A 144,179-nucleotide genomic window follows, 5' to 3' on the forward strand; every position below is an offset into this window, starting at 1 on the left:
ATTATGTTAATTGAATGTTGTGTTTGTATATAATGTGATTTATATTGATGTGCTTTACTTGTATACCACAATGAAAAAATTGATACAATGCTTGAAATGGTGATAAAGTGTTAAGTCCCGATTGAATATAAATTTTGATGATTATGTACGCTTTCCCAAAACTAATAAGGTCCTGCATTTATTGCGGATGGGATTTAGCTTGGAAAAGTGATCCCATTGACCTTGTTATAGAAAGGATTTAGCCTGGACGGGTAATCTCAATATAATACCTCTCAAGCATACGTTATGATTATGGTTTAGCCTGGACTGGTAATCCTAATTGAGCTCCCCTGAGCTTACATTAAATAAAGGATTTAGCCTAGACTGCTAACCCTGTTACACAATATGTGGCTCTAGAGAGTGTTTCTTGGTTAAGTGCCCTAATGGGTACCCTTAAATAAGAAATTGACGGGTTATGGAATCGTACACTTCGACTGTACTACTTAAGCATCCATCGGAATTTAATGATTCAATGGACATAAAACTCTTGACATGGCATGAAAATCTTGAGATGAAATGATAATTACTTGAAAGAATATTGCATGAAGAGCTCATCTATTCTTACTTGATATACATGTAAACTTTGAGACTAACATGTTTGATTGGATGCATGTGTTTAGGAAATTTAACCTAATGGGTGGAAAACTTGTTATTGTATGCTTAGATTTAATAAACAGGATTGGTAAGTTCAGTTTCCATTATACGACCTTACTAAGCATGTAATGCTTACTCCGTTTATTTTTCCCCTATTTTATAGTACTCGGAAGCTCGCGAGGGTTGGAGATCACTTGAGCATAGTCACACTATCAACTAGAACTTTTGGGTATAATTAGTAAAAATCATTTTGGTATAATGGTAAGTATAGGTCAACTTGGCCAATAGTGGCTTGAAATATTATTTTGTAACCTAGCCATTGGAATGGCTAGTAATGGTTCATTTTGGTATGACTAAGTAGATTATTAAGATATATATTTACACGTGTTATGCTAAGAATATGTGATCAACATTGTGAATGCCTAAGTTAAACTAAGGTAAGGTTGTGATCATGTATGCCTGTAGTGTAACAACTCGGTTTTGACCCTAGTCGGAATAGTGATTTCGGGACCACAAATCCGAGTTAGAAAAATATTTTAATATTAATTTCTGTGTATTTGGTAAGTGAATTGACATGTGTGAAAGTCTCGTGTGAAAATTTAACTGTTTGTGTGCTTAATTTGTAAAAAAGACCTAATTGCATAAAATATAAAAGCTGTGTGCTAGATGTTTAAGTGCTTATTTGAGTTGGCTTTCTAGATTAAAGGTCCTTATGTGGTTATTTGACCATTGGAAGTTTGAATGGACTTACAAGGGCATGTGTTAGGTGAATTTATAATTGTTTATAAAAGGGCAAAATAGAAAAAAGTTTATTAAAGTAATTTATATGAAAATAAATTAAAAAATCATGTCATATATGTGTTTATACACCAAAATTGAAGAACAAAAAGAAAGAATAAACGCTTTTAGGTTTCAACACATGGAAGCTTAAGTTGGGTACGTTTTTACTTCGGTCTTTGATAATTTCTACGTCTTTGAGATCGTTGCTAAGTGTACTATAAATCCCATGCCTCAATTTCTGAGTTTGTTGATGATTTGAAAATGTGTCATGGATGAATTCATGAGTTTTGTGTTGTTAAATGGTGAAATATGAAAGCCTGATGTTGAGTTTGAATGTTTTGTCTTTGGATTTTAGTTGGATTTGAGTAAATTGGGCTAATTTTTGAAAATGTTATTTTGAGGGACTAAAATGTGAAATAAATGAAATGTGTGGACTAGTATGAGTACTAAAAGAATTCGACCAAGCATAAGTATATGCAAATTATGTGTATTTTGTGATTTTGAGAAGGGACTAAAGTGTCAAAATGTGAAAATATGAGGGCTAAATTGTAAAATGCCCTAAATATGTGTTTATAGATGGAATTGTATTAATTGGTGAATAAAAGGGTTAATTTTGAAAACCTATAGATCAAGAAAGGAGGAATTCAGACTTAGATCGAGGAAAGTCGAAGGTTATCGAGTAGATAGTCCGAGTTGACAAATTCCAAGTACTTGGTAAGTTCGTACTTAAAATATAATGCTAAGTATGTTCTGATGTCTTTATTATACATAGCTTGTATATAATTGAATTGGATAATATGGTGATGAAACGGAAGTTTTGGCACTAAGTGTGCGATTTAAACTAGCTTGGGCACTAAGTGTGCGATTTAACTAGCTTCGGCTATTTGAGGCACTAAGTGTGCGATACTGACTTAGTCTCGATTATTTGAGATGGCACTAAGTGCTGATGTATAAATATGAATAACTTATGGAAAGTCTTATAACGTTCGACATGAGGTAAGTACAAAAGTGAATAAGTACGGGAAGCTTAAGGTATGTATAAAGCCTAAGTGGTAGATGATGTTATGTATATGAATCTCATTGAGTTGATATAGTTATATGGATTGAAATTGTGCAAATACTCATAGGTTATCATTTTATGTTCATATACTATGAATGTTTTGAGTACAAGCTTACTAAGCTTTTGAAAGCTTACTCTGTGTGATTACTGTATGTTTTACAGTTATCATAGCTACTGAAGGCTCGAGGATAGTTGAGGATCGTCACCACACTATCAATCTCATTTTGGTACTTTTGAAAATGTAAATATTTGAAGTGTGGCATGTAAAGGCTAGTAGTTGCGAAGTATGTTTTGTGATGTTTATATATTTTGTCATTTGATTTGGCTAATTTGTGTTTGAACTTATGGTTGAGAAAGGCTTATGATATGTAATGTTAATTTGCAACTATGGCATGAATGATATATGTTTTAGCATAAAGAATGGTTGATTTTGTTGTACATGTATGTTTGTTTCCTTGTTGTAGGTTGACCCATAATGGGGTGGCAAGCTGGCTTAAACCAAGCCTGTATTGTGCCACACGGTCAAAGGCCACAGGCGTGCTTTGTGGCCGTGTTTGTTTGGCAGTAACCTCTTAAAAATTACCCGTCTTTGACATACGGGCGTGTTATATGGCCGTGGGCATAAGTCAGTAGCTAGCTAAGTATCACACGGCCATAGTACATGGGCGTGCCTATTGGCCGTGTGAAAAAGTCTGTATAGGACCTATTTTTGGCACGGCTAGTTCACATGGGCGTGTCTAGTGCACGTGTGTGACACACGACCTAGTCGCACGACCATGTGACTTTAGCAGTTTGAAAGAATTGGTTAAGTTTTGAAAATTTTGAATAGGTTCGGTTTAGTTCTGACCTCTTCCTAATGTATGTTTAAGGTCTCATTGACCTAAGAAAGGGACTTTATGCTTATGTTTGACTTTTGACTATAAGGTGATTACGAAATTTTCCAATATGTCCGGTAATGCTCCGTAACCTTAGTCTGATGATGGATACGGGTTAGGGGTGTTACATTTGATTGGTATCAGAGCTATGGTTTAGTCGGTTCTAGGACTACCATAGCGTATGTGAGTCTAGCTATACATGCCATATATCTGAAACTACGATAGTGTGATGAATCTTGACATTGAAATGTGCTTTTATATAGCAAATGGATCTCGATTGAGCTGTAGTTGACGATGTTGAAAGCAATGCACCTGCTCCCACGCAAGGGACGGTGCAAGATGATTCCTGACCGGCTATGAGTATCCGTGATAGCGAGGCTAAGCAAGACTTCTATTAGATGATGAACGATTGGTTGACCAAAATATTAGAACCAATTCAGCGGTACAACAACCTCCAACCCCAGTTAATCCCCCTCAAACTTCTGATATGCCATGAGTGAATCCAGTACAGTTGGGTAGACCACGAGTTGACAAGATTAAAAAATATAGAGCTGAAGAATTCTGAGCTGCAACAAGTGATGATGCTGAAAAATTTGAATTCTGGTTAGAAAACACGTTAAGAGTGTTTGATGGGTTGTCTTTGAGTTCCGAAGAATGTATAAAATGTGATGTTTCTCTCTTGAGAGATACGACGTATCATTGGTGAAAAACTTTGACATCTGTAGTCCGAGTGAACGAGTTACATGGGATTTCTTCCAAGCTGAATTCTAGAAAAAATATATCAAACAAAGATTCATTGATCAGAAACGCAAAGAGTTTCTTTAACTTAAACAAGGTCGTATGTCTGTTACAGAATACGAGCAGGAATTTGTAAGGTTGAGTCAATATGCCCGTGAATGTGTATCTTCGGAAGCAATAATGTGAAAGAGATTTGAAGACGGTTTGAATAAGGATACTTGTCTGCTAATTGGTATTCTAGAAATCAAAGAATTCGTGGTGCTTGTTGAATGAGTATGTAAAGCGGAAGATCTTGGAAAAGAGAAAAGCAAGGCTAATTTTGAAACTAGAGATGTACAAAAGAGATCATCGGGAAAATCATTTCAATATGGATCCAAGAAGTTTAGAGATGATAGCAGTCATTCAAAAACTAGCATGGGATATTCAAGCAGAGATTGCGTTAGATCACAATTGAATTACAAATCTTCAGCCACGTCTGTTGCTAGTATTGATAATGCAAAGAATGAAAGGCCTAAATGTGAGCAATGTGGAAGATGACACTTTGGTGAATGCTGGGGAAAAAGTAATAATTGAGCTTGTTATAGTTGTGGTTCGAGAAACCATTTTATTAAAGATTTCCCAGATTTAGCTAGAAAAGATAATGTTCAGAATTCGAGATAGAGTGGTAATGTTTCTCATGGTAGACCTCCTAGAAATATGGGAAATGTAAATGGTAGTCAAAGAGGAACGAAAGACACAGCTGTTAGATCTGAGGCTCGTGCACTTGCTAGAGCGTATGCTATTCGAGCTCGTGAGGAAGCTTCATCAGCAGATGTAATTACAAGTACATTTACTCTCATAATACTTATGTGATTGCTTTGATAGATCCTGGATCAACACATTTGTATATATGTATGAACTTAGTGAATAGTAAGACTTTGTTTATAAAGTCTACTAAATTTATAATTAGAGTTTCAAATCCCCTAGGCAGATGTGTCTTGGTTGATAAAATCTGCAGGAATTGTCTGTTAATGTTTCAAAACAATTAATTTCTGACTGGTTTGATGCTGTTACCTTTTGATGAGTTTGATATTATTCTAGGAATGGATTGGTTAACTTTGCGTGATACTGTGGTAAATTGCAAACGAAAAACTATTTATTTGAGATGCAAAAATGATGAAATAGTTAAAGTTGAATCTAATGATTTGAATGGGTTACCTATTGTGATATCTTCTATGAAAGCGTTGAGTATTGTTAGAAAAGGTTGTGAAGCTTATTTTGCATATGTGATTGATTCAAATGTGTTGGAAAAGAAAATTGAATCTGTGCCTGTTGTTTGTGAGTTCCCTGATGTGTTTCCTGAAGAACTTCTGGGATTACCTCCAGTTAGAGAAGTAGAGTGTAACATCCTGAATTTGGGCCTAGAATTTTTGGGCGTTGAGCATGGGAGCGGTTGAAGGTAGCTTTTAATGTTTTGTTGTGCATGTAAATTTCGTTAATGAAGGCTTGTTTTAATGGTTAAGTGTGCTGAGAAGTGTTGGAGAAGTCCTGGGTTCAAACCTGGACTCTAGCAAAAATTTTGGTTTAAGGTGAATCAAACCCTGGGTGTAGTAGGTAGGCCTTAAGAATATTGTTGGAGAAATTGTGCCACAAAAAGCCTTGTGGTCTAGTGGCAAAGTAATGCCACATAAGAGGCAGGAATGTGGCGTCATAGAGTTGGCAAGGAGGTCCAGGGTTCGAAACTCATGGCAATCAAAAAGCATTTATATTGCTAATAGGGGGCGGCAAGAGTTGGTGTTGAATTTAAACTCTAATGATGGAGGGATCCCACATTGGGAAGCTAACATAAGAGTGGATGCGAAGCTGACTTTAAATAGAGAGAACCATGAGGAGAGTAAATGTACCTTTCTTGGCTGATCCCTTTCGCTTTATGGCGTGGTCGTTTGGGTTGGGCGTCGGCTAAGAGTGCTAGGAGCGGGAATTAACTCCAGTCTCCTATCAGGTGTGTATTTCTCACAACTCTAGCTGTAGGATGGCTACTTTGGGCCACGATGGGCCGAAAGGGGCCATGTGGGCCCAATAGGCCTACGGGCCCAATTGGATAAGTTGTTTGATTGTGTAGTAAATATTGGACTAGGTTAGGTGAATCTCATATCTGTGGCTAGATTTGGGCTAAAAGGGCCACACGAGCTTGTGGGCCCATTTGGGCCGAGAATGGGTTTTAGGCCCATTCGTATTGTTATCCCTGTTTAGAATACTTTAGTTTACCAAATTACCAAAATACCCTCGATTAGCAAAATTACCAAAATACCCCTAATTTGTGAAATTACTGAAATACCCTCGTCTTGTAAAATTATTGAAATACCCTCGGCTTGTAAAATTACCAAAGTACCCCCAATTTATAGAATTACCATTTTACCCTCGATTATAAAATTATTGAAATACCCCTGTAGGGTAGAATTACTGAAATACCATTGTAGGGTATAAATACCGAAATACCCCTGCAGGGTAGAATTATCGAGATACCCTTGTGGGGTAAAATTACCATTTTTCCCCTAAGGTGTTAAATGACTGTTTTGCCCTTGTAGGCAAGTGACTGACTTGGACTGTGTGGTTGACGGATTTGATTGTGAATATATGTTGGTGATATGAATGACTTGACTGTGATTGTTTGATTCAAATATGGGCATGACATTCTACATACATGACATGTTGCATGGGATGGGATTTTGTACGGAGGAAGATTTGATCTGTTAGGATTGCATGGTTGCTTGACGACTGTGGATCCACTGAAGGCTTAAGAGCCGTGTATTCATACTGATTTGATAAGGTCGCACAGGTCACCCGAGACTACTGTGGACCGATTGATGGCTGAGTGCCGATCATGTTACCAAAGGCTGTGTGCCAAACGTATTTGCCTAAGGCTATGTGCCAATATATGATTATTGACGACTCTGTGTCGATCATATTTACTCAAGGCCGTGTGCCAACTATATTACCGTCGTTGATGGCTATGTGCCTAACATGATACAGCTATCGATGGGTTAAAGCCAATTATTCTGATTATGGCTTTGAGCCAACCTACTACATATGGCTTTGTGCCAACCTGATTATGGCTGTGTGCAGTTATTGTGGGCTTCGTATCGATATTGTGGGCTTCGTGCCAATTATAGACCCGTTATCGATGGCTTTGTGCCACGTATTCTGTTAAGTGGCTTTGCCACATTATCTGATTCTGGTGGCTCTGCCACAATATCTGTATCTGATGACTCTGTCACAATATCTGTTCTGGTAGCCATGCTGCAAATTCTATGGTGTGTAGCGGATGGGTGGGTCGAGTTGTCTCCCCACATGGTGTAAGGTTGGTAGGGGTTGTATACGGCTGGATTGGGTTGGGATTGCATTCACATTCTGACTCTGCTACCTGATACTGATTCTGATTTTGTCACCTAATACTGATTCTGATTCTGATACATGATACTGATTCTGATTCTCATTATGATTCTAGTTCTGATAATGTTTCTTATTCTGTAATGGGCTAAGGCTGTGACAGCCCTAAATTGACCGTAGTCGGAAAGCGGTTTCGGGACCGCTAAACCGAATCACCGAAGTATTTGAATATGATATTTATTGTCTAAAATGTGTGAATATGAATGTGTGAGAGTTTTAAGCTTCGATTTAGTCGATTACATGTGAATTCAGCTAATAGGACTTATGTGTGACACTTTTAAAATGTGACAGGTTAATCTATAAGGATCAATTAATGCATGTTATAAGAATGATGGGTTTGCATGTCAAATTTCCAATTATAATGAGTAGTGGCCGGCCATGGATGGGTCATTGATAATAATATGAATTTTCTATTAGCATTATTAGTTTAGAAAATAAAATAGTGAATTAAGAATGATAAAACATGAGGTGAGTGGGAGGAGAAACCAAAGTTGTCTCACCCTTACTCCCCATTGCCGTGACTAGAGAAAGAGGAGGAAGAAAAATCTTTAGGGAAGAAATTCGGCCAAGGTGGATAGCAAGAGGAAGGTAAGTTCAATGCCATTCTTGAAAAAAAAACTTATGCATCATTTGGATGATTAGTTAAATTCTACCTATTTTATGGTTTGAAGATAGGTTTTGTATGAGTTAAGTTTCGGCTAAGGTGGATTTGTGTTGATGTCATTAGCATGCTAAGTGTGAAGCTTTGTAATGATACATGTGATGGTGGATTGATGATAATTGGATTTTCTTTTTAGCATTTGTGAGTTAGTCATTAATTTCTTTGCTTAACCCATGGCAAAATTTGAAACGGTGTGGTAGCTAGAGCATTCGGCCATGGTAGAAAATGGAAGAGATATATGGTTGTTGTTTCGTGTTGAATTTAGATGAACGATGGTAGATGAGTGTTTGAACTATACAAATAATCATATGTGAGCATTGGGTGCTAAGGGTAAAGAATCGGCTACCTTATTATGTGCCAAGACCGAATGTGAATTTGGTTATGTTTGAGTAATTTATGTGCTTAAAATTGATATAGTATAAATTATCATGTCCTTGCCGAATATATATTTGATCAAAGAGGAGTTTGTTATTGAATATTGGTTCGGCTACTAAGCTAGGAAATAATTGTTGGAAACATGGTATCTAAGCACTTATGTAGATATATATATATGGCACTTTAAGTAAAATTGTTCATTTGATAAAGTTGGCTAATAGTTCAAGTAAGGATTACTCTATTTGAGAATGTACATGAATTGAGGGTTGATGTTTAAGTGAGGTAAGTATAGGTATATTCGGCTTGTAGTTTTATAAATGTGATATGAGTGTTTTGTTTTGTAAATGAGTAGTATGTTAAGAATGGTTCTAAAATATATATGGATGCCATGTGATTGTGTTTGATTGGGAAGCAAATTGTTTGATTTAGCTCAAGAGCTTAGAGGATCAAAGTTGGATAAGGGAAAGGAAAAAGTGATCGAATAGCAGTTGAAGTCGCTCGACAACATCCGAGGTAAGTTTTCGAGTAATGGAACTTAGATTATGATTCGATTAGATCATGTTATATAGCGAATCAAAACCATGCTCTTTGTATGTGGCTATTGAGCCGAAAATCGTAATGGTAGATAAGTGCCTTGTGTCTGAGTCCTAGTAATGGAAACGAAATAAAAATGTGTTATGATTTGTGGACATATGCGCATGATTATTCGGATGATAATCGGACTAAGATCCAAAGGCATTCGTGCGAGTTGCTATATCCGGGCTATGTCCCGAAGGCATTTATGCTAGTGATTATATCCGGGCTAAGACCCGAAGGCATTTATGCTAGTTGCTATATCCGGGCTAAGACCCAAAGGCATTTGTGCGAGTTGTTATATCCGGCTAAATCCCGAAGATACTTGGGTTTGGAAGTGAGCGATCTTGCTGTAATAATTTCAATTAATACGCTCATAAAATTCCAAACGATAAGGTATGTTTCGTATATGCATCAGAAAGTTCAATTCGTTTTAAATAGTTTTCGTTCAATTGATTAACGAATTTTCGGTCTTTAGTTAGGTTTGATACCTTGTGTATGAATATATTGATTGAAGCGTGAAGTAAGTATAATTATGAGAATGTGCATTTATGAAGTTATTCATTTAGCCATATGAATGTTATACCTTAGCCGAATTAATTTCATTATTCAAAACTTACTAAGCATTAAATGCTTATTCCGTTTCTTTGATTCTCTGTTTTATAGATTTTGGTTCGTCAGCTATCGGACTCGGGATTGTCGAAGTCGAAGTCGTCCACACTATCAAAGCCCTTTTGGTACTCTTTTAGTTGAACTCTGAAAATGGCATGTATAGGACTGCCCTTTGTTGTTAGTCATGTACTTTTTGATAATGTATATATTTGGATAGCCATGCGAAAATGGCTTATATATACTTTGAGCATAGCATTATAATCGTTTGTATGTTGTTCATTGAGAGGTATGGAAATGTTTGGTAACGATTAGCCATTGGAATGGTTAATCATGATCATTTTGGTGCTATGTATGACAAATTCTAGTTGATTCATGGAAAACCATGAAATAGGTAAAGTTTACCTTAAAAATAGATGCTGACAGTAGCAATGGTGTGGATTTGAAAAATCACTAAAAAATAGTAGGAATGGAATTAAATAGTGAATAAATTATGTAATCGAACCTTGATGAATCTATTTTCATAGGAAAGTAATGAAACAATCATATGAGCCGTATTTTATGAGATGTTTAAGTTTTCGTTAAACAGGGCCAGAGCAATTTTTGGATCCCCTGTTCCAAATTTGGAAATTCACTATAAATCAACCAGAGATAATTAGAAGTCATGCCCTATATGTACAGATTCCTTTTCGAGCCTGATTTTTTTAGAAACAAACGGCATAAGTATTGAAGCCCTGTACAGAGAGATATCTAAGTCGTAATGCATGAAGGTCAGAGTAGTCGAACCCTAAAACATGGGAGACTTTAACTAATAAACTGTACTAATTGGCTTGACCAAAAATTCCAGAAAAATATTTGTAGATGGAAATATGAGTCTAGTTTCAGGAAAAATTTACGGAACCGGTTTTTGAGTTTTGGAACTCGATATATGATTTTTGAGGTGATAGTGACGCAGTTAGCCAGCTTGTCTAGAAATTTTAAAATGGACTGTGCAACGGTCTCGGGTACGGGGTGTTAGCACCTCGTGTTCGACTCCGGCAACAGTCTCGGGTACGGGGTGTTACAATTTTATTGGTATCATAGCTACGGTTTAGTCAATTCTAGGACTACCGTAATACGTTTGGGTCTAGCTATACATGCCATTTTGTGTTTATTTGATAGTGTGGTGATTTCTGACAGTTAAAAATATGTTTACTTATAGAAATGGATCTCGATCCCAACCGAACGATAGCTGATGATCATGAGAGTGTAGCGCCTGCTCCCGCACAAGGGACAGCGCCGGCGGACTCTCAACCTATTGCTAGTAATCAGAATGATGAAGCTAGACAAGCTTTTTATAGCGTGATGAATGATTGGTTCAACCAATGCATTCGAGCTAATACGGTTGTTCCACAACCTCCATTCCCGACTAATACAACCCCAGCACCTACAATACCTTCGGTAACTGACCAAATAAGGTCAAATAAGCCCCCAGTTGACAGAATCCGAAACACGGGGCTACTGAATTTAAAGCTACGGACAGTGATGATGCCGAGCAAGCTGAATTTTGGTTGGACAACACTATTCGGGTACTCGATGAACTATCTTGCACACCCGATGAATGCCTAAAGTGTACTATCTCCTTGCTACGTGATTCTGCCTACTATTGGTGGAATGCGTTGATTTCTGTTGTGCCCAGAGAGCAAGTAACTTGGGAGTTTTTCCAAACTGAGTTTCGGAAAAAGTATATCAGTCAGAGATTCATTGATCAAAAACGGAAGGAATTTCTTGAACTTAAACAAGGTTCCATGTTGGTTACTGATTATGAACGAAAGTTTGTAAGGCTTAGCCGGTACGCTCGAGAATGCATTTCTTCAGAACCTGTGATGTGTAAATGTTTCGAGGATGGACTGAATGATGATATAAAGTTGTATGTTGCATTTTAGAAATCCGAGAATTTGTGGTACTTGTCGAGCGAGCTTGCAAAGCCGAGGAGCTCAGTAAGGAGAAAAGAAAAGCTGATATGGGAGCAAAGGAGTTTCGTAAGAGATCTTCGGGAAAGCCCTTTCAACAGTCATCGAAAAAATTTAGAGATGATTTAGGCCGATCTAGAGACACTTCGGGCCTTTCTAGACGAGATCGTGATCGACCCCCTGTGAGTGCACGAGTCACTTCGGTCGCCAGTGTTAGAAATGATTGTCGAGACAGAACGGAGTGCCAGTATTGTGGTAAATGGCATTCGGGGAGTTGTAGATTCCATGACCGCTCCTGTTACAAGTGCGGATCAGCTGACCACTTTATTAAAGATTGCCCGAGATTGTCTGAACAGAATGTAAATCAGAGTGGGAAACCGGGTGCTACTACTGCTCGGGGTAGACCATCTAGAAATACGGGTAATGCTAGTGGTGGTCAGAGAGGATCTAGAGATTCTACAACCAGATCTGAGGCTCGTGCTCCTGCTAGAGCTTATGCTATACGCGCACGCGAGGATGCTTCCTCGCTAGATGTTATTACCGGTACTTTCACTCTCTTTAATACTAATGTGATTGCATTGATTGACCCTGGTTCTACTCATTCTTATGTATGTGAGACTTTAGCATCCAGTAAGACTTTACCTGTTGAGTCTACTGAGTTCGTTATTAGAGTGTCGAATCCCTTGGGTCATTGTGTGCTTGTTGATAAGGTGTGTAAGAAATGTCCCCTAGTAATTCGAGGTTCCTGTTTTCCGGCGGACTTGATACCTTTACCGTTTGATGAATTTGATGTTATTCTCGGTTTGGATTGGTTGACTATGCATGATACGGTTGTGAATTGCAAAAGCAAGACTATTGATTTGAGGTGTGCAAATAATGAGATAATCCGAGTTGAGTCTACTGTCTTGAATGGATTGCCAACAATAATATCCTCGATGTTAGCTCAAAAATATGTGAGAAAGGGGTGTGAAGCATATCTTGCATACGTACTTGATATTAAAGAGCCAGAAAAGAAACTTGAATCAGTACCGGTGGTTTGTGAATATCCTGATGTTTTTCCCGAAGAATTACCAGGTTTACCACCTATTCGGGAGGTAGAGTTTGGTATTGAGCTTGTACCTGGGACTACACCGATTTCGATAGCTCCGTATCGTATGGCACCAACGGAATTGAAGGAATTGAAAGCTTAGTTGCAAGAGTTGATGGATAGAGGTTTCGCTCGACCAGGTTTCTCACCTTGGGGTGCACCAGTATTGTTTGTGAAAAAGAAGGACGGAACCATGAGGTTGTGCATCGACTATCGTCAGCTGAATAAGGTGACAATAAAGAATAAATATCCGATACCGCGTATTGACGATTTGTTTGATCAACTAAAGGGAGCCTCAGTGTTTTCAAAGATAGATTTGAGATCGGGTTATTATCAGTTGCGAATTCGAGATTCGGATATACCCAAAATTTCTTTCAGAACGAGATACGGTCACTACGAATTCTTAGTGATGCCGTTTGGGCTCACTAATGCCCCTGCAGTATTTATGGATTTGATGAATCAGATCTTCAGACCGTATTTGGATCGGTTTGTAGTTGTGTTTATCGATGATATTTTGGTCTATTCGAGAAATGAAACCGATCATGCTGAACACCTAGGATTAGTGTTGCAAATTTTACGGGATAAGCAGTTATATGCTAAGTTCAATAAGTGCGAGTTCTGGTTAAGAGAGGTTAGCTTCTTGGGTCATGTGCTATCTGCATCGGGTATTCGAGTTGATCCGAGCAAAATTTTAGCCATACTTAACTGGAAGCCTCCGAGAAATATTACTGAGGTTCGAAGCTTTTTGGGACTAGCCGGTTACTACAGACGGTTTGTAAAGGGTTTTTCGATGATAGCCACACCAATGACGAAGCTACTTCAGAAAGATGTTAAGTTCGAATGGTCAGAAAAATGTCAGAAAAGTTTCGATCAACTAAAAACTTACTTGACTGAAGCTCCAGTGCTAGTGCAGCCTGAATCAGGCAAAGAGTTTGTCATCTACAGTGATGCATCCTTACTTGGGTTGGGTTGTGTATTGATGCAAGAAGGTCGAGTTGTGGCCTATGCGTCGAGACAATTGAAGCCACATGAGAAAAATTATCCGACCCATGATCTCGAACTAGCTGCCATCGTATTCGCTTTGAAAATATGACGACATTACTTATTTGGTGTGAAGTGTGACACCCCTAATTTGACCCTAGTCGGAAAGTGGTTTCGGGACCACAAAACTGAGTCACAAAAATAATTAATTGTTATATTTTATGCTTATTATTTATGAATAAGTATGTGTGAAAATTTCATGCTTTAAATTTTATCATTTAGATGTGAAATAAATAAAAAGGGGCTTATGCGAAAAATCTTGAAAATGTCATAGGTTAATTGGAAGTGGCTAAAAATTGCATGGTTTGAAGCATGAGGGACTTGCATGTCAAACATTCCTTTTTCTTGGTAGTGGACGGCAAGGATGGGCATGAATGACACGTTTTGGCATTTTGTGCTTTGTATGTTAGTAAATAATGTTAATAATATATTTGTTTATATTAAAGAAAATGGTTTCATAAAATAGAAATAATAAAAGTTAATGAAATAAATGAATAAAACATGTTTGAGGTGAAAATAACAAGGCCATTTCTTCTTCTCCTTGCCGTGAGTTGAGAAAGAAAGTAGAAACCTTTGAGCTTAGGGCATTCGGCAAAAGAAGGCTTCAAATAAGGTAAGGTTCATGTTATTTTCTTTGAAAAGTTGTGAATTTTGGTTGGTTTTGAAGCTTGCAACAAGACCTATGTGAAAATTTTTGTGTTCATGAAGCATGTAGCAATCGGTCATGAGCTTAATAGGGTATATTTTGTATGTTTGACGATTTTGGGAGGATAATTGATTCTAGTTGAGTATGAACAAACTAAATGTGCTTGATGGCTCAAATGAGCTTGGAAAGTTGGCCAATGTTGTTTAAGTTCATGAATTAGGGCATAATTTCATTCGGCCATGGAAATTGAGCATGGAAAAAAAAATCTGGTGTGGGATATATGAAGCTGAAAATTTAGTTTGAAGTGTGGTAATTGTGTTAAAGATGAACATTAAACCTTTATGTTTTATGGTCTTGTAAGTTAGGTGTAAAACCCATGGCCTTTTTATGCTTGGCATGGAATTAGTGGTTAAATGAGTTATGAACCTATTATAATTTGAAAATTTGATGGTTTTATGGAGAAGGGGGCATTCGGAAATAGAGGTTAAATTATAATAACCCCACCCTAGTGAATTGAAGTAAAATTTGACTCTTTATAGGATTAAATTACTAATGACCGAATGTGATGAAATTGTCAAGATATAAATTTGATTAAATGAGATTCGGTTAATGGTGGGTGTATAGAATAATTGAATGCTAATTTGATTAACTCTCTAATGGTTAAATGTGTTAAACCTTAAAGCATGATTTAGTTTAACCAAGGGAGAACTTGTATATTTGTAGGAGGGCATGTTTGAACGTGTATTGATAATTGATTTTGAAGGTTCGGCTTTATGCCTTGATAGTTGGTTTTGAAGTATATGATGTCTTGGTATAAATATATGTGCATTCGGTTACTTTCATAACATGCATTTAAAGTGTCCTTTGGATGCAATTGCTTATGCACTTGAGGGTATATGAGTTAATTTTCTTTATGGCAAATTTGGATAAGAAGCTAACTAATAATATGCTAAGGTAGTCATGTGGATAATCGGCTTTGTGAATATTATTAAAGGTGTAATTAGTTATATGCATAGGTCATCGGTAAGATTGACCACATAACTAGTATATGTATATAAGGCGACATGGTGATACCTAGGTAAATGTATTTGGGATGGTTTTTATGAAATACCGAATGTGTGAAGATGTATCGAGGTGTTGCCTTATGTATGAGTTTCATTGAGAAGATTTACCTTGTTGTTTTTAATGATATAACAAGGTGATTAAAATAGTTTAAATTTTGTTAATTAGACTCAAGAGCATAGAGGGGCAATTTTGGATAAAGAGAAAGTAAACGAATAGCCGTGGATATCTAGTCGTCGACCACTTCCGAGGTAAGTTTTAAGTGATTAAACGTTGAGTAAATTCAATCATAATAGGACATGATGAGTTGATTTAATAAGATATGATGTGGCCATGTTATGTTTTAAGCTCAAATGGTAAGTTCTTAAGTGTTTGAGCTTGGGAATTTAAGTGTAATTTGAAATAGTCTGCTTAGGACAGCAGCAGTAACGTGACTTTAGAAAATCACCATAAATTTATGGACTTGAATTAGAGGCTGATGAAACATGAAATTAAATCTTAATGAGTCTAGTTTCTTATAAAAGAAACCGTGTAAGCAAAGGAATTTCCGATAATGAGATATTTAAAGTTGTGTGAGACAGTGCAGAATGACACTGTAATCCTCTGTTCTGTATTTAGAAAATCATTATAAATTGTACAAAAATTTTTAAAGGACAAAATTTTTATTCTAGATGCCTTAGTGAGTCTAGTTTCAAATGAAATAAACTAGAACATATTTTGAATTTTGTACAATGAAAAATTTGATTCGTAGTGAAGAGTGGTCAGCATAGTCAAACAGTGAAATAGTGGAAACTTGAAGAAAAATCTGGCATTGATTGGCCAAACCAAAAGTTCTGAAAATTTGTTGGATAAAATATGTATGAGTCTATTTTCAGGGAAAATTAACGGTACTTCATTTGGAGTTTCATAGCTCCATTTACGAATAATTTAATGACTGTTGCTCAGGAAAAACAGCTTGTGCTGAATTTGTGATTATGTTGTAAACCTTATAAAACTATTTGAGTTGCTTATAAGCTATCGATTAAATATTGGTAATCAAAGTACCAAATCCGTATTAAAGTGAAGCTATAAGCCGTAAATGACTAGTATACCTAGTCAATTTTGTTATGATGAAATTGATGTACAAGGTGTGTATATGTGATAAGGCTTAATTGCCGATGTGATGAATGTGAAAGTGTATATATGTGATAAGGCCGAATGGCCAATGTGATGAATGCGAAAGTGTGTATATGTGATAAGGCCTAATGGCCGATGCGATGAATGTGAAAGTGTATATATGTGATAAGGCCGAATGGCCAATGTGATGAATGTGAAAGTGTATATATGTGATAAGGCCGAGTGGCCAACGTGATGAATGTGAATGTGTATATATGAGATAAGACCTAATGGCCGATGTGATGGATGTAAAGGTGTATATATGTGATAAGGCCGAATGGCCAATGTGATGGATGTGAAAGTGTATAAATGTGATAAGTCCCGAAGGGCATTTGTGTCAATACTATATCCGGGTTAAAACCCCGCAGGCTTTATGCGAGAATATTATCCTGATTAATGTCCGTAGGCTTCATGCTCGTACTATATCCGAGCTTTAAAGACCCAACGGCTAAATGCTAGGATTCAAGTACGACTTTGGTATTGAGTATCTGCAATAAGTTACCATCAAATAAGTATTATGTATTTAAGATGTTCAGGTACGTATTACTTACTCATCGGTGGAGCGATTTCGAGGTGAATTATCAGTATCAAAGAGGTAGGTAAATGTGATTAATATTATAACTCCAAATATGAGAATGATCTAATTGGTAATGGTATGCTTGTATAATGAAGAATGTGATGAAATATTCTTATGTATTAGTGCATATTCTGCCCGAAAGCCTTATGATTTGAGTATGGGTTGGGTTCAGCTAGATGTGCCAGTACAAGGTAAGGATTATGTTTTGTATGCTTACGTATATGTGATAAGGAATATGTTTGGTTCTTTATGTGCCTACGGTAATTTAGTACTTGTCATGTTGACATACTTAAAAATATGGATGTGATTATGAACAAGTGGAAAGGATTATTGAAAGTTGAAAATTGATGAATAATGTACTTTTGAAATATTTGACCATCTAGGTCATTATCATTCGAAAGTATATATGTGACAGCCAAGTGATGCGTTTATTGGTATTATAGTTCTAGATGAAGCTCTAGATTAACTTCATCGAACAGTTGAAATGAATGACCAATGATAGTGAATGAGAACACTTTGTTTTGCTTAAAACTTACTAAGCTTACAAAAGCTTACTCTGTTCGATCATGTTTTGGTTTATAGGTTGTGGATTTTGACTACCAGTTCGGGGATCATCAGCACTTCGTCACACTATCTACCATTACGGCAACTATGTAATTAGACTTAGCTTATGGCATGTATAGGATAGACAATATAGTAGAATGATATTTTGACTATTGTATATAAGCCATATGAAAATGGCATCTTTTGGATGTTTACTTATAGAAGTTTACATTTTATCCCTGGCTGTGTTTAGGGTTTATCCAAATGAATGAAAAAAAAAGTTTTACCGTTCTGTCATGAGTTACAAGTCCGGTAATGCCCCTTACTTATTCCGGCGATGGTTACGGGATAGGGGTGTTACATTTTATTGGTATCAGAGCTACGGTTTAGTCAATTCTAGGACTAACGTAGCACGTGTGAGTCTAGCTATACATTCCATAAAGTGATAAAATGATAGTGTGATGATTTTTGGCAGTTAAAAAGTGTTTTTCATATAATAATAAATTTTGATCCTAAACGAGCTGTGGCAGATGGTATTGAGGGCATTGGAACATGCTTATGATGTGTCAAAATTGAGAAAAGAGTGAATTACGAATATGTGTGAAATGTACTTGTTGATTTTTCTATGTGCCTTTTTCGAATGATACAATGAATTATATGATATGCATATATCCTGTGCGAACTAGAAGTATAAGCCCTAGGGTATGTGATAAATTTAGTAAGTTTTGAGTAATTAAGTTTAGTATAAAAGTTAGAATGGCATATTATAAAGGTATGATATATGAATCATGGCCCATTGATCTTACTTTACTCAAATTTGTTTACGAGATAGTTGTATATAAAGCATGTATCCGAATGATCATTAGAAAATAAACTGTGAGAATTAGGTGGATATGTGATCCTTGTATATATAGATCAAATATCAAATGAAAGTTATACATTATGTGCTTGTATACGAATAAAGCAAATGAAATGCCAATGTGATAAATTAGTGAAATGTATACTTGATGGATAAATATGCATAAAAGTTCAGTATGTTATATCCGGGCTAAGTCCCGAAGAGCATTTGAGCTGGTGATGTATCCGGGCTAAGTCCCGAAGAGCATCCGTGCTGGTGATGTATCCGGGCAAAGTTCCGAAGAGCGTTCGTGCTGGTGATATATTCGGGCTAAGTTCCGAAGAGCATTCGTGCTGGTGATGTATCCGGGCTAAGTCCCGAAGAGCATTCGTGCTGGTGATATATCCAGGCTAAGTCCCGAAGAGCATTCGTGCTGGTGATGTATTCGGGCTAAGTCCCGAAGAGCATTCGTGCTGGTGATATATCCAGGCTAAGTCCCGAAGAGCATTCGTGCTGGTGATGTATCCGGGCTAAGCCCCGAAGGCATTCGTGCTTGGACAAAATCTAGATTTGAGGTCCGAAGGCCTTTGTGCTAAAATTATTTATGGGTTAAAGTTCTGCAGGTCTTGTACTGGTGATGTGTATTCGGGTCTTCGGGCCTAGCAGGCTTAATGCTAGTGATTCGAGCCAAGTTTAATGTTCTTCATTATATGAAATCAAAGTTAAATGAAAAGATATGCTTAAAAGTGTACATACTTGATGTTTATAGACTTGGTTAAGTCATTTCAATGTGTGACAACAAATGAATAAGGGGCACTATGTGTGCAAATGATTAGAGGCACTGAGAGTGCGAGTTCTTCAATCGAGCACTATGTGTGTGAGATCGGTCAGTAGACATTAAGTGAGTAAAACAAGATTAATGTAAGACCTCGTAGGGAACGAAGGCATTGAGTTAAGATGGTGGATATGTTGTTAAGAAATGAATTCATGTTATAAATGTGTTACGGATTTAGTCTATGGGATGCTTGGTATATAAATTGCTAAATGACCCCAATTTTTGTTAATCATGTTCAAGAAATTATTTCGATTAAGTTCAACATTTGGAAGTCTATAAGAATTTTTTATGAATGCAGATAATTTTGGATATATGGGTTATGTACTAAAATAAATCCCATGCCGGTATACTATATGAGGATTTATGCCTAATTGACTGTATACGGATAGCGTTAACGGTGATTGGATGTGCTGAACGAATTAAATGTTCAGGTATGTAGAAGTTGATTTTCTGTTGGAAACAGGTTAAGTTGAATATTGAGATATGATGGAGTTATAAAGGATATTTATTGAGATGTTTGAGTATATGTGTATTTTCGGTCAGGTTACAGCTTATACATGAATAAAAATGTGAGTTACGAATATGTGGGTTGATGATATGAATTATACATGTTAATATGTGATTTATATGTGTTTGAAATGCATTTGTGAATTAAATTAAGTGATTATTGCTTATGAAATCAAGGAAATGAGATATATGTGCGTACTTGTAGAAATGTTTATGTATTTGTTTTAAGATAAGAAAATGATTTTATAGACCGATGCGAAATCAATAATGAATTACAATTGCTATCAATGAGCTAATGTCTTTGTGGATATAATTCAATAAGAGAACGTTATCCTAACCTAAGCATCGGTGGAAATTTTCGGGGACGAAAATCCCTAAAGGGGGGAGAGTTGTGACACCCCTAATTTGACCCTAGTCGGAAAGTGGTTTCGGGACCACAAAACCGAGTCACAAAAATAATTAAATTGTTATATTTTATGCTTATTATTTATGAATAAGTATGTGTGAAAATTTCATGCTTTAAATTTTGTCATTTGGATGTGAAATAAATAAAAAGGGGCTTATGCGAAAAATCTTGAAAATGTCATAGGTTAATTGGAAGTGGCTAAAAATTGCATGGTTTGAAGCATGAGGGACTTGCATGTCAAACATTCCTTTTTCTTGGTAGTGGACGGCAAGGATGGGCATGAATGACACATTTTGGCATTTTGTGCTTTGTATGTTAGTAAATAATGTTAATAATATATTTGTTTATATTAAAGAAAATGGTTTCATAAAATAGAAATAATAAAAGTGTATGAAATAAATGAATAAAACATGTTTGAGGTGAAAATAACAAGGCCATTTCTTCTTCTTCTTGCCGTGAGTTGAGAAAGAAAATAGAAACCTTTGAGCTTAGGGCATTCGGCAAAAGAAGGCTTCAAATAAGGTAAGGTTCATGTTATTTTCTTTGAAAAGTTGTGAATTTTGGTTGGTTTTGAAGCTTGCAACAAGACCCATGTGAAAATTTTTGTGTTCATGAAGCATGTAGCAATCGGTCATGAGCTTAATAGGGTATATTTTGTATGTTTGATGATTTTGGGAGGATAATTGATTCTAGTTGAGTATGAACAAACTAAATGTGCTTGATGGCTCAAATGAGCTTGGAAAGTTGGCCAATGTTGTTTAAGTTCATGAATTAGGGTATAATTTCATTCGGCCATGGAAATTGAGCATGGAAAAAAAAATCAGGTGTGGGATATATGAAGCTGAAAATTTAGTTTGAAGTGTGGTAATTGTGTTAAAGATGAACATTTAACCTTTATGTTTTATGGTCTTGTAAGTTAGGTGTAAAACCCATGGCCTTTTTATGCTTGGCATGGAATTAGTGGTTAAATGAGTTATGAACCTATTATAATTTGAAAATTTGATGGTTTTATGGAGAAGGGGGCATTCGGAAATAGAGGTTAAATTATAATAACCCCAACTTAGTGAATTGAAGTAAAATTTGACTCTTTATAGGATTAAATTACTAATGACCGAATGTGATGAAATTGTCAAGATATAAATTTGATTAAATGAGATTCGGTTAATGGTGGGTGTATAGAATAATTGAATGCTAATTTGATTAACTCTCTAATGGTTAAATGTGTTAAACCTTAAAGCATGATTTAGTTTAACCAAGGGAGAACTTGTATATTTGTAGGAGGGCATGTTTGAACGTGTATTGATAATTGATTTTGAAGGTTCGGCTTTATGCCTTGATAGTTGGTTTTGAAGTATATGATGTCTTGGTATAAATATATGTGCATTCGGTTACTTTCATAACATGCATTTAAAGTGTCCTTTGGATGCAATTGCTTATGCACTTGAGGGTATATGAGTTAATTTTCTTTATGGCAAATTTGGATAAGAAGCTAACTAATAATATGCTAAGGTAGTCATGTGGATAATCGGCTTTGTGAATATTATTAAAGGTGTAATTAGTTATATGCATAGGTCATCGGTAAAATTGACCACATAACTAGTATATGTATATAAGGTGACATGGTGATACCTAGGTAAATGTATTTGGGATGGTTTTTATGAAATACCGAATGTGTGAAGATGTATCGAGGTGTTGCCTTATGTATGAGTTTCATTGAGAAGATTTACCTTGTTGTTTTTAATGATATAACAAGGTGATTAAAATAGTTTAAATTTTGTTAATTAGACTCAAGAGCATAGAGGGGCAATTTTGGATAAAGAGAAAGTAAACGAATAGCCGTGGATATCTAGTCGTCGACCACTTCCGAGGTAAGTTTTAAGTGATTAAACGTTGAGTAAATTCAATCATAATAGGACATGATGAGTTGATTTAATAAGATATGATGTGGCCATGTTATGTTTTAAGCTCAAATGGTAAGTTCTTAAGTGTTTGAGCTTGGGAATTTAAGTGTAATTTGAAATAGTCTGCTTAGGACAGCAGCAGTAACGTGACTTTAGAAAATCACCATAAATTTATGGACTTGAATTATAGGCTGAATGAAACATGAAATTAAATCTTAATGAGTCTAGTTTCTTATAAAAGAAACCGTGTAAGCAAAGGAATTTCTGATAATGAGATATTTAAAGTTGTGTGAGACAGTGCAGAATGACACTGTAATCCTCTGTTCTGTTTTTAGAAAATCATTATAAATTGTACAAAAATTTTTAAAAGACAAAATTTATATTCTAGATGCCTTAGTGAGTCTAGTTTCAAATGAAATAAACTAGAACATATTTTGAATTTTGTACAATGAGAAATTTGATTCGTAGTGAAGAGTGGTCAGCATAGTCAAAAAGTGAAATAGTGGAAACTTGAAGAAAAATCTGGCATTGATTGGCCAAACCAAAAATTCTGAAAATTTGTTGGATAAAATATGTATGAGTGTATTTTCAGGGAAAATTAACGACACTTCATTTGGAGTTTCGTAGCTCCATTTACGAATACTTTAATGACTGTTGCTCAGGAAAAACAGCTTGTGCTGAATTTGTGATTATGTTGTAAACCTTATAAAACTATTTGAGTTGCTTATAAGCTATCGATTAAATATTGGTAATCAAAGTACCAAATCCGTATTAAAGTGAAGCTATAAGCCGTAAATGACTAGTATACCTAGTCAATTTTGTTATGATGAAATTGATGTACAAGGTGTGTATATGTGATAAGGCTTAATGGCCAATGTGATGAATGTGAAAGTGTATATATGTGATAAGGCCGAATGGCCAATGTGATGAATGCGAAAGTGTGTATATGTGATAAGGCCTAATGGCCGATGCGATGAATGTGAAAGTGTATATATGTGATAAGGCCAAATGGCCAATGTGGTGAATGTGAAAGTGTATATATGTGATAAGGCCGAGTGGCCAACGTGATGAATGTGAATGTGTATATATGAGATAAGACCTAATGGCCGATGTGATGGATGTGAAGGTGTATATATGTGATAAGGCCAAATGGCCAATGTGATGGATGTGAAAGTGTATAAATGTGATAAGTCCCGAAGGGCATTTGTGTCAGTACTATATCCGGGTTAAAACCCCGCAGGCTTTATGCGAGAATATTATCCTGATTAATGTCCGTAGGCTTCGTGCTCGTACTATATCCGAGCTTTAAAGACCCGACGGCTAAATGCTAGGATTCAAGTACGACTTTGGTATTGAGTATCTGCAATAAGTTACCATCAAATAAGTATTATGTATTTAAGATGTTCAGGTACGTATTACTTACTCATCGGTGGAGTGATTTCGAGGTGAATTATCAGTATCAAAGAGGTAGGTAAATGTGATTAATATTATAACTCCAAATATGAGAATGATCTAATTGGTAATGGTATGCTTGTATAATGACGTATGTGATGAAATATTCTTATGTATTAGTGCATATTCTGCCCAAAAGCCTTATGATTTGAGTATGGGTTGGGTTCAGCTAGATGTGCCAGTACAAGGTAAGGATTATGTTTTGTAAGCTTACGTATATGTGATAAGGAATATGTTTGGTTCTTTATGTGCCTACGGTAATTTAGTACTTGTCATGTTGAAATACTTAAAAATATGGATGTGATTATGAACAAGTGGAAAGGATTATTGAAAGTTGAAAATTGATGAAGAATGTGCTTTTGAAATATTTGACCATCTAGGTCATTATCATTCAAAAGTATATATCTGATAGCCAAGTGATGCGTTTATTGATATTATAGTTCGAGATGAAGCTCTAGATTAACTTCATCGAACAGTTGAAATGAATGACCAATGATAGTGAATGAGAACACTTTGTTTTGCTTAAAACTTACTAAGCTTACAAAAGCTTACTCTGTTCGACCATGTTTTGGTTTATAGGTTGTGGATTTTGACTACCAGTTCAGGGATCATCAGCACTTCGTCACACTATCTACCATTACGACAACTATGTAATTAGACTTAGCTTATGGCATGTATAGGATAGACAATATAGTAGAATGATATTTTGACTATTGTATATAAGCCATATGAAAATGGCATCTTTTGGATGTTTACTTATAGAAGTTTACATTTTGACTTTGTTTTACGAAGCCTGCGGGACTTTAGCCCGGATACATTTCCAGCACGAAGCCTGCGGAACTTTAGCCCGGATACATTTCCAGTGTCTTGCATATTTATTCACATGTTAACGCATTTCACATAATATTTCACATTAACAATTTAATTGCTTCATTCGAATCTAAGCACAAAATGTACACCTACCTTTTAACTTTTGGTTCAATAATCATACACAAGGAACACATAATCTTTTCATTATCCTGGTTTCACTTTTAATAACCATTCGACTATATGCCATATTCACAAATTATTTCACACACAACCTCGATCAAGTAGGAACAATAGTCACAATTCATCTATTATACAAATATCCCATTCTTTGACTTTGTTTCATAATAGCTATTTTGTCACCACATATATACCATTCAATTCACCTTCGACTTTATACAAACAAGTACAATAAAATTGTATACACATATTACACACTTTCACTTCATCACTTAATAGTCATTCGGCCACATTATATACATAAATCATCCATTTCATATTCGGCTTTATAGCCGAAATTCAATATACTTATTGGAAATCGAACTTGTAAACGTCAAATAATTACTTATCATATTATATAATCTTAAGCACGCAGCAAATCAAATATAATTACTTAAGGACTTACCTCGGAAGACGATAATCGGAACGAGACGACTAATCGACCATTTTGATTTTCCCCCCGATCCAAATCCGAATTCTACTTTTGCCAATCTAATTAATATCAAAATTAACTCACTTATTCAACATTTCATTAAATTTTATCTAAAGACACATAATTTGGGCATTTTGCATTTTATCCCCTAACATTTCACATTTTTACAATTTAATCCATATTTCAAAATAACACAAATTACTCAAAATTTCATCAAACCCATGTTAGGCCGAATTTACCTTAGGTCTCTAGCAACCCATTTCTTTTATTTATTTCACGTTTTGACCCCTCAATTTACAAATTTCTAAATTTAGTCCTTAATACACATTTTTATCAAAAATCACTTAATCAATCATGAAAATCAAACATCAAAGATTTATTACTCATCATCAAACAACAAGATACTCAAACATTCAATAATGGCATCATCCAAATACTTTAACAATTTTAAAATTAGAGGTACGGGCCAGCTAGATTACGAAGCAACGATCTCAAAAACGTAAAAATTATTAAAAACCGAGACGACATGGACTTACATGCATGAACAACCATGGCCGAACCTTCAAAGCTTTGAGAACCTTATTTTCTTTCTCACATTCGGCTATTGATGAAGATGATAGCATGTAATTTGGCTTTTGTTTTATTTTATTTTATTATAATTACCAAATACCATATTTAACCTTAATATACATTAATAATTTCCATTATACCAAGCCATGGAATTCCACTATCAACAATTATGGAATAATTACCACTTAAGGACTCCCACTATTTAATTCCATAGCTATTTAATATCTTTAACTTATAGAACATAACTTTTACGCTTTGCGCGATTTAGTCCTTTTTGCTTAATTAACTATAAAAACAATAAAATTTTTCAACGAAACTTTAATATCATCTTATTGCCACTCCGTAAATATTTATAAAAATATTTACGACTCGGTTTATAGAAATGAGGTCTCGATACCTCATTTTCTAAACCCACTTGACCTTAGGGTCATACCACTTGAGCTTAATAAATCACTTATAAAACAAAAATCACAATATCAAAAACCTTTTTTTAAACTCAAAATTAACTCATAAATATTAAATATAATATTTACAAACCTACTCATCAGATTTAGTGGCCCTGAAACCACTATTCTGATTAACCCTAAAAACGGGTTGTTACAATGTGTTTTCTAATCATAAGAGTTTGAAGTATTTGATGACTCAAAAATATTTGAATTTACGACAAAGAAGATGGTTAGAATTGACGAAAGACTACGAACTTGTGATTGATTATCACCCGCGAAAAGAAAATGTTGTTGCAGATGCTTTGAGTCGAAAATCGTTATTTACTTTTTGTGTGAAGAATGCTCATTCAGTTCTGTCTGATGATGGTTCAGTTTTAGCTGAATTGAAAGCAAGACCTTTGTTTTTATAGTAAATTATCGAAGCTTAGAAAAATGATAATGAGATTTTAGCTAAACGATCTCAATGTAATATAGAGATTGATTCAGAATTCAGAGTTGATAAAGATAATTGTTTAAGATTTTGAGATAGGATTTACATTCCGATAAATACCGAGTTAATTCAAATGATTCTGAGTGAAGCTCACAATAGTCGGTTATCTGTGCATCCAGGTAGTACTAAAATGTACAATGACTTGAAACAACATTATTGGTGGTCTGAAATGAAAAGAGATATCTCTAAATTTGTGTCTAAATGTTTGATTTTTCTGCAAGTTAAAGCTGAACATCAAGTTTCGTCTGGGTTAATACAACCGATTATGATTTCGAAGTGGAAATGGGATTGAGTGACCATCGACTTTGTGTCAGGTTTACCTCTATCTTCGAGGAAGAAAGATGCCATTTGGGTTGTAGTTGATCGTTTGACAAAATCAGCTTATTTTATTCCGGTTTGATCTGATTATTCGCTTGATAGAATAGCTGAATTATACATTTTTGATATAGTAAGATTGCATGGTGTGCCATTGTCTATAGTGTTAGACAGAGATCCAAGATTCACGTCACGATTTTGGAAGAAGTTGCAAGATGCTCTGGGTACTAAATTACATTTTAGCACAGCTTATCATCCGCAAAGAGATGGTCAATCTGAATGGATTATTCAGATACTTGAGGATATGTTGAGATGTTGCATTCTCGAGTTTGAAGGTTTGTGGGAACAATATTTACCTTTGATTGAATTTGTTTATAATAACAGTTTTCAGTCGAACATAAAATCGGACCATACGAAGCTTTATACGGTCGTAATTGCCGTACACCTTTATATTGGACAGAGTTTAGCAAAAATAATATTCACGGGGTTGATTTGATAAAAGAAACTGAACAGAAAGTGAAAGTGATCCGAGATTGTTTGAAAGCAGCTTTTGATTGTCAGAAATCATATGCAGCTTTGAAAAGAAAAGTTATTGAGTTTGATATCAGTGAGAAAGTGTTTTTGAATGTATCCCCGTGGAAGAAAGTGCTTTGATTTGGTAGAAAAGGCAAATTGAGTTTGAGATTTATCGGGTCGTATGAAATTATCGAGCGAGTTGGGCCGGTTGCTTATAGATTAAGGCTACCATCTGAGTTAGAAAAGATACATAATGTGTTTCATGTATTGATGCTTAGATGGTACAGATCTGAGCCTTCGCATGTAATTCCTTCATCTGAGATTGAAATTCGGTCTGATATGACCTACGAAGAAAAGCCGATCCGAATCTTAGCTCGAGAGGTTAAATAGTTACATAATAAGAAAAATCCATTAGTTAAAGTGATGTGGCATTGGCACGATATTGAAAAGGCCACGTGAGAGCCTGAAGATGCTATGAAACAACAATATCCAAATCTGTTTAACGGTAAGATTTTTGGGGACGAAAATCCTAAAGGGAGAGAATTGTAACAGCTCGGTTTGGACCTTAGTCAAAATAGTGGTTTCAGGACACAAATCCAAGTTAGAAAAATATTTTAATATTAATTTTTGTGTATTTGGTAAGTGAATTGACATGTGTGAAAGTCTCGTGTGAAAATTTAACTGTTTGTGTGCTTAATTTGTCAAAAGGACCTAATCGCATAAAATATAAAAGCTATGTGGTAGATGTTTAAGTGCTTATTTGAGTTGGCTTTCTAGAGTAAAGGTCCTTATGTGGTTATTTGACCATTGGAAGTTTAAATCGACTTATAAGGGCATGTGTTAGGTGAATTTATAATTGTTTATAAAATGGCAAAATGGGAAAATGTTTATTAAAGTAATTTATATGAAAATAAATTAGAAAATCATGTCATACATATGTTCATCCACTGAAATTGAAGAATAAAAAGAAAGAATAAAGGCTTTTAGGTTTCGGCATAATGGAAGCTTAATTTGGGTACGTTTTTACTTCGATTTTTGATAGTTTCTACGTTTTTGAGATCGTTGCTAAGTATACTATAAAGCCCATGCCTCAATTTCTGATTTTGTTGATGATTTGAAAATGTGTCATGGATGAATTCATGAGTTTTGTGTTGTTAAATGGTGAAATATGAAAGCTTGATGTTGAGTTTACATGTTTTGTCGTTGGATTTTAGTTGGATTTGAGTAAATTGGGCTAATTTTTGAAAATGTTATTTTGAGGGACTAAAATGTGAAATAAATGAAATGTGTGGACTAGTATGAGTACTAGAAGAATTTGGCCAAGCATAAGTATATGCAAATTATGTGTATTTTATGATTTTGTGAATTCAGGACTAAAGTGTCAAAATATGAAAATATGAGGGCTAAATTGTAAAATGCCCTAAATATGTGTTTATAGATGGAATTGTATTAATTGGTGAATAAAAGGGTTAATTTTGAAAACCTATAGATTAGGAAAGGAAGAATTCGGACTTAGATCGAGGAAAGTCCAAGGTTATCGAGTAGATAGTCTGAGTCGACAAATTCTAAGTACGAGGTAAGTTTGTACTTAAAATATGATGTTCAGTATGTTTTGATGTCTTTATTATACATAGGTTGTATATAATTGAATTGGATAATGTGGTGATGAAACGAAAGTTTTGGCACTAAGTGTGTGATTTAAACTAGCTTGGGCACTAAGTGTGCTATTTAACTAGCTTCGGCTATTTGAGGCACTAAGTGTGCGATACCGACTTAGTCTCGGTTATTTGAGATGGCACTAAGTGTGTGGAAATATTTAGCTTTGGCTAACCTTATAGCACTGAGTGTGCTGATGTATAAAATACAAACAACTTATGGAATGTCTTATAACGTTCGACATGAAGTAAGTAAAAGTGAATAAGTATGGGAAGCTTCAAGTATGTATAAAGCCTAAGTGGTAGATGATGTTATGTATATGAATCTCATTAAGTTGATATAGTTATATGGATTGAAATTGTGCAAATACTCATAGGTTATCATTTTATGTTCATATACTATGAATGTTTTGAGTACAAACTTACTAAGCTTTTGAAAGCTTACTCTGTGTGATTACTGTCTGTTTTACAGTTTTCGTAGCTACTGAAGGCTCAGTGATGTTGAGGATCGTCACCACACTATCAATCTCATTTTGGTACTTTTGAAAGTGTAAATATTTGAAGTATGGCATGGATAGGCTAGTAGTTGTGAAGTATGTTTTGTGATGTATATATATTTAGTCATGTGATTTGGCTAATTTGTGTTTGAACTTATGGTTGAGAAAAGATTATGATATGTGATGTTAATTTGCAACTATGGCATGAATGATGTATGTTTTAGCATAAAGAATGGTTGATTGGGTTGTACATGTATGTTTGTTTCCTTGTTGTAGGTTGACCCATAATGGGGGGGCAAACTGGCTTAAACCAAGTCTGTATTGTGCCACACGGTCAAAGGCCATGGGCATGCTTTGTGGCCGTGTTTGTTTGGTAGTAACCTCTTAAAAATCACACGGCTTTGACACACGGGTGTGTTATATGGCCGTGGGCATAAGTTAGTAGCTAGCTAAGTATCACAGGGCCATAGTACACGGGCGTACCTATTGGCCGTGTGACAAAGTCAGTATAGGACCTATTTTTGGCACGACCAGTTCACATGGGCGTATCTAGTGCCCGTGTGTGACACACGACTTAGTCACACGGGCATGTGACTTTAGCAGTTTAAAAGAATTGGTTAAGTTCTGAAAATTCTGTATAGGTTCGGTTTAGTTCTGACCTCTTCCTAATGTATGTTTAAGGTCTCATTGACCTAAGAAAGGGACTTTATGCTTATGTTTGACTTTTGATTGTAAGGTGATTATGAAATGTTCCAAGATGTCTGGTAATGCCCCGTAACCTTAGTCCGGTGATGGATACGGGTTAGGGGTGTTACATGTAGTGATATGCCTTGTGAATGATGGAAATTGCCCAATTTGAATGCCTGAATTGTTTGGTATTGGATGTGTGTTTCAAGTGCAGGTCTTGGATGAAATTTTGGGTGAGAAATGAAGCTAGAAATGGCTTCATTTTGTCCAAATTGGCAGACACGTGCGCGTGTGTCTAGACCGTGTCTAACACATAGTCTGGTAAAATGGGCATGTGGTTAGGCCGTGTGTCCCATGTACCTTAATTTTGAGTACCAGAATGCTCAGAATTGAGCACACGAGAAGAGACACAGGTTTGTGTCTCAGCCATGTGGGTCACACGGCCTAGGACACGGGAGTGAGTCTTGGCCGTGTGAAACCTGCACCTAATTTCGAATTGAATTAATTAACCACACGACCTAGCACACAGGTGTGTGGCATGGCTGCGTGTGCAAGTTCGAGAGTTACGTGGGGTCAAACACGGCCTCTAGCACGGGCATGTCTTAGGGTCACACGGGCATGTCCCTTGGACCACACAGGCGTGTGAGCCCTACACCTTGGAAAAATTTTGAAAAGTCGTAAAAAATTCTTAAAGTTCCCGATTAAGTCCCGACTCGATTCTAGTGCTCGTATTAGGCCTCAAGGGCCCAATCAAGGGACGTTATGAATGATCTCGGTAAATGAATAGTAATTTTCATAATTTGTTTGAAAAATGTTCTGAATGTTTTGGTAATACTCCTAAATCGTGTTTCGACGATGAGTACAGGTTAGGGGTGTTACATTTAGTAGTATCAGAGCTACGATTTAGCTGATTCTCAGATTTGACGTAGTGAACACGAGTTTAGCTATACATGCCATTATATAAATTGTGATAGTGTGATGACTCCTGATCATTTTAAATGTGCTTTTCGTATAGTAATGTCATCCAACCGAGCTAGAGCTGAATCTGAGGAAGTTGAGAGTAATGGTTCAGTTTCAGTACATAGAGTTGCGTCTGCGTTTGGTAGTGAAAGGCCCGTGTCTGAGGATTGAATGAAGAGGCAAAACAAGCATCCTTTCAAATGTTGAATGAATGATTAACAGGGTGCTGAACCTATTAGAATTGATAAGCATCCGATAGATAAAATTCGCAAACATGGGGCAGAAGAATTTAGAGCTACCGCAGATGATGATCCGGAAAGGGCTAAGTTTTGGCTAGTGAATACTATTCGGGTTTTCGATGAATTGTCTTGTATGCCTACTGAATGTTTAAAATCTACAGTATCTGTACTGAAGGATACAACTTACCATTGGTGGAATACCATAACTTTAGTGGTACCGAGAGAAAATGTTACATCGGTATTCTTCCAAGCTGAATTTAGGAAGAACTATGTGAGTTAGAGATTTATGGATCAGAAAAAGAAAGAATTTCTAGAGCTTAAACAAGGAAATATGACTGTGTCTAAATATGAACAAGAATTTGTTCGACTAAGTAACTATGCTAGAGATGGGTTTTGACCGAGGCTAAGATGTTTAAATGCTTTGAAGAGGGCTTAAATGAGGATATCAAATTATTGATTGGAATTCTCGAAATAAGGGAATTTGTAGTGTTAGTTGATCGAGCCCACAAAGCTGAGGAATTGATTAAAGAAAAGAGACAAGCCGAAAAAGTGGTTCGGGTTTCTGGGAAAAGAACTATGAGTAAGTCACAATTATTTGCTTCTAAGAAATTAAATAAGTATTATGATTGTGTTACCACCTCTACGGGATATTCTAGAAGAAATAGGGGCTCTCAACATTCTAACCTGAGGTCTTTATCTCTATTTGTGACCAGTGTGGGTAGTGTTGGTAATCCCAAACCAAAATGTAAACATTGTAACCAATTTCATTATGGGGAATGTCGGTCTAGAAGTGGAGCTTGTTTTGGATGTGGTTCACTTGAGCATTTTCTTAAAGATTGTCCAAAAAGAGTTGAAAAGAAGATAGAACCAACTCTAAAGCCGAGTAATCCTGTCTCGAGGGGTAGACCACCCTGCCATCCTAATAATGTTAGTGGTAGTTGAGGTACTACCAAGGATACAATAGTTAGATCTGAGGCACAAGAACCTGCAAAGACATATGCTATTCGTGCTAGAGAAGATGCCTCTGCGTTAGACATCATTACTGGTACATTTTCTCTACTTGATACTGATATTACTGCATTGATTGATCCTGGTTCCACACATTCATACTTATGCACGAACCTAGTGTCTGTTAAAAATTTACTTGTTGAATTCACTGGATCTGTGGTTAAAGTTTGAAACCCCCTGGGCCAGTGTGTTATGGTGGATAAAGTCTGTAAGAACTTTTCGTTGATGGTGAAAGGTTATTGCTTTTCGACTGACTTGATGCTATTGCCATTTGATGATCTTGATGTGATTTTAGGAATGGATTGGTTAACTCGATATGAAGTAGTGGTGAATTCTAAGTAGAAATATATTATATTGAAATGTGAGAATGGTGAATTGCTTCATGTTGAATCTGATAAACTGGATAGATTACCTAATAGCAGCACAGAAATATGTCTGAAAGGGTTATAATGCTTACCTTGCATATGTGCTGGATACTAAAGTATCTGAGTCAAAGATTCAGTCAATGCCGATAGTATGTAAATTTCCTGATGTATTCCTAGAAGAATTACTTGGTTTACCACCATATAGAAAAGTTGAATTCTTTATAGATCTTGTTCCATGTACAACACCTATATCTACAGCACCTTAAGGATGGCTCCTACTGAACTGAAAGAGCTGAAAGTACAGTTGAAAGAATTGATTGACAGAGGTTTTACTCGACCTAGTTTCTCACCTTGGGTGCACAGGTTCTATTTGTAAAGAAGAAAGATGGATCGTTGAGGCTATGCATTGATTACAGAAAGCTCAACAAAGTTACAATAAAGAACAAGTGTCCATTGCCTTGAATCGATGACTTGTTTGACCAGTTAAAATGTGCCACTGTATTTTCAAAGATTGATCTTTGTTCTGGTTATTATCAACTGCGGGTAAAAGAATCGGATGTACCAAAGACAGCTTTTAGAACCAGGCATGGACACTATGAGTTTCTTGTGATGCCATTTGGCTTGACAAATGCACCTATAGTGTTTATGAATTTGATGAACAGAATTTTTAGCCCGTATTTTGATAGGTTTGTGGTGGTATTTATAGATGATATTTTGGTTTATTCCCGAGAAGAAAATGAACATGCTGAGCACTTGAGAATAGTGTTGCAAACTTTGCGAGAGAAACAATTGTATGCCAAATTCAGTAAATGTGAATTTTGGCTACGGGAAGTTAGTTTTCTTGGGCATATAGTATTAGCTGAAGGTGTCAGAGTAGACCCGAATAAAATTTCAACCATTATTAATTAGAAGCCACCGAAGAATGTGTCTGAAGTTTAAAGTTTTCTGGGACTAGCTGGTTATTATCGAAGATTTGTAAAAAGTTTTTCAATGATAGCTTCTCCAATGACTCATTTTCTATAGAAAGATGTAAATTTTGAGTGGACTGATAAATGCCAGAAGAGCTTTGATAGATTAAAAGCTTTATTGACAGAAGCATCAATGTTAGTTCAGCCAGAATCGGGTAACGAATTTACAGTTTATAGTGATGCGTCATTGAATGGTTTAGGCTGTGTTTTGATGCAAGATGGTAAGGTAGTAGCCTATGCTTCAAGACAGCTGAAGCCTCATGAAAAGAACTACCCGACACGCAATCTTGAATTGGCAGCCATAATGTTTGCATTGAAAATTGGGCGACATTAGTTGTTTGGTGAAAACTGTCACATATTCACTGATCATAAAATTCTGAAATATTTGATGTCACAAAAAGATTTGAATTTGAGACAGCGTAGATGGCTTGAATTATTGAAAGATTATGATCTTGTTATTGACTATCATCCAGGAAAAGCCAATGTGGTTGCTGATGCTCTGAGCAAAAAATCCCTACTTTCCTTGCGAGCTATGAATACCCGATTATCGTTGTCTGATGATGATTCAATCCTACCTGAGTTAAAAGCTAGACCAATGTTTTTGCAACAGATTGCTGAAGCTAACAAAAATGATAGAAAGTTGCAAGTAAATGGGTACAAAATGAATTGACACCTGACTCAAAATTTTAGATCGGGACTGATGATTGTTTGTTATTTAGAGGCAGAGTATGTGTATCGAAATGTTCAGAATTGATAAAGAAGATTTTGAAGGAAGCTGAAAATGGTAACATGTCTATACATCCTGGTAGTAATAAAATGTATAATGATCTGAAAAAGATGTACTGGTGGCCAGGAATGAAACGAGATATTTCTGAGTTCGTATTTAAGTGTTTGATATGTCAGCAAGTAAAAGCTCAACATCAGTTGCCTTCTGGACTATTACAGATGGTTACGATACCAGAATAAAAATGGGAAAGAATTACCATAAACTTTGTAACGGGATTACCACTGTCTCTAAGGAAGAAAGATGCCATTTGGGTAATTGTTGATCGGTTGACAAAGTCTGCACACTTTATTCTGGTACGTATGGATTATTCCTTGGATAGATTGGTTAAATTATATGTTTTTGAGATTGTCAGATTACATGGAGTGCCTGTCTCCAATATTTTATATAGAGACCCTCGGTTTACATTTCAATTTTAGAGCAAATTGCAAGAAGCTCTGGGTACTCAGTTACATTTTAGCACTACATTTCATCCCTAAACTGGTTGTAACATCCTGATTTTGGGCTTTGTCAGAACAGTGGTTTCGGGACCACAAATCTGATGAGAAAATTTTCATTTTTATTATATTTTTATAGTCTACGATTTAAAAGAATGATTTCATGAAAATTTCGTTCGAAAATTTTGACGTTTGGGCACTCAATTTAGTAAAAAGGACTAAATTGTAAAAAGTGCAAAAGTTGAGTTTTATATGTTAGAGGTGTCTAATTGTCATGAAATTTTAAATGGGAGGTCCTTAAATGATAATTAAACCATTTTATAACTTGTTGGACAAAAATGGCCTTGGTTGGGTAAATTTTGAAAGAATAGTAAAAAGGGCATTTTGGTCATTTAGGGGTAAAATGAATTAAAAGACAAATTTTAAACCCCAAATGTGTTCCTTTCTTCTTGCTACAGTAGAATGTACCAAGAGCAACCATGGTTAGGGTTTATCCAAGCTTCCAAGCTTAATAGTAAGTGATTCCGAGCTCCGTTTTTAATGTTCTATGTATTTTTGAAATTCCGGTAACATGATCTGCTCATTTCTACCATTATTTTGAGCTAGGATTTATGTTTAAAAATTTACCCATGAATGATATGTAGTTATTTTGATGTTTAATTGTAGAATATGAAGCTTGAAATTGTGTTAAACAACTTTTGCTAAGCGATTTTACGTGAAAATGAGTAAAACGGTATAATCGGTAAAAATACCTAATGTTCATAAGTACATGTTAGAGTGAGAATTTGATGTTTCCATAAAAGGGAAAAATGATCAGCATGTCATAAAACATAAGAAAATAAGAAGAAGTTTAATTTCTGAACCTTGGTGCAAAAGTGCAAATATGCAAAAGTTTAGGGGTCAAAATGAAAATTTGTAACAAATATGATTTTTAGACCCATATGAATAATGTGACTAATTAGTAGGCTAAATGTGATATTATAGATCAAGGAAATCGAGATTTGGTCTTAAATCGAGAAAATACAAGGTTATGGACTAGAACGGTAAATAGCCATTTCTGGATCCGAGGTAAGTTTGTACATAAATAATTTATCGATTCTTTTTATTTTATTATATTTTGTTATCATATGAAACGTGGCTGCCTATAGAATAATTTTTTGTTGTAAATTGCAAATTGAAAAAGGACTATGAATAAATTATAACATGTTGGAAAGTGAGGAATTTCCCGGTTAAGCCTTCAGAATAGAAACGATACGAATGATCTATTGTGAGGTCACGTGTGTAGTACTAAGTGCAGGCTACTACGTGTACCGGATAATTGGTCGCATGTGTAGTACTAAGTGCAGGCTACTATGCGTACCCGATAACTTCGATCACGTGTGTAGTACTAAGTGCAGGCTACTACGTGTATCAGATGGTTAGGTCACGTGTGTAGTACTAAGTGCAGGCTACTACGCGTACTGGATAATTGGTCGCATGTGTAGTACTAAGTGTAGGCTACTATGCGTACCAGATAGCTTTGGCTACAAGTGTGAAAATATGTGCAGGCAACTGAGTATCAGTTATTATTCCGAAGAGTTCAACAGGAAAATTGATTAAGTAAAAATACATGTGAACATGATTATATGGTGAATAAGTGCAGGTATATGTTTAAGAAAATTTTGAGCAATATGTTCGATATTTGAGTGAACTTCGATAAGACAAAATGGATTAAGTGAAATTATGTAAAAGTGAATTTTAGTAGTAAAAAAATGTTGGACTGTGTGTGACTTTGAAAATTCACCAAAACTTTTTTAAGTTTAATTAAATTTTAAATAAATAATGTAATTAAAGCCTAATGAGTCTATTTTCATATAAAAGAAACAGTGGGAGCAAAAGAGTTGATTATTATGCGATATTCTAATTTTTGTGAGAAAGTGTCAGAATGAATTCGAGATCCCCAGTTCTGACTTGGAAAAATTGTTAAAAATTGTAGAAATATAATTATTGGTTATAATTTATATTAATAGAATATTTGATGAGTCTACTTTTAATAAAAACAAACGTGAATATTATCTGAGTCTCGTACTATGAGATAAATAAATTTTAGTGAAGAAAGCTCGAAGCTGTCAAATAGTGAAATAGGGGAGAATTTGAATAATAAACTATACTTATTGAATGTACAAAAAATTCTGAAAATTTTATGGTGGAAAGATATATGAGTCTAGTTTCTGGAAAAAGTTACAGATCTTAATTTAGAGTTTCATAACTCCAGATATAAATGATTTAGTGACTATGACTCAAGAAAGCAGCTTAACCAAAACATGTGTAAATGTACAATTGGGTTAGTTTTACTATGGAAAGCATGTTAGTAAATTGCTTATTATTATTTCATGTGAGCTTACTAAGCATAAAGCTTAACCCCTCCTTTCCATTTCTTTTAGTGTTGTCAGGTTAGCTCAGGGTTGGAGATCGTTGGAGGCAGCATCACACTATCAAGCCAACACCTTGACAGTATAAACACATATGCTAGAATTATCAAGTGAGTGGCATGTATAGGGACCTAGTTTTATAACATGTGTTATTATAATTTGGCTAAATATATTGGTCTTTAGTGAGCTAATGATTCTGACTTATAAATCTAGCTATTTATGTTATGTTTGATATTGATGATGTGCATATGCTTGTTTGCCACGCATGGTTGGTAATATGTTATGTGTTGTTGTGAATGTTTAAGTCCGGTAATGCCTCGAACCCTGTCCCGACGTTGGATACGGGTGAGGGGTGTTACGCAGCTGGTCAATCTGGATGGGTAATACAGATCTTGGAAGATATGCTTCAGTGTTGTATACTTGAGTTTGAAGATAACTGGGAAAAGTATTTGCCTTTGGTTGAATTTTCTTATAATAACAGTTATTAGTCTAGTATTAAAATGGCACTGTATAAAGCCTTGTATGGTTGTAAATGTAGAACTCCATTGTATTGGGGGGAACTTAGTGAGAAAAAGTTACACAGAGTTGACTTGGTCCGAGAGACCGAGGAAAAAGTGAAAGTAATTCAAGACAGTTTGAAAGCAGCCTCTAATTGTCAAAAGTCTTATGCTGACCTAAAACGAAAGGAAATAGAATTTTAAGTCAATGACAAGGTATTCTAGAAAGTATCGCCTTGGAAGAAACTTCTCCAGTTTGGTCACAAAGGAAAACTGAGTCCACGGTTCATTGGACCATATGAGATTACTAAAAGAATTGGGCCGGTTGCATATCAGTTATCTTTACCACCAGGCTTGATCGGATTCATAATGTTTTTCATGTGTCTATGCTACGGCGACATCGATCTGACCCTTCACATGTTATCTCTCCGACAGAGGTAGAGATTCAGCCTGATATGACATATGGTGAAGAACCAGTCAAAATCTTAGTTCGGGAAACAAAAAGTAAAGAAATAAAAAGGTAGCATTAGTAAAAGTTTTTTGGAAACGACATGGTATTGAAAAGGCTACCTGGGAGCTGAAGGATACTATGAGGGAGCAATACCCGAATCTTTTTATTGGTAAGATTTTAAGGGAACGAAAATCCCTAAAGGGGGGAGAGTTATAACAACTCATTTTTCAGTGAAATCGGAACAATGGTTTCAGGACCACAAATTCGACCCAAAAATATGATTTATTTTTATTTTATTACGTGGTCCATAACATGTTAGAAAGGACATGTTAAAATGTTGATATGAAAATTTTATCGATTAAGTGCTTAATTACAAGAAGGACTAAATCGCATAAAATGCAAAAGTTGAATTCTAGTAGCTATAAGGATCAAATAGCTATGAAATTCAAAGCAAGAGGTCCTTATATGGTAATTAGACCATTAAGAAAAGTATGTAGATTTTTCTTGGTGACTCATCCATGGAAATATAGAAAAAGGGAAAGAACTAAATTGGAAATAGCAAAATACTTAATTAATTAAAAGATGAAAAAAATATATTATCTTATTTTCCTCATCTTCAACCTAAAAACGCATGAAAACCCTAGGTCAAAGAAAATAAACTTTCAAGGCCTAACTGGATCCAAACAACATTAATTCGAGCTTAGATCGAGGAAAAGAAAAGGTTTGAGATTAGTAGACTTTTTACGGGAACAAGTGTTGAGGTAAGTTCGTGTAACTTAATCGAGCATGTAATTATGTTAATTGAATATTGTGCTTGTATGTAATGTGATTTATATTGATGTGCTTTACTTGTATACCATGATGGAAAATTTGATACAATACTTGAAATGGTGATGAAGGGGTTAAGTCTCAATTGAATACTGAACTCCGATGATTATATGCACTTTCCCGAAACTAATAAGGTCCTACATTTATTGCGGACATGATTTAGCTTGGATGAGCAATCCCATTGACCTTGTTATAGAAAGGATTTAGCCCAGACGAGTAATCCCGATATAATACCTCTCGAGAATACTTTATGATTAGGGATTAGCCTAGACTAGTAATCCTAATTGAGCTCCCCTGATCTTACGTTAAATAAAGGATTTAGCCTGGATTGGTAATCCTATTATCGATATGTGGCTCGAGGGAGTGTTTCTTGGTTAAGTGTCCTAATGGGTACCCTTGAATTAGAAATTGACGGATTATGGAATCGTACACTTCAAGTGTACTACTTAAGCATTCATCGGAATTCAATGATTCAACGGACATAAAACACTTGACATGGCATGAAAATCTTGAGATGAAATGATAATGATTTGAAAGAATATTGCATGAGGAGCTCATCTATTCTTACTTGATGTACATGTAAACATTGTGACTAACATGTTTGATTGCGTGCATTGTTTAGGTAATTTAGCCAAACGGATGGAAAAATTGTTATTGTATGCTTAGATTTAATAAACGGGATTGGTATGTTTAGTTTCTGTTATACGAACTTACTAAGCATGTAATGCTTACTCCATTTATTTTTCCCCTATTTTATAGTGCTCGAAAGCTCGCGAGGGTTGGAGATCACTGGAGCATCGTCACACTATCAACTAGTCCTTTTGGGTATAATTAGTAAAACTCATTTTGGTATAATGGCATGTATAAGTCAACTTGGCCAATAGTGGCTTGAAATGTTCTTTTGTAACCTAGCCATTGGAATGGCTAGTAATGGTTCATTTTGGTATGTCTAAGTAGATTATTATGATATATATTTACACATATGTTATGTTAAGAATATGTGATCAATGTTGTGATTGCCTAAGTTAAACTGAGGTAAGGTTGTGATGATCTATGCTTGTAGTGATATGCTTTGTGAATGATGAAAATTTCCCAATTTGAAAGCTTGAATTGGTTGGTATTGGATTTGTGTCTCAAGTACAAGTCTTGGGTGAAATTTTCAGTGAGAAATGAAGCTAAAAATGGCTTCATTTTGTCCACACGGGCAGAGATACGTGCGTGTGTCTAAACCATGTGTGACACACAGCCTAGTAACATGGGCATGTAGTTAGGTCGTGTGTTGCTTGCACCTTAATTTTGAGAACCAGAATGCTCAGAATTGAGCACACGGGCAGAGACACGATCGTGTCTCTTAGCCGTGTGTACCACATGACCTAGAATACGGGCTTGTGTTTTGGTTGTGTGAAACCTGAACTTATTTTCAAATTGAGTTAATTAACCACATGGCCTAGCACACGGGTGTGTGGCATGGCGTTGTGTACAAGTCAGAGAGTTACACGTGGAACACGACCTCTAGCACGGGCATGTCTCAAGGTCACACAAGCGTGTCCCTTGGACCACACGGGCGTGTGAGCCCTGCACCTTGAAAAAATTTTGAAAATTTGTGAAAAATTCTTAAAGTTCCCAATCATGTCCCGACTTGATTCTAATGCTCATTTAGGGCCTCGAGGGCCAATCAAGGGACATTAGTAATGATCTCAGTTAATGAATAGTAATTTACATAATTTGTTTGAAAAATATTCTGAATGTTTCGGTAATACTCCTATACCCTACTTCGACGACGGGTATGGGTTAGGGGTGTTACAGCCAAGGAGCAGGCTACTGGGTGTGCACGATGGGCGTTGCTGGTCGAATGGGTGAGGGTGATGAGTAGCTAGGCTGTGTTGGGAGCTTGCAGCAATAGGTATAAGTGGGGTTTAGATGCTAGGTTTGATTGAGGGATGAACGAAAAAATAAAAAAGGTGGGTGAAATTTATAGTGAGGGGAGTAGGAGTTAAAGTAGAATTCTTATAACAATTTACTAATTAAAATATTCTAAGCTCTAATCTTATACAAAGTTAATAACAATTAATAATTAATGTAACACCCCTTAACCTGTATCCGTCATCGAAATAGGGTTATGGATTATTACCAAAACTTTCAGAACATTTTTCAGATAATTCTCGTAAATTACTATTCATTAACTGAGACTATTGATATTGTCCCTTAAATGGGCCCTCAAGGCCCAATGCGAGCCTTAAAAATCAAGCTGGGACTTAATCGAAAACTCTAAGAATTTTTTGCAAAATTTCAAAATTTTTCCAAGGTGCAGGGCTCACATGCCCCTGTAATCCAAGGGACACGCCCATGCTGCAGGTCGTGTTTGTAACACCCCTTACCCGTACCCGAGATCGAGATCAAGTACGAGGCGATACCAGACATGTACTCGAACAATTTTGAGAAAAACGGGTTATAAAATTTTCTTCCAATTTGGACCCAATCAAACAACATCTTAGTGTCCCTATTATGGACCTACGGGGCCCAAAACATACATTGAGAAAGGTCCGAGACTAAACCGAGGACCTGAGAAAGTTCTTGAAAAATTTTCAAAGTTAAGCCTCACACGCCCATGTAGAGGCAATGCACACGCCTGTGTGCTTTGGGACACGCCCGCGTGCTTTGGGACATGCCCGTGTGCTTTGGGACATGTTTGTGTCCCCTACCTGTGTGGAATTAATTGAATTTATTTTCTATTTCAAACCTACCGGGGTTCTCACACGGCCAAGCACGCGCCCGTGTCCCTAGTCTGTGTCCTTCACACGGCCTAGACACACCCGTATGGTCTCCCGTGTCCAAAACTCGAGCATTCTGTTTATGATGTTTGCATGAATTTAAAGGCACATGGCCGAGACACACGCCCGTGTGCTAGGGCATGCCCTCCACACGGTTGAGACACACGACCGTGTCTCTACCTGTGTGTTTACTACCATGCATTCTCACTTAAAATTTTTAGGAGTATGGGACACACGACCATTTCACACGCCCATGGGACGGTTCGCGTGTCACACACAGCCTAGACACACGCCCGTGTGTCCACCCGTGTGGACCTTGTTAGGCTATTTTCCAAGACTTAAGTCACCTCTAATAACCATATCCACTTATAGTTTTCAATAAGATTTAACATGGTCTAATTATACTCTTAAATGACCTTAATATACCTCATTGCATGTAAACCTCATCTCATCGGTTTTTATACATGCTAGGTTGTCCCCTTTATCTTAGGGATTTCTATGACTTGTGACTCAATTATGATTGACTCGTTATCTTAACTCATTGCCAAAATTGTGGCCTAACCACCCCATGTGATTTGGTCATGCTACATATAACTAATTGTAATACACCATATTAATCATCACAAGAACATTGTAACATAACATGCACAATTTGGTAGGTTATAACCAACACCAACCTGAGCCAATTTCCATGGCCATATACAAGTGAATATGTATAATTTTATAAGCCTTCATATTGGCTAATCAAATGACACATATAACAAAATAACAAAAGGCCTATACATGCCATTGAACAAAATAAGAGTATCTATATAGAAAAGCTAGATAAGATGATAGTGTATTAACTCTCCAATCGTCTCCCAATCTTCGTGAGTCCACAAGCTCTATAAGATAGGGAAAAGAGAGGGATAAGTATTTACATGCTTAGTAAGCCCGAATAATTGGAAAGTAAACTTACTGATTAATTAGCATGCATCCATATTAGGCAATAAAACCAACAAACTATGAAATAGTTTCCCTATCACATGCACCCAATCAATAAGTTAGTATTATAACAATGCACCATGTAATTTGTCTTAGATGAGCTCATCATTCAACATTTTCATTTTTATATCTCATGTTAATCCCATAAGTTTCACGAAAGTCTCGATGGGTTATCCATTTACCGTCAAGTCATAAGAGCGATCATCTCAAGTATGCACTCCCGTGAACCTCACATCATATAGCGGGATTACCAGTCTAGGGTAAATCCCCGCAATGTAAACTCAGTCAGATATACCGGTCCAAGCTAAATCCCTTGCAGTGAGAAACACCCGTAATAAGCTCGGATCTGAATTACCAGTCCACGCTAAATTCAGACCCTATTCGGATTACCTGTCTGGGCTAAATCCACAATCATGCAGGATCTCAAGTTATGTAAGCCATGGTTTATCCATCGAATTTCCCTTTTTGACTTAAACCGAGACATTCATTATCATTTTATTATTATTAACATACTTCATGGATTTTCATGCCATCATTATAACCAATTATCATACATTCATAACACATGTAACTAGGCATATTAATAGTTTACTTAAAGTTATTCGAACTTAGCTGGTATCCGTTTCGGTTTTGCATCTCGGTTATTCCGAAACCTTTTGTTTTCCTCGATCGACCTCCGAAATTTGCTCCTCGGGGTCTATAACAATAAAAATGAATCATTAATACCTCACATTATTCTTTTCGAGTCTAAATTTCACCCTTGAACAAAATGACCGTTTTGCCCCTAACCTTTCACATTATTTATGATTTAGTCCCTAGGCTCGTATGATGAAATGCATGAATTTTCTACATTACCCAAGCCTATCTGAATGTTCTTTCCTCTTATGGCAGCCCGCATTTTTCCATTATTTCACATTTCTACCACATATTTTACACTTTTTGCAAAAAGGTCATTTTAAGGGCTTTTCTTGAAAATCACCTTGAAAAAGTTGTTTAACACACATCCAACTTTCATATTCATCCCTAAATAATCAAATAATAAACATGTCACACATGGTTCACTTTACATACATAAACCCTAACTCAAAATATGGGTAGAAATGGAGAGAGTAAGTTACCAGGATTTCAAAAATACAAAGAACATTAAAAACGAGGCTTGGGAGAACTTACTATTGAGCTTGAAAAGTGAAGAAACCCTAGATATGGTGGCTCTCAAATTTTTGCAGCAAGGTGGAGAAGATGACTTGAGTTTTGGCTTATTTTCCCATTTTATTTCATTAATTAACCAAATGACCAAAATGCCCTTAAGCCCTTTCTTTCAAATTTTATACATACATGCTCGTTTTTGTCCAAAAACTTAGAAATTGGGAAAATTTCTCTCTAAGGAGTTCTAATTAATATAATAATGCAATTTCATATTACTTCTAGAATCCAAGTTTTTCACTTTATTCAATTTAGTCATTAATTTCCAATTGGACACCTTACTCATAGAATTTCTTCATGAAACTTTAACACATGCATATATTCATATTATAGACCTCATAATAATCATAAAATAAATATTTCAAATTCAGGTTTGTGGTCCCGAAACCACTATTCCGACTAGCCCTATTTTGGGATGTTACAGTGTTCGACCCCGTGTAACTCTCTAACTTGTGCACACGGCCATGCCACACACCTGTTTGCTAGGTCATGTGTTTAACTAAATTATTTCAAAATTATGTGTAGGTTTCACACGGCTAAGACACACGCTTGTGTTCTAGGCCGTGTAGCACACACGGCTGAGACATAAGTCCGTGTCTCTTGTAACAGCCTGGTTTAGACCCTAGTTAGAGTAGTGGTTTTGGGACCAAAAATTTGAGTCAAAAAATATTTTAATATTATTTTCCGTGTTTACAGTATGTGGTTAAGCATGTGTAAAAGTTTCGTATGAAAATTTGATCGTTTGTGTGTTTAATTTGATAAAAGGACTTAATCGCAGAAAATACAAAAGTGGCCTTCTATTTTGATTAAGTGTCGAATTGATGTGTCTCTTTAAATATGAGGTCCTTAAGATGTAAATGGACCATTAGATTTATGTATGGACAAAATTAGACATGAGTTGGTGGATTTTAAATGAAATGAAAAAGGTTAATTTAGTAATTAGAATATTATGTTAATTAAATTATAACAAAACATGAAATTTTGTTCATTTTTTTCCTTGTTATCCGAATATTGAAGTAGAAAAGAAGATATTTTCTTCCTTTAGGGTTCGACACATAGATCACTTGATTAAGGTATGAATTTTGGTCCGTTTTTTATAATTTCTACGTTTTTGTGATCGTTGCTTTATGTTCCATCAAGCCCATGTCTCAATTTCTGATTTTGATGATGATTTTGAATTATGCTATTGTTTATTTTGTGAGCTTTAAAATGTTAGTTGATGGATAATGAAAGATATGTATTGGGTTGACATATTTTGTCTTTGAATTTTTGATGAAATTGAGTAATTTGGGCTAAATTGTAAAAATGAGATTTTGAGGGACTAAAATAAGAAATAAATGAAATATGTGGGCTTATATGAACCCTATGAAAATTCATCTAAGCATGTGCATAAGGAAATTTTTTATATTTTGTGATTTTATGAATTAGGGACTAAAGTGTTAAAATGTGAAAATATAAGGGCTAATTTGTAAAATACCCTAAATATGTGTATATGGATTGAATTGAATGATTTGCTGAATAAAAGGTTTAATTTTGAATAAATATAGATCAAGAAAAGAGGAATTCATATCTAGATCGAGGGAAAACGAAGGTTATCGAGTAAACGATCCGAATTGTCAATTCCAAATATGAGGTAAGTTCATATGTGATAAATGATGTTACAGTTATGTTTTAATGCTTTGATAATGCATAAATTGTATATATATTTGACTATGTTTGAAAACGATGATAAATCGACTATGTTCGACACTAAGGGTGCGATTTGAAATAGCTTCGGCTATAAGTAGCACTAAGTGTGTGAATTGGAATAGCTTCAACTATATGAGGCACTAAGTGTGGGATAACAAGATAACTTCAATTTATTGAAATGGCACTAAGTGTACGAGATTGTTACAGCTTTGGCTATTCATTGATGCACTAAGTGTGAGAATTCTTAAAGCATTGAAAGTTTTCCGAATTAATTAATGTATGAATCAAAAAGGTGAGAATGAAATGAATACATATGGGAAAGATCAGATATGTACGATACCTATGTGGTAGATGGTACTATGAGTATGAAGCTTGATAAACTTGTATGAACATGTTATGTGTAATGAAATAAAATTGAAAGATGATTTGTGCTACTAAGTGGTTATTTGATTATGTTACATATTATATAAACTGTTGATTATATTTGGTACGAACTTACTAAGCTTTAAAGCTTACTGTATGAAATGTTCTCTATTTTACAATGTTATAAAACTAGTTCGAATCTGGGGATAGTCGGTTTAATAGCCCGGTTTAGACCCTAATCAAAACAATGGTTTTGGGACCACAAATCCGAGTCAGAAAAATATTTTAATATCATTTTTTATGTTTATAATATGTTAATTGATATGTGTGAATATTTCGTGTGAAATTTTTTATTGTTTGTGTGCTCGATTTAATTAAAAAGACTTAATCGCGTAAAATGTAAAAGTGGCTAGCTAATTGTTAAAGTGCTACATAGTTATTGTATTTATAATGTGGAGTCCTTAAGATGAAATTACACCCTTGAAATCATGCATGGACAGTATTAGACATGAAATATATAGTTTAGTTATTAATTTTAAAATGTTAATATGGCAAAAATGTTAATTAATAATGTTATAATAAAACAAAAATTAAAATAGCCATGCAAATGTTCAACTTTTGGATGAATATAACAAAGAAAAAGAGAAAGAAAAGAGTTTTAAAGGTTCAACCCTTGTGTTCTTCAAATTAAATCAAGAGAAGAGAAGATCGAATTTGGACCGGGGAAAATCTAAAGTTATTGAATTGTTGACCCGGTCTATTTGTCTTCGTACGAGGTAAGTTCACAAGTAAATAAATGTCGTTAAATTCGATTGTATATAATTTAATAGTGCCGAATTGAATTATTACTTGTATATATGTATATACCGAATTGAATTAAACATGGGAGCAATATTTACGAGCTTGAATTGATCGAGTTACGATGTTCGAAAGCCCTGTATGAACCTTAGGAATAGATAGGTTACATATGTCATGACATAGGATTTTGATATGTGATTTCCTGTAAGACCATGTCTAGGACGTTGGCATCGATTTTTTATTTACATGTAAGACCATGTCTGGGACTTTGGTATCGTATATGAGTTTGAGTAAGACCCTGTCTGGGACAGTGGCATTGATATGTGATTACATGTAAGACCACGTCTTAGACGTTAATGTTGTACGAGCTTTTCGACTATCCGAGTATCCTTATTAATTTCGAATGGTTCAACTGGAAATATAGAGTTAAGATTGAATGTGAAAAAGAGCTAAATGGTCCAGGTATGTATAATGTTAAATGATTATCAAAGTAAGGTACGTAAAGTACTTGTAATGAAGATATGAACTATATTTAAACAAGAGTGGATGATATATGTTTTTGAGATTGTTCATATTCAGCCTAGTAGATTTCAACGCTAATGTTCATTTGATGAATTATTTGCTTATGACTTACAAAGCTATTCAAGCTTACAGTGTGTGTTTGTTTAATGTTTTATAGATTTTGGAAGCTGGATACGAGCTCGGGGATCGTCAAGGAAATCCAGCACACTATCGATTGCTTTTCAATATTCTATAAGTTTGAACTTTGAACTTATGGCATGTATAGATTAGATAGTATGTTTTAACTTGAAGTATGTATATATATTTAGCCATGTGAACATGGCTTGAGCATAATGCCAATGTTTGTGTTTATTGGTTGTGTTTTCAACTCATTTTGGAGATATGTTTTATGGTGAATATGCTTGTGGTGTTTGGTTTTGTGATTTGGCAATGAGAAATGCTAGGTATAACACACAATTGGTATTATGGTTAGTTCATTTTAGAGAAAAAAATATTAGATAATAGGATAGATTAAGTGTGAATGATTGTATTATTTGGCTTGACTAAATAGGTGAGGTAATGAGTTTGACATATTGATATGTTTTGTATTTGTGATAGTTATTAGTTGATTTGGTAAAGGAGTAATGTTCATTAAATGTATATTTGGCTATGATGGTAAGTTGTTTTAAAAGTATTTTATGGCATGATTTATGTGATAGAAATGATGGATGATATGTATGTGAGTATTTTCTATGGTTTTAGGTTCAAGTTGACGGGTATGAAAAATTAGTTTTTGGCATGTATTGTTTGAGTATAGGAGTTCGAAAATAGCCCAAACAGATATGGTCTTATATGCATAAAGTTGTAATAATAAAGATGTATATTTAGTTTAGTTTTAAAGTCCCTTTTATGTGTATCATATATGTATAAATGTATATGTCTTGTATGTCGTGAATGTTAAAATAGTATGCTAGTAAGCTAAGTATATTATGAACTTATTAATTATGATTGAAAATGGTGATTTATGATAGTAAAATGGATGTGAATTAATGGATAAGCTAATTTTTTTTTGTACATAGTTAATGGCTAATGTTGGACGAGAATTATGGTTAAAATTTAGTTGGTGTTTTGGTTATACATTTGTAACTTAGGTACAGTAAATTGGCATGTGAATTGAGAGTACTCTTAGTTGTTATTTGTTCTCAAAATGGTTTAAATTAATATAGTTATATACGCATGGTTTTGTTACTAGAAAAGAGATAAGATTAGTCTTAAATCATATTTGTTTAAATGAATTATATGTAAATGTATTACAATGATCAATGCCGCATATGATATTGGACATAAAGTTTTGTGATATGATTTGTTTGGTCTTTTAAATGTATGTGTATAATTATGAAGTTAAAATGTTTGATTATTTATTAAGTATTCAAATATTATTTTAATAATGAGTATATAATTTGTGTATATATTTATATAGCCAAACATGTTATGTATGACTTTGAGGTATGCTTATTAATGTGCGAATATAATTATATGATTGATAGGGATTCAAATAGTTTTGAGTTATGCTTCATATTTCTAGCATGACTAATAATGTACATTTAGTGTTTAATATTTAATATTCAATTAGTCTTATGCTTTTTATATGCGAATAAGATCTCTGTGAATATGTTTTGTTCGGTAATGCCTCTAATCCCTAGTCTGAAAATGGGTACGGGTTAGGGTGTTACATTTGATTGGTATCAGAGCTATGATTTAGTCGATTCTAAGACTAATGTAGCGCGTATGAGTCTATCTATACATGTCATATTTATAAACTACAAAAGCGTGATGATTCCTGACAATTAAAATGTGTTTTCATATATTAAATGTATCCCGATCGAGCCGTTGCTGATGACGTGGAAAGTAATGTGCCTGCTCCTACTCAAAGGGTAGCCCCGTCTGATTCTAGGTCGATTTCGAGTAGCCACAAGGGAGAGGCTAAATAAGCCTTCTTCGACAAGATGAACGAATGGTTCACACAATATATCCAGACAAATTCAGCTGTTCAAAAAGCCTCACCCCCGCTTAATCCTCCTCAGAAACCAGTGGCACTAAAGTTATTGATCTGATGATTTTAAATAAGCCCCCGGTTGATAAAATCAGAAAACACAAGGCTGGAGAATTTATAGCCATTGTTGATGATGAAGCGGAGTGAGATGAATTCTAGCTTGATAATACTATTCGTCTGTTTTATGAGCTATCCTGTACACCTGACGAGTGTATAAAGTGTGTTGTATCCTTACTTTGAGAATCTGCGTATCACTAGTGGAATACATTAATATAAGTAGTTCCAAAGAACGGGTGACCTGGGAGTTCTTTCAAACTGAATTCCGTAAGAAAAACATCAGTCAGAGATTCTTTGATAAAAAACGCAAAGAATTCCTCAATGACTATAACAGAGTATGAATGGAAATTTGTGAGACACAGCAGATATGCTCGGGAATGTGTTTCAACTGAAGCTATAATGTGTAAATGATTTGAAAATGGGTTGAATGAAGACATTAAGCTGTTAGTTGGGATACTTGAAATAAAAGAGTTCATTGTACTGGTCGAACGAGCATGCAAAGCCGAAGAGCTCGGGAAAGAGAAAAGAAAAGCTGACTTTGAAGCTACAGATTCATGAAAAAGATCATCGGGTAAAACATTTCAATTGGCATCAGAGAAATTCTGAGATGATTTTAGCCATTCAGAGGCTACTGCAGGCTATTCTAGATGTGATCGAGACAGACCGCCTGTGAGTTCGAAAGCTACCTCAGTAGCTAGTGTTAGTAACATCTGACTAAACCAACCTGAGTGCAAAAATTATGGTAAACGACATCCCAGTAGCTGTAGATTGAATGATCGGGCTTGTTTTAAATGTGAATCGATGGATCACTTCATTCGTGAATGCCATGAGTTGGTTGAGCAAGACATTAAGCAGAATACAAGGCCGAGTAACACGACAGCTCGAGGTAGTCCACCCAAAAATACGGGTAATGTGAGTGGCAGTTAGATGGGAGCTAAAGACACTGTTATTAGATCTGAGGCTTGCGCATTTGCTAGAGCTTATGCTATCCGTACTCGTGAAGAAGCTTCGTCTCCAGATGTGATTACCAGAACTTTCGCTCTCTATGATACTAGTGTTATTGCATTGATTGATCCTGGATCGACTCATTCTTATGTATGTGAAACTTTAGTATCCAGTAAGACTCTCTTGTTGAGTCTATTGAGTTTATGATTAGAGTGTCGAACCCCGTGGGTTAGTGTGTTTTGGTTGATAAAGTATGCAAGAATTGTCCGTTGATGATTCGATATTCATGTTTTCTGGTTGATTTGATGTTGTTGCCATTCGACGAGTTTCATATATTTCTGGGTATGGATTGGCTAACGTTGTATGATGCTATTGTGCACTAAAAATGGAAGACTATCGATTTGCGATACCAGAATGATGAGATTATTCGGATTGAGTCTAATGATTTTAATGGTTTACAGACAGTGATATCTTCGATGTTAGCTCAGAAGTATGTGAGAAAAGGTTGTGAAGCTTACTTTGCCTATGTGCTTGACTCTAAAGTGACTGAAAAGAAGATTGAATCAGTACCAGTTGTGTGTGAGTATCCGGATGTGTTTCTTGAAGAATTACCAGGTTTGCCATCGATTCTAGAAGTAGAGTTTGGCATTAAGTTATTGCCAGGGACAACTCTGATTTTGGTAGCTCCTTACAGAATGGCACCGACTGAATTAAAAGAGTTGAAAGCTCAGTTTCAAGAATTGACTGATAGAGGCTTTGCACTACCGAGTTTTTCTCCTTGCGGTGCACCAGTTTTGTTTGTGAAAAAGAAAGACGGAACTATGAGAATGTGCATCGATTACCGATAGCTCAATAAGGTGACTATAAAGAATAAATATCCTTTACCAAGAATTGACGACTTGTTCGATCAGTTGGAAGGGGCTACAGTGTTGTCAAAGATAGACTTGAGATCGGGTTACTATCAGCTGCAAGTTAAAGACTCTGATGTGCCAAAAACTACTTTCTGAACGAGGTACGGACACTATGAGTTTCTGGTTATGCCTTTCGAACTTACTAATGCACTTGCTGCCTTTATGGGTTTAATGAATAGAATCTTCAGACAATCTTTGGATCGATTTGTGGTTATGTTTATAGATGACATTTTGATCTATTCCTGTAATGAATCCAAGCATGCAGAACATTTGAGAATTGTGCTACAGACTTTGCGTGCTAAATAGTTGTATGCAAAGTTCAGTAAATGTGAGTTTTGGTTGCGTGAAGTTAGTTTCTTGGGACATGATATTTCAGCATCGGGTATTCGGGTTGATCCGAGTAAGATTTTCACGATATTAGATTGGAAGCCTCCTAGAAATGTATCTAAAGTTCGAAGCTTTTTGGGAGTTGCTGGCTATTGTAGACGATTTGTAAAAGGTTTCTCTATGATTGCAACCCCGATGATGAGACTACTTCAAAAAGATATTAAGTTCAGTGGTTAGAAAAGTGCCAGAAATGTTTTGATCAGTTGAAAGCTTTTTTAACTGAAGCTTCGGTGCTAGTTCAGCCAGAATCGAGTAAAGAATTCGTAATCTTCAGTGATGCATATTTGAATGGTTTGGGCTGTGTTTTGATGTAGGAAGGCAAAGTTATAGCTTATGCCTCGAGATAGTTAAAGCCGCACAAAAAGAACTATTCGATGCACGATTTGGAATGGGCAGCTATTGTGTTTGCGTTGAAGATTTGGCGCCACTATATGTTCAGTGAGAAATGTCATTTTTATTCCAGTCACAAAAGCTTTAAATACTTGATGACTCAAAAAGATTTGAATTTATGACAGCGAAGATGGTTAGAGTTGTTAAAAGATTAGGAGCTTGTAATTGACTACCATTCTAGAAAGGCCAATGTAGTTGTTGATGCTTTAAGTCAAAAATATTTGTTTGTTCTGGGTACAATGAATGCACATATAGATCTATCTAATGATGGTTCAATTGTAGCTGAGTTGAAAGCGAGACCATTATTTATGCAGCAGATTTACGAAGCTCAGAAAGTAGATAATGAATTGTTAGCAAAACGGGCATAATTTGATTCCAACCTTGATTTAGAATTTCAGATTGATCCTGATGTCTGTTTAAGATTTAGAGGTAGAATATGTGTTCCAAGAAACTCAGAGTTGCTTCAGATGATTTTGAATGAAGCACATAACAGTCGATTATCAGTTCATTCGGGAAGCATAGAAATGTATAACGATTTGAAATAATTTTACTAGTGGCATGGTATGAAACGAGACATCTCTGACTTTGTTTCGAAATGTTTAATCTGTAAACAAGTCAAAGCTGAGCATTAGGTACCATTTGGGTTACTTCAACCGATTATGATACCCAAGTGGAAATGGGACAGAGTCATGATGGATTTTGTATCGGGTTTACCTTTGTCACCAGGCAAAAAAGATGCAATCCAGGTTGTTGTGGATAGATTGACTAGATCGGTTCATTTTATTCCGATTCGCACAGATTATTCACTTGAAAAGCTTGCTGAATTGTATATTTCTCAGATTGTGGGATTGCACGAAGTACATATTTCTATTGTTTCGGATAGAGATTCGAGGTTCACATCGTGATTTTGGAAGAAACTGCAAGATGCATTAGGTACGAAACTATATTTTAGCACTGCTTTTCACCTACGGATGGATGGTCAATCCGATCGGATTATTCAGATACTCGAGGATATGTTGAGATTTTGTATTCTTGAGTTTTAAGGTGCGTGGGAACGATATTTACCACTGATTGAGTTTGCATATAATAACAACTTTCACTTGAGTATCAAAATGGCTCCATATGAGGCCTTGTACGGTCACAAATGTCGAACACTTTTATATTCGATTGAACTCAGTAAGAATAAGATACACGGGGTCGATTTGATCAAAGAGACTGAACAAAAAGTGAAGGTGATTCATGATAGTCTAAAAGCAGCGTAAGATCGTTAGAAATCATATACAGACTTGAAACGAAAAGATATTGAGTTTTAGATCAGAGACAAAGTGTTTTTGAAAGTCTCACCATGGAAGAAAATACTCTGATTCAGTCATAAAGGCAAATTGAGTCTGAGATTTCTTGGGTCGTATGAATTTTTTGAGTGTATCGGGTTGGTTGCTTACAGACTGTTGTTGCCACCTGAGTTACAAAAGATCCATAACGTATTTCATGTTTTGATGGTTCGACGATATTGATTCGATCCATCGCATGTGATTTCCCCGTCGAAGATTGAGATTCGATCTGATATGACATACGAAGAAGAACCGATCCGAATTTTAAATATCGAGGTTAAAAAATTAAGAAATAAGAAAATCTCTTAAGTGAAAGTCTTATGGCATCATCACGGTGTAGAAGAACTACGTGGGAGCCCGAGGATGCTATGAGAGAATGTTACCCAAACCTATTCGCTGGTAAGATTTTCGGGGACGAAAATCCCTAAGGGGGAGTTGTAACAGCCCGGTTTAGACCCTCATCGAAACAGTGGTTTCAGGACTACAAAACAGAGTCAGAAAAATATTTTAATATTATTTTTGATGTTTATAATATGTAAATTGATATGTGTGAAAATTTCGTGTGAAAATTTTATTGTTTGTTTGCTCGATTTAATTAAAAGGACTTAATTGCTTAAAATGTAAAAGTGGCTAGCTAATTGTTAAAGTGCTACATAGCTATTGTTTTTATAATGTGGAGTCCTTAAGATGAAATTACTCCCTTGAAATCATGCATGGACAGTATTAGACATGAAATATATAGTTTAGTTATTAATTTTAAAATGTTAATATGGCAAAAATGCCAATTAATAATGTTATAATAAAACAAAAATTAAAATAGCCATGCAAATGTTCAACTTTTGGCCGAATATAACAAAGAAAAAGAGAAAGAAAAGAGTTTTAAAGGTTCAACCGTTGTGTTCTTCAAATTAAATCAAGAAAAGAGAAAATCAGATTTGGATCGGGGAAAATCTAAAGTTGTTGAATAGTTGACCCGGTCTATTCTTCTTCATACGAGGTAAGTTCATAAGTAAATAAATGCCGTTAAATTCGATTGTATATATTTTAATAGTGCTGAATTGAATTATTACTTGTATATATGTATATGCCGAATTGAATTAAACATGGGAGCAATATTTACGAGCTTGAATCGATCGAGTTACGACATTCGAAAGCCCTATATGAACCTTAGGAATAGATAGGTTACATATGTCATGACATAGGATTTTGGTATGTGATTTCGTGTAAGACCACGTCTGGGACGTTGGCATCGATTTGTGATTTACATGTAAGATCGTGTCTGGGACATTGGCATCATATATGAGTTTGTGTAAGACCCTGTCTGGGATAGTGGCATCGATATGTGGTTATATGTAAGACCACGTCTGGGACGTTGGCATTGAACAAGCTTTTCGACTATCTGAGTATCCTTATTAATTCCGAATGGTTCAACGGGCAATATCGAGTTAAGATCGAATGTGAAAACGAGCTAAATGGATCAGGTACGTATGAAGTTAATTGATTATTAAATAAAGTTAAGTAAAGTACTTGTAATGAAGATATGAAATATGTTTAATACAAGAGTGAATTATATATGTTTTTGAGATTGTTCATGTTCAGCGTAGTAGATTTCAATGCTAATGTTTATTTGATGAATTATTTGCTTAAGACTTACTAAGCTATTCAAGCTTACAGTGTGTGTTTGTTTAATGTTTTATAGATTTTGGAAGCTAGTTACAAGCTCGGGGATCGTCAAGGAAATCTATCACACTATCGATCCCTTTTCGGTATTATATAAGTTTGAACTTTGAACTTTTGGCATGTATAGACTAGATAGTTTGTTCTAACTTGAAGTATGTGTATATATATTTAGCCATGTGAAAATGGCTTGAGCATAATGCCAATGTTTGTGTTTATTGTTTGTGTTTTAAACTCATTTTGGAGATATGTTTTATGGTAAATATGCTTGTGGTGTTTGGTTTTGTGATTTGGTAATGAGAAATGCTAGGTATAATATACAGTCGGTATTATGGTTAGTTCATTTTGGAGAAAAAAAATTAGATAATGGGATAGATTAAGTGTGAGTGATTCTATTATTCGGCTTGACTAAATAGGTGAGGTAATGAGTTTGACATATTGATATGTTTTGTATTTGTGATAGTTATTAGTCGCTTTGGTAAAGGAGTAATGTTCATTAAATGTATATTTGGCTATGATGGTGAGTTTTTTTAAAAGTGTTTTATGGCATGATTTATGTGATGGAAATAATAGATAATATGTACGTGAGTATTCGGCTATTGTTTTAGGTTCAAGTTGACGAGTATGAAAAATTAGTCTTATATGCATAAAGTTGTAATAATAAAGATGTATATTCAGTTAGTTTTAAAGTCCTTTTTATGTGTATCATATATGTATAAATGTATATGTCTTGTATGTCGTGTATGTTAAAATAGTATGCTAGTAAGCTAAGTATATTATGAACTAATTAATTGTGATCGAAAATGGTGATTGGTATAATAGTAAAATGGATATGAATTAATGGATAAGCCGATGGTTACTTTGGTACATAGTTAACGGCTAATGTTAGACGAGGATTATGGTTAAAATTTGGTTGGTGTTTTGGTTATACATTTGTAATTTAGGTATGCTAAATTGGCATATGAATTGAGTGTACTCTTAGTTGTTATTTGCTCTCAAAATGGTTTAAATTAATATAGTCATATACGCGCATGGTTTTGTGACTAGAAAAGAGATAAGATTAGTCTTAGATCATATTTTTTTAAATGAATTATATGTAAATGTATTACCATGACCAATGCCGCATATGAAATTGGACATAAAGTTTTGTGATATGATTTGTTTGATCTTTTAAATGTATGTGTATAATTATGAAGTTAAAATGTTTGATTATTTATTAAGTATTCAAATATTATTTTAATAATGAGCAGATGATTTGTGTATATATTTATATAGCCAAACATGTTATGTATGACTTTGAGGTATGCTTATTAATGTGCAAATATAATTACATGATTCATAGGGATTCAGATAGTTTTGAGTTATGATTCGTATTTGCAATATGACTAATAATGTACATTTAATGTTTAATATTTAATATTCAATTAGTCTTATGCTTTTTATATGCGAATAAGATCTGTGTGAATATGTTATGTTCGGTAATGCCTCTAATCCCTAGTCCGGCGATGGATATGGGTTAAGGGTGTTACAGTCAACGACTAATTCACACTATCGAGGATCTATTTGGTACCATTTTAAGAGTTGTATATATAGTATATGGCATGTATAGGTTAGTGTCATTTTGGTATGTTTTGTGTTGTGAAAATTAACCATGAGTTTTGGCTTGTAGATGTTGATATGTATGGCTTCTTAAGTTGGCCTAAATGGTGTGTTTGCTAAGTAAATTATATGATGGATATATTGCTTGTGTGATGGTTTAATTCTGAAATGTTGTAATGGTAAATTTTGGAGTATGAAATAGGTGATAAGATGATGAGATTATACTTTTGAAACTTATGTGATTTTTAATGATTTTGGTATATTTAGGTTATGGAATTAAGTAGTGAATTCGATGGTATTTGGATGTTATGTAATATGCATTAAATGGTTGATTTGGTTGCCTATAAATGATGAAAAATGTTGTGGTTTTGGTGTGCTTGAGATAGGCGGGAAATGTGGCTTAAACAAGCCCAATTTCACCCCACACGATTGAGAACAAGGGCGTGTGTCCCGATCGTGTGCCTTGTAACATCCCGAATTAGGGCCTAGTCGGAACAATGGTTTTGAGACCACAAAATTCGATATAGAAATAGTTATTTTATTATTTTTATAAGGTTTATGATATATATGTATGATTGTGTGCAAATTTCATGAAGAAATTCTATGTGAAAAGTGCTTAATTTGACTTTAAGGACTAAATTGAATAAATTGTAAAACTTGAGTTCTAGAAGTTTTTAGCATGAAATTGAATCAGATCATTAATTAAAGGTCCTTAAATAGTAATTTGACCATCTTCTAAAAATTTGGACAAAATGACATGCATGGTAAAAATTCCAAAGAAAGGCTTTAGGGGTAATTTGGTCATTTAGTGATTAAATGGACTAAAAGACAAATTAAAAGCCAAAATTTGTCCATCTTCTACCCCATGGCCGTATGAACCAAGGAGAACACCATGGCTAGGGTTTTTAAGCTTCCAAGCTTAATACTAAGTGTTCCCAAGCCCCGTTTTTAATGTTCTATGCATTTTTGAGGTCCTCGTAACATGATCTACTCATTTCTACCCATAATTTTTAGCTAGGGTTCATGTTCAAAAATTTATCCATGCATGACATGTTAGTGTTTTGAAGATTAATGGAAAAATATGAAAGATTGAAGTATGTTTAACAACTTTTACTAGGTGATTTTTCATGAAAACACCTAAAAAGGACTAAAATGTAAAAGTTTTAAAATGGGTAGTAAATGTGTAAAATGAATGAGAAATGTGAACTGCTACAAGAGTAATAAAGGTTCGGCTAGGCTTAAAGTACAAGAAAAACGAACACATTTCATTTTACAAGCGTAGTGGCTAAATTGCAAATATGTGTAAGTTTAGGGGTAAAAATACAAATTTGTAAAAGTATATTTTTGGGTCAATTTGAATAATTTGAGTACTAAATAAGCAATATTTGAAATGTTAGATCAAGAAAACCAAGATTCGAGATTAAATCGGGAAAGTATGAGATTATGGACTAAAATGGAATAATTAGCTATGCTCGGATTCGAGGTAAGTTCGTATGATAATAATAATGAAACATTATGTTTCAATTATATTCCTTACGACTATTGCATATATTATATGATTTAATATATTGGAAAAATTGATGGAATGGAGTATATGATGTGGAAAAATGACATGGAAGAATATTACATGAAATGCAAGAAAATGATGATACATGAGAAGTGATATATGAAATATGTGATATATGTTATATAAATTCTTAAAAGCATATCTGCTATTGTAGTTATTCCTTATTATGCTATGAATAGGCAATTGGTACTATTGTAAGGATGAATGATATTATGGTCGCTATCCACGACATCACGAGCAAGTGCAATAAAGGTGAAATGTGCAAGTGAGAAAAACCCCATTTGAACCTTAGGAATAGTTTAGGATACAAGTGACATGTCACTAGGAATTAAGAAGTCCGAACTCGTTGAGTGGTCTGAGTTCGTGATATATGTGGCATCCGAGCTCGTTGAGTGGTCCAAGTTCATTATGGATGCGAGCATTCGAACTCGTTGAGTGGTCCGAGTTCGTAATGGATGCGATACATGTGATTGAGTTCTGGGAAATGGTCTTGTGTGTCCTATTTGTGGCTAGGAAATCCTTGATTGGCCGGATACCTAACAGCTTTTTTGAGCAGCCCTTGTAGTTACACCTTGATCGATAGCTTATATGAGCAAGCCCGTGAGTAGCTCCATTACGAGCATTACATGTTATGAGGTAGCTTTGGCTACGTATGTATATGTGGCACAAGTTTTCCGCATATCCAATAGTATTCTGAGTGTTCAACGGTAATGTAATGGATGATGTGACGAAAGTCCTAAGGAGAACATGTTAAAGAAGTTATGATTATATGTTGTATTACGAGTTGGTACAGGTATGTACACTAAACTCACGAGTAATGCCTTGATATATGACGTTTCATGATAAAGAGGCATGTGGGTGATAAGTAAGTCAAAGGTTTTGAATGATGAATAAACTTATGTTTATGTTTATGATTATGGTTATTATGTCATCATATGATAGTTATCATGATATTGCACTAAAACAGTTTTAGACAACAGCAGTTGTGTGATTTTTAAAATCCACTAAAAATTGTGGAAATTGAATTACAGACTGAATAAGATATAAAAGTAAATCTTATTGAGTCTACTTTCACATAGATGAAACGCTATAAACAATAGAATTTCATATTATGAGATATTTTAATGTTTGTGAGACAGGGTCAGAGTGATTTCGGGCTCCCCTATCTTAAATTTGGAAAATCACTAATACTTTTACAAGAATAAATATGGGTTAGAATTTATATGAATAAATTTTTAATAAATCTATTTTCAATAGAAACAAACGAGAACATTATTCGGATCCCGTACTAAGAGATAAATGAATTTTAGTAAAGAAAGATCGAAGTTGTCAAACAACAAAACAAGGGTAAATTTGAAGAATAAACTGTACTTATTGGCTGAACCAAAAATTCTAAAAATTTTGTGATAAAAAGATATGTGAGTCTAGTTTCAGGAAAAATTAGAAGATCTTAATTTAGAGTTTTGCAGCTCAAGTTATAAATAATTGAGTAACTATGACTTGACAAGATAGCTTGATTGGAATATGAGCAAATAATGGAATTATGTGTAAATTTGATTGTGTTTCATTGAGAACATGTCGTAAGAATATGGTAAAAGCATGTTAATAAATTTCTCATTATTTTCATATGGACTTACTAAGCTATAAAGCTTACCCCTCTCCTTTCCATTTCTTTTGGTGTTGTCAGGTTAGCTCGGGTTGGAGATCGTCGGAGGCAGCATCACACTATCAAGCTATCACTTTTGGGGTATTGATGAATCTTAAACATCTTCAAGTGTGTGGCATGTATAGAGAATTAGTTATTGATATGTGTTCTTATGATTTGGCCAAGATGTTGGCTTATATTAGTATATTGTATATAGCCATGAGATGCTGCTTATGATGGTTATGGCTGGTAAGCCTAATTATCCAAGTTATGTGATATTTCCTTGTGAAGTGGTTATATGATTTGGCTTGATTGCTATGATTAGATGATATCATGATATGTATGCTTGTTGATTTTGTTGAGATTAAATGGTATGCTATTGAACATGGTATAAGAGTCTTAAGTGATTAAAATGGTAAAGCCAAAATAATATGAATAGATATGTTTAGACTTGGTATTATACGAGTATGTGATTCACATGTATGAAGCCATGCAAATTCTATTTTTGAGTCTTAATAAAGGATGTGTAATCATTAAATCAGTGTTATAGCATATGTCTATGAAGTGTTTAAGCATGTGAAGGGTTAAGGCAACAAAAAGGCTTGGAAAATAGCCTAAGTGCTAGCCACATGGGCAGAGTCATGGCCATGTGTCTCAGCCATGTGGAGGACATGGCCTAGCACATGGGCGTGTGGCCTGGCCGTGTGGTTCAATTTGTTTTGCTGACATCATAAACAAAGAGTTACACGGCCTGAGGACATGGGCGTGTTGGAGACACATGGGCGTGTCCTTGTGTCCACACAGGCGTGTGACCCTATTTCATGAAAATTTTTCTAAGTTTTCCCAAAACTTTCCAAAGTTCCTGGTTTAGTCCCAAACCGTCTTTAATGCATGTTTAGAGCCTCGGTAGCTCGTGTAAGGGACATTATGCACGTGATTGAATGTTTTTATTTTAAATGAAATTTTATGGCCTGATTTTGTGAAATTCTGTATGTTTAAATTCGGTAATGCCTCGAACCCTATCCCGACGTCGGATATGGGTAGGGGGTGTTACATTTAGTGGTACCAGGGCTATAGTTTAGTCAGTTCTCGGACTAACATAGCATGCATGAGAGTCTAGCTATACATGCCAAAAATCTGTGATAGTGTGATGTCTCCCGACGCAAATAAGAACCATCTTGTTTGGACAAAGGTATTCTCCAACCGAGCTACACTGACCATGTTAAATGTGATGCCAAGGTATCCGGGTAAAGTACATTTATGATGAGCATAAACTCAGAAAAGTACGAATAAAATTTCATGTTGCGATGAGTATCCATGCTTGTTTAATGTTCATATGAATGAAATGCCAGGTATATGTTGAAGTGTGAGATGAAAGTTTTGATTGTGATATACTTGTACATGCTTGTTTGGCCCTCATATGATGCTATGTGCATGAATTGTTTGATTGAATGAATGGGATAAGTAATGTTATTCAAAATCCATAGAATGCATTTGTAACTGCACTGTTTAAATAAGATAATTAGAAAGCTCTTGTCATACAAATGTGAGTAGTAGTTTTCCTGAAGTGAATGTTATGCTTGTGAAACTGTTGCTATGAGGATGACATAGTGCTATATGCATATTTGTATGAGAGACGAGTTAGGAACCTTACAATCCCACCCCCTTACCAAAGTGGTGTTTATAAAAGATTTTATGAGATCTATGGGATATGCTCACAAGTGTGAATCAAAAGAGTTCAGTTGTAGAATGATTATAAATATGGTCAAAATTTGTAAATGAGTTGATAAGTAAAGACAGAACTAGAAAGGTATCAGATTGATTTAAAGATTATTCGATTTACGAAACATCACAATGAGAGAAGAACTTAACTTTGGTAAACCGACTTATTCAGTCGTGATGTTGAAACAATGCAGTAATCAGAATTTCTTCTGAACTTATTTTCTTCAGTGAAAGGAATAATACAGAATTTGTGACGACATAAATAGTTGAGGGAATAATATTTGAAGGGTAAAATATCTAAGTGAAAAAGTTATGGCTGAACAGATTTCGGTAGCTTCTTCTGAGGCATTCTATATGTTTAATTGCTCTTGGGATTATTCCTATGGCCGTTACTCATCTAATAAAATCCTTGTTCTATGGGAATGTTTTCTAATCATGATACATAGACGAATGTTTTCTAATCTTGGATTTCTTTGTTCTGGACTTCTTTATCTTGGTTTTCATGTCATCTCTATTCCGTAAATTGTCGATTGTGTCTCATATCTAAAGTGTGTTCTTTGGTCGATGATAACTATGTTAATTATGATCACGCTTCTGGTTGGTTATAGTAATGTGGTGATCTCGATATTTGGATTTCCCTAAATCTTCGTGAAAAATTTGACATCGGCAAGGACATAAGTGGTGAAAATGCGAATTTCAATTGGTATGGTGGAATTCTTTTCTCAAGTAACTTAATCAAAGTTGATGCCTTCAATTAAGATATCCTTGTTACTTGAGTTAATGCATTTGAAATGGTTTTTGATTAGCATGATAAGTGAACCATGAATGATTACATATTGAACTGTTCTATAGACTGGAAGAGAGGATTTCTTAAAATGTCCTTTATTGACGATTATGACCGACTTGGTTGTTCAATTGGTATTGGTTATTGTTTGAAAGATTAAATGAGATATTCATGTCTGGGAATAAAATTTCATTTCTTTACGAGTAAAAGACGGTTAGTCTGAATGAAAAGTGTAATTTCCTAGCAGACTTTGGTATGATTTAAAGTTTCTATGAATGATAAAGTTATCGTCTTGTGAAATTTGAACGGTCTATTGCATGTTAATAAAGTTTGGAACAGATGAGAACATTGTTAATCAAAACATTAGACCTGGTTTACCCTATATCGGGCAAGAATTTCTTGATTTTCAGTGATGTGTTATTAAACGAATTGTGATGTAACTCCCCAAAAATTTAGAGTCTTTTAATTTTGTATTATTTGATGCAAATGACATGTCTACTTTACTGGCTAAGTGATTTGAGTGGGTTTGGAGTGTTTGGGAAGCCTGGGTTCAAGTCGTGGCTTTTGTAAAATTTTTGGTGTTGCTCTTAAATGAATCTGGACATTGTCATATAGGCCTTTAAATTGTAGTGCTTGTTTTATGACACAAAGAGAGCGTGTGGACTGGTGGCAAGGTGGCGTGTAGCTTCTGCTGAGGGACTTAAGTTCGAGTCTTAGGTTGCGCAATGGTGTAATTATTTTGCTGATGAACTGGGTAGGTAGTTGAGTTGGACTAAGACTCTGAGGTTGAATTGGTCATGAGAGTATTGAATAAGTGTTTGAGGGATTTGGGGAGAGATAAGAAGAGAGATTTTAGGAGAAGAACATGGGAGTTAAGGTGTGAGGTGGTTGTTTCTAAAAGAGGGACTCTTCTAGTGCCAAAATCAGTCATAGGTAAGTAAGTGCCGAATTTGGGGTAGTGGCTACATTCTTTCGATTTTTCCCAATGGTTTCTTTTTGTTTCTTGTGTTTTCAGGAAGAGGCCGAATACTGCCTGTCTTTTGGGTAACTTTGCTTTGTTTTACAAGTGTTGGTTCATCCTGCAACAAATGGCTCTTTCTTTTCTTTGGGTTTTTCTTCTTGACCTATTTCTCCTATCATCACTTTCTCTCCCAACCCTTTTTCTTCTTTAGCCGAATACCTTGCCTCTCCTTCCCCCTTTATTTCTTTTCTCTCTTTCACCCTTCTTTTGCATTTGGTGCATTGACTAATTGGTGCCTGGTAAGTTCTATTGTGTTCCTTCATTCTTGGTTCCTTCCTGGTTGTCCTCTGTCATAGTACTTTTACGTTTCAGTGCTACTTGATGAGTGAAGGGATTCTCAAGGGATTTTCGTAGCGTTCAAAATCTTGCGGTTATCATTCGGCTACAGGTAACTTAATCCTTGAATATTGTGGTGCACTTCGTGTATGTTTGGTAGGGGAACAGTTGGTTGAATGTCTTAATTCCCTGTTTATGGTCTAGTATTTCTTATAAGGCTATTTTGTTTCAAATCCTGTGGGTTTACTAAACCTTCATTAATGGACTGCTTTGGTAGTGCAGGTCCTTGACAAGGAGTGTTGATCGCTAGCTTAAGGAAGGAGTGGACCCTGTTTACTTAATCAAGGTAAGTGAATGGTGCGATTGGGGTTTGATGTGTTGATAAAAGGGTGTTAACCCTAATGATTTAAGGACTAACGTTGGATCATATTTGGGTCTAGGTTGGGACACGTGGAGTTTGGCGTTCTTCTCTCAAAAAGGTGTGTAATCATGCCCTTTCAAATGTAAAACGACAAATGCCGAAAAGCCAAAATACGGCGTTGTATGCCATACGAGCATGCAATCACTCGTGAGGTAAGCTGAGCCCAGGAAACATGGGTGTTCGACTGTAGAGGCCACCATGAGCATTCTTATGGGTTTGGGCCACTTTGGGCTACGATGGGCTAACATGGGTCGTGTAGGCCCAATGGGCACTGAAGGCTCATTCTTATTGTTAGGTACGCTGAGGTTATGTGATTCGCTCGAGGCGACTGTGGACCCTCTAATGGGTCGATAAGTGTACCTAGACCCTAAGACTGGTAAAATAACCAAAATACCCTTATAGGATAAAATGACTAATTTACCCCTCAAGGGTAAATGACTGATATGTGCTATGAATTGACTGTACTAAGCATGACATTCTGCACACTTGTATGATTTATGACATGACATTCTACATGGGGTTGGGATACTGATATGAAGGAAGTATATTGTTACTGGTGGCTTTGCCACATATACTGATACTGGCAGCTTGTTTGTGTTACTGTTACTGGCAGCTTTGTTGCGATATGTTTACTGGCAGCTTTGCTGCGATATTGGTGTGTTGGATAGGTGGGTTGACCTTGTCCCCACATGGTGTGTTGGTGGTACAGAGCGGTGTGTTGGCTGGATTGGGATGGGGTGCATTATTGTGTTGTATTGCTACTGCAATGGGCTAGGGCCCACACTGTACTGTTTCTGAATAGGGCTCAGACCCAGACTATTACTGCATGCGGTATACGATTGACTGAAAGGGATTACACGCTGAGTTTTCGTAAACTCACCATTTCTTTTTTACTATGCATGTAATCCCTAGCTATTGACGATTTGGTGCTACGAAGGACTCGGAGATGGCCACACTACCGCCCCTGTTTTCTTTAATTTGGCATTTCATTTGCTATTAAATTTCGTTTTGGGTTTTAAATTATGTAATAAGGCCTCTCTAATTATCTAATCTTAAATTTGGGATTTTTGCTTATTATGATTTATACCTGTTACAAGTAGAACGCGGTTTCCCAAAATGATAACTGTTTTCAAAACACCACGTTTTCGTAACACTTTGGAAATACTTCCGCAACAAACCGAGTTCTAAAAGTAATAATAGTATAAAGAGGAACAATGAATAACTTAAATGATTTGAAATCTAACAAAGAGATTTCAAATTTCCAAACGGGTTTTTATCAGCATAAGTTAGTTTTCGAAGAGCACTCCAATGTGGCACCGCCAGAATCGGCCAGAACATGTAGGCCAGGTTGCAAAACTCGGCTGTGGAATGGGTTTTAAAATGTTTGAAAATTCTAGAAAATTGTTCTTGAAATAATTTTGGGGGATTAGCAAGTGTGGCACACTAAGTCTTCGGTGCCAAGTTCGTAAGTTTTTCGATAACTGATGATTGATCAGACTGAAATACAAATATTGAGATTATTCTAGATATAAGACTGTATTGTGATACTCTAGTTGGGGTAAATTGAAACTGTAGGGAATTGAAAACTGTAGTGAGACCTCGATCTGCGAAAACCAACTCTGATTACTATTTCTCATGAGACATTTGTTAATAATTACTGGAATTACTAACTGATTCCTAAAACTTCTAAAATCAGATAATACGCGAATCGATATGAGCACATGAAGTACTCGCGGAAGGGGTATAAGAGGCCGCGGTAGGGGCCGTGGAAATGCTAGGGCTGGGTCTTCGGCATCGGGCCGCATGCCTAACATTGAGGCTAGGGGGTACCGGCGTCACCGGTAACCAAGATGGGATCATACGATCGAGTAGCTGGAACCAATACGGGTGCTATGGTCCGTAGGTTAGTTTCGAAATGATTCCGGTCAAATGGAGCGAAAATTTTTAGGGGTATTTTTGGAGTAGCCCCTAATGTAGTTGAATACTGGTTGAAAGCTATGAAGAGAGTAATGGACGACCTCCACTACACTTCTGAGCAAAAACTAAAAGGTGTAGTGTCTTTACTGCGAGACGAGGCCTATCAGTGGTGGCTTACCGTGAAAGAGGGTACTCAGGCCGATCGGTTAACATGGGATTTCTTTAAAGCGGCTTTCTAAGGGAGATATGTGGGCGCAAGTTATGTGGACGCTCGAAGAAGGGAATTTTTGAGCTTGACTCAGGAGAGTAAATCTATTGCAGAATATGAGGCAAAGTTCTTACGACTTAGCCACTATGCCCGTGGGATAGTGGCGACTGAATATGAACACTGTGTGCGTTTCGAGGATGGCCTCTGAGATGAGGTACGAGTCCTGATAGCTCTGAAGAGGGAGCGAGATTTTGCTGCTCTCGTAGAAAAGGGAAAGATCGCCGAGGATGTGAAGCATTCTAAATGTGAGAACCGAGAAAAGGATAGGGACAGAAATAAAAGGGATTCAAGGTCGTCAAGTTCTTTTGGGGGTCTAAAAAGAAAATCAAGTTTGATCGGCCAGTCCGAGTTGGGGTTCCTGTTGCGAGATCACAGCCTTGTGCAGATTGTGGAAGACATCACCTGGGTGTGTGTTGGAAGAAGATTGGAGCGTGTTTCAGATGTGGGTCTGTAGAGCATCAAGCTAAGAATTGTCTTCAAAGACCTGTTCAAATGCAAGCTACAGGACAGGGTTATGTACAGCCAGCGAAAGTTGTTCAGCAGCCACCTAGAGGCCGTGGTCAGGCCAGATGTGGAAATAGTATAGGGCGTGGTCGTGGAGCACCAGGTAGAGGTGTTGGTAATACTAAGGCGAGGGAGCCAGCTCTGGTATATGTTGCATGTCACCGAGAGGACGAAGATGCCCCAGATGTTGTAACCAGTACATTCCGAATCCATAATGTACCTTATACTGCTTTGATTGATATTGGGTCTACGCACTCTTACATTGCATGCACTGTGTCTGGAACCTTGGGTATCTTGTGTGAGAGTACTGTTAATGAGATGACTGTGATAAGTCCACTGGGACAGGCAGTAAGGGTAGATAAGTTGTTCAGAAATGTACCCCTAGAGGTTTAAGGAGTAATCTTTCTAACAGATTTGATGGAGTTACTGTTTGGTGAATTCGACCTTATCTTGGGGATGGATTGCCTGGTTAGATACCGTGCAAGTTTGGATTGTGCTGCTAAGCATATGGTGTTAAAGACTACTAAGGATGAGAAGGTGGTTGTGATTGGGGAGCAAAGAGATTATCTATCAAATGTGATCTCTACACTAAAAGCTGAGAAATTTGTTCGTAAGGGTTGTGAGGTGTTTCTAGCCTACATTGGTGTATCTGATTCTAAGGGTTGTTCGGTCGAAAGTATTAGAACTATTAAGGATTTTCCTGATAAACTCCCTGGGTTGCCTCCATGCCGTGAGGTTGAGTTTGGTATTGAACTCCTACTGAGAACAGCTCCAGTGTTTATCACCCCTTATAAGATGGCACTGAAATAGCTGGTGGAGTTAAATGCTCGAATTCAAAAACTATTAGACCCAGTGTGTCTCCGTGGGGAGCGCCAGTGTTGTTCGTGAAGAAGAAGGATGGATTTGTGTGTATATGTATCGACTATCGACAGTTGAACAAGCTAACTATTAAGAATAAGTACCCTTTGTTAAGGACTGACGATTTATTTGATCAGCTACATGGAGCTTCGGTTTTCTCCAAAATAGATCTTCGATCTGGGTATGATCAGCTGAGAGTTAAAGAGACTGATGTGTACAAGACAACGTTTAGGACTCGTTATGGTCATTATGAGTTCCTAGTGATGCCGTTCGGGCAGACGAGTGCACCAGCTGCCTTTATGGATTTGATGAACCGAGTGTTCCAACCCTATTTGGATCGGTTCATGATAGTATTTATAGATGATATCCTGGTGTATTCGGGAACTGAGGAGGAACATAATGCGCATCTCTGTGTTGTTCTGCAGATTTTGAGGGAGAAGCAGTTGTACTCGAAGTTCAGCAAATGTGAGTCTGGCTGTGTGAGGTGACATGCTTGGGTCACGTAGTATCTGCCAAGGGGGTAAGGGTTGATCCTTGAAAGATCGAAGTTATTCGGAATTGGAAACAACCTAAGACCTTATCCGAGATTCGAAGTTTTCTAGGTCATGTTGGATATTACAGACGTTTTGTGGAGGGGTTTTCGCTGATTGCTGCATCTCTGACTAAGTTATTGCATAAAGGAATACTGATTGTTTGGATGGATAGGCAGCAAGAAAGTTTCTAAAAACTGAAAAAGGTTCTGATTGAGACCCCTGTTTTTATTCAACCAGAGTTTGGGAAGGAATTCATTTTTTCTAGCGATGCATCGTATGTTGGTTTGGGCTGTGTGTTGATGCAAGTGGGTAAGGTGGTTGCTTACGCATCTCGTCAGCTTAAAACTCATGAGGCTAATTACCCTACTCATGACTTGGAGTTAGCCGCGGTGGTTTTTGCTCTAAACATCTAGAGGCATTACTTGTATGGTGAAAAGTGTATTATTTACACTAATCATAAAAGCCTTAAGTACCTACTCACTCAGAAGGAGCTAAATCTTAAGCAGCGGAGGTGGATAGAACTACTCAAGATTATGACTGCTCAATTGAATACCATCCTAGTAAGGCTAACGTGGTAATGGATGCACTGAGTCGTAGGGCTGTAGCTGATTTAATAGCGATGTTTGCTTATCTCAGCTTGCTTAGTGATGGTAGCTTGATGGCTAAGTTGCAGGTTAAACCGACGTGGATTGATCAAATTAGAGGTAAGCAGTTGATGGATGAGTCACTGGTTCCTCGTTTTCGACAGGCTGAGGTGGGGAGATTTCAGATTTTGGATTGAATAGTGAAGGGGTACTGTGTTTTCGTGGGAGAGTCTGTGTACCAAGGGATTCTAATATGAGGCAGTCAATATTGCGAGAGGCACATGGTAGTCTATATGCTATGCATCCTGGTGGAAACAAGTTATACCGAGATCTTCGTGAGCTATACTGGTGGCCAGGAGTTAAGCGTGAAGTTATCGAGTTTGTAAGTAAGTGTCTGACATGCCAGCAACTTAAGGCTGAGCATCAACTGCTTTTGGGTTTACTACAGCCAGTTAAGATTCCACTCTGGAAGTGGGAGAGGATAACCATTACTTTTGTGAGTGGGCTGCCCTTAACGCCTACTAAGAAGGATTCGGTATGGGTTATCGTAGACTGATTGACTAAATCTGCCCATTTTATACCAGTTCGTACTGATTATTCACTGTAGAAGTTGGCTAAGTTATATGTGGCTGAGATTGTGAGACTACATGAGGTACCGGCTTCCATTATTTCTGACACGGATCCTTGATTCACATCTCGGTTTTGGAAGAAGTTCCACGAGAAACTGGGTACAAGGGTTGACTTCAGTCCTGCATTCCATCCTCAGACAGACGTTCTGTAACACCCCGTACCCGAGACCGTTGCCGGAGTCGAACACGAGGTGCAAACAGACTTAATTCATTTATTTATACAGTCCATTTTAAAATTTCCAGACAAGCTGGCTAACTGCGTCACTGTCACCTTAAAAATCATATCTCAAGTTCCAAAACTGGAAAATCAGTTCTGTAAATTTTTCCTGAAACTAGACTCATATGTCCATCTAAAAATTTTTTTCTAGAGTTTTTGGTCAAGCCAATTAGTACAGCTTATTAGTTAAAGTCTCCCCTGTTTCAGGGTTTGACTACTCTGACCTTCATTGATTACGACTTAGATATCTACCTGTACAGGGCTTCAACACTTATGCCGTTTGTTTCTAAAGAAACTATAATCGAAAAGGAATCTATACATATATGGTATGACTTCTAATTATCTCTGGTTAATTTATAATGAATTTCCAAAGTCAGAACAGGGGATCCAGAATTCGCTCTGGCCCTGTTTCACGAAAACCTAAACATCTCATAAAATACGGCACATATGATCATTTTGTTACTTTCATATAAAAATATATTCATCAAGGTTCTATTACATAATTTATTCACAATTTAATTCTATTCCTACTATTTTTAGTGATTTTTCAAATTCACATCACTGCTGCTGTCGGTATCTGTTTTTAAGGTAGACTTTACCTATTTCATAATTTTCATGATTCAACTAGCCCTTTAACATACATAGCACAAAAATATGATCGTGATTAACCATTCCAATGGCTAATCATTGCCAAGCATTTCCACACCTCTCAATAACCATATATATACAAAATGATTATAACGCTATGCTCAAAATATATAAGCCATTTTCGCATGGCTATCCAAATATATACAATACCAAAGTACTTGACTAACAACAAAAGGGCAGCCCTATACATGCCATTATCAGAGTTCAACTAAAAGAGTACCAAAAGGGCTTTGATAGTGTGGGCGACTTCGATTTTGACACTCCCGAGTCTGATAGCTGACGAACCAAAATCTATAAAACAGAGAATCAAAGAAACGGAATAAGCATTTAATGCTTAGTAAGTTTTGAGCAATGAAATTAGGCACAACTGAAGTATAGCATTCATATGACTAAACGAATAATTTCATATACACATATTCTCACAACCATACCTACTTCACATTTCCAACCCTTATATTCATACATAAGAAATCAACTTGACTAAAGGCCGGAAGCTTGTTAATCGATTGAGCGAATACTATTTAAAAGGAATCAATTATTCCAATGCATATACTAAACATACCTCAACGTTGGGGTTTTACGAGCGTATTAATTGAAATTATTATAGCAAGATTGCTCATTCCCAAACCAAGTACCTTCGGGATTTAGCCGGATAGAGCTTGTAACACCCCGAACCCGAGACCGACACCGGAGTCGAACACGAGATGTTAACAGACTTTAAACCCTTTATAAAAATATTTCTCAGACACTGCCAATCTGCGTACTAGTCGCTTTAAAAATCATATCTTGAGTTTCACAACTCGAAAATAAGTTTCGTGATTTTTCCCTGAAAGTAGACTCATATGCCCATCTACATATTTTTTTCTAGAATTTTTGGTCGGGCCAATTAGTACAGTTTATTAGTCAAAGTCTCCCATGTTACAGGGATCGACTACACTGACCTTTGCGCATTACGACCTGGATATCTCCCTGCAAAGAGCTTCAATACTGATGTCGTTTGTTTCTATAGAAACTAGACTCAGAGGGGAATCTATCCATATATGGTATGACTCCTAATTGTCTCTGGTTAATTTATAATGAATTTCCAAAATCGGAACAGGGAATCCAGAAACCGTTCTGGCCCTGTCTCACGAGAACCTGAATATCTCTTAACATACTGTTCATATGATCTTTTCGTTGCTTCTATATGAAAATAGACTCATCGAGCTTCGAATACATAATTTATTCATCAATTAGTTCCACTCTTACTATTTTTAGTGATTTTTCAATCTCACGTCACTGCTGCTGCCAGCATCTGTTACGAAAGCAACTATGCCCATATCGTGATTTCTCCTTGATCTAACTAGTAATTCATCATACATATCACAAATTATGATCATGACTAGCCATGCCAAAGGCTAATCATTGTCAAACATCCCCCTACTACACTATTGCCATATCATGAATTTTAACACCAAAATAATCAACCATGACATATGGCATAAAAAGGTCGAATTATCAAGATTTACGACCTAACGTTATGAAACCAAACCCAACCGAACATTTATGCCATTTTCGCATGGCTAAAAGTTTACATACCAAAGTTCAAACACAACATAATAGCCTATACATGCCGAAATGTTCTCCTAAGCCGACTAAGAAGAAAGTACCAAAACTTGCTAGCCGGTGTGATGACTTCGACGACGGCACGATCACGCAAAAAGAGACGAGTCCAAGAAACCTAGAATAGGTGACAAGCAAACACCGAATGAGTATATAACTCAGTAAGCCATAAGCATTCCACAACCATCCATTAATAAAATTATCACAACAGGAAACAATGAAATGAGTTAAGTACTCCATCCATACCAAACTATACCATAGTTCCTTAAACCCTATGGTTCAATCTCATACCAAGTCCTACATTGGCCTTTCATACATCATTTTATTTTCGTTATAATCATACAATTAAACGAACTTTCACCTATTCCACAATGAACCTTATGTACGTGACTTCAACTATAATCGTCACATAGGTTCAAAACTTACCAAGCTCAACTCCAAATATAAACATAGCGCCTATTAGCCATGAACTCAAGGTACTTACCTTTTCCGCTGTCCAAAATTGACTCGGTAAAGTCGCACCCTTCATGTAAATAATTTATAGAAAATATATATTGGGTTCGCACACATAGTGCTTAATAATCAACCGCGCACACTTAGTGCCATGCACTTTAAACTCACACACTTAGTGCCATGCATTTCAAGTTCGCACACTTACCTTTTCCGCTGTCCAAAATCGACTCGGTAAGGTCGCACCCTTAATGTAAATAATTTATAGAAAATATATATTGGGTTCGCACACATAGTGCTTAATAATCAACCACGCACACTTAGTGCCATGTACTTTAAACTCACACACTTAGTGCCATGCATTTCAAGTTCGCACACTTACCTTTTCCGCTGTCCAAAATCGACTCGGTAAGGTCGCACCCTTAATGTAAATAATTTATAGAAAATATATATTGGGTTCGCACACATAGTGCTTAATAATCAACCACGCACACTTAGTGCCATGTACTTTAAACTCGCACACTTAGTGCTGTACAATTTAAACCCGCACACTTAGTGCCAATCTCATGACCGTGAACACTTATTGCCCGCACACTTAGTGCCGAAAACCAGCCACTCAATAGGCTTCACTTCCTTTTTACATTCGACAAATTTCATCTCTACTTACATATACATTTGTATACATTTCTTCTCATTAAACACAATGGTATAGGTATTACGATCCTTTAAATCAATACCAAAGATATGCTTAATGACTTACTTGTGTTCGGTAAGATGGTTCCAACTTGGCTACTCGAAGATCTTTTCTTTGCCTTTGCTCGATTCTCCTCCTTTAACTCCTTGAGCTTAATCAATAAATCAACTAGTTTAACCGCCTTGCTAAATATTTACAATCCAATTACACATGCATATGTATGTTAGTATATTCGGCAATCACCCTTACTAATCACCCACTTGATCAATTATGGAGAATCAAAGTTAATATCACAATGTGTACCCTATATGGCCCATTATACATAATCAAATTTAACATCATCTATATATTTACTCATATGGCCGAATATACCTAATCATACATACACCTAACCAAAAATAATTTCTAAAATCTTTATATCATTTATACACTAGTAAAGCATCCTCTCCCTTTCCATCAATTTAGCACATGCATTACTCATTAACCTACAAAAATTATATTCGGCCTTAGCACGCAACTTGCTAGCCGATTCTTCCCCATCTAGCAACCAATGCACATATGTGCTCACTCAAAAATGCTAAAAAAAAAGAGATTCAAGAATCATCAATCCACCATCACATGCATCATTAACAAGCTTTATATTTAGCATGCAATGGCATTAACACAAACTCCACCTAGGCCGAATCTTAACTCATCTTCATGCCTCATCACCACAACATCAAACATCAAAATACCAACCAAGAATGTAACATGCATGGCCGAATATCATCTCCATCATTTAACAAAGTTTGAACCATGGCTAGGTAGATTTCAAACTTACAACTTAAAATATACATGAATCTCAAAGAATAATATCAAACATACCTCAATCTAGTTACATGCATGGACAAACTTCCTCCTAATTCTCTTCCAAACCAAACATGAAGCAAGAACTCCTTCCTCCTCCCTTAGAATTTTCGGTCAAAAGAGGATGAAAAAGGATGAACAAGTTTTTCTTTTCCTTTCTTTAGCTCACGGCAATGGGGGGGAAACAACCACTCATTTTTTTGTTTTTCCTTTCTTTATTACCCATACTCCTTATTTTATTTTTTCCTACATACCTCACTAGGCCAACATGTTCCCAACATGTTTCCACCCATAGCATGGCCAACCACTAGCTCAAATTTTGGGTAATTTGACATGCAAACCCATCATTTTCACAACATGCATTAATAGAACATTTTAAATTAGCCTATCATATTTTCACCATGTCTCATATCGATCCCTATTTAATAATTTCTCATGCAATTGGCAAAATTGGAGAATGAAACTTCCACATACTCATGTACACACATAATTAGCATAGAATATGGAAATTAATTATTTTTATGACTCGGTTTTGTGGTCCCGAAACCACTTCCCGACTAGGGTCAATTTTGGGCTGTTACAACTCTCCCCCACTTAAGAAATTTTCGTCCCCGAAAATCTTACCGGTAAATAGGTTTGGGTATCGTTCTTTCATCGAGCTCTCGGTTTCCCAAGTAGCTTCCTCGATCCCATGTTTAAGCCATAACACCTTCACTAGCGGAACCCTTTTGTTTCGCAACTCCTTCACTTCACGAGCTAGGATACGTATCGGTTCTTCTTCATAACTCATAACGGCTTGAATTTCAACCTCTGATGGGCTAATTATATGCGATGGATCAGATCGATAGCGTGGAAGCATCGAAACATGAAAGACGTCGTGAATCTTTTCAAGCTCAGGGGGCAAAATCAATCTATACGCAACCGGACCAACTCGTTCGGAGATTTCGTACGGCCCAATGAATCTCGGGCTCAACTTGCCCTTACGGCCAAACCTGAGTACCATTTTCCAAGGCGAAACTTTAAGGAACACTTTATCTCCCACCTGATATTCAATGTCCTTTCGTTTCAAGTCCGCATACGATTTCTGACGATCTGTGGCTGCCTTCAGACTTTCACGGATTACCTTTACTTTCTGTTCGGCATCTTTAATCAAATCAACTCCGAAAATTTTACTTTCACCGAGCTCGGTCCAAAACAATGGTGTACGACATTTACGACCGTACAAAGCCTCGTAAGGTGCCATCTTAATACTTGATTGAAAACTATTGTTGTAAGCGAATTCAATCAAAGGTACATACCGTTCCCATGAACCACTAAACTCAAGGATGCAGCATCTCAGCATATCCTCGAGTATCTGAATTATCCGCTCGGATTGACCATCGGTTTGGGGATGAAAAGCGGTGCTAAAATGTAGCTTGGTACCCAAAGCTTGTTGCAATTTCTTCCAAAATCGCGAGGTGAATCTCGGATCTCTATCCGACACGATAGAAATAGGAACTCCATGTAATCTCACAATCTGAGAAACATACAATTCGGCTAGTTTATCCAATGAAAATCCGTACGCACGGGGATAAAGTGAGCCGACTTAGTCAGTCTATCAACAACAACCCAAATCGCATCCTTCTTACTTGTTGACAATGGTAGTCCGGACACAAAGTCCATTGTGACTCGATCCCATTTCCACTCGGGTATCATGATCGGCTGAAGTAATCCTGAAGGCACTTGATGTTCCGCTTTCACTTGTTGACATATTAAACATCTCGAAACAAAGTCAGAGATGTCCCGTTTCATACCATGCCACCAAAACCGTCATTTCAAATCGTTGTACATTTTCGTACTCCCCGGGTGAATTGACATTCGGCTACAATGAGCTTCGTTCAGAATCATCGAAATGAGTTCTGAATTTCTTGGAACACACAACCGACTTCTGAACCTCAAACAATTGTCATCATCAATTTGAAATTCGGATTCCATATTCGGAATACATTCAGCCCGTTTTGCAACCAATTCATCGTCGACTTTTTGAGCTTCACGAATTTGATGAATCAATGATGGTTTGGCCTTTAATTCAGCTACTAACACATTGTCGGGTAGAACAGACAAGTGCACATTCATCGCTCGTAAAGCAAACAGTGATTTCTGGCTTAAGGCGTCCGCAACCACATTAGCCTTTCCCGGGTGGTAATCAATGACAAGCTCGTAATCTTTCAACAACTCAAGCCAACGTCTTTGTCGCAGATTTAAGTCTCTTTGAGTCATCAAATATTTGAGACTTTTGTGATCCGAAAATACATGGCACTTTTCGCCAAACAAGTAATGTCGCCATATTTTCAAAGCGAATACGATGGCGGCTAGTTCGAGATCATGGGTTGGATAATTTCTCTCGTGTGGCTTCAATTGTCTCAACGCATAGGCCACAACTCGGCCTTCTTGCATCAATACGCAACCCAACCCGAGTAGGGATGCGTCACTATAAATGACAAACTCTTTGCCTGATTCGGGTTGCACTAAAATTGGAGCTTCAGTCAAATGAGTTTTCAGTTGATCGAAGCCTTTCTGACATTTCTCCGTCCATTCGAACTTAGCATCCTTTTGAAGTAGCTTCGTCATTGGTGTGGCTATCATCGAGAAACCTTTGACAAATCGTCGGTAATAACTGGCGAGTCCCAAAAAGCTCCGAACCTCAGTAATATTTCTCGGAGGTTTCCAGTTAAGTATGGCTGAGATTTTGTTCGGGTCAACTCGAATGCCCGATGCGGATACCACATGACCCAAGAAGCTAACCTCTCTTAACCAGAACTCACACTTACTGAACTTAGCATATAACTTCTTATCCCGGAAAACTTGCAACACTAATCTCAAGTGTTCAGCATGTTCGATCTCATCTCTTGAATAGACCAAGATGTCATCAATGAACACAACTACGAACCGATCCAAATATGGTGTGAAGATCCGATTCATCAAATCCGTAAATACCGCAGGGGCATTAGTGAGCCCAAACGGCATCACTAAGAACTCGTAGTGACCGTACCTCGTTCTGAAAGCAGTTTTGGGTATGTCCGAATCTCGAATTCGCAACTGATAATAGCCCGATCTCAAATCTATTTTTGAGAACACTGAGGCTCCCTTCAGTTGGTCGAACAAATCATCGATGCGCGGCAATGGATATTTGTTCTTTATCGTCACTTTATCCAGTTGACGATAGTCAATGCACAACCTCATGGTTCCGTCCTTCTTTTTCACGAACAATACTGGTGCACCCCAAGGTGAGAAACTTGGTCGAGCAAAACCTCTATCCGTCAATTCTTGCAACTGAGATTTTAACTCTTTTAACTCGGTTGGTGCCATACGATACGGAGCTATCGAAATCGGCGTAGTCCCAGGTACAAGCTCAATACCAAACTCTACCTTCCGAACAGGTGGTAAACCCGGTAATTCTTCAGGAAAAACATCCGGGTATTCACAAACCACCCGCACAGATTTGGGTTTCTTTTCTAATTCTTTATCATCAAGTACATACGCAAGGTATGCTTCGCACCCTTTTCTTACATATTTCTGGGCGAACATTGCTGATATTACAGCTGGCAACCCCTCCAAATCCGTAGACTCAACTCGGATTACCTCGTTATTTGTGCACCTCAAATCAATAGTCTTGCTTTTGCAATTCACAACCGCATCATGCGCGGTCAGCCAATCCAAACCAAGAATAACATCAAATTCATCAAACGGCAAAAGCATCAAGTCCGCCGGAAAACAAGAACCTCGAATTACTAGGGACATCTCTTACACACTTTGTCGACAAGCACGTAACGACCCAAGGGATTTGACACCCGAATTACGAACTCAGTAGACTCAACAGGTAGAGTCTTACTGGATGCTAAGGTTTCACATACATATGAATGAGTAGAGCCAGGGTCAATCAATGCAATCACATTAGTATCAAAGAGAGTGAAGGTACCAGTGATGACGTCAGGGGAGGATGCCTCCTCTCGTGCGCGAATGGCATATGCTCTAGCAGGAGTACGGTTCTTGGCTCGAACAGCCGTATCAGAGGTCCCTCTCTGACTACCACCCCTACCTCCTAAAATTCTCGGTGGTCTACCTCTAGTTGTCACTCCACTAGGTCTTGCACCTTGAATCTTATTCTTCTCATCAAGCTCCGTGCAATCTCTAATGAAGTGGTCCTTCGAACCGCATCCGTAACAGGCCCTGTTAATAGACTTACCCCAACATTCACCTATGTGTCGTCTTCCACATTGGGGACATTCAGGTTTCTCTAGACGTTATTGCCCACATTAGCTACCGAAGTAGCTCGGGAGTCCGTCGATGGTCTTGCTCTGATGGAAATTCCCGCAGTCGTCCTCGACTTATTAGTGTCCTCCCTGAACTTCTTTACGGCTGAGAATGGAGCTTTACCCGTCGATCTTTTACGATAGTCTCTAGCTTCAAATTCAGCCTTCTTCTTCTCCTTTCCAAGTTCTTCCGCCTTGTAGGCTCGTTCGACTAGTGTTACAATTCTTTTATTTCCAAAATACCCATTAGTAGCTTTAAATCTTCATTTAATCCTTCTTCGAATCTTTTGCACATAGCAACCTCATCAGCTACACACTCCCGGGCATACCTACTGAGTCTTACGAATTCATGTTCGTATTCAGATACTGTCATACGGCCTTGCTTGAGTTCCAAGAATTCCTTACGCTTTTGATCAATGAACCGTTGACTAATATATTTCTTTCGAAATTCCGTCTGAAAGAAGTCCCAAGTTACTCGTTCGTTTGGAACTTTGGAAATCAGGGTCCTCCACCAATAGTAGGCTGAGTCCCGCAACAAGGATATAGCACACTTTAGACATTCATCGGGTGTGCATGACAGTTCATCAAACACCCGAATGGTGTTATCAAGCCAGAACTCGGCCCTTTCAGCATCATCAGTAACTATGGCCCTGAACTCCTCAGCCCCGCGCTTCCTAATCAAGTCTACAGGTGGCTTACTCAGCCTCACAGGATCAATAACTGATGGCATTACTGGCTCCGGGGGTGGATTATTCAAATTCGGGAATTGTTGGACAGCCGGATTGGTTCGGGCATACTGCGCGACCCACTCATTCATCATGGTAAAGAAGGCTTGTTTAGCCCCCTCACCTTGATTATTCGCAAATGACTGAGGTTCAACAGGCGGTGTCCCTTGTGCAGGAGCAGCCGCTACACTTTCAATGTCATCCGCCAAGGTTCTCTCTACACCGGGATCCATTTACTAATCAAAACATAAATTTTAACCGTCAGAAGTCATCACACAGTTAAACATTAACATTCGGCATGTATAGCTAGACTCATACGTGCTATGGTAGTCCTAGAACCGACTAAACCATAGCTCTGATACCAATCAAATGTAACACCCCGAACCCGAGACCGACACCGGAGTCGAACACGAGATGTTAACAGACTTTAAACCCTTTATAAAAATATTTCTCAGACACTGCCAATCTGCGTACTAGTCGCTTTAAAAATCATATCTTGAGTTTCATAACTCGAAAATCAGTTTCGTGATTTTTCCCTGAAACTAGACTCATATTCCCATCTACATATTTTTTTCTAAAATTTTTGGTTGGGCCAATTAGTACATTTTATTAGTCAAAGTCTCCCATGTTACAGGGATCGACTACACTAAACTTTGCGCATTACGACCTGGATATCTTACTGCACAGAGCTTCAATACTGATGCCGTTTGTTTCTATAGAAACTAGACTCAGAGGGGAATCTATCCATATATGGTATGACTCCTAATTGTCTCTGGTTAATTTATAATGAATTTCCAAAGTCGGAACAGGGAATCCAGAAACCGTTCTGGCCCTGTCTCACGAGAACCTGAATATCTCTTAACATACTGTCCATATGATCTTTTCGTTGCTTCTATATGAAACTAGACTCATCTAGCTTCGAATACATAATTTATTCATCAATTAATTCCACTCCTACTATTTTTAGTGATTTTTCAATCTCACGTCACTGCTGCTGCCAGCATCTGTTACGAAAGCAACTATGCCCATATCGTGATTTCTCCTTGATCTAACTAGTAATTCATCATACATATCACAAATTATGATCATGACTAGCCATGCCAAAGGCTAATCATTGTCAAACATCCCCCTACTACACTATTGCCATATCATGAATTTTAACACCAAAATAATCAACCATGACATATGGCATAAAAAGGTCGAATTATCAAGATTTACGTCCTAACGTTATGAAACCAAGCCCAACCGAACATTTATGCCATTTTCGCATGGCTAAAAGTTTACATACCAAAGTTCAAACACAACATAATAGCCTATACATGCCGAAATGTTCTCCTAAGCCGACTAAGAAGAAAGTACCAAAACTTGCTAGCCGGTGTGATGACTTCGACGACGGCACGATCACGCAAAAAGAGACGAGTCCAAGAAACCTAGAATAGGTGACAAGCAAACACCGAATGAGTATATAACTCAGTAAGCCATAAGCATTCCACAACCATCCATTAATAAAATTATCACAACGGGAAACAATGAAATGAGGTTAAGTACTCCATCCATACCAAACTATACCATAGTTCCTTAAACCCTATGGTTCAATCTCATACCAAGTCCTACATTGGCCTTTCATACATCATTTTATTTTCGTTATAATCATACAATTAAACGAACTTTCACCTATTCCACAATGAACCTTATGTACGTGACTTCAACTATAATCGTCACATAGGTTCAAAACTTACCAAGCTCAACTCCAAATATAAACATAGCGCCTATTAGCCATGAACTCAAGGTACTTACCTTTTCCGCTGTCCAAAATTGACTCGGTAAAGTCGCACCCTTCATGTAAATAATTTATAGAAAATATATATTGGGTTCGCACACATAGTGCTTAATAATCAACCGCGCACACTTAGTGCCATGCACTTTAAACTCACACACTTAGTGCCATGCATTTCAAGTTCGCACACTTATCTTTTCCGCTGTCCAAAATCGACTCGGTAAGGTCGCACCCTTAATGTAAATAATTTATAGAAAATATATATTGGGTTCGCACACATAGTGCTTAATAATCAACCCCGCACACTTAGTGCCATGTACTTTAAACTCACACACTTAGTGCCATGCATTTCAAGTTCGCACACTTACCTTTTCCGCTGTCCAAAATCGACTCGGTAAGGTCGCACCCTTAATGTAAATAATTTATAGAAAATATATATTGGGTTCGCACACATAGTGCTTAATAATCAACCACGCACACTTAGTGCCATGTACTTTAAACTCACACACTTAGTGCTGTACAATTTAAACCCGCACACTTAGTGCCAATCTCATGACCGTGAACACTTATTGCCCGCACACTTAGTGCCGAAAACCAGCCACTCAATAGGCTTCACTTCCTTTTTACATTCGACAAATTTCATTTCTACTTACATATACATTTGTATACATTTCATCTCATTAAAACAATGGTATAGGTATTACGATCCTTTAAATCAATACCAAAGATATGCTTAATGACTTACTTGTGTTGGGTAAGATGGTTCCAACTCGGCTACTCGATGATCTTTTCTTTGCCTTTGCTCGATTCTCCTCCTTTAACTCCTTGAGCTTAATCAATAAATCAACTAGTTTAACCGCCTTGCTAAATATTTACAATCCAATTACACATGCATATGTATGTTAGTATATTCGGCAATCACCCTTACTAATCACCCACTTGATCAATTATGGAGAATCAAAGTTAATATCACAATGTGTACCCTATATGGCCCATTATACATAATCAAATTTAACATCATCTATATATTTACTCATATGGCCGAATATACCTAATCATACATACACCTAACCAAAAATAATTTCTAAAATCTTTATATCATTTATACACTAGTAAAGCATCCTCTCCCTTTCCATCAATTTAGCACATGCATTACTCATTAACCTACAAAAATTATATTCGGCCTTAGCACACAACTTGCTAGCCGATTCTTCCCCATCTAGCAACCAATGCACATATGTGCTCACTCAAAAATGCCAAAAAAAAAAAGAGATTCAAGAATCATCAATCCACCATCACATGCATCATTAACAAGCTTCATATTTAGCATGCAATGGCATTAACACAAACTCCACCTAGGCCGAATCTTAACTCATCTTCATGCCTCATCACCACAACATCAAACATCAAAATACCAACCAAGAATGTAACATGCATGGCCGAATATCATCTCCATCATTTAACAAAGTTTGAACCATGGCTAGGTAGATTTCAAACTTACAACTTAAAATATACATGAATCTCAAAGAATAATATCAAACATACCTCAATCTAGTTACATGCATGGCCAAACTTCCTCCTAATTCTCTTCCAAACCAAACATGAAGCAAGAACTCCTTCCTCCTCCCTTAGAATTTTCGGTCAAAAGAGGATGAAAAAGGATGAACAAGTTTTTCTTTTCCTTTCTTTAGCTCACGGCAATGGGGGGGAAACAACCACTCATTTTTTTGTTTTTCCTTTCTTTATTACCCATACTCCTTATTTTATTTTTTCCTACATACCTCACTAGGCCAACATGTTCCCAACATGTTTCCACCCATAGCATGGCCAACCACTAGCTCAAATTTTGGGTAATTTGACATGCAAACCCATCATTTTCACAACATGCATTAATAGACCATTTTAAATTAGCCTATCATATTTTCACCATGTCTCATATCGATCCCTATTTAATAATTTCTCATGCAATTGGCAAAATTGGAGAATGAAACTTCCACATACTCATGTACACACATAATAAGCATAGAATATGGAAATTAATTATTTTTATGACTCGGTTTTGTGGTCCCGAAACCACTTCCCGACTAGGGTCAATTTTGGGCTGTTACAGAGCTACTCGCTCAAATGCCTTCGGGACTTAGCCCGGATATAGTAACTCGCACAAATGCCTTCGGGACTTAGCCCGGATATAGTAACTTGCACAAATGCCTTCGGGACTTAGCCCGGATATAGTAACTCGCACAAATGCCTTCGGGGCTTAGCCCGGAATTAGTCACTAGCACAAATGCCTTCGGGACTTAGCCCGGTTATCATCTGAATATTCATGCACATATCAATAAATCATGACACATCTATATTTCATTTTCATAACTAGAATTCAAACACAAGTCACTTATCAAGCATTATCATTTTCGGCTCAATAGCTACATACAATGAACATGATTTTGATTTGCTCATAACATGATCTAATCGAATCATAATCTAAGTTCCATTACTCAAAAACTTACCTCGGATGTTGTCGAACGATTTCAACGGCTATTCGATCACCTTTTCCTTTCCTTTATCAGATTTAGTTCCCCTTTGTTCTTGAGCTTAATTTAACAAATAAATTGATTTAATCATTTTGAACACCAAAGAGAAACTCAAGGTACTTAGCCCATGTATATTAGGCATTAGAGTCATATATGTATGAAATCATGAATCAAATTCAACATATTTTCCAATATTCCCCTTTAGCCGATTTTCTAAGTCAAGATAAAGCCATCAATATGCTTACCTATAGCCGAACGTACACATCAACTTATGTATTCATTCATGTGGCCAAATATGCATGTCTATGTTGAGGCCGATTGTATACTTAACACATTCTACAAATATGGTCACTTGTATTGACTAAATACCATTTTGTTTCAAGTTCAAAACTCGGCTAATACACATATATACACTAGTAATCAAATACTAGCATTTGCACTTCACCTTAATAGCTAGCTTAGCAAACCTTAATTTAACATATAATTGTGCATAACACAATTAAAGTATGCTCTCCATTCCATCAATTCAAAACACATACATTACTCAATAATGTTCAAAATCATATTCGGCCTTAGTACATAACTTGCTGGCCGATTTTTCTCTGTCTAGCAATTAATGCACATATGTGCTCATTTGTTAGACTCTACTTCATCTAACTACTAACCCCTTTTTTTCCATCCAAATAACATGAACAACAACCATATTTCTCTTCTACTTCCTACCATGGCCGAATGCTCAAGACACCATACCATGATTTTCATAATTTTGACATGGGTTACTAAAATAACTTGATACCTCATCAACACAACATCAACACCAAGCAAGAATGACAACATCCATGGCCGAGTATCATCTCCATCAAATAGCAAAAAGAATTTAAACCATGGGCTAGGTAGAATTCAAACTAACATCTAAAAATATGCATGAATTTCATGGAATAACCTCAAACATACCTTAACCTAGTTACAAGCATGGCCGAACCTCTTCAACCTTTCTTCCTTTCTTTCCTTTAATTTTTCGGTCAAGAAGAGCAAAAATGAGAATTTTTTTCTCTTCTTTTTTTTTTCATCACCCATGCTCCTTATTTTATTATTCCTAACATAAAACACTAACATAAAATGTTTATAATACCTTTTAACCCATAGCATGGCCGGCCACTAGTTCAAATTTTGGGTAATTTGACATGGAAACCCATCATCTTTATAACATGCATTAATAGGCCACTTACATTTGCCTAGCACATTTCTAAATTTTCTCACATAAGTCCTATTAACTAAATTCACATGCAATCGACTAAATCGAAGCTTAAAACTTTCACACATTCATATTCACATATTCTAGACAATAAATATCACATTCAAATACTTCGGTGACTCGGTTTAGCGGTCCCGAAACCACTTCCCGATAGGGTCAACTTAGGGCTGTCACAACTCTCCCCCACTTTAAGAAATTTTCGTCCCCGAAAATCTTACTGGTAAATAGGTTGGGGTATCGTTCTTTCATAGAGTTCTCGGGTTCCCAGGTAGCTTCTTCCATCCCGTGTTTGAGCCATAACACTTTTACTAAAGGAACCTTTTTGTTTCGCAACTCTTTCACTTCACGAGCTAGGATACGAATCAGTTCTTCTTCATAACTCAAGTCAGATTGAATTTCGACCTCTGATGGACTAATTATGTGCGAAGGATTAGATCTGTAACGTCGAAGCATCGAAACATGAAAAACGTTGTGAATCCTTTCAAGTTCAGGGGGTAAAAGTAACCTATATGCAACTGGACCAACTCGTTCGGAGATTTCATACGGCCCAATGAATCTTGGACTCAGTTTGCCCTTACGGCCAAATCTGAGTATCTTTTTCCAAGATGAAACCTTAAGAAACACTTTGTCTCCCACCTGATACTCAATATCTCTTCGTTTTAAATCCGCGTACGACTTCTGATGATCGAATGCTGCCTTCAGACTTTCACGAATTATTTTTACTTTCCGCTCAGCATCTTTAATTAAATCAACCCCGAAAATTTTACTTTCACCGAGCTCGGTCCAAAACAATGGTGTACGGCATTTACGACCGTACAAAGCCTCGTAAGGTGCCATCTTAATACTTGATTGAAAACTATTATTGTAAGCGAATTCAATCAAAGGTAAATACCGTTCCCATGAACCACTAAACTCAAGGATGCAACATCTTAACATATCCTCGAGTATCTGAATTATCCGCTCGGATTGACCATCGGTTTGGGGATGAAAAGCGGTGCTAAAATGCAACTTGGTACCCAAAGCTTCTTGCAATTTCTTCCAAAATCGCGAGGTGAATCTCGGATCTCTATCCGACACAATAGAAATGGGTACCCCGTGTAATCTCACAATCTGAGAAACATACAATTCAGCTAGTCTATCCAATGAATAATCCGTACGTATGGGAATAAAATGAGCCGCCTTAGTCAGTCTATCAACAACAACCCAAATCGCATCTTTCTTACTCACCGACAATGGTAACCCGGATACAAAATCCATCGTGATTCGTTCCTATTTCCATTCAGGTATCATGATCGGCTGAAGTAAACCTGTAGGCACTTGATGTTCCGCTTTCACTTGTTGGCATATTAAACACTTCGAAACAAAATCGGAAATGTCTCGTTTCATACCATGCCACCAAAACTGACGTCTCAGATCGTTGTACATTTTCGTACTCCCTGGGTGAATTGACATTCGGCTACAATGAGCTTCGTTCAGAATCGTCGAAATAAGTTCTGAATTTCTTGGAACACACAAACGACTTCTGAACCTCAAACAATCGTCATCATCAATTTGAAACTCTGATTCCATATTCGAAACACGTTCAGCCCGTTTTGCAACTAATTCATCATCGACTTTCTGAGCTTCACGAATTTGATGAATCAACAATGGTCTAGCCTTTAATTCCGCTACTAACACATTGTCGGATAGAACGGACAAGTGTACATTCATCGCTCGTAAAGCAAACAGTGCTTTACGACTCAAAGCATCCGCAACCACATTAGCCTTTCCTGGGTGATAGTCAATGACAAGCTCATAATCTTTTAACAACTCGAGCCAACGTCTTTGTCGCAGATTCAAGTCTTTTTGAGTCATCAAATATTTGAGACTTTTGTGATCCGAAAATACATGGCACTTCTCACCAAATAAGTAATGTCGCCATATCTTCAAAGCGAATACGATGGCAGCTAATTCGAGATCATGGGTTGGATAATTTTTCTCATGTGGCTTCAATTGTCTTGACGCGTAAGCTACAACTCGACCTTCTTGCATCAATACACAACCCAACCCAAGTAAAGATGTATCACTGTAGATGACGAACTCCTTGCCTGATTCGGGCTGCACTAGTACTGGAGCTTCCGTCAAATGAGTTTTCAATTGATCGAAACTTTTCTGACAATTTTCTGTCCATTACAACTCAACATCTTTCTGAAGTAGTTTTGTCATTGGTGTGGCTATCATCGAGAAACCCTTTACAAACCGTCTATAGTATCCGGCAAGTCCCAAAAAGCTCCGAACCTCAGTAATATTTCTCGGAGGGTTCTAGTTAAGTATGGCTGAAATTTTGCTCGGATCAACTCGGATGCCCGATGCAGATACCACATGACCCAAGAAGCTAACCTCTCTTAACCAGAACTCACACTTACTGAACTTAGCATATAACTGCTTATCCCGTAAAATCTGCAACACTAATCTCAGGTGCAAAGCATGTTCGGTCTCATCTCTTGAATAGACTAAGATGTCATCAATAAACACAACTACAAACTGGTCCAAATACTGTCTGAAGATCCGATTCATCAAATCCATAAATACCGCGGGGGCATTAGTGAGCCCAAACGGCATCACTAAGAATTCGTAGTGACCGTATCTCGTTCTGAAAGTAGTTTTGGGTATATCCGAATCTCGAATTCGCAACTGATAATAACCCGATCTCAAATCTATCTTTGAAAACACCGAGGCTCCCTTTAGTTGATCAAACAAATCGTCAATGCACGGTATCGGATATTTATTCTTTATTGTCACCTTATTCAGCTGACGATAGTCGATGCACAACCTCATGGTTGACGTCCTTCTTTTTCACAAACAATACTGGTGCACCCCAAGGTGAGAAACTTGGTCGAGCGAAACCTCTATCCATCAACTCTTGCAACTGAGCTTTCAATTCCTTTAATTTCGTTGGTGCCATACGATACGGAGCTATCGAAACCGGTGTAGTCCCAGGTACAAGCTCGATGCCAAACTCTACCTCCCGAAACAGGTGGTAAACCCGGTAATTCTTCGGGAAAAACATCCAGATATTCACAAACCACCGGCACAGATTCAGGCTTCTTTTCTAACTCTTTGTCATCAAGTACATACGCAAGGTATGCTTCACACCCCTTTCTTACATATTTCTGAGCCAACATCGATGATATTACAGCTAGCAACCTATTTAAGTCAGTAGACTCAACTCGGATTATCTCGTTATTTACACACCTCAAATCGATGGTTTTTCTTTTGCAATTTACAATTGCATCATGTACGGTCAACCAATCCATACCGAGGATAACATCAAATTCATCAAACGGTAAAAGCATCGAATCGGCCGGAAAACAGGAACCTCGGATTACTAGGGGACATTTCTTACACACTTTGTCGACAAGCACGTAACGACCCAAGGGATTTGACACCCGAATTACAAACTCAGTAGACTCAACAGGTAAAGTCTTACTGGATGCTAAGGTTTCACATATATAAGAATGAGTAGAACCAGGGTCAATCAAAGCAATCACATTAGTATCAAAGAGAGTAAATGTACCGGTAATAACATCTGGCGAGGAAGCATCCTCGCCTGCGCGTATAGCATAAGCTCTAGCAGGAGCACAAGCCTCAGATCTAGTTGTAGCATCTCTAGATCCTCTCTGACCACCACTAGCATTGCCCGTATTCCTAGATGGTCTACCCCAAGCAGTGGTAGCACCCGTTTTCCCACTCTGATTTACAGTCTGTTCAGACAATCTCGGGCAATCTTTAATAAAGTGGTCAACTGATCCGCACTTGTAACAGGAGCGGTCATGGAATCTACAACTCCCCGAATGCCATTTACCACAATACTGGCACTCCGTTCTATCTCGACGATCATTTCCAACACTGGCGGCCGAAGTGACTCGTGTACTCACAGGGGGTCGATCACGATCTCGTCTAGAAAAGCCCAAAGTGTCTCTAGATCGGTCTAAATTATCTCTAAATTTTTTTGATGACTGTTGAAAGGGCCTCCCCGAAGACCTCTTACGAAGCTCCTTTGCTCCCATATCAGCTTTTCTTTTCTCCATACTGAGCTCCTCGGCTTTGCAAGCTCGCTCGACAAGTACCACAAATTCTCGGATTTCTAAAATGCCAACATACAGCTTTATATCATCGTTCAGTCTATCTTCGAAATGTTTACACATCACAGTTTCTGAAGAAATGCATTCTCGCGCGTACCGGCTGAGCCATACAAACTTTCGTTCATAGTCGGTAACCGACATGGAACCCTATTTAAGTTCAAGAAATTCTTTCCGTTTTTGATCAATGAATCTCTAACTGATATACTTTTTTCAAAACTCGGTTTGGAAAAACTCCCAAGTTACTTGCTCTCTGGGCACGACAGAAATCAACGTATTCCGCCAATAGTAGGCAGAATCACGTAGCAAGGAGATAGTACACTTTAGGCATTCATCGGGTGTACAAGATAGTTCATCAAGTACCCGAATAGTGTTGTCCAACCAAAATTCAGCTTGCTCGGCATCGTCGCTGTCCGTAGCTTTAAATTCAGTAGCCTCGTGTTTTCAGAGTCTGTCAACTGGGGGCTTATTTGACCGTATTTGGTCAGTTACAGGAGGTATTGTAGGTGCGGGGGTTGTATTAGTCGGGAATGGAGGTTGTGGAACAGCCGTATTAGTTCGAATGTATTGGTTGAACCAATCATTCATCACGCTATAAAAAGCTTGTCTAGCTTCATCATTCGGATTACTAGCAATAGGTTGAGAGTCCACCGGCGCTGTCCCTTGTGCGGGAGCAGGCGCTACACTCTCAAGATCATCAGCTACCGCTCGGTTGGGATCGGGATCCATTACTATAAATAAACACATTTTCAATTGTCAGAAATCACCACACTATCAAATAATCACATAATGGCATGTATAGCTAGACCCAAACGTATTACGGTAGTCCTAGAATCGACTAAACCGTAGCTCTGATACCAATAAAATTGTAACACCCCGTACCTGAGACCGTTTTCGGAGTCGAACACGAGGTGCAAACAGACTTAATTCATTTATTTACACAGTCCATTTTAAAATTTCCAGACAAGCTGGCTAACTGCGTCACTGTCACCTTAAAAATCATATCTCAAGTTCCAAAACCGGAAAACCAGTTCCGTAATTTTTTCCTGAAACTAGACTCATATGTCCATCTACATTGTTTTCTAGAATTTTTGGTTGAGCCAATTAGTATAGTTTATTAGTTAAAGTCTCCCCTATTTCAGGGTTCGACTACTCTGACCTTCATGCATTACGACTTAGATATCTCCTTGCACAGGGCTTCAATACTTATGCTGTTTGTTTCTAAAGAAACTAGACTCGAAAATGAATCTATACATATATGGTATGACTTCTAATTATCTCTGGTTAATTTATAATGAATTTCAAAAATCAAAACAGGGGATCCAGAATTCGCTCTGGCCCTGTTTCACGAAAACTTAAACATCTCATAAATACGGCTCATATGATCGTTTTGTTACTTTCATATGAAAATAGATTCATCAAGGTTCTATTACAAAATTTATTCACAATTTAATTCTATTCCTACTATTTTTAGTGATTTTTCAAATTCACATCACTGCTGCTGTCGGTATCTGTTTTTAAGGTAGACTTTACCTATTTCATAATTTCCATGATTCAACTAGCCCTTTAACATACATAGCACAAAAATATGATCGTGATTAACCATTCCAATGGCTAATCATTGCCAAGCATTTCCACACCTCTCAATAACCATATATATACAAAATGATTATAACGCTATGCTCAAAATATATAAGCCATTTTCGCATGGCTATCCAAATATATACAATACCAAAGTACTTGACTAACAACAAAAGGGCAGCCCTATACATGCCATTATCAGAGTTCAACTAAAAGAGTACCAAAAGGGCTTTGATACTGTGGGCGACTTCGACTTTGACACTCCCGAGTCCGATAGCTGACGAACCAAAATCTATAAAACAGAGAATCAAAGAAACGAAATAAGCATTTAATGCTTAGTAAGTTTTGAGCAATGAAATTAGGCACAACTGAAGTATAGCATTCATATGACTAAACGAATAATTTCATATACACATATTCTCACAACCATACCTACTTCACATTTCCAACCCTTATATTCATACATAAGAAATCAACTTGACTAAAGGTCGGAAGCTTGTTAATCGATTGAGCGAATACTATTTAAAAGGAATCAATTATTCCAATGCATATACAAAACATACCTCATCGTTGGGGTTTTACGAGCGTATTAATTGAAATTATTACAGCAAGATTGCTCATTCCCAAACCAAATACCTTCGGGATTTAGCCGGATATAGCTACTCGCTCAAATGCCTTCGGGACTTAGCCCGGATATAGTAACTCGTACAAATGCCTTCGGGACTTAGCCTGGATATAGTAACTAGCACAAATGCCTTCGGGAGTTAGCCCGGATATAGTAACTCGCACAAATGCCTTCGGGGCTTAGCCCGGAATTAGTCACTAGCACAAATGCCTTCGGGACTTAGCCCGGTTATCATCTGAATATTCATGCACATATCAATAAATCATGACACATCTATATTTCATTTTCATAACTAGAATTCAAACACAAGTCACTTATCAAGCATTATCATTTTCGGCTCAATAGCTACATACAATAAACATGATTTTGATTTGCTCATAACATGATCTAATCGAATCATAATCTAAGTTCCATTACTCGAAAACTTACCTCGGATGTTGTCGAACGATTTCAACGGCTATTCGATCACCTTTTCCTTTCCTTTATCGGATTTAGTTCCCCTTTGTTCTTGAGCTTAATTTAACAAATAAATTGATTTAATCATTTTGAACATCAAAGAGAAACTCAAGGTACTTAGCCCATGTATATTAGGCATTAGAGTCATATATGTATGAAATCATGAATCAAATTCAACATATTTTCCAATACTCCCCTTTAGCCGATTTTCTAAGTCAAGATAAAGCCATCAATATGCTTACCTATAGCCGAACGTACACATCAACCTATGTATTCATTCATGTGGCCGAATATGCATGTCTATGTTGAGGCCGATTGTATACTTGACACATTCTACAAATATGGTCACTTGTATTGACTAAATACCATTTTGTTTCAAGTTCAAAACTCGGCTAATACACATATATACACTAGTAATCAAATACTAGCATTTGCACTTCACCTTAATAGCTAGCTTAACAAACCTTAATTTAACATATAATTGTGCATAACACAATTAAAGTATCCTCTCCATTCCATCAATTCAAAACACATACATTACTCAATAATGTTCAAAATCATATTTGGCCTTAGTACATAACTTGCTGGCCGATTTTTCTCCATCTAGCAACTAATGCACATATGTGCTCATTTGTTAGACTCTACTTCATCTAACTACTAACCCTTTTTTTTCCATCCAAATAACATGAACAACAACCATATTTCTCTTCTACTTCCTACCATGACCGAATGATCAAGACACCATACCATGATTTTCATAATTTTGACATGGGTTACTAAAATAACTTGATACCTCATCAACACAACATCAACACCAAGCAAGAATGACAACATCCATGGCCGAGTATCATCTCCATCAAATAGCAAAAAGAATTTAAACCATGGGCTAGGTAGAATTCAAACTAACATCTAAAAATATGCATGAATTTCATGGAATAACCTCAAACATACCTTAACCTAGTTACAAGCATGGTCGAACCTCTTCAACCTTTCTTCCTTTCTTTCCTTTGATTTTTCGGTCAAGAAGAGCAAAAATGAGAATTTTTTTCTCTTCTTTTTTTTTCATCACCCATGCTCCTTATTTTATTATTCCTAACATAAAACACTAACATAAAATGTTTATAATACCTTTTAACCCATAGCATAGCCGGCCACTAGTTCAAATTTTGGGTAATTTGACATGCAAACCCATCATCTTTATAACATGCATTAATAGGCCACTTACATTTGCCTAGCACATTTCTAAATTTTCTCACATAAGTCCTATTAACTAAATTCACATGCAATCGACTAAATCGAAGCTTAAAACTTTCACACATTCATATTCACATATTCTAGACAATAAATATCACATTCAAATACTTCGGTGACTCGGTTTAGCGGTCCAGAAACCACTTCCCGACTAGGGTCAATTTAGGGCTATCACACAGTCAATCAGAGAAGGTGATTCAAATACTAGAGGACACGCTAAGAAGCTGTGTGATTGAGTTTCGAGGTAGTTGGGAAGATTAGTTTCTGTTGGCAGAGTTCACATAAAACAATAGCTACGAGTCCAGCATCCAGATGGCACCGTACGAAGCATTATGTGGTCGTAGGTGTCGTACTCCTACGTGTTGGACTGAGTTGCGGGAGAGGCGAGCTCTGGGCCCTGAAATAGTTTCTGATACTGAGGACAACATAAGGCTAATTCGAGACCATTTAAAGGCAGTGTCAGACAAACAGAAGTCGTATGCAAACTTGAAGCGTAAGGAGATTGAATATTCTGTGGGAGATTGAGTATTCTATAGGGGATTATGTCTTTCTTAAAGTCTCACCATGGAAAAAGATTCTGAGGTTTGGACGGAAGGGCAAGTTAAGCCCTAGGTTCATTGGACTTATCGTCCACTGAAGCGTGTGGGACCAATCACCTATCAACTTGAGTTGCCTCTAGAGTCAGACTGGATCCATGATGTATTTCATATCTCCATGCTGAGGAGTTACCGCTCTGATCCCACGCATATAGTGCCAATTAAGGAGATCGAGGTTAGGCCAGATCTGACCTTCTAGGAGGAGCCTGTGCAAATTTTGGATCATAAGGTTTAGGTACTGATGAAGAAATCTATTCCACTGGTTAAAGTACTTTGGCGTAATCACAGCTCAGAGGAAGCCACGTGGGAACCTGAGGAGGCTATGCGTCAACAATACCCTCATCTATTCTGATCAACTAAATTTTGAGGTCAGAATTTCTTTTAGGGGTAGAGTTGTAATGTCCCAAAAATTTAGAGTCTTTTAATTTTGTATTATTCGATGCAAATGTCATGTCTTCTTCACTAGCTAAGTGATTTGAGTGGGTTTGGAGTGTTTGGGAAGCCTGGGTTCAAGTCGTGGCTTTTGCAAAATTTTTGGTGTTGCTCTTAAATGAATCTGGACACTATCATATAGGCCTTTTAAATTGTAGTGCTTGTTTTATGACACAAAGAGAACGTGTGGTCTGGTGGCAAGGTGGCATATAGCTTCTGTTGAGGGACTTGAGTTTGAGTCTTGGGTTGTGCAATGGTGTAATTATTTTACTGATGACCTGGGTAGGTAGTTGAGTTGGACAGAGACTTTGAGGTTGAATTGGTCATGAGAGTTTGAATAGAGTTTGAATAAGTGTTAGAGGGATTTGGGGAGACATAAGGGGAGAGAATTTAGGAGAAGAACATGGGAGTTAAGGTGTAAGGTGGTTGTTGCTGAAAGAGGGACTCTTCTAGTGCCAAAATCAATCATAGGCAAGTAAGTTCCGAATTTGGGGTAGTGGCTGCATTCTTTTCGATTTTTACCAAAGGTTTCTTTTTGTTTCTTGCGATTTCGAGAAGAGGCCGAATACTGCTTGACTTTCGGGTAACTTTGCTTTATTTTACAAGTGTTGGTGCTTCTTTTGACCATTTGGTTCACCCTGCAACCGATAGCTCTTTCTTTTCTTTGGGTCCTTATTCTTGACTGATTTCTCCTATTACCACTTGCTCTCTCAACCCTTTTTCTTCTTTAGCCGAATACCTTGCCTCTCCTTCCCCCTCTATTTCTTTTCTCTCTTCACCCTTCTTTTGCATTTGGTGCATTGACTGATTGGTGCCTGGTAAGTTCTATTGTGTTCCTACATTCTCGGTTCCTTCTTGGTTGCCCTCGCTCATTGTACTTCTGCGTTTCAGTGCTACTTGAGGAGTAAAGGGATTCTCAAGGGATTGCCGTAGCATTCAAAATCTTGTGGTTATCATTTTGCTATAGGTAACTTAATCCTTAAATATCGTGGTGCACTTTGTGTATGTTTGGTCTAGTATTTCTTCTAAGGCTCTTTTGTTTCAAATCATGTGGGTTTACTAAACCTTCATTAATGGACTACTTTGATAGTGCAGGTACTTGACAAAGAGTGTTGATCGCTGGCTTAAGGAAGGAGTGGACCCTACTTACTTAATCAATGTAAGTGAATGGTGCGATTGTGGTTTGACGTGTTGATAAAAAGGTGTTAACCCTAATGATTTAAGGACTAATGTTGGATCATGTTTGGGTCTAGGTTGAGACGCATGGAGTTTGGCGTTCTTCTTTTAAAAAGGTGTGTAATCATTCCCTTTCAACTATAAAACGGCAAATGCTGAAAAGCCGAAATACAACATTGAAGGCCATACGAGCGTATGATATCTCGAGAGGTAAGCCGAACCTACGAAACATAGGTGTTCGATTATAGAGACCGCCATGAGCATTCTCATGGGTTTGGGCTACTCTGGGTTACGATGGGCCGAAATGGGTTATATGGGCCCAATGTGCACTAGAGGCCCATTCGCCCTGTAATGTATGTTAAGGTTATGCGATTTGCTCGAGGCGACTGTGGACCCTCTCATGGGTCGATAAGTGTACCTAGACCCCAAGACTGGTAAAATGACCAAAATACCCTTATAGGGTAAAATGACTAATTTACCCCTCGAGGGTAAATGACTAAAATGTGCTATGAATTGACTGTACTGAGCATGACATTTCGCATGCTTGTATGATTTATGACATGACATTCTGCATGGGGTTGGGATACTGATATGGAGGAAGTATACTCTTACTGGTGGCTTTGCCACATATATTGATATTAGCAGCTTGGCTGCGTTACTGTTACTGGCAGCTTTGCTGCGATATTGGTGTGTTGGTTGGGTGGGTCGACCTTGTCCCCACATGGTGTGGTGGTGGTACGGAGCGGTGTGTTGGCTGGATTGGGGTGGGGTGCATTATTTTGTTGAATTGTTACTGTAATGGGGTAGGGCCCATACTGTACTGTTTTTGAATAGGGCTCAGACCCAGACTGTTAGTGTATGCGGTATACGATTGACTGAAAGGGATTACACAGTGAGTTTTCGTAAACTCACCATTTCTTTTTGGCTGTGCATGTAATCCCTGGCTATTGACGATTTGGTGCTGTGAGGGACTCGGAGGTAGCCACACTACCGCCTCTGTTTTCTTTAATTTGACATTTCATTTGCTATTAAATTTCGTTTTGGGTTTTAAATTATGTAATAAGGCCTCTCTAATTATCTAGTCTTAAATTTTGGATTTTTTCTTATTATGGTTTATACCTGTTAAAAGTAGAACGCGGTTTCCTAAAATGATAACTATTTTCAAACACTACGTTTTCACAACACTTTTGAAATGCTTCGGCAACAAACCGAGTTTTAAAAGTAATAACAGTATAAAGAGGAACAATGAATAGTTTAAATGATTTGAATTCTAACAAAGAGGTTTCAAATTTCCAAACGGGTTTTATCAGCATAAGTTAGTTTTTGAAAAGCACTCCAATGTGGCACCGCCAGAATCGACCATAACGTGTAGGCCGGGTTTGGGGTATTGCATGTGATGCATTTTAAGACTAAAAGGCAATGTGATAGCTCAACGAATCCAATGTTATAGTCAGATCTGAGTATTTGATAACATAGATGATTAAAGTTGTTAAAAGATGATGATATAGTTATTGTATGATCTTCGAGAAAAACAAAATATAGTCACTAGGGCTTGGATAGAAGATCCAGAGCTGATATAGAAATTCACAAGAAAACACATAGGAGTAATGTATTGGTGTTCGAGTTTGGAACTTGACGTTTCTAATCTTTGTGCTTGAATACATGAAATGTTATTAGAATTAAAGTCGAATATCAAGTAACGTTAGAACGATTTTTGCAAGTGGTGGTAATTGAATTGAAATGAGAATGAGATTACAATGGATTTCGTATTAGGATTATTCCTATCTTTAAAAGAGAAAGATGTTAAGTGGCTTATTGTTAAGTATTTGATGAATCTGCAAATCATGTCGTATGTACTGAATTTCCGCTTATCAGACTTATAGATTCGACCCTTGTGTACATGAACTCTCTGATAGAAATCAAGATTTGGTTGATGTACCGTATAACAAAGAATTGCTCATGACTTTAGTATGAGAAACTAAAGAGCTAAGAGTTAAGCATAGCCTGAGTAAAAGTTCTTTAGCAATGATTATGAGATAGTGGAGTTTATGTGAAAACCAAACCACTCTTCTGGTAAGATTTTTGGGGACGAAAATTCCTAAAGTGAAGAGAATTGTAACATCCCGAATTAGGGCCTAATCAGAACAGTGGTTTTGAGACCATAAAATCCGATATGGAAATAATTATTTTATGATTGTTATAAGGTTTATGATATGTTTGTATGATTGTGTGAAAAATTCATGAAGAAATTCTATGTGAAAAGTGCTTAATTTGACTTTAAGGACTAAATTGAATAAATTGTAAAACTTGAGTTCTAGAGGTTTTTAGTATGAAATTAAATTGGATCATTAATTATAGGTCCTTAAATAGTAATTTGACCAAGTTCTAAAAATTTGGCCAAGAAAGGACATGCATGGTAAAAATTCCAAAGAAAGGCTTTAGGGGTAATTTGGTCATTTAGTGATTAAATGGACTAAAAGACAAGTTAAAAGCCAAAATTTGTCCATCTTCTACCCCATGGCCGTGCGAACCAAGGAGAACACAATGGCTAGGGTTCTCAAGCTTGCAAGCTCAATAGTAAGTGTTCCCAAGCCTCGTTTTTAATGTTCTATGCATTTTTGAAGTCCTCGTAACATGATCTACTCATTTCTACCCACATTTTTAGCTAGGGTTCATGTTTAAAAATTTACCCATGCATGAAATGTTAGTATTTTTAAGATTAATGGAAGAATATGAAAGATTGAAGTATGTTTAAATACCTTTACTAGGTGATATTTCATGAAAACACCTAAAAAGGACTAAACTGTAAAAGTTGAAAAATGGGTAGTAAATGTGTGAAATGAAAGATAAATGTGGGCTGCTACAAGAGTAATAAAGGTCCGGCTAGGCTTAAACTACAAGAAAAACGAATACATTTCATTTTACGAGCCCAAGTGCTAAATTACAAATATGTGAAAATTTAGGGGTAAAAATAAAAATTTGTAAAATTATGATTTTTGGGTCAATTTGAATAATGTGAGTAATAAATAAGCTATATTTGAAATGTTAGATCAATAAAATCGAGATTCGAGCTTAAATCAGGAAAGTACAAGATTATGGGCTAAAATGGAATAATTAGCTATGCTCGGATTCGAGGTAAGTTCGTATGATAATAATAATGTAATGTTATGTTTGAATTATTTTCCTTACTATTATTGCATATATTGTATGATTTAATATATTGGAAAAATTGATGGAATGGTGTATATGATGTGGAAAAATGACATGGAAGAATATTACATGAAATGCAAGAAAATGATGATACATGATAAGTTATATATGAAATATGTGATTTATGTTATGTATATTCTTAAAAGCTTATTTTCTATTTGAGTTATGCCTTATTATGCTATGAATGGGTAATTGGTACTATTGTAAGCATGAATGATATTATGGTCGCTATCCACGACGTCACAAGCAAGTGCAATAGAGGTGCAATGTGCAAGTGAGAAAAACCCCGTTTGAACTTGAGGACTAGTTTAGGATACAAGTGACATGTCACTAGGAATTAAGAAGTCCGAACTCGTTGAGTGGTCTGAGTTCGTGATATATGTGGCATACCGAGCTCGTTGAGTGGTCCAAGTTCATTATGGATGCGAGCATCCGAGCTCGTTGAGTGGTCCAAGTTCATAACGGATGTGAAACATGTGATTAAGTTCCGGGCAATGGTCTTGTGTGTCCTACAGGTGGTAGTAGTCCTTGAGTGGTCGGATACCTGACAGCTTTTGTGAGCAGCCCTTCTAGTTACACCTTGATCGATAGCTTATATAAGCAAGCCCGTGAGTAGCTCCATTACAAGCATTACATGTTATGAGGTAGCTTTGGCTACATATGTATATGTGGCACTTATGTGCAAGTTTTCTGTGTATCCAATAGTATTCCGAGTGTTCAACGGGTATTGTAATGGATGATGTGACGAAAGTCCTAAGGAGAACATGCTAAAGAAGTTATGATTATATGCTGTATTACGAGTTGGTACAGGTATGTACACTAAACTCACGAGTAATGCCTTGATATATGATGTTTCATGATAAAGAGGTATGTGGGTGATAAGTAAGTCAAAGGTTTTGAATGATGAATAAACTTAAGTCTATGTTTATGATTACGTTTATTATGTCATCATTAGATAGTTATCATGATATTGCACTAAAATAGTTTTGGACAGTAGCAGTTGTGTGAATTTTAAAATCCACCAAAAAATGTGGAAATCGAATTAGAGACTAAATAAGATATTAAATTAAATCTTATTGAGTCTAGTTTCATTTAGAGGAAACACTGTAAACAAAAGAATTTCATATTATGAGATATTTGAATGTTTGTGAGACAGGGTCAGAGTGATTTTGGGCTCCCCTGTCTTAAATTTGGAAAATCACTAAAAATTGTACAAGAATAATTATGGGTTAGAATTCATATGACTAAATTCTTAATGAGTTTATTTTCAAGAAAAATAAACAGGAACATTATCCGAATCCCGTACTAAGAGATAAATGAATTTTAGTAAAGAAAGGTTGAAGCTGTGAAATAGCAGAACAAGGGTAAATTTGAAGAATAAACTGTACTTATTGGCCAGACCAAAAATTCTAAAAATTTTATGATAAGAAGATATGTGAGTCTAGTTTTAGATAAAATTAGCGAATCTTAATTTAGAGCTCCATAGCTGAAGTTATAAATAATTTAGTAACTATAACTCGAGAAGACAACTTGACTGGAATATGAGCAAATAGTGGAATTATGTGTAAATTCGATTGTGTTACAATGAGAACATGTCGTAAGAATTTGGTAAAAGCATGTTAATAAATTGCTCATTATTTTCATATGGACTTGCTAAGTTATAAAGCTTACCCCTCTCCTTTCCATTTCCTTTAGTGTTGTCAGGTTAGCTCAGGGTTGGAGATCGTCGGAGGCACATCACACTGTCAAGCTATCACTTTCGGGGTATTGATGAATCTTAGACGTCTTCAAGTGAGTGGTATGTATAGGGACTTAGTTATTGATATGTGTTCTTATCATTTGGCCAAGATGTTGGCTTATATTAGTACACTGTATATAGCCATGAGATGTGGCTTATGATGGTCATGGTTGGTAAGCCTAATTATCCAAGTTATGTGATATTACCCTGTGAAGTGGTTATATGATTTGGCTTGACTGCTATGATTAGATGATATCATGATATGTATGCTTGTTGATTTTGTTGAGATTAAATGGTATGCTATTGAACATGGTATAAGACTATAAGAGTGATTAAAATGGTAAATCCAAAATAATATGTATGGATGTGGTTAGACTTGGTATTATACAAGTGTGTGATTCACATGTATGTAGCCATGAAAATTCTATTTTTGAGTCTTAATAAATGATGTGTAATCATTAAGTCGGTGTTATAGCATATGTTTATGAAGTGTTTAAGCATGCGAAGGGTTAAGGCAACAAAAAGGCTTGGAAAATAGCCTAAGTGCTAACCACATGGGCAGAGACACAGCCATGTGTCTCAAGAGTGTGGAAGACACGTCCTAGCACACGAGTGCATGGCCTAGCCATGTGGTTCAATTTGTTTTGCTGATGTCATGAACAGAGAGTTACAAGGCCTACGGGCACGGGCGTGTTGAAGACACACAAACATAAGACCCTATTTCATGAAAAGTTTTCTAAGTTTTCCCAAAACTTTCCAAAGTTCTCGGTTTAGTCCCAAATCGCCTTTAATGGATGTTTAGAGCCTCGATAGCTCGTGTAAGGGACATTATGCATGGGATTGAATGTTTTTAATTTAAATGAAATTTTATGGCCTGATTTTACGAAATTGTGTACGTTTAAGTCCGGTATCGCCTAGAACCTTGTCCTGTAAGGGGTGTTACATGCCTACTGTAACTTAGTTATTCAAGTCAGTCTCGAGCACAGCCTAGACACATGGGCGTGTTTGGTAGCTGTGTGTGCCACATAGCCTTGGCACATGGGCATGTGTGGCCATTTGGAAGTGTACATGGGCTAGACACACGGGCGTGTGGTTAGCCGTGTGACCTAAGTCAGTTTCGACTACAGCCAAGGCACACGGGCGTGTCTTAAGGCCGTGTGGACAAGTTAGTATGTATGCCCTATTTTGCCACGGCCTAAACACAAGGATGTTTCTAATGCCATGTGAGGCACACGGCCTGTTCACACGGGCGTATGACCTTTATATATTTGAAAAATGTTTAAGTTTCAAAAGAATTTGTATGAGCTCAGTTTAGTCCCGACCCCTTTCTAAAGCATGTTCAAGGTCTCGTTGACCTTCTTAAAGGACTCTATAAGGATGTGTGACTTTGATGCTATGACGTTTTTGAAATGAATGCGAAATGTTTAGATGTATCCGGTAATGCCTCTTTACCCTAGTCCGGCGACGGATGCAGGTTAGGGGTATTACATTTGATTGGTATCAGAGCTATGGTTTAGTCGATTCTAGGACTAACGTAGTGCATGAGAGTCTAGCTATACATTCCTTATATATGAATTGCGATAGTGTGATGATTCTTGACAGTTAAAATGTGTTTTTCATATAGCAAATAGATCCCAAATGAGCGATAGCTGATGATGCTATGCACCCGCTCCCGCTCAAAGGGCAGCGCCGGCCGAATCTAGGCTGATATCTAGTAGTCAGGAAAGAGAGGCTAAGCAAGCCTTCTTCCAAATAATGATTGAGTGTTTCATAGAATTCGTACGAATGAATCCAACTAGTCAACAACCTCCACCCCCACTTATTCCTCAAAAAGTCCCTGTTGTGCCACAAGTAATAGATCCAATTAGATTGAGTAAGCCACCAGTTGATAAGATTCATAAAAACGAGCTGAAGAGTTTCGAGCTACGATTGATGATGATGCTGAGAAAGCTGAGTTCTGGCTCGAGAACACTATCAGAGTATTTGATAAATTGTCCTATACTCTAAAAGAATGTATCAAATGTGTAGTATCTTTTCTTAGAGATAATGCATATCACTAGTGGAAAACATTGACATCGGTGGTTCCTAGAGAACAAGTTACTTGGGAATTCTTTCAGACTGAATTTCGTAAAAAGTACATAAGCCAGAGATTCCTCGATCAGAAAAATAAAGAGTTTTTGGAATTGAAACAAGGTCGGATGGCCGTTACTGAGTATGAAAGAGAATTCGTACGCTTAAGCAAATACGCCTAGGAATATGTGTCTATTGAAGAGATCATGTGTAAAAGATTTGTTGATAGATTAAACAAAGACATAAAACTGTTAGTTTGATACTTGAACTGAAAGAATTTGTAGTATTGGTTGAGACGGCCTGTAAAGCCGAGGATCTCAACGAAGAAAAGAGAAAAGCTGATTCAGAGGCTAGAGATTCAAGAAAGAGATTAATGAATAAATCTTATCATTCCTCATCAAAGAAATCTAGAAATTTTATTGATCAATCGATAGCTTTAGCGGGATATTAGAATAGATCATGGAAAGCAATATACCAAACCTAAAGCTCAAACTACCTCAGTATCGAGCATTGGTAATGCAAAGGATGTAAAGCCTGAGTGTAAACAATGTGGAAGACAGCATTTTGGAGATTGCTAGGGGAAAAGTAATAACAGAGCTTGTTACAGTTTTGGTTCATGAGATCACTTTATAAAGGATTGCCCAGAGTTAGCTGAAAAAGATAATGCTCAGAACATAAGGCCGAGTAACACTTCAACTAGAGGTAGACCACCGAGAAACATGGGAAATGTGAGTGGTGGTAGAGATGTGACGTGAGACACCGCAGCAAGATCTGATGCTAGAGCACCTGCACGAGTGTAACACCCCTTACCCGTGTCCAACACCAGGATAACATACAAGGCATTACCGGACTTAAACATACACATACATGTAAAATCGGGCCATAAAATTTCAACCAATTCAAAAACATTTAGATACATGCATATCGTCCCTTATACGGGCTTACAAGGCCCAAAACACACATCGGGGGTGGTTCGGGACTGAACCAAGAACTTCTAAAAATTTACAACACTTAGAGAAATTTTCCATGTTTAGAGAGTCACATGCCTGTGTGGCTTGGGTCATGCCCATGTCCTCAACCTGTGTAACTCTCTATTTATGACGTCAGCAATGAAATGGGGTCACACAACCAAGTCACGCGCCCATGTGCTAAGGCCGTGTTCCCCACACGGCTGAGACACACGGCCGTGTCTCTGCCCGTATGGCCAACACTTAGGCTATTTTCCAAGCCTTGGTCAACCATAATCGCTCACACATTTATACAACATCAAGGATATATAACATGGCATCCATTATGGATTAAACATCCTCAATTAAGTCACAAACATAGCATTTTCATGTCATCATACTTGTGTTTCTCATACTCATTTTATATCAAGTCTAGACATACAAATCATATTCATCTGGCCTTCTCATCTTCACTACCACTTATACACTAAAACCATGGTTGTCTTCATTCTAATATTCTCAACTTAGTCATATAGCATTCATAGTCATGTCTAATTCATATCCTTAGTGTCACATATCACACACTCACATTAACATGTTTCCATTAGGCATTCCACACTAATTCCATTCTTCATTAACATCATTAACTTACTCTAAATTTACACTTTTATACTAAGAATATGGTCACATCTATTGATCAAAGTTCATCCATCAAATATGCATACCATATCATACATTCATTGATACTAAGCCATCACAACATGCACATCATTAAGACATTACATCAGTCATGCAAAATCAATTAGGTTTACAACCCAATGATCAAATATAAGTCATATCTCATGGCTCTATACAAATGAATCATTATAAGCCAACTCAATTGGCCAAATCATGAAACACATATCATAAAGTACTAAGTCCCTATACATGCCACTCATTTCAAAACACTTAAGGTTTATTAATACCCTAACTTGAAAATTTCATAGTGTGATGCTGCCTACAACGATCTCCAACCCCGAGCTAACCTGACAACACTAAAGAAATGGAAAGGAGGGGGTAACCTTTATAGATTAGTAAGTCTATTCGAAATGTGCTTTTTCCAAATTATTACAACATACTCTCATGGTAACACAATCGAAGTTGCACATAATTCCACTATTTGCTCATATTCTAGTCAAGTTGTCTACTCGAGTCATAGTCACTAAATTATTAATATCTTGAGCTACGGAACTCCAAATTAAGATCTAATAATTTTCCCTGAAACTAAACTCACATATATTTTTACCATAAAATTTTTAGAATTTTTTGTCTAGCCAATAAGTACAGGTTATTCTTTAAATCTCCCCTATTGCGCTGTCTGATACTTCCAACCCCTCTTCACTAAAAATTAATTATCTCCTCATATGAGATTTGGATGATGTTCTCGTTTGTTTCTTTTGAAAATAAACTCATTAAGAATTTTAATCATATAAATTATAACCCATAATTATTCTTGTACAATTTTTTAGTGATTTTCCAAAGTTAATACAAGGGAGCACAAAATCACTCTGACCCTATCTAACAAAAATTAAAATATCTCATAATATGAAATTCTTTTGCAGCACTGTTTCCTCTATCTGAAACTAGACTCAATAATCTTTAATTTCATATTTTATTCATTCTCTAATTCAATTCCCAAAATTATTGGTGGATTTTCAAATTTGGACTACTACTGCTGTCCAAACTATTTTAGTGCAATATGATGATAACTATCACAAGTTCATTTTCAACTAATCATGAACTCACCATTTGATGGATTCCATGTTCAATTACACAATGTAAGTTAGCATGATATTGCAACAAAATTCATAATCATAATTCATACATCTTAGCTCACCGAGGTCCCGACATTTCTTAGTCTGAATAACCACAAGCTTAGTGTTCATACATGTACCCTTTCAACACTTTTCACATATTACTCTACTTCTTAACCATAATCTTGAATGACCCGCTGAACCACCCAGCATACTGAAGGACATACAGAATCATCATACACCAAATCAAGTACCAAAACCATGTCCCAAACATGGTATTACATGGATCCACATGTCGATGCGATATCCCTATCAGTGTCGATGCCATGTCCCAAACATGGTCTTACACTGGCACACATATCATCATCGATGCCATGTCCCAAACATGGTCTTACACTGGCACACATATCAACGTCGATGCCATGGTCTTACACTGGCACACATATCAACACCGATGCCATGTCCCAAACATGTTCTTACACTGGCACACATATCAACTCTGATGCCACGTCCCAGAAATGGTCTTACACTAGCACACATATCAACGTCGATGCCATGTCTCAGACATGGTCTTACACTGGCTCTCATGTCAGATGCCAACGCTATGTCCCGGATCTCATTAACCATGGTGTCATGATATCTAACTCCTAAGTATTCCTTAGGGTCACTCGGGGCTTCTTCGAGTACACATCTCTTCGAAACTTGTCCCTAGTACTGAATCATATATCTCATAATGGTAATTAAGCTCATGATTTCACTTAATGTTATGATAATCACATTTTAACACAAAATCACAATTCATCACATTGTCATCACACATCATAGAGATATTGTAGATCACTTCTTATGCATAGCATACAATAACCTTTAACTTGACAAGTTCAACTCAACTTACCAATTTAGATTCAGTCACAATCAACGATAACATTATCGTAAGTACTTACTTGTCAAATTCCTGTCGTATACATCCGTATGACAACTCATTCAGTTTATGAGACAATAATATAATTTATAATTCAAGTATGACATTGCATTATTATTGTCACATGAACTTACCTCGAATCTGAGCACGGCTAGTTATTCCATTTTAGTCTATAATCTCGTACCTTCCTGATTTAAGTCTGAATCTCGTTTTCCTTGATCTATAATATCACATTTAGCTTGCTAATTAGTCACATTATTCATTGTGACCCAAAAATCATATTATGGAAAATTTATGTTTTTGCCCCTAAACTTTGTCATATTTACACTTTTTCCCCTAAGCTCGTAAAATGATTTTTATTCAATTTCTTAGCATTTTAGGTCTAGCCAAATAATTTTCATAACTATAACAGTCCACAATTTCCTCTAGAACACACTTTTACTACAGATTTTATAACTCTTACGATTTAGTCCTTTTAAGCATTTTCACCGAAAATCACTTAGCAAAAGTTGTTTCTCCAACCATAAACGTGCATAATCTACCATTAAACATCAAAATGCATAAATTTCTAACATGGTTCAAACCCTAGACCTTCATGATAACTCAAATAAATGGTAGAAATAGGTAGATCTTGATACGAGGGTTTCAAAAATGTAAAAATCATTAAAAACGGGGCAAGAACGGACTTACAAATGAGCTTGGTAGCTTGGAAAACCCTAGGTTTCTTCATGCAATATTCGGCCAACGAAGAAGATGGACAAGAAATTTTGGCTTTTATTTTGTTTTTAATTCATTTTAATTACTAGGTTACCAAAATGCCCCTAAATTAAAAATATTCTATTTCACCTATTTCATGTCTATTTTTGTCCAAAAAATTATCCAATGGTCTAATTACCATTTAAGGGCCTCCAACTTAAAATTTCATCACAATTAGACACCTCTAACATGTACAACTCAACTTTTTCACTTTTTACAATTTAGTCCTTTTAACGAAATTGAGTGCCCAAACGTCGAACAAAATTTTCGCGAAATCACCCTGTGAATTTTTATACCATAAAAATATAATAATAAAAAAATTTCTTACGTTAGATTTGTGGTCCCGCAACCACTGTTCTGACTAGGCCCAAAATCGGGTTGTTACATCGAGCCTATACTATTGGAGCACGAGAAGAAGCGTCATCTCTAGATGTTATTACCGTTATTTTCACTCTCTATGATACGAAATTTATTGCATTGATAGATCCAGGGTCTACTCATTCGTATATATATGTGAATTTAGTATCTAGTAAGACTTTACTTGTAGAGTCTACTGAATTTGTAATTAGAATATCGAACCCTTTAGGCAAGTGTGTACTGGTTGATAAAATGTGTAAGAATTGTCCATTGATGATTCGGGGTAATTTCTTTTCGGCCGATTTGATGTTGTTACAATTTGACGAGCTTGACATAATCCTGGGTATGGATTGGCTATCGATGCATGATGCTGTTGTAAATTGCAAACAAAAGATGATTTATTTGAGATGTCAGAGTAATGAGATTATTCAAATTGAATTAAATGTTTTGAACGGATTGCCAACAGTGATTTCAGAGATGTTAGCTCAGAAATATGTGAGAAAGGGTTGCGATGCTTATTTAGCTTATGTGCTTGACACAAAAGTGGTGAAAAGAAGATTGAATCATGCCAGTTGTGTGTGATTACCCAGATGTGTTTCCTGAAGAGTTAACGGGTTTACCATAGATCTGAGAGGTTAAATTTGGTATTAAGTTAGTGCTTGGAACAACTCCAATATCAATAGTTCTATACAGAATGGCACCGACTGAATTAAAAGTGTTGAAAGCACAGTTGCAAGAATTGACAGATAGAGGCTTAAGACGATTGAGTTATTCTCCTTAGGGTGTACCGGTTTTGTTTGTGAAAAAGAAAGATGGAACTATGAAAATGTGCATCGATTACCGATAGCTTAATAAAGTAACTATCATGAACAAATATCCTTTACCATGGATAGATGATTTGTTTGATTAGTTGAAAGGGGCTACAGTGTTTTCAAAGATAGATTTGAGATCGGGTTACGATCAGTTGCGAGTGAAAGACTCTGATTTGCCAAAAACTATTTTCTGAACAAGGTATGGACACTATGAGTTTTTAGTTATGCCTTTTGGATTAACGAATACACTTGTTGTTTTTATGGATTTGATGAACATAATTTTCAGATCGTATTTAGATCGATTTTTTCCTATTCATTGATTACATTTTGATTTATTCGCATGATGAAATTGAGCTTGCTAAACATTTGAGAATAGTGTTACAGACTTTGCATGATAAGCATTTGTATACGAAGTTCAGTAAATGTGAGTTCTGGTTACGCGAAGTTGGATTTTTGGGACATATTGTGTCAGAATCAGGTATCCGAGTTGATCCGAGCAAGATTGTAGCTATTCTGGATTAGAAGGCTCCGAGAAATACTTCTAAAGTCTGTAGTTTTCTGGGGCTTTCCGGTTATTATATGCGATTTGTAAAAGGATTTTTAATGTTTGCAACTCCATTGACGAAATTGCTTCAGAAAGATATGAAATTTGAATGGTCTGAAAAATGTCAGAAAAGTTAAAGCTCTATTAACCGAAGCTCCGGTGTTAGTTCAGGTAGAGTCAGGTAAAGAATTTGTGATCTATAGAGATGCATCTTTGAATGGTTTAGGCTACGTTTTAATGCAGGAAGGAAAACTCATAGCTTATGCTTTGAAATAATTGAAGCCGCAAGAAAAGAACTATTCGACACACGATCTGGAATTGGCAGCTATTGTGTTTGCTTTAAAGTTTGGCCCCACTATCTGTTTGGTGAGAAATGTCACGATTATTCCAATCATAAAAGCTTAAAATATTTGATGATTCAGAAAGATCTGAATCTATGGCAGCGAAGATGGTTAGAGTTGTTAAAAGATTACGAGCTTGTAATTGACTACCATCAGGGAAAGGCCAATGTTGTTGCTGATGCTTTAAGTCGAAAATCATTGTTTACATTGCGTGCGATGAATATTCAGTTAAATTTGTCTAATTATGGTTTAGTTTTAGCTAAGTTGAAAGCAACACCGTTATTTATTCAGTAGATTTACGAAGCTCAGAAGGTTGATAATGAATTGTTAGCAAAACGAGCTCAATGTGATTTGACTATTGATTCAGAATTCCGAGTTCATGCTTAAGGATGTTTGAGATTCAAAGGCCGAATATGTGTTCTGAGAAATTTAGAGTTGATTTAGATGATTTTAAATGAAGCTCATAGCAATCGGTTATCTATTCATCCAGGTAGTACTAAAATGTATAATGATCTGAAATAGCTTTATTGGTGGCATGGTATGAAAAGAGATATCTCAGAATTTGTTTCGAAATGCTTAATTTATCAGCAAGTTAAAGCTAAACATCAAGTTCCATCTGGGATACTTCAACCAATTATGATTCCTGAATGGAAATGGGACAGAATCACGATGGATTTTGTATCGGGTTTACCTCTGTCACCGAGTAAGAAAGATGCAATCTGGGTTGTTGTTGATAGATTGACTAAATTGGCTCACTTCATCCCAGCTTCTACAGATTACTCACTTCATAAGCTTGCTAAGCTGTACATTTCTCAGATTGTGAGATTGCATGGAGTACTTATTTTTTTTATTTCGGATAGAGATCTGAGGTTCACATCACGGTTTTGGAAGAAACTGCAAGATGCATTAGGTACGAAATTACACTTTAGCACTGCTTTTCACCCACAGACGGATGGTCAATCCGAATGGATTGTTTAGATACGCGAGGATATGTTGCTATGTTGTATTCTTGAGTTTGAAAGTACGTGGGAATGATACTTGTCATTGATTGAATTTGCATATAATAATAGCTTTCATTCTAGTATCAAAATGGCTCATTATGAAGCTTTGTACAGTCGCAAATGTCGAACACCATTGTATTGGACAGAGCTTTGTGAGAATAAGATTTACGGGGTTGATTTGGTTAGAGAAATAGAAGAAAAAGTGAAAGTATTACAAGATAGTCTGAAAGCAGCTACGGATCGTCAGAAATCGTTTGTAGATTTAAAAAGAAAAGATATTGAGTTTGAAATCGGTGATAAAGTGTTTCTGAAAATATCCCAGTGGAAAAAGTACTCAGATTCGGCAGAAAAGGCAAATTAAGTTCGAGATTCATTAGCCCGTATGAGATTATCAAGCGTATCGGGTCGATTGCTTATAGATTGTTGTTGCCACCTGAGTTAGAAAATATTCACAACGTATTTCATGTATAAATGCTACAGCATGTGATTTCTCTGCCCGAGATTAAGATTTAATCCAATATAACCTATGAAGAAGAACCAATCCATATTTTAGCTCGCAAGGTTAAAAAATTGAAAAATAAGAAAATTTTGTTAGTAAAAGTTATGTGGCATCGACACGATGTTGAAGAGGCTACGTGGGAGCCTGAAGATGCTATGAAATAGTAATATCCAAATCTGTTCAACGGTAAGATTTTTAGGGAAAAAAATCCTTAAGAATGGAGAGTTGTAACAACTTGGTTTAGACCCTAGTTGGAATAAGTCAAAAAAATGTTTTAATATTATTTTTCGTGTTTACAGTATGTGGTTAAGCATGTGTGAAAGTTTCGTATGAAAATTTGATCACTTGTGTGTTTAATTTGATAAAAGGACTTAATGGTAGAAAATGCAAAAGTGGCATTCTATTTGATTAAGTGTCGAATTGATTTGTCTCTTTAAATATGAGGTAAGATGCAAATGGGCCATTGGATTTATGTATGGACAAAATTTGACATGAGTTGGTAGATTTTAAATGAAATGAACAAGATTAATTTAGTAATTAGAATATTATGTTAATTAAATTATAACAAAGCATGAAATTTTGTTCATTTTTCCTTGTTAGCCGAATATTGAAGTAGAAAAGAAGATATTCTCTTCCTTTAGGGTTCGGCACATAGATCACTTGATTAAGGTATGAATTTTGGTCTGTTTTTGATAATTTCTACATTTTTTTTATTGTTGCTTTGTGTTCTATCAAGCCCATGTCTCAATTTCTGATTTTGATGATGATTTTGAATTATCCCATTGTTGATTTTGTGAGCTTTGAAATGTTAGTTGATGGAAAATGAAAGATATGTATTGGGTTGACATATTTTGTCTTTGAATTTTTTATGAAACTGAGTAATTTGGGCTAAATTGTAAAAATGAGATTTTGAGGGACTAAAATGAAAAATAAATGAAATATGTGGGCTTATATGAACCCTATGAAAATTCGGCTAAGCATTTGTATAAGGAAATTTTGTATATTTTTTGATTTAATGAATTAGCGACTAAAGTGTTAAAATGTGAAAATGTGAGGGCTAATTTGTAAAATGCCCTAAATATGTGTATATGGATTGAATTGAATGATTTGTTGAATAAAAGGGTTAATTTTGAATACATATAGATCAAGAAAAGAGGTATTCGGGTCTAGATCGAGGGAAATCGAAGGTTATCAAGTAAACGATCCGAATTGTCAATTCTGAGTACGGGGTAAGTTCGCATGTGATAAATGATGTTACAGTTATGTTTTAATGCTTTGATAATGCAAAAATTGTATACATATTTGACTATGTTTCCAGACGATGATAAATCAACTATGTTCGGCACTAAGTGTGCTGTAACACCCTATACCCGTAACTCACGCCGGGGTAGAGTACAAGGCATTACTTAACTTGGTCTTATACACACAAACAATCTCAAGTCACCAAGACACGATCCAAATTAAAACTTTTTCAATTTCTACTTTAAAATTTTTATTAAGGGCCTACAAGCCCCAAAATCGATCATGGGGACTATTCGTGGCCATTCCGGGTCCTTAAACCAACTATGAAAATTTTGCCTTTAAAACAGGGCACACGCCCATGTGGAAGGACAACACGCCCGTGTGACCCTCTCGACATGGTCGTGCTGATGGTCCATTTGGCTCACACGGCCTAAGCACCTAGGGACACGCTCGTCCCCAATACCCTTTTCGAATTAATTTCTAATTCACACCTACAGGGGTTTTCACACGGCAAGACACACGCCCGTGTCAATAGCCCGTGTCCCTCACACAGCCACGACACACCTGTGTCCTAGCCCGTGTGCAAAAATATAGACATTCTGTTTCTGACATCAGCATGCTCCAAAAGCCACACGGCCAAAGCACACGCCCATGTGCTAGGCCGTGTTCGTCACACGATTGAGACACACGGCCATGTCTTTGCTCGTGTGTTTAATACCATGCATACTGACTTGAAACTTATACATGCAAAGGACACATGGCTAGACCACACGCCTATGGGGCAGACCGTGTCAGACACTGTCTAGACATACGCCCATGTGTCTACCCATGTGGACAATATAAGGCTATTTACCAAGCCTCATTGCTACCCTTCCATTTCCTAATTTCATACAAATATACCAGCCAATACAAGAACAAACACAATTCATACAACCAAATCAACCACAAAAGGCATTCATCCAACCATGAAAATGCATCTTTTATAACTCAAAATGAATGTTAGCCATCATTCAAGGCTTAATACAAAATGAAGGGTTTCCAACCCAAGCCAACACATTTGGCCAATTCTCAAAGTTACAAAATAATAAAGTCTAAGCCCTATACATGCCATATTCAAAAATATAAATCCAACTATACCGAGTGCTTCGGTCGATTCGGTGATCCTTGAGCTAGTTAGTCGGCACTACAAGAAAACGGAAAGAAAAGGGGAGTAAGCATAAAAGCTTAGTAAGTTGTATATAAATAACTATTCAACAACTACTTATCAATCACCAATAAGCTCATAATACAAAGTGGGCATAAGCATTACTTACTCATCAATATCCATAAAATTTACATAGCACATATATAACAATTTGGTACCTGTACCATTCACAACACAATTATACTTTCCTTATTGACTCAAAATCATAACTTTCACCGTTGAACCATTCGGAACACTACCGGATATTCATTAAGCCTCAAATGTGGGTAAGGTGCCAATGCCATGTCCCAGACACGGTCTTACACTAGCTCATATCTCATGTCAATGCCACGTCCCAGACATGGTCTTACCCCGACTATCATCTTGTAACCGATGCATGTCCCAGACATGTCTTACGCTAGCACTCGTCTCAATGTCGATGCCATGTCCCAGACATGGTCTTACACTGGCTCTCATAATATGGCTGATGCATGTCCCAGACATGGTCTTACACTGGATCTCATAATATGGCTGATGCATGTGCCAAACATGTCTTACACTAGCTCACATAAGTGACCCAAATGTCACGGCATGAATATCTGGTTTATTTCCTAAGGTTCCAACTGGATTTCTACTATCACAATTATCATTATGCATTCACAATTCACAATCAAGCAATTCATGCTATATCAATTCAATGACAATTCAAACACATATAGTAGCAATGTAGTTGTATTATTTACATACAACTTACCTCGGATTACAAAATACACACGACTAGTCGGTTTAGTCGATTTGCTTGGTTTTTCCCCTAGTCTAGGTTCGAATTTGGAAATTCTTGATCTATATTAGAAAAATACACTCATATAGTCACTAAATACAATTAGGCAATCAAAATTTCACATCTTTGGTAAAAATGACCATCTTGTCCCTAGACTTTGACAAAATGACCATTTTACCCTTATGCTCGAAAATTGATTTTTATCGAATTTCTTCATGTCTCAAGCCTAACCGAACCATTGTTACTCTTATAGCAGCTTCAAATTCTCACTATTTCACACATTTATCAACATTTTACAACTTATGCAAAATAGTCCTTTTAGGTGTTTTCATGCTAACACCTTTCATAAAAAGACTCATATTCTTCCATAAAAACTTAGCAACCATTACAAATCCATTCATGGAAAAACCCTAAACTCTTAATCATTTTGTAGAATAAACCCCTCATTTGAAAGCTCATGCTTCAAGGTTCTCAAAAATGCAAAAATATTCAAGAAAAACCATTAACATCACATACTTGTGAGAGGAATAAGTGGCTAGAATTTTTTTTGAAGCTTTCAAGTGCTCCTATGGCTGATTTTTGGTCAAAGAGAAGAAAAATAGATGAAGAAGGTGAATGCTAGGCTTTAGGATATTATTAAAATCCATATTATGACATCAACCAACCTAACCCTTTGACCAAACACCCATCCTTGTCTCATGGCCGGCCAAGCTCTTCTAATAGGGTCTAATTGCCCTTTAAAATCCCCCAACTTAGCTATCAATTTAAGACTGTTGCACTTTATGCGATTTAGTCCTTTTTCACAATTGGGCTCACAAACATTAAAATTAGTTCACCAACTTTTCATGCACTCATATAACCATGCTATAACATCAAATAATAATAAAATAATTTATTTGACTCTGGATTTATGGTCCTGAGACCACTATTCTGACTAGGCCCTAAATCGGGCTGTTACATTTCTCCCCCTTAGGGATTTTCGTCCCCGAAAATCTTACCGGTGAATAAGTTTGGATACTAATCTCTTATATTCTCCTTGGGTTCCCATGTGTCTTCCTCGACCCCATGTCTATTCCACAAAACCTTCACAAGTGCTATACTCTTATTCCTTAACTGTTTGACTTCCTGAGCCAAAATCTTGACTAGCTCTTTGCCATAATTCATGTCTAGATGAATCTCAACCTTTGTCAGCGCAATCGAATGCGAAGGGTCTAGTCTATATCGACATAACATAGATACATGAAACACGTCATGAATCTTTTCCAATTCTGCTGACAAGGCCATTGATAGGCAACAGACCCTACTCTCTTAACAACCTTATAAGGTCCTATGAAACGGGGGCTCAACTTGCCTCTTCAACCAAATCTGAGGACTTTCCTCCACGGGGAAACTTTCAAAAATATCTTATCACCGACTTGAACCTCAATTTCCTTTAATTTCAAATCTGCATAAGATCTTTGCCTATTCAGGGAGGCCTTCAAGCAGTCACAAATCACTTTAACTTTCTCTTCAGTCTCTTTAACTAAATCAACCCCGTGAATCTGACTCTCTTTGAGCCAATATAAGGGTGTTCGACACTTTCGCCCATACAAAGCCTCATAAGGCGCCATTTTTAGACTTACCTGATAACTGTTGTTTTAGGCGAATTCAACCAACGGCAAGTATCTTTCCCAACTTCCCTGAAACTCGATAACACAACACCGCAACATGTCATCTACAATCTGAATCACTCTTTTTGACTTTCCGTTGATTTGCGGGGAAATGCCGTGCTAAAACTCAACTTGGTTCCCAATGGCTCTTGTAACTTCCTCCAAAACCTTAAGGTAAACCTCGGGTCTCGGTTTGAGATAATCGATAACGACACTCCATGAAGCCTCACAATCCCAGAAACATACAAGTCAGCCAGTTTCTCAAGGAAGTAGTTGGTACGCACTGGTATGAAATGTGCCGACTTTATTAGTCTATCCACAACAACCCATACTGTATCTTTCTTTTTCAAGGTTACCGACAAACCCGTCACAAAACCCATGGTGATCCGATCCCAATTCCACTCGGGGACCATGATAGGCTAAAGTAGGCACGAAGGTACTTGATGTTCAGCCTTCGCTTGCTGACACACTACGCACTTCGATACAAACTCTGAAATGTCTCTTTTCATACCTGACCACCAAAACATTTTCTTAAGGTCGTTGTACATTTTCACACTGCTAGGGTAGACGAAAAAACAACGACCTTAAGAAAATGCCTCTCTCAGAATATTTTGAATCAGCTCATCATCCTTGGGTACAAAAACTCTGTCTTTGAACATTAAACATCCATCAGTACCAAAAAAAAATTCGGATTCATTTTCTGTGTAACACTGAGTCATCTTAGCTTGCAGCTTCTTATCCCCTTTTTGAGCTTTATAGATCTCTTGTAGAAATTTCGGTCTAGCTCTCAACTCTTCTAGAACTGAACCATCAACAAAGAAAGCCAAATTGGCATTCATTGCTCTCAATGCAAATAGTGATTTTCTACTCAATGCATCAGTGACGACGTTCACCTTTCCCGGATGGTAATCTATTACCAACTCATAATCATTTAACAGCTCTAACCATCGACGTTGCCACAAATTCAACTCCTTTTGAGTCATCAAGTAATTTAGGCTCTTATGGTCGGCGAATACCTGACATTTCTCACCGTACAAATGGTGTCTCCAAATTTTCAACGTGAACACAATGGCAGCAAACTCTGAATCATGCGTTGGGTAGCTCTTCTCATATGGATTCAGTTGCCTTGAAGCGTAAGCTATGACTTTACCTTCTTGCATAAGCATGCATCCCAAGCCATTCAAGGAGGCATTGCTATATATCACAAATTTCTTGCCCGACTCCGGTTGCACTAAAACCGAGCCTTCAGTCAAAAAAGCATTTAATTTCTCAAAACTCTGCTGCCACTTTTCTATCCAATCGAACTTGACATCTTTCTACAGCAGTCTCGTCATCAGGGTAGCTATCATAGAGAATCCATTTACAAACCATCTATAGTATCCGGCCAAACCCAAAAAGCTTCGGACCTCTATCACATTCCTCAGCGGTTTCCACTCAACAATAGTCGAGATCTTACTTGGGTCAACTCGGATCCCATCACCCGACACAATGTGTCCTAGGAATCCGACTTCTTTAAGTCAAAATTCACTCTTACTAAACTTGTCGTATAATTGCTTGTCTCTCAAGGTTTGCAACACAACTCCTAAATGCACCGCGTGCTCGCTCTCATTACGTGAATAAATCAATATGTCATCGATAAAGACGACGACAAACTTATCTAGATACGGTTGGAAAATGTGGTTCATCAAATCCATAAACACCACTGGGGTATTAGCCAAACCAAAAGGCATGACGAGGAACTCATAATGCCCGTATCTTGTCCGAAATGCAATCTTCGTCACATCTTTCTTTTTAACCCTTAGTTGATAGTAGCCAGACCTCAGATCGATCTTAGAAAACACGGTGGCTCCCTTTAACTGATCGAACAAATCATCGATCCTTGGCAAAGGATACTTGTTCTTCACTGTTACCTTATTGAGTTGTCTATAGTCGACACATAATCTCATTAACCCATCTTTCTTTTTAACGAAGAGTACCGGAGAACCACACGGAGAAAAGCTCAGTCTCGCAAAACCCTTGTCTATTAGCTCCTGCAACTGTGCTTTCAACTCTTTCAACTCCGTTGGAGCCATCCTATACGAAGCAATTGAGATGGGTGTTGTCCCGGCGACCAATTCAATTCCAAACTCAACTTCTCTCACTAGAGGTAATCCAAGTAATTCTTCTGGAAACACGTCCGTAAACTCACCAACTACCAGTACTGATTCAACCCTCAACTCAGACACTTAAGTATTCAACACAAAAGCTAGGTAAGCCTCATATCCGTTTCTCAAATATTTCTTGGCAGTCAAAGACGATATTTGTAACAACCCGATTTAGACCCTAATTAGAACGGTGGTTTCAAGACCATGAATCTGAGTCAAAAAATATTTAAAAATTATTTTCTATGTTTATTTTGTGTGAATTTATATATGTGAAATTTTTGTGATTTAATTTTGTCATTTAGGTATCCGATTAAATAAAAGGACTTAATCACGTAAAAGAGAAATTTAGCGGTTATGTCTAAAAAGGACCTAATTGCTATTGGCTTCTTTAATGGGAACCTTTATGTTGTAAATAGCCCACTTTCATGTTAGTTGGACGGTATTAGGCTTATAATATAAAGTTTATATAATAATTCATTAAGGTTAAATTTGTAAATTAAGCTTTAAGTTATAATATGTTATAACATATATCATAAAACATAAAATAAAGTTAACATATATGTTATTTTCATTTTTCTTGCCGAAACCAAATAAAAGAAAAAGAAACTAGGGTTCGGTTGCTTTCCAAGCTCAATCAAGGTAAGAGTTCAGTTCAGTTTTTGATAATTTTTACGTTTTTAAGGTCGTTGCTTCGAGTACTACAAAACCCATGCTTGAATTTTTTATTTTGGTAAATATTTTGAGTTATGCTATTGTTGAGAGCTTGTGATTTTTGTTGTTTGATGATGAAATATGAAATATATGTTTTAGATTAACATATTTTTATTGGAATTTTTGATGATTTTGGGTAATTAGGACTAAATTACAAAAATAATAATTGGAGGGACTAAACTGTGAAATAAATTAATTATATAGGCTTGTATAGACATGGGTAATATTCAACCTAGCTTGGGTATGGAGAAATTTGGTGTATTTTTTGTTTTGTGCAATAGGGACTAAATTGTAAAACTTGCAAATGTCAGGGGTAAAATAGTAATTTTTCCATTTATGTGTTTTTGGACTAAATTGAATGAAAATATGTTTGAATGAACTTAATTTGAATATGTTTAGATCAAGAACCAAAGAAATCGGATTTGGATCGGGGGAAAATGAAAGTCGTCGACTAGCTGCCCTGTTTTGTTTTATAACGTCCGAGGCAAGTTTATAAGCAAATAGACGTGTTTAATTGTAGTTAAATGTGAGATATATATGCTTTTATGAAATGTATGAATTTATATTTGTTATGGTCGAATATGAAAAGGCTTGACTACTACATTTTCGAATTCGTTTTGACTGAATTACGATGTTCGAAAGCCCCGTATGAACCTTAGGAATAGTTAGGATACATATGTCATGACATAGGATTCTGATTTATATGTGCGAGTAAGACTATGGCATCTATATGTGATTCTAATATATGTGTGTGAGTAAGACCCTGACTGGGACAGTGGCATCGATATGTGATTACATGTAAGACCACGTTTAGGACGTTGGCAATGTACGATATATGTGTGATTATCCGAGTGTCCTACCCAATTCTGAATGGCAAAGGTAAATTGAGTTCAAATGTGTAAAACGAGCTATATGCCAGGTATGAATTAACTTGTTACCTACTTGAGGTAAGGTAAGTAAATACCTTGGCAATTTGTTACAAATCTTGTAAAATGCAAATAAAGCAAATATGTGTATGTGATATGTATATTTGGCTTGGTGAATGAGTAGTAAGTATGTTATGAATAGTCATTATATTTGTGTGTATATATGAGGAGATATGTTCGGTTATATGATTAGTACGTGTATATGAGATTATATTGTGACACATGAGCTATGAGTCTATGGTATGTTAACTAGGTTTGTGATGATTATTTGGTTGTGAAAGTAAAATGGTAAAATGATAATTTAGTTACATGAACATTCGGCCAAAGTGATATTTAATAATGAATGTACATATATTATAAGTTGTCTTGGTTTAATTCGGTTGATAATGTTATCGACTTGTTTATTTGCTTATGACTTACTAAGCTTCAAAATCTCACTCTGTGTTTTATGCGTGTTTGTTTTATAGATTTTGGATTCAAGTTACAAGCTCGGGGATTATCAGCAAAGTCTATCACACTATCTATAGCTTTAGTATTTAAATAATCAAACTTAAATTGTGGCATGCGTAGGCTAGAACGTGTTTCAAAATGTTGGATTTTGGTTTTGTATAAAGGCTGTAACACCCCTCACTCGTATCCGACGCTAGGATAGGGTTCGGGTGCTACCTACCTTAAACACAACGAACTGAATAAAACTGGATGTGAAAATCTCAAACAATTTGAAAACTTTTCTTTTCACAAGAAATTTGCCTCGTATACAGGCTTATGAGGCCCAAAACATAAATCCAGGGTGATTCGAAACCCAACCAAGACCTCATGATAAACTTAGAAAATTTCATGCATCAAGGCTCCACACACCCGTGTGGGTATAGAACACACGACCGTGTGCTAAGGATACTCCCATGTCCCTAACCCGTGTCTGAAAACCTGGGCATTCTGTCAAAACCACACGGACCAAGAGCGCGCCCGTGTCCTATAACCGTGTCCTTCGCACGATCAAGACACATGGCTGTGTCTCTTGTCCGTGTACTACTAACATGCATACTGACTTTATGACACGACCTGGGCACATGCCCATGTGGCCTGCCCGTGTACTAAAATGACTTTAAAGTTTTAAGTGCAGCTGACTCACGACCACAACACACACCCAAGGGCGTGAGCCGTGTGTCACGCACGGCCTAGACATACAGGCGTGTGTCTTACCCGTGTGGACAAACTAGGCTATTTCCCAAGCCATTTTGTCACCCATTTTGCACAACTTACACAAGATCATGTCAATATACAAATTTCATCGCAATGGACATCAATTCATCCGTAGAAAGAACATTATATGCATTCATCAAAATGAATAATAGCCACTATTCCAGGCTTGATATAAAGTGAATGACCTTTGACTTAAGCCAAAAATACATGAATAATTCTCTTAATACAACATCCTAGTCTAGCCCTATACATGCCATCTTCAAAAATATAAATTAAACTATACCGAGTGTTGCGGCTGATAGTGTGATTGATATCTCTGACTTTATGGGATCCTTAAGCTAGCCTGGTGATACTGAAATAAGAGGGAAAGGAAAGCGGGTACGCATAAAGCTTAGTAAGTTGCATATAAATAAATATACAACAACAATATCGCCATTTACCATCATGCTTATAGCTCAAAGGTAACCATAACTTAACTTACTCATTATCATTTACTCGAGACTCATTTTCTAAATTAAGCTCGTTACTCATGCTTATCATATAGGTTCTTGTAACACTCACAACATGATCATCCTTTCTTTATCAAATTGAACAATAACTTTCACCATTGAACTGTTTGGAATACTACCGGATATTCTATGAACCTTCAACATGGGATATATTACCGATGCCATGTCCCAGACATGGTCTTACACTGGCTCTCATATATGCATGCTGATGCATGTCCCAGACATGTCTTACACTAGCACAACTCTTAGCCGATACGTGTCCCAGAAACGTCTTACACTGGCTATCTCTGTTGAGGCCGATGCATGTCCCAGACATGTCTTACTCTAGCACTCATCTCTGTGCCGATGCCATGTCCCAGACATGGTCTTACACTAGCGCACAAATCACCCCATGTCTTGGCACGAATATCCAGTTCATATCCTAAGGTTTCAACGGGATATTTCTACTATCTCAAATATTTCAATGCATTCTCAATTTATAACTTAACAATTCGTACAATATCAATTCAATGAAAATATCAATACAATTGATTAACAGTGTGGTTGTACTATTTACATACAACTTACCTCGGTTTACAAAAAGTACTTGACTAGACGGCTTAATCGGATTGCTTGGCTTTGCCCCGGTCTAGGCTCAGTTTTGGAAAATCTTGATCTATAATAACAATATGTATCCATTTAGTCACTAAACACAATTAGGCATTCATAAATTCACAATTTTGGTAAAATGACCATTTTGCCCCTAGGCCTTGGCAAAATGACCATCTTACCCTTATGCCCGAAAATCAATTTTTATCGAATTTATTCGTATTTCAAGCCTAGCTAAACTCTTTTTTACTACTAGAGAAATCCCAACTTCTCACTATTTCACACACTAACCACTTATTTTGCAACTTATGCAAAATAGCCCCTTTAGGTGTTTTCATGCTAACACCTTTCACAAAAGTTTTTTATAACACAACTAGGACTCATATTCTTCCATAAAAACTCAGCATATATAAAAAATACATCCATGGAAAAATCCTAAACTCTTGACTATTTTGTAAGATATCACCCTCATTTGAAAGCTCATGCTTCAAGGGTCTCAAAAATAAAAAAATCTTGAAGAAAACTCATTAAAATCACTTACTTATGAGTGCTTTAAGTTGCTGCAGATTTTTGAGCTTCCAAACCTCTATTTTGGCTGATATTTTCAGTGGTAGAGAAGAAGATGAGAAGGTGATATTATCTTTTCCTTATTTTATTTCTATTTTAGTCAAATTAGCCACCAAACCCAACCAAACTTGCACTTTTTGACCAATTTGTCTCCCATGGCTGGCCAAGCACTCTAAAAAGGGTCTAATTTCCCTTTAAAATACTCAAAATTTTTATTCTCTAGATATTTAACACATTTGGGTACTAAAATGCAACTTTTCCCTTTTATGCGATTTAGTCCTTTATCGCAATCGGGCTTGAAAACATTAAAATTAACTCACCAAATTTTTCATGCACTAATATAATCGTACCATAACCTCGTAAAAAATAATAAAAATAATTTTTTAATTTCAAATTTTTGGTCCCGAGACCACTGTTCTGACTAGGCCCTAAATCGGGTTGTTACAATGGCCATGCGAAAATGGCTAAAACTTTTATTGTTAAATTTGGTTATGTTAAATTCAGTTTATGTTCACTTTAGTTATATAGTTATGTGCCTTTTATGTGTGATGTTGTGTTAGATACCATGTGCTTTGAAAATGGTTTGCTTGTTATGTCTAAATTCAGTTCTATATGCTTTTGGTAAAATGTTCATTAAGCTTGATAGTTGATAAATATTTTATATGCTTCATGGATAAATTTGGCCGATTGGTTGGTATGTTTTTTATGTTAAATGTAATCATTATTTTAGGTAAGCTGCATATATTATATATGTGCATCAATAACAGATTCAGATATGGCATAATGTATTGAAACATATATGTGACAGCCCTAAAGTGACCTTAGTCGGAAAGCGGTTTCGGGACCGCTAAATCGAGTCACCAAATTATTTGAATATAATGATTATTGTCTAAAATATGTGAATATGAATGTGTGAAAGTTTTAAGCTTCGATTTTGTCAATTGCATGTGAATTTAGCTAATAGGACTTATGTGTGACACTTTTGAAATTTGATAGGTCGATCTATAAGGATCTATTAGTGCAAGAGATCAAAAGGGTGGACTTGCATGTCAATTTCCCCCTTAATTAGTAAGTGGTCGGCCATGACAAGGAGGGTGGACAAAATGTTATGGGCAAAACATGTCATAAACATGTTATGTTAATGCTTATGTTAGGAATAATAAAATAAAGAACATGGGCAATAAAATATTAGTGTTAGTAGGAGGAGAAACAAAAAAAATGTGTGTGGTTGCCCCCTTCATTGCCGTGAATTGAAAGAAGAAAAAAAAAGAGCTTCATTCTTTGGTTCTTCTTGGCCGAATTGAGGAAAGGAAGAAGAGAGGTTTCGGTCACCTTGAGCTTAAGGGGAGGTTAGTATGTTGTGTTAGATTCTTAAATTTTAAACTTGTTTCTAGTTAATTAGCTAATTTCTTGCACAACCCATGGCAAAAATTTCGAAATCTTGGTGATGGCTTGAGCATTCGGTTTTAGTTATTAAAGGATGAGATTGGGTTATAATCTTTATGTTTTATGAAGGATTGTTGAAGAGAAGGGTTTAAGTAGTCAAATTATAAATTTTAATGCTCATGAGTACAATGGCCAAACATAGATTTGTCTAAAGAATTGAACAAATGCCGTGTGAGTGATTGAAATGAATGAGTTGGAGGTTGGATCATGTTAAGATTCGGCCTTGTACATAAACATTAAGAGTTTGATGTTTTTGTGATTTTTGGAAGGTAAATAAGGTTATACACAAGATGAATACTAAGATTTTGGTTGACCTGTTTTTAGTGAGGTTCGGCCAAGGACCTTATGTGCAAGTTTATTCGGTTTAAGTAGAGTAAACGTGACGGGTAGATATGGAGTAATGTGTATATTGGTTCGGCTGCTAAGCAAGGAAATAATTGTTGGTAACATAGTATCTATGCACTTATGAATATATATATATGGTATTTTAAGTATAATTGTTCATTGATAAGATTGGTTAATAGTTCAAGTAAGGATTACTATATTTGATATGTACACAAATTGAGGCAATAGGTTCGGCAATTAGCTTAAGACATACGGGTAATATCATATGTCCGATCATAGTTAAACATTCGATAATTGTGATTCTTTGGCTACAATGTTTGAATATCGCCATGGGGAGAATATATGATCGGTTGCCTAATATTAGTTCGAAATGAATCTAAATAAATAGATATTTTTATATAGTAAAGTTGGATAAGTAATTGAATAAATTTATTTATTTATTAAGCTCAAGAGCTTAGAGGATCAAAGTTGGATAAGGGAAAGGAAAAAGTGATCGAATAGCCACCGAAATCGTTCGACCACATCCGAGGTAAGTTTTCGAGTAATGAAACTTAGATTATGATTCGATTAGATTATGTTATAAGCAAATCAAAATCATGCCCTTTGTATGTAGCTTTTGAGCTGAAAATGATAATGCTTGATAAGTGACTTGTGTTTGAATTCTAGTTACGAAAATGAAATATTGATGTGTCATGATTTGTTGATATGTGCATGGATATTCGGATTGATAACCGGGCTAAGCCCGAAGGCATTTGTGCGAGTTACTATATCCGGGCTAAGACCCGAAGGCATTTGTGCGAGTTACTATAACCGGGCCAAGTCCCGAAGGCAATTGTGCGAGTTACTATAATCGGGCTAAGTCCCGAAGGCAATTGTGCGAGTTACTATAACCGGGCTAAGTCCCGAAGGCATTTGAGCGAGTAGCTATATCCGGCTAAACCCCGAAGGTACTTGGTTTGGGAATGAGCGATCTTGCTGTAATAATTTCAATTAATACGCTCGTAAAATCCCAACGATAAGGTACATTTCGTATATGCATTGGAGTAGTGATTTCGTTTAAATATTATCCGCTCAGTCGATTAGTGAGCTTTCGGGCCTTTGGTTAAGTTGATCCCTTATGTATGAATATAAGGGTTGGAAATGTGAAGTAGGACTGATTTTTTAGAATATGTGTATATGAAATTATCCGTTTAGTTATATGAATGCTATACTTCAGTTGTGCCTAATTTTATTGCTCAAAACTTACTAAGCATTAAATGCTTACTCCGTTCTTTGAATCTCTGTTTTATAGATTTTGGTTCATCAGCTATCGGACTCAGGATTGTCGAAGTCGAAGTCGTCCACACTATCAAAGCCCTTTTGGTACACTTTTGGTTGAACTCTGAAAATGGCATGTATAGGACTACTCTTTTTGTTGTTGGTCATGTACCCTTTGGTTTTGTATAAATTTGGATAGCCATGCGAAAATGGCTTATATACACTTTGAGCATAGCATTATAATCGTCTTGTATGTTGTTCATTGAGAGGTATGGAAATGTTTGGTAACGATTAGCCATTGGGAATGGTTAATTATGATTATTTTGATGCTATGTAGGACAAACTCTAGTTGATTCATGGAAAACCATGAAATAGGTAAGGTTTACCTTAAAAACAGATGCTGACAGCAGCAGTGGTGTGGATTTGAAAAATTACTAAAAATAGTAAGAATGGAATTAAATAGTGAATAAATTATTTAATTTAACCTTTATGAATCTATTTTCATAGGGAAGTAATGAAACGATCATATGAACAGTATTTTATGAGATTTTAAAGTTTTCGTGAAACAGGGCCAGAGCAGTTTCTGGATTCCCTATTCAGACTTAGGAAATTCTTTATAAATTAACCAGAGATAGTTAGAAGTTATTCAATATATGCATAGATTCCTTTTCGAGTCTAGTTTCTTTAGAAATAAACGGCATAAGTATTGAAGCCCTGTACAGGGAGATATATAAGTCGTAATGCGTGAAGGTCAGAGCAGTCGAACCCTGAAACAGGGGAGACTTTAACTAATAAACTGTACTAATTGGCCGGACCAAAAATTCTAGAAAACATTTTTTAGATGGATATATGAGTCTAGTTTCAGGGAAAATTTACAAAACTGATTTTCGAGTTTTGGAACTCAAGATATGATTTTTAAGGTGACAGTGACGCAGTTAGCCAGCTAGTCTGGAAATTTTTAAAATGGACTGTAAAAATAAGGGAATTAAGTCTGTTAACCCCTCGTGTTCGACTCCGGCAACGGTCTCGGGTACGGGGTGTTACAATATATGTTTGTTTATTAAATTATATAATATGGTTGTATATGTAAATTTGGTTGTCATGTTTGAATTAGGAGTATTATGTGAATTGGCAATAAAGGTATATGATTATTTCGAACATGGTAAGTTTGACCTGTTGGAACTTAGGTTTACAAGTCGAAAGTTGGGGTTGATAGTAAAAATTATATGCTAATAAATTCGATTAAGCTTGTTAGTTAAACATATATATACGATTATATTAAGGGTAGTATATGTGTATGTTATTTCATTTACTTATTGAGATTTATGCATATGAATTGATAGGGTAAAATGAAGAAGAATGAAATCTTGAGCATAGAATGGTCATATGTTTGGGTAATGCAATGAAATAAAGACTATATGAATAGTGGATTTTGCATTAATAAAAAGATGGGTATATATATGGCATTATCAATTGAGGTTTGGTATTTAGCAAATAAATTATTGCCCTATAGTTGTTTATGAAATATTTTATATGTGTAGTAGCAATTCAGTTTTGGTAAGTGTTTTATTTTGTAAAACATCTGGTTTGATAATGGTGACTCATTGAGATTAAAATTTATAGTATTCATACATGATTTTAATACATTGATAAACGCCAAATTATACATGTTTTTACCCCAAATAATTAGCATATTTATGGATGTTTACTATTAGATTTGTGGATTTTGGTGCTCTTAATCCGGTTATTTCATGTTTTATACTAGGAGAGCACTAAGTGTCAAAAGAAGCCAAAAACGAGCTAAAAAGGGACAAAACGGTCCAAATCGAGAATACCACACGGCCTAAGCCTTGCCACAGGGGTAGCTCACACGCCCGTGCCTTTTGATGGTGTCGACCAAGGTTTACACGACTCACATGGCCTGGCCATTGAGCCCACACAACCGTGGCAATTTAACGGATCGAACACGGCCTGGCAACCACATCACACGACCGTGGCACACGGGCGTGTCCCTTTTTCAAGGTGTTGTATGTTACATGGAAAAAGGATACTTAGGGGGCAAGAAAGCCAATCAAAAGCCTATATAAACACCCTAAGTATTACCTAGAAAGGGGGCTCTCTCTCCAGAAATTTTCTGGAACACAGAACCACACGCCAGGAATTACTTGAAGGAAGCCAGACGATCCATCTCAAAAGCCGGAGTTACTCCAAGACTGAAGATCTCTCTCAGAATTCCTTTAGGGGTTTTAGAGTTTTCTTTATGTTTTGCTATTTTTATACTTTTGAGATGTACTCTTATTTTATTATGAACTAAACCCCTTAGATACCTAAGGGGAATAAAACCTATGATGGATCTTGTTATTATTATCTGAACTGTATGATAAATACTTGATTTGTTCTTAATTATGTGTTCTTAATGCTTGAGTTAATGTTTCGGGTATTAATTCATGATTTGATGTGCTTATGCAGAGGAGGAATAGACCCTGCCTAAGAGTAGATTTGGCATAATTAAGCGGAGTTGATCGGGCGCCTAGAAATAAGGTTACGATATTTTGCTAGATTAGGGTGAAACCTAATATACGAGTCCATAGATCGAGCTAATGCAACCCTAGATTGTTAATTAGAGAAAAGTCTCGGTTATTCAATCTAGGGGTTAGACGTTATTAGTCTTGAATACGGATAATAACATAGGTTAGGGAGTCTCACGGATCAAGTCAAGTGAATAAATCGTCCGGTTCATAGTCAGGTAACAAGTGAAATCTAGGTGGATTCCTCCTTGGGTGTCATCTTTATCAATTGCTTTTCTTCAAGTCTTTTTCCAAACTTTCTTTTTTCTTTGATTAAATTAGTTAATTAGTTTAGATAATTAGTTTAATAAACAAACACTTTTATTCTTGAGCTAGATAATAAAAAGATAGTTATTACTAGTACATTTGGTTCCCTTGGGTAAGACATCCCGGTCTTGCCATTACTATACTATTGTTCGATAGGTGCACTTGCCTTTTCGTCGTGATAATAGTTAGTCTAGGTTTGATCTTCATTATAAAAATTTATTACTTGTTACGAATCACTACGATCAAGTTTTTGGCGCCGTTGCCGGGGATCTGAAATATTAGGAACACTAAATTTTTATTACTTTAGCCATTTATTTTTCTTGCAATTTAATTTAATTTAATTTATTAATTTACTTTTTCTTTCTCTTGACAGGTTTTTATAGTTTATGACTAGAAGAAACCCGTCAGGATCCTTACTTTTTGATGAAGAAATCGATCGAACATTTCGAAGAAATCAAAGAGAAATAAGGCTTAGTTTGCGATACACAGAAAATGAACAAGAAGACAATACTCAACCTCCAACCGACGAGATGGCTGAAAACCAAGACAATTAGTTGCCTCCTGCAAATACAGCTAATCAAAATTCTGCTCCACGTACTATGTATGACTATGCTAAACCCTCTTTAATAGGAACTGAATCAAGTATAGTTAGACCTGCTATTGCTGCAAATAATTTTGAATTAAAACCTAACACTATTCAGATGATACAGCAGTTTGTTCAGTTTGATGGTTTGCAGGATCAAGATCCCAACACTCACTTAGCAAATTTCCTGGAATTTTACGATACTTTCAAAATCAATGGCATTTCTAATGATGCCATCCGTCTTAGGTTATTTCCCTTCTCACTGAGAAACAAAGCTAAACAGTGGTTAAACTCGTTACCACGAGGGTCTATCACTACTTGGGAGCAAATGACCGAGAAATTTTTACTAAAATATTTTCCGCCGGCTAAAACGGCTAAATTACGCAATGATATCTCTTCTTTTGTGCAGATGGACTTAGAAACACTTTACGATACATATGAGAGATACAAGGATCTATTGAGAAGGTGCCCTCACCATGGGTTACCTCTATGGCTGCAAGTTCAAACGTTCTACAATGGTGTGAATCCCTTGACAAGACAAATGATTGACACAGCTGCTGGCAGAACCATAAACAATAAAACACCCGAAGATGCCTATGAATTTATAAAGGAGATGTCACTGAATAACTATCAGTGGAAAGTTATGAGGACAAAGCCGACAAAAACAGCCGACGTTTATAACATCAATTCAGTCACCATGCTCTCTAATCAGGTAGAACTTCTCAATAAAAAAGATTGATAGTTTTCTTAGTTCTACGCAGGTACATCCAGTAATGAGGTGTGACTCAAGCGGAAGAGGTGTGCATACAGAATACCAATCCTTCAATCCTAAAACTGAAGAAGAACAAGAAAACTATATGGGTAACAATAACTTTCGATCTCAAAATAACCCATACAGTAATACCTATAATGCAGGTTGGAGGGACCACCCAAATTTTTCCTAGGGAGGTCAAGGGAATCAAAAGCCACAAAATCCTTAGGGTTTTCAACAGCCACCTTATCAACAAGAGAAGAAGCAGAACCTTGAAGAGATGCTTTCAAAATTCATCTCGGTGTCAGAAACCCATTTCCAAAATACTGAGACAGCACTTAAGAATCAACAAGCATTGATCCAAGGACTCGAAACTCAGATAGGCTAGCTATCCAAACTAATCTCCGAGCGACCACAAGGTAGCTTACCAAGTAATACGGAACTTAATCCGAGGGAACACCTCAATGCAATTAGTGCCCAAGATAAGGAAGGATTCATTGCACCAGAGCCAGAATTACAACAAGACAACGCAATGAACAAAGGTTGAGAAGAGGTAAACGATGATGATCCTAAACAGGTAAGTACGAATTATGAACCTCGTGTGCCATATCCTAAAGCGATGATGAAAGACAGAACAGAAGAACAATTCAGTAAATTTGTCAAACTCTTAAAGAAATTACATATTAACTTACCCTTTATTGAAGTTCTTTCACAGATGCCCAACTCAGCAAAATTCTTAAAGGAACTTCTAGCTAATAAAAGGAAATTAGACGCTACATCGCATGTGGAACTCAATGCAGTCTGCTCAGCTATTCTGAATATTAAGCTACCTAACAAATTGAAAGATCCATAGAGTTTTACAATTCCTTGCTTAATTGGTAGTTTATTTGTGAATAATGCTTTAGCTGATCTAGGGGCAAGTATAAATGTTATGCCGTATAAAATGTTTAAACGACTAGGTCTCGGTAAACCCAAACAGACTAGGATGAGCATACAATTGGCTGACAAAATAGTTTGATTTCCTAAGGGTATTATTGAAGATGTTCTCGTTAAAATTGATAAATTTATTTACCTAGTAGACTTTTTCGTCTTAGATATGGATGAGGATAACGAGGTACCTTTAATTTTAGGACGACCCTTTTTAGCAACTACTAAAACCATTATTAATGTAGGCACAGGGGAGCTAACACTTCGTGCAGGTGATGGCGCAGTAACACTCCAAGCACGCGACTCAGTCAAACCCCCTAAGACTCAGGATAATGCTATAAAACCTGTCAATGATAAAACTAATATTCAATCGTCCTTGCAAGAACCTTCTCAAACTAAGACAATAGAGACAGTGCGCTATTATCATGAAAAGAACAAAGACGTCCATTAAGAACGAAGGCTATGGATAGAGGAGCTAGATAAATGGCGAGAACACAAACCGAGAACACATGATAAACTGAAACTACGCCAAAACAAGCCCGATACCTCTCCTAATCAACTTAAGGTAGGTGATAAAGCCTTACTAGATGTCGTTGATCCTCACATTGTCACTACCATACCAAATGAGGAAATCCCTCTTACGGTACTCAGTATTTTTCTGTTCGGTACGATGGAGGTGAGTCATCCCAAGTTTGGCACTTTTAAGGTAAACAACACCCGATTAAAACCTTGTTTTAAGATTGATAGCAAGAACGAGGAGTATGAACTCCTCAACCCACCATGATAAATCAACAGAGAGGTAAGTCGAGCTTAGACTATAAATAAGTGCTTCTCGGGAGGCAACCCTAGCATTAACATATTTTGATTTCTTTATTTTTAATTAATTTCTATCACTTCAAATCATTAACTTTATCTTTGAATTGCAAAGTTTTTTAGCACACATGGCCAGGCACACGGGCGTGCCTGAAGCCGTGGCCAATCAGGGGAAGTGACACGGCCGGGCGAGACGGTCGTGTTGAAGCAGGACATGATTTCCCCAAAACACGGGCGTGGGATAGAAAACCATAGGCGTGCCAGAGACAAGGCTCGATTCTATTTCTTTGACACGGGCGTGCGACACTCCCGTGCCATTCAGCCATGTACAACAATACACAGGCGTGGTACCATAACACATGGGCGTAGGAGAAGCGAACAACACTAGGCATGGCCGTGCGACATGGCCGTGTGCCACACACGCCCAAGAACCACGGGCGTGTGATAGTAGCCGGGCACGACCACATTTGAAAAAATTCAAAAAACACGGGTTACCCTCACAGCATATGGGCGTGGCCCTAGGCCATTGCCCTTCCCCTATATAAACAAACCACTATTCATCTTCTTCCTCCTTTCAAAACCCTAGCCGAAATCCACCCTCCCCCAACCCCTACTCCCTATTACGGCCACCATTCCCTAGATTCTCACTTCCCCAACCCCCAAACCACCATCAAAGTCACTCCACTTGAATTAATCCCTATTTTCCCTCCCTATACCCTTTATTTTTCCACCACACAGTTTCCTCTCCGCGTCATACGCCCGTGCTCGCAATCACACGCCTGTGCACCACCTTACAACAACCCTTGGTTCACTTTCTTAACCTTGTCTATCAAATTTCTGTTGTTACATTAGTATTTTTCATGCTTTACATAGATATTATTACTATTACAAAAATGTTTTAGACAAATTAAGAATTTTCTTTAGAGTTTTCTATATTTGACTTATTTAAAACACTAAATAGCATATACTAGTTTTAGGCCAATTGCTTAACTATTGATGTATCTTGGATTCTATCAATGCTCATGTATTTTTAGGTATATTATGTCGTCATCAAGGGGCAAGAAGGCCGCGGTCCCATCCTCAAAGAGACGTAGGGAACCTAGTTCTTCATCGGTACGAGCTACAGTCAAAGTTCGGCACCTGTTCCTTGAATTTCCATAAGCTTTGCAGGAGGAGTTATTTCAAATACTACGTGTACGACCCATCACCACAGGTCGTTGCATCGACTGGGCTGCCGTAGAGCAAGTCCAGCTCGTTGATGCCATCCATGCCCACCTGTCTACAAACCCATGGGAACGGTTCTTCGCTATTACTGAGCCCACTTATTTAGAGCTAACCTTAGAATTATGCTCTACTTTTCATTTACAGGTGGTGATGATGAACAATGATGACCCAGGCACCATTCACTTTCGATTAGGCGGTCTAGTTCGTGCGATGAGTATCCCAGAGTTTAGAGTTGCTTTGGGACTTTACACCGATGAGTTTATAGAGGAGGAGGACATGAATGCACTCCCACACAATATCCACATCTCCCCCTCCTTGTGCTGGAAGGCTTTGGCACCACTCTCTTCCACTTACAACCCTAGCCGCTCGAAGGCCTCAGCTCTCCCCTCTTCCCTCCGCTATATCCATGCCATATTGGCTCACACATTGACTGGGAGGAGAGAGAGCACCGGCGTCGTCAACACCCACGACACCTACTATTTATGGTGCATGGCGAACGCACACGTGACTGATTTGGCATCCTTCATTGCTTTCGCCATTCGCCATTAGACCAAGCAGCATCAGAAGGGAGTGATCTCCATCGGCCCCTACGTGACGCGCCTTGCCAGACACTTCGGCCTCCTCGACACCATGGCCCAGTCATCCGCGCTTACCCTGATAGGTCAAATGTCCCCACAGGGCATCATGACTATGTTACACATGAGGATGATCGAACGCCAATGTGGGGTCGATCCTCCTCAGTACCGTCTCTCTCATGCCATTGACGAGAAGGATCTTGAGGACATATCTGATGATGTTCCCCCATAACATGAGGAGCCTTCCGCCACGCCACCTAGGGAACGACCAGTTCATGCGACTGCTTCATTGGTGCACCTTTCCGACCGACTCGTTCACTTCGAGCAGTATTGCACTACACAGTTCGAGATGATTCACGAGTGAGATCAGCAACTGGACTAACAAATGGACGACATGTAGGCCATGATGCAGTAACTATGCCAGCACTTCCATATCGACACTCCAGCACCACCACCTGAGGGCCCCACCGACGAAGATCATTGAATCCTCTTATTTTTTTTTATTTTTATTTTTATTTTTATTTTTATTTTTATTTTTATGTTTACTTTTCGTTATAAAGACATATCTATATTAGTAAATTTTATTTTTCCCATTTTTTGGTCTTTCTAACAAGTAATTCCACTACGCTCTCTTCCACACCAACTCTTAATAAACTTTTCATGATTCTACAGACTTCCAAGCAAAGCTGCTAGGAATATTTTACAGAATGAGGAAACAAATAGGGAAGAATACCAAACGAGAGCCATCTTCAACTACCCAATTTCTTTATCTAGCCAAGAACAGTGGCCGCTACCATTTTCCCCCAAACACTCCATCCTCGGAATCAAGCTCCGCATCCTTCTAACAGGGAGTTTCACCTATTTCCCTCTTATGATTTTCTTTATGTTGAATAGTTTATCTTTGTACATTGAGGGCAACGTACATCTTAAGTATGGGGGGTGAACATGAAACCTAACTTTTTCCATTATTCTCAAATCCCTGAATTTGGTCTTGTGTTTAAGTGATGTTCTCATAATCCTGATCAAATGAATCCTGATTGATCTATAATTATTATTGATATGTCATGAATTAGACCAAGGGAATTATGCATGATTATTTGATTATAGGACATTAGAGAATCAAACATGATAAGTTGATAATTTGATAACTAAAATTTTTAGGTTATTTTCCTGAATTGAGGTATTATCTTGAAATCTTAAGTATGTAGGAATGACATCAAAAACCCAAATTTTTGGTGAGATTTTTGAGCCTTTTGAGCATATAGCTTTCTTTCTTGCTCACTTCTTTTGTGGTTTGAGTGTGTCAACATTGAACTGTTATTCTAGAACTTGCTTCGATTGTACATGTCAAGTTCACACGTATGATTTGATATACTGAGATGATAAAGGCACTTAGGATTTAACCCACTTACTCCATAACAAGCCTTCCCACATAATTAAACCCTTAGTGAACCCTCATTGAGCCTACTAACCCTTTTTCATTGATTAACCCTCGTCATTAACCCATTAACCCATTATTATTGAAATCCTCTTACTTAATTTGACCCTTTTTATCGAGATTGAATTTAATATTGTTACATCACTATGTTCACCATTTTTTGTTACTGAATCATGAAGTATAATTTTTGCATTGTATTAACTTAATTTGTTCTTAAAAAAAATGTGTGTGTAATTCTCAACAAGCTAAAGTTGTCATGAACTCATGTAAAATAGTTCTAGCTATTTATTTGTGATTCAGTGATTAAGTTTTTGATAGTGGGGTAACATATTGAAATTATCTCGATTCTAACCCCTGTTCTTCAACCTGTATCCATACCTGTAACCTAAACCCCATTACAACCATGCAAAGACTTTTTGATTAGTGTATCATATCATTTACAAGCGGTGGAGATTTGATTTTCATGCAAGCCTATGTAATAACTTTTCATGTTAGACAATCGAGTGCCTAATCTTGACCCTTAAACACTTTGAGTGATTTGAGTGAATCTTTAGTGAGGATGTCATCTCTTGTGTATTTAGGACTAAAGTTAATTACTTAAAGGATGGAGCTTACCTATAATTTTTTTATCGAGATATCCGATTTAGATTATTTGAGGCTTTTAATGCCCCTATAGTTATATTCTCACTGTATAAATTTTCGTGGAATAATTTGTAACATTATCAGTAATGATTATGTGATTCAAAAGAATGAATTCTAGCAGTAAGTGAGAATTTTGCTTGAGGACAAGCAAATGCTTAAGTGTAGGGGTATTTGATAAACGTCAAATTATACATGTTTTTACGCCAAATACTTAGCATATTTATGGATGTTTACTATTAGATTTATGGATTTTGGTGCTCTTAATCTGGTTATTTCATGTTTTGTACTCAGGAGAGCACCAAGCATCAAAAGAATCCAAAAACAAGCTAAAAAGGGACAAAATAGACCAAATCGAGAAGACCACATGACCTAAGCCTTGCCACACGGGAAGCTCACACACCCGTGCCTTTCGAGGGTGTCGACCAAGGTTTACATGACTCACACAGCCTGGCCATTGAGCCCACATGGCCGTGGCAATTTAAACGATCGAACACGGCCTACCAACCACATCACACAGCCGTGGCACACGGGAGTGTCCCTTTTTCAAAGAGTTGTATTTTACACGGAAAAAGGATACTTAGAGGGCAAGAAAGACAATCAAAAGCCTATATAAACACCCTAAGTATGACCTAGAAAGGGGGCTCTCCCTCCAGAAATTTTCTGGAACACAGAACCACACGCCGGGAATTACTTGAAGGAAGCCAGACGATCCATCTTAAAAGCTGGTGTTACTCAAAGACTGAAGATCTCTCTCAGAATTCCTTTAGTGGTTTTAGAGTTTTCTTTATGTTTTTCTATTTTTATACTTTTGAGATGTACTCTTATTTTATTATGAACTAAACCCCTTAGATACCTAAAGGGGATAAAATCTATGATGGATATTGTTATTATTATCTGAACTGTATGATAAATACTTGATTTGTTCTTAATTATGTGTTCTTAATGCTTGAGTTAATATTCTGGGTATTAATTCATGATTTGATGTGCTTATGCAGAGGAGGAATAGACCCTGCCTAAGAATAGATTTGGCATAATTAAGCGGAGTTGATCGGGCGCCTAAAAATAGGGTTACAAGATTTTGTCGGATTAAGGTGAAATCTAATATGGGAGTCCATAGATCGAGCTAATGCAACCCTAGAGTGTTAATTAGAGAAAAATCTTGGTTATTCAATCTAGGGGTTAGACATTATTAGTCTTGAATACGGATAATAACATAGGTTAGGAAGTCTCACGGATCAAGTCAAGTGAATAAATCGTCCGGTTCAGAGTCAGGTAACAAGTGAAATCTAGGTGGATTCCTCCTTGCGTGTCGTCTTTATCAATTGCTTTTCTTCAAATCTTTTTCCAAACTTTCTCTTTGCTTTGATTAAATTAGTTAATTAGTTTAGATAATTAGTTTAATAAACAAACCCTTTTATTCTTAGGCTAGATAATAAAAAAATAGTTATTACTAGTAATTTTGGTTCCCTTGGGTACGACATCCCGGTCTTGCCATTACTATACTATTGTTCGATAGGTGCGCTTGTCTTTTCGTCTTGATAATAGTTAGTCTAGGTTTGATCTTCATTATAAAAATTTATTACTTGTTACGAATCACTGCGATCATACATGATTTGTTGAACTAAGGCTTAAAAGTTAATTATGAATTGCTCTTGATCGGTAATGCCTCGTAACCCTAATTTGACGATGAATACTGGTTAGGGTGTTACATTTTATTAGTATCAAAGCTACAGTTTAGTCGATTCTAGGACTAACGTAGTATGTGTGATTCTAGCTATACATGCCATAATTATATACTGCGATAGTGTGATGACTTCTGACATTTGTAAATGTGTTTTCATATAGTAAATGGATCCTGACGGAGCTGTAGTTGATGATGTCGAGAGTGTAGCGCCTACTCCTATGCAAGGGGCAGCGCCAGTTGATTCTCGACTGATTTCGAGTAACCAGGAAGGATAGGCTAGACAAGCCTTTTACCAGATGATGAATGACTAGTTTACTCAGTATATCCGGACTAACCCGGCTGCACAACAACCTCCACCCCTGACTAATCCATCTTCGATGCTTGCTCTACCTCAAGTGAGTGATCCGTTGAGATTGTATAAGCCACCTATTGATAAAATCAGAAAACATGGGGCCAAAGAGTTTAAAGCTACTGATGATGATGATGTTGAGCGGGCTGAGTTCTGGATTGATAATACTATCTGTGTGTTTGATGAACTGTCCTGTACCCTAGATGACTGTTTGAAGTGTGCCATATATTTGCTTCGAGACACAGCATATCACTGGGGGAATACCCTAGTATCAGTGGTTCTGAGAGAGTGGGTGACCTGGGAATTCTTTCAGACTGAGTTCTGTAAGAAATATATCAGCCATAGATTTATTGATCAGAAGCGTAAAGAATTTCTAGAGCTGAAACAGGGTCATATGACTGTGACAGAATATGAGTAGAAATTTGTGAGACTCAGTCGGTATGCCCCGAGAGTGTGTTTCTACCGAAGCTATAATGTGTAAAAGATTTGAATATGGGCTGAACGAAGACATTAAACTGTTAGTTGGCATACTTGAGATAAAAGAGTTTGTAGCACTTGTTGAGCGAGCCTACAAAGCTCAAGAGCTCAGGAAAGAGAAAAGAAAAGTTGATTTTGAAGCTAGAGAATCGCGTAAGAGATCATTCAGTAAGTCAGTTCAGTCAACACCACAAAAGTTCTGAAATGATTTTAGCCGTTCAAAAGCCACTTTAGGTTATTCTCAACTGGATCAGAACAGATCACCGGTGAGCTTGAGAGCTACCTCAGTAGCCAGTGTAGGTAATGTTAGATCAAATCAACCTGAGTGTAAACACTGTGGTAAACAACATCCTGGTAGTTGCAGATTGCATGATCGGGCCTGCTTTATATGCGGATCGACAGATCATTATATTTGAGATTGTCCAAGGTTAGCTGAAAAATATTTAGTGCAGAATACGAGATCGGGTAATACTGCAGCTCAAGGTAGACCACCGAGAAATGCGGGTAATATGAGTGGCAGTAAGAGAGGAATTAAAGATACAACAGTTAGATCTGAGGCTAGTGCTCCTGCCAGAGCCTATGCTATACACTCACGCAAGGAGGCTTCAACCCCAGATGTCATTACTAGTACATTCACTCTCTATGATACTAATGTAATTGCATTGATTGATCCTGGTTTGACTTATTCTTATATCTGTGAAACTTTAGTATTCAACAAGACTCTACTTGTTGAGTCTACTGAGTTTGTGATTAAAGTGTCAAACCCCTTGGGTCGGTGTGTTATGGTTGATAAGGTGTGTAAGAATTTCCCTTTGATGATTCGAGATTTGTGCTTTTCGACTGATTTGATGTTGCTTCCATTTGATGAGTTTGACATAATTCTAGGTATGGAGTCGTTGATTTTACATGATGCTATTGTGAACTGCAAAAGAAAGACCATTGATCTATGAAGCTGGAATAATGAGGTCATTCGGATTGAATCTAGTGATTTGAATGGTTTACCAGCAGTGATTTCTTCGATGCTAGCTCAGAAATATGCGAGAAAAGGTTGTGAAGCTTATTTTGCCTATGTGCTTGACAGTAAAGTGGCAAAAAGAAACGTTGAATCAGTGCTAGTTATGTGTGAGTATCCAGATGTGTTTCCTGAAGAATTATCGGGTTTGCCACCTATTCGAGAAATAGAGTTTGGTATTGAGTTAATGCCTGGGACGACTCCGATATCCATAGCTCCATACAGAATGGCACCTACAGAATTAAAGGAATTGAAAGCTTAGTTGCAAGAGTTGATAGATAAAGGTTTCGCACGATCAAGTTTCTCTCCATGGGGTGCACATGTGTTGTTTGTGAAAAAGAAAGACAGAACTATGAGAATGTGCATCGACTATAGACAGCTTAATAAGGTGATTATAAAGAATAAGTATCCATTGCCACGAATTGACGATCTGTTTAACCAAATGGAAGGGGCTACAGTGTTTTCAAATATAGATTTGAGATTGGCCTACTATCAATTACGAGCTAAAGACTCTGATGTGCCAAAGACTACTTTCTGAACGAGGTACGGACACTATGAGTTTCTAGTTATGCCATTCAGACTTACTAATGCACCTATTGTTTTCATGGATTTGAAGAATTAGATTTTCAGACCGTATCTAGATCGATTTGTGGTCATGCTTATAGATGACATTTTGATCTACTCTCGTGATGAAACTGAACATGCTGAACATTTGAGACTTGTATTACAGACTTTGTAAGATAAGCAGTTGTATGGGAAGTTCAGTAAATGTGAGTTCTGGTTAACCAAAGTCAGTTTTTTGGGCTATGTTGTATCAGCATCGGGTATTCGGGTTGACCCGAGCAAAATTTCAGCTATACTTGATTGGAAACCTCTGAAGAATGTTTCTGAAGTCTGAAGCTTTCTGGGACTTGCTGGTTATTATACACAATTCATTAAAGGCTTCTCTATGATTGTAACCCCGATGACAAAGCTATTACAGAAAGATGTTAAGTTCGAGTGGTCAAAAAAGTGTCAGAAAAGTTTTAATCAATTGAAAGCCTTTTTAACTGAAGCTCCTATACTAGTTCAGCCAGAATCGGGTAAAAAATTTGTTATCTATAGTGATGCATCTTTAAATAGTTTGGGTTGTGTTTTGATGCAGGAAGGCAAAGTTATAGCTTATTCCTTGAGACAGTTGAAGCTACTTGAAAGGAACTATCTGACATACAACTTAGAATTGGCAGCTATTGTATTTGCACTGAAGATGTGGCATCATTATCTGTTCAGTGAGAAATGACATGTTTATTCTGATCATAAAAGTTTGAAATACTTGATGACTCAGAAAGATCTGAATCTGAGACAACGCCGATGGTTAGAATTGCTAAAAAACTATGAGCTTGTGATTGACTATCACCCAGGAAAGTTTAATGTTGTTGATGATGCTTTAAGCCGAAAACCACTGTTAGCTTTGCATGCAATGAATGCGCATATGGCGATGTCTGATGATGGTTTGATAGTAGCTGAATTGAAAGCTAGACCATTATTTGTCCAACAAATATATGATGCCCAAAAGGTTGATAATTAATTATTAGCAAAATAAGCTCAATATGAGACAAATGCTTATTCAAAATTCAGAATTGATGCTGATGACTGTTTGAGATTTAGAAACCGAATGTGCATTTCAAGAAGTTCAGAATTGATTCAGATGATTTTGAATGAAGCTCACAGCAGTCGGTTGTCTATTCACCCAGGTATTACAAAGATGTATAATGATCTGAAACAGCTTTACTGGTGGCATGGTATGAAACGAGACATTTCTGACTTTGTTGCAAGATGTTTAGTCTGTCAACAAGTAAAAGCTGAACATTAGGTACCTTCTGGAATGCTTCAGCCGATCATGATACCTGAGTGGAAGTGGGACAGAGTTACTATGGATTTTGTATGTGGTTTACCGTTGACATCGAGCAAGAAAGATGCAATCTGGGTTGTTGTGGATAGATTGACTAAATCGACTCACTTTGTTCCGATACGTACAGACTACTCGCTAGATAAGTTGGTTGAATTATATGTTTCTCAAATTATAAGATTGCATGGTGTGCCTATATCTATCGTTTCGGATAGAGATCCGAGGTTTACATCGCGATTTTGGAAAAAAATTGCAGGATGCATTAGGTATGAAATTACATTGCAGCACTAGTTTCCATCTGCAAACAGATGGTCAGTCGGAGAAAATTATTCAAATACTTGAGGATATGTTGAGATGTTGTATTCTCGAGTTCAAAGGTACATGGGAATGATACCTACCTCTAATTGAATTTGCGTATGATAACAGCTTTCAATCGAGTATCAAAATGGCACCTTATGAAGCTTTGTACGGTCATAAATGTCGTACACCATCGTATTGGATTGAGCTAAGTGAAAATAAGATACATGGGGTCGATTTGATTAGAGATATGGAACGAAAAGTGAAAGTGATCCGAGAAAGTCTAAAAGAAGCATCAAATCGTCAAAAATCATATGCGGACTTGAAATGAAAAGATATAGAGTTTTAGATTGGAGATAAAGTCTTTTTGAAAGTCTTACCGTGGAAGAAAATACTCAGATTCTGTCGTAAAGGCAAATTGAGTCTGAGATTCATTGGGTTGTATGGGATTATAGAGTGAATTGGGCCAATTGCTTACAGACTATTGTTGCCACCTTAGTTAGAAAACATCCACAACGTATTCCATGTTTCAATGCTTCGTAGATATCGATCTGATCTTTTACATGTGATTAGTCCATCTGAGATTGAAATTAAGCCCGATATGACGTACGAAGAAGAACCGATTCGCATTCTAGCTTGTGAAATTAAAGAGTTGTAAAATAAGAAAATTTCATTCATTAAAGTATTGTGGCATAAAAACGGAGTTGAGGAAGCAACATGGGAGCTAGAAGATGCAATGAAAGAACATTATCCATACCTATTAACCGATAAGATTTTCGGGGACGAAAATCCCTAATGGGGAGAGTTGTAATAGCCTGATTTAGACCTTAATTGGAACGGTGGTTTCGGGACCACGAATCTGAGTCAAAAAAATATTTAAAAATTATTTTATGTGTTTATTTTGTGTGAATTTATATCTGTGAAATTTTCGTGATTTAACTTTGTCGTTTATGTATCCGATTAAATAAAAGGACTTAAATCACGTAAAAGGGAATGTAACACCCCAAACCCGGCCCAGACGTTATGGCCGAATCTGACATGCCACATTGGAGTTGAAACCCACGTTCCATCTTAGTGTTTTTAAAAACCATATATTTTGTTGAGTTAACAAAGTGTATGGAAGCTGGGCACCGGGTAGGTATCCGAGACAGAGGAAGTGAGCCATGAAGGCTGCTTAAGTACCAAGCTCTTTGATTGGATCCAATCCTAGACATGCCCACAACCATAGCCACACTTTGTTATATCGAGTTTAAATTTGTTTAAGTGGACGTCTTTGATAAATCGATTAATCGTGGCGTTGAGCTATTTTGGAAACAAGTATCGTTTTGAAAACACGTCCTAAGTCTAGCCCATTTGAATAATTATCAACCAGGTTTAAAGTTATTAAAATTAAAATAATCCCGAAAAGAAATAAAAGGAAAGTTAAAATGGCCTTATTACAACCCAAAAATAAATAATAATTAAAGGAAATTTAATGAAAACCAACGCTTATTTAAAAGTCCAAAGGCGATCACCGTCGCTACTCTAAATCCCCTCCGGCCGAAGTCCCCACATCAAGGCTCACCTGCAAGGTTAAGGAAAGGGGGTGAGTTTGGAAACTCAGTGTGCAACAAGCCCCTTTCAGAGCCCAAAACAATAACAGCCTGTTGGGCCTAAGCCCAAATCCAAACTCAACATGTACTGGGCCGTAGCCCTTTTCATATTTCATATTTCATAACACTGGGCCGAAGCCTTTTCATATTTCATATTACTGGGCCGAAACCTTTACTGTAAACGGTATGGCCCATAGGCCCATTTTAATATCACATGTAATGTCAATGAGAGAATGCAAGCCCATTTGGGGAGACTACTCAACCCAGCATCCGCTACTCTCCACCTGTACCAACCAACACACCATGTGGGGATTAACTCGACCCACCCCACCATAACTCTTCACTGGCAGCATAGCTGCTTTATCATATAACTGGAGGCCTAGCCTCTTTTAATAACTGGGGAAAAAGCCCTTTTAATAACTAGGACATAAGCCCTTTAATAACTGGGGCATAAGCCCTTTTGCACTTCCTCCATCCATATAAACCCAACCCAATGCATTTATGAATACACCATGTGCATATCATACATATCATGTGCATATCATGCATGTCATGTGCATATCATACATACCATGTTTATCAAAATCCCATGTATTAAATTCATATTTAAACCCTAGGGGTATAATGGTCATTTTTACCTAGGGGCAAGACGGTCATTTTCATATTATAAGGGTAATTCTGTAATTTTTACTAAAAATTAGGGTTTCCATGTTCATTAACGGTTACTAACAATTCATGGGTGCAAACAGTGATTCTGGCCCATTTTTAGCGAAATCGAGTTATTGGGCCTAAAAACCTCTAATGGCCCTACTTAGTCGATTTTGTCATCTAGGCCTATTCAGCCTATATTCCATAATGGTTTTATCAGTCTCGATGCACAATTTAACAAGTTTCCATATTCTACCAATTTTACTCAAATGGGCCCGAATGCCCATTGGGCCCTATTTCAGCCCCTCGAGGCCCAACTTACCATGAATGCCAAAAATCACGCTCTTACCTTTTCCAACCTTCCCGATCATCATCTCAACGAATCTAACTGACTAATGAGCGTTCGCTTGCTCACAAGTCCTCGAAATGCCAGAGTTTTGGCATTTTAGCTTTTCGGCATTTATCGCTTTAAGCTATGAAAAAGGGTTCGTTACACACCTGTTTGCGATATTCCTCGTCAAGATCTCCTATGTGATTTCTCCTATAATCAACCGTTAATAGATCAGCTCACAATAATTGAACCAAATCAAGAACCCTCTAATATTAATACTTACACATTCGGCCACCATCCATAATGGCCTTAGGAACCTTACCTTTGCCGAGATTTATGACGAGATCTAGCCACTCCGGTGATCCAAGCTAATCCAAGTCGACACTACGCCTTGCTGCTGCTCCACTATAGAAACCATAAAAAAATTAAAAGAAGAACCATATAAGGCATATACCCATATTCGGCCACTTCCCTAAACTAGAGGGGTTTCGGCTTTTGGCCACTAGATACTCTAGGAATCGTTTAAAGTTCGAGCACTTAACACAGTCTTTCTCCTCTTGAATCCGTTATGCCTAAAAGATGAGGGAATTGAACACCAACAAGTGAAAAGGAAATAGAGAGTTGCTAGTCAACAAAGATTCAGCACCCCCACTAGCTTCACTGATTTCGGCTTTTGGGTCACTGAAGAAAAAGTGGTTATGGACCAAAAAGGGTGTTGACAAAAGATTTGAAAGGCTTTTTAAAATAACAAGAATCGGCTAAAAAGAAAAAAGAACAATTGCATACCTTTATAAAGAAATCGACTTCCTTTGACTCCTTCGGGATTTGGCTTGTTGCTATTCGGTTAGCAATGAAAAGAATGATAGGTTCGGCTTTTACTATAAATGAAAGAGAGGAAGAATGAGAGGTAGAGAGTTTGTGGAAGAAATAATGGAAGAGAAAAGAGAGGGATTAGCTTAAGAACAATCGGCAAGAGGAGAGAGAAAAGAGAAGAGGGGAAGAGATGAGAGAAGGAAAGAAAATAATAAAAAAATGAGAGAATTGTTTAGCTTTTGGGAAAAAAATAGAAAAGAATATGAGCAAAAGGAGATAAGATAAGATTAGAATAAAATAAAATCCTTTTCCAATTTTAATTCCTTCCTTCTCCTTAATTCATGGCCAAAATCAAAGTTTGAATTTAATTCAAACTCTCAATTGCTGAGCAGCAGTCCACCACTCAGCCGACTCCTCCTGCAGCTGGTACCGTTTCAATCCCATACGGTCCTTCCCACGCGCGTTCAGCAAAAAAGAACACCCTTTTGCACATAACGCTGTTCAAACTTGAGACCTCCAAGTTGCCCAGCACGCTGCTGGCCACTGGAACACGCATTTGTTTTCAATAATATACCGTCACATTTTATCTTAAAGGTTACCTGCTGAAGTCCCGTTAATTTTAAAAATATAACATTAAAACTTACCTTCGCCTGGACTCGAACCCCAGACCTCCGTCCGCCTTGCGCCCACGCCTGCGCTGCTGCCCACTACACCAGGCTTCCTTCCTTGCTAATATATGGTCACAATAAATTATAAACCTTACCTGCTTCAGTTCTGGC

This window comes from Gossypium hirsutum, chromosome A08 (genome assembly GCF_007990345.1).
Source record: "Gossypium hirsutum isolate 1008001.06 chromosome A08, Gossypium_hirsutum_v2.1, whole genome shotgun sequence".
NCBI classification, from domain to species: domain Eukaryota; kingdom Viridiplantae; phylum Streptophyta; class Magnoliopsida; order Malvales; family Malvaceae; genus Gossypium; species Gossypium hirsutum.